The sequence below is a fragment of the Papio anubis genome, chromosome 7 (assembly GCF_008728515.1).
Source record: "Papio anubis isolate 15944 chromosome 7, Panubis1.0, whole genome shotgun sequence".
Lineage (NCBI taxonomy): Eukaryota > Metazoa > Chordata > Mammalia > Primates > Cercopithecidae > Papio > Papio anubis.
The window spans coordinates 148,440,660-148,584,838 of record NC_044982.1 but is presented as its reverse complement, the minus strand read 5'-3'; the positions used below and the strand labels follow the sequence as shown (position 1 = coordinate 148,584,838).

The window sequence follows — 144,179 nt, the reverse complement described above, 5'->3', positions numbered from 1 at the left end:
CCAGAACTGTAAAATAATAAATTTGAGAGTTTTTTTTTTTTTTTTTTTTAATAGCATTTAGGCTGCAGTTCCCAAATCTGGCTGATCATCAGAATCACCTGAGTAGATCTATCTTAAAGGCTGTAAAAAAAAAAAAAAAAAAAATGAAGTCATGTCATTTCCAGCAACATGGATGGAACTGGAAAGAATAAGTGGGAGCTAAAGAAGTTAGAGAATAGGATGATCTCGTGAAGGTAGAGAATAGGATGACTGATATCAGAGGTTAGGAAGGGTATGCAAAGTGGGTTAGGGGAGATGAAGATAGATTGGTCAATGGGTACAAATATACAGTTAGATAGAAGACATACAGCCAGGTGCGGTGGCTTATGCCTGTAATCCCAGCACTTTGGGAGGCCGAGGTGGGTGGATCACGAGGTCAAGAGTTTGAGACCAGCCTGACCAACATGGTGATAGCCCATCTCTATGAAAAATACAAAAATTAGCTGGATGTGGTGGCACGCGCCTGTAATCCCAGCTCCTCAGGAGGCTGAGGCAGGAGAATTGCTTGAATCCAGGAGGGGGAGGCTGTGGTGAGCCAAGATTGTACCACGGCACTCCAGCCTGGGCAACAGAGCAAGACTCCATCTCAAAAAGAAAAAAAAAAGATATACATTCTAATGTTTGATAGCAGAGTAGGGTGACTATAGTTAGCAAACAATGTATTGTATATTTCAAAATGGCTAATAGAGAGGACTTGAAATGTTCTCAACACATAGAAAAAATAAATACTCAAGGTGATGGACACCCCAAATACCCTGACTTCATCATTACACATTCTGTGCATGTGAAAAAATATCACATATGCTGCAAAAATATGTATAATATGTATCAATAAAAAAAACCAGGCCTGGGCAGGTGAATCACTGGCATAGGTAATAAGGATGAGACCACCCAATGGCCTGACTGCTGGAATAGTTGTTTAGACTGGAAAATACATAGGAGCCTAAATCTTAAAGTACAGAGAGGATGACGTGAAAGGCATAATGAAGATCTGCGCTCTAAACGGTGGCTTGGTGACACAGTGGGTGGCACAAATAGGTGCCATAAAAGCTGCTTGTGATGACTCATTGGTGAGAAAAGAAGACACACAGAATATTTAGAGGATAATTGAAAAGACTGGATTGGAATTCAAGGTCCCTCACTGAGCCTCCTTGTCCTTTCCCTCTCCCACACTTTTGGAACATGTTTTTAAAATTTATTATATTTTATTTTATTGATTGATTTATTTTTCAGAGACAAATTCTTACTCTGTCGCTCAGGCTGGAGTGCAGTGGTGCAATCACGGCTTACTACAGCCTTGAACTCCTAGGCTCAAGAAATCCTCCCATCTCAGCCTCTCAAGTAGCTGAGATTATAGGCACACACCATCATGCCTTAAAATTTTTATTTTAAATGTACAGTTCAAAGGGGGACGTTCTCACATCTATGTGCTATTGCTCAGATTGAAAATATATGCAAATATTTAGTACAAGAGTTTTTTCCAAACTTTACTCTTTATTTAATCATCTAAAGAACTTTAAAATATACAGATTCCTAGACCCCATTCCCTCCACTGGATCAGAATCTCTGAGGATGGAGCCTGGAAGCATCTATCTAGAAAGCCCTCCAGGTGGCTCTGACATCCCTGCTTCTGGGCCAGCTGTGAGTGAAGTCAGTCAAACCCCTGTGTTTTTGCATCTTCATTAAATAACATGGAAAAGGTAGGATCCCAAATGCAACTGGAATGATGCCTTGCAGCAGCAGTTCTCAAAAAACGATTGTTAAATGAGAAATCTTTGCTCAAAGAAATGTTAGCCTGATCTGTAAACTGTGAGACCAACAAGAGGATCAATCTGAATTGCTCCAGCAGGTGGTGGTATGGGAAGTAGAGGTAGGGGTGAGGTTAGCTGCAGCCTACCTTTGGCTGAGAGGCTCACTCACACTTCTGTCACCTTTTGTGTAAAGAACAGCAGCAGGATCCAGCATTCTCCATTCTCTTCTCCAGTCAGAAACATTGAATTGCCAAATACATTTTCCTGAAAATCTCTCTCTCTCTCTCTCTCTCTGTGTGTGTGTGTGTGTGTGTGTGTGTGTGTGTGTGTGTCTTTTGAGACTGGGTCTAGCTGTATAACCCAGGCTGGTCACAAACTTCTGGCCTCAAGCAGTCCTCCCACTTCAACCTCCTGAATAGCTGGAATTACAACCACAAACCACCATGCCTGACTAAAAACCTCTTTTTTCTTAATATTCCTCTAATCAGAAATCTGCATTGGCACTTCAGTTCCTACCAAATAAAATATAAATCTGGAGGTCTGGTGTTTCAAGACTGGTCTCAATCTACATTTCCAAACTTACATTCCATTCCTCTCCCTTTAGGAGGTCTTCTCCTGGTCCAAGCTGTCCTGGTTACTCTTTCCATAATTGTTTTCAACTTCCTCACCCTAACCCTTTTCGGGAATGTCTTCTTTCCCGCCCAGGTTGAAATTTTACTCTTCAGTCAAAGCCCCGCTCCCTTCCTGTGCCTTGATGGAGAGTTTTCTCCACTGCTGCTGGTCTGTAATGGCCTCTCCTGCCTCTGAGGTGCTATTAAGACTGACTGCCTGCATTACTTTTGGCCTTAACTATAACTAATAACTATAGCTGTGAAAACATGGATGATATGGGATTATTATTTATTTTCTCCTCAGCACCTTGTAGAAAATGTGCATTCAACAAACAGAAGCCAATTTATTGAATATTAAATGCTTATTTATTAGTTACTTAGAAATATAACCTCATATAAATATCAAGAGTATGTGGGTTTGAATGATAATTCTTCTACATCAAAGCATGGCATAGAAGGTGCTGTGAAATGCACCCTGCTCTGCCCCCATTGAATATGTATGCACACACACGTACACACACAAGTATACACAGACATGCACACACACGCCTACACACAAACTTCTCTTTGGAGTTCAGACGAGAGCATCTTGAAGTCAGTCTGTCTTGAGGAACCTCAGAAAATGTTATCAGGCTTGTATTAGTCAAGACTAACTCCTAAAAGTAGCTTGAACAAAGTAGCTTTAGAAAATAGGAATGTATTAGCCTCTGTGATGGGCAATTCAAGAGATGGATTTTTTTAGGCAGAGTTAGATTGAGGGGTTCCAGTGTGTCCCAGCTCTGCTTTAATCCATGTTGATTTAATTCTCAGGCAAATTCTCTCCACATGATGATAAAATAACTCCAAGTTCAAGTCCTTATAATGAGAGATCCCAGAGAACAGAGAGCATCTCTTTCCAATACCACAATGACCTGCTCTATGAGTGACCACTGCTTTCTTATCAATGATGCCCCTGGAACTACTCTGCTACACCCATGTTTTACAGGGGACACCCCATGGCAATCCTAATCCCTAGTTAACCCCCACTTCCCTAATCCTACTTCAGAAGCAGCACCCAATCCAGAACCAATGTTCAGTTCCCAGACCCTGCTCAGAATCCTTCAGTGAAACCCGCTCTGTATGGAAGATGTTTCCTGCTCCTTCTTGTTGAGTGTCTGCCACAGTGCGTCTGCTGTGTGCTCCCGCTGTGTGCTCCCTCACTGAAAATCAAGCCATCTGATTTTGTCAGATTATACATTGGTGTCCTGTGGTCTTTGGCTAATTAAGCTTTAACAGGGAAAGGGGAGGAATGAGCTGCTATATATTACTTTTACCCTAAATTAGTCCCCAGAGGATGTTTTCTGATCATATTTTTTCATGTGTCCTTGCCTTCCTTAAGCAGCGCCTGTTCATTTCATGGGAAGTGTTCCAAATGGATCAGAATAATTTTGACATGTGTCACCAGGGACATCCTCCTTTTAATATCTAGCGTCACACAAAAACAAAGATTGCATTAGTCCTGAAAGAGTCCTGACTCCACATAATTAATTTTTCAACACAAAACTAACATAAATAGGAAGGTCAAAAAAATAGGTATTAAAGGTAAAATGGAGGCTGGGCACAGTGGATCATGCCTGTAATCCTAACATTTTGGGAGGCTGAGGCAGGAGGATCACTTGGGCTCATGAGTTTAAGACCAGCCTGAGCAACATGATGAGACCTCATTTCCATAAAAAAAAAAAAAAGAAGAAAAATTAGCCAGATGTGGTGTGTGTGCCTGTACTCCCACCTAATCAGGAGGCTGAGGTGGGAGGATCACCTGAGCCTGGGAAGTTGAGGCTGCAGTGAGTCATGATGTGGGTTTGAATGGTAATTCTTCTACATTAAAGCATGGCATAGTAGGTACTGTGAAATGCACCCTGCTCTCCCCCATTGAATATGTATGCACACACACTCAGCCTGGGTGGTAGAGGAAGACCCTATCTCAAAAAAAAATTTAAAGATAAGATGGAAATGAAAATATGACAGATCAAGATAGTGACTGCTGGTAGCCCAATATGAACTTACCTGTTTGAATTTCCTCCCTTTAGAAGCTTATTTCTACACCATTAAGTTCATGTTATCTGTGCTGCTTAACAAACCTATTTGCCAGCTTCAAATAACTATTTCACCAACCTCGTGGATTCTTTGGGTCAAGAATTTGGAAAGGATACAGTGGGGATGGCTGATTTCCTCTTGGTATATCTGGGACCTCAGCTGAGAATGACACAAACAGTGGGCGTGATGATGGCTGGGAGCAAATATCAGCTGGAGGCTTTGTCTTTCACATGTCTGGCAGTCAAAGCTTGCTGTGTGCTGGGACATCAGTTGTAGCTGTAGGCTAGAACACCTACATAGGACCCATTCAGGGGGATTGTACTTCCCCCTAGTATCATGGCCTCAGACTTTTCTTACATGGCAGATCAGAGTACCAAAGGCCAGTGTCTCAAAAGGACCAGTTGTGAAGAGTGTTGCCTTTGACACTTAGCCTATAGTACAGCATCACTTCCCCTGTGCTCTGATGGGCTACCAGTCACATGCCTTCCCACATTTGAGGGGAAGGTACATAGACCCTACCTGTCCGTGGAAGAAGTGCCAAAGAATTTATGAACATGTTTTAAAACTGTCACAAATAATGACTCCTCCCCCTGTCTCTTTCTCTCTTTCCTTTTCCCTTTCTCTCTCTCTGTCTTTATATGTATCCAGTGATAGCTCTCATGTATTTATGTAGTGGTTTACATTCAGGGATTCTTTCTGGAACTCATTTCTTGCTCCCAAGACATACCATACGTATTTTCAGTAATTTTACATTTGGAGTAAACTGAATTCAATTTAATTGGATTCAACTAAAGCTGAAATTTACTGAGAAAAGTATTCTGTGAAAGGGTTGAGTTCAATCCATACTAAGTTTAACTGGGGATTGAAAAATAGAAGTTTTGTCCTGTAGAGCAATCTGAGTACAGTCATCCTTCGGTATCTGAGGAATTTGCTCCATGTCACCTACCTCACCCCACCTTGGATGCCAAATACTTAAAATTATCTCTGGATTACTTATGATACCTAATACAATGTAAATGCTATGTAAATAGTTGTTACACTGTATTTTTATTGTGATATTGTGAATTTTTTTTCTAATATGTTCAATCTGAAGTTGGTTGAATCCTCAGATGTAGAACCTGAGGATATGAGTGGAATGGCCTGGCTTCCATTGTGAGCCACTGAAACACGTTTTTACTTGAGTTTTGGGGTGGAGTCTAGGGAAAAGCACAGTTGATCTTTGCTGTTAGAAAAGTACTGATTAAAGAGAAAAAGCTCTCCCTCACCTGTCAGTGACTACCAATTTGACCCAATAGTCTCTGGACAGTGAGAGTAGATTATTCAAGGTTGGGACCAGTTAATGAGTGGTTTCAGGCTTGAGTTACACAAAAAATAAAAGGAGAAAGAAACTAGATTCTGGCACTGATAAATCAGATTAATTTATTCCGGTAGTCCAAGTATATTTAAAATATCAATAAATGCAAAAAAGAAATAGGTTCCCAAGGAAGTGTTTTTCTGGAAGAACCCACTTTAGTGTCAAAATTTTACTGGTCTTCATCCAAAACATTTGAAAGCAGGGAGGATTTTTAATCCTAAGCATAAGGATAAGCAGTTTGCTGGAGTGAAAAATGACAGATTCTTGTTTTTACAAAGATCACCAAATAATTCGCTTCTGGGAAAACAAAATTGATCAGATTTAATATTTGTCTTCCTTGTTAGCTATTTGTTAGTGTAGCTCACAAGAGAGGCATCCCAATTCACCAAAACCCCTAGTGGGATGGCTGTCACACAACAGTGTCTGTGAAGATCTTCTATGTTTGAACCAATACAGGGGAAAATATTATCCTCCATAAAAGGTAGCTTTGAGATTTTTAAACCCAAACAATTTACGGGCAGTAAGGTGTACAGTCTGCCACAAATACTTTATATTTAATAATCACTATCTTCTTTGTCATAAATGCTAAAAACTAATAAAATATGAAGTCAATGTTCATGAATTAGCATTTAGCATTTTATGGCTGTGGGTTACCATGCCTACCACTTAAAATAAGTCTGTGCTCTTACATTATATATGGATCAAGAAAAGGGAATGTTTGTGGTTTGAACTGGATAAAAATGAATGCAAAGTTGGTTAATGACTTATTGCTTCTGAAATAAAACGGCAAAGACTCCTTTATTTATTTATTTTTTCTTTTTGGGACGGAGTCTCCCTCTGTCACCCAGGCTGGAGTACAGTGGCGTGATCTCAGTTCACTGCAAGCTCCGCCTCCCAGGTTCATGCCATTCTCCTGCCTCAGCCTCCCGAGTAGCTGTGACTACAGGGGCCCGTCACCACTCCTGGCTAATTTTTTGCATTTTTAGTAGAGATGGGTTTTCACCATGTTAGCCAGGATGGTCTCGATCTCCTGACCTCGTGATCCGCCCGCCTCGGCCTCCCAAAGTACTGGGATTACAGGCATGAGCCACTGCGCCTGGCCGACTACTTCTAACTATATGATAAATTTTTTGCAATGCCTTCAAAGAAACATCAGGTAATGCCATTAAAAATTACCTATTTAATGTTTACTCATATAAGGGCCGCCTTCATGTATAAATACATACATATAGCCTATATTTGTACTCAAATTTAACATCAAAGAGTAAATATAATACTGTTAAGGTGACCGTTTGCTGTTTGGGTTGCCCAATATTTATTCCCTTTCCTCTCAGTAACAACAGTTCCCCTGTTGTTTGGGGATCCCCTTTCTACCTCCAAGTACTCAGAGGATACTAATGCTACTGTCAGATTTAGGGCTGGGTCTTGATAGGCTTCAATCAATGAGCATAGTCTCTCCTTCTGGCCACAGTATTAGTACAATAATGAGCATAGATCTGGTTTGGACCCAGGACAAGTAAGATGTGACTGAAGTCTCTTTCCAGGCACTTTTCTTTTTCTGAGAGCATCATCATCAGAACTCCTTTGTAATGTAAAGATTCATAAAACCAGGAAGTCTACATCAGGGGCATTAGAGCTGAGAGGGTTTCAGATAAATAGAGCCAAGGCCTTGTGAAGAGTCTCTGGATCAAACCGTTCCTAAAACCGGAAATATTCTTCCACTATGAATTTACATGAGCCAACACATTCGTATTTTAGCTTCAGCCAATTCGATTGGGGTTTCTGTTAGTTGTGGCACTAAGAGTCCTAAGTGTGACAGACAAAAGTGTTCAGTAAAAGAAAGAGCAAAATATTTAACTGAATTGATCACCTTATTTCCATATAAAGGTCCATAAGATAGAATTTGTAATATTTCAATATGATGTTACATAAGTTGGCTTTTCTTCCTCCCATCCCCCTGTCCTGGTTCCTTGTGAGAATGAAATAAGGAAAGGAGGTATCGAGGGAATATTGGAACATTCTTATTTTATCTTTTGAGGAAGATTCTAGTGTTTTAAGCGAAATCAGAGGAAACTTTCTCCTTTTCAGGTTATCACCTCTGACAGTCTGACAGAGAAGGAGGCACATTAAGAAGAATAATGAGGTCCAGCCTAGGCTTAGCAGAATAGGTGAAGCTCTATTACTATAAAAATCTAAGGTGCACAAGGTGGGGAATGGTGGCTGTCATGCTATGCCTGTGTTACATACTTTCATTTTTAAAAACAGCTTTTTGAAGTATAATTGACATATAATAAATGGCAATTATTAAAGTATACACTATAATAAATTTTGGCATATTTATACACATGTGCATTCATCACTGCAATCAAGATAGTGAACATATCAATCACTTTCAAATGTTTCCTTGTGCTGCTCTGTAATCTTCTCTCTCACTTGACCTTGACAGCCCCTGCCCCCTACCTGTCTCTAGGCAACCACTGATTCGCTTTCTGTCCTGTAGGTTACTTTATTTTTCTATAATTTTTTAAATCTAAACTTTTATTTTAGATTCAGGGGTATATGTGCTTGTTTGTTACATGAGTATAACATGTACAATGGTGGGGGGTGGGCCTCTAGTGTACCATCATGCAAATATTGGACATTGTACCCAATAGGTAATTTTCAACCCTCACAACCCTCCCTCCTCCCTCCCCTAATAGTCCCAGTATCTATTGTTCCCATCATTTTTTTCACTGCTTTTTTTTTCTTACCACACCAGGACTGAAAAAAATCTCATTTCTTTTTTTGTTCCCATCTTCATGTCCACGTGTACCATTTGCTTAGCTTCCACTTATAAGTGAGAACAGGTGATATTTGATTTTCTCTTTTTATGTCAGTTCACTTATGATAATGGCCTCCAGCTCCATCCATGTTGCTGCAAAGGCATGACTTTTTTTTTTTTTTTTTTGAGACGGAGTCTCACTCTGTCGCCCAGGCTGGAGTGCAGTGGCCGGATCTCGGCTCACTGCAAGCTCCGCCTCCCGGGTTCACGCCATTCTCCTGCCTCAGCCTCCCGAGTAGCTGGGACTACAGGCGCCCGCCGCCTCGCCCGGCTAGTTTTTTGTATTTTTTAGTAGAGACGGGGTTTCACCGTGTTAGCCAGGATGGTCTCGATCTCCTGACCTCGTGATCCGCCCGTCTCGGCCTCCCAAAGTGCTGGGATTACAGGCTTGAGCCACCGCGCCCGGCCTACAAAGGCATGACTTTATTCCTTGTTAGGGCTATGTAGCATTCCATGGTATATATGTACTACATTTTCCTTATCCAATCAACTGTTGCTGGACACTTAAGTTGGTTTCATGACTTCACAATTGTAAATGGTGCTGCTGTAAACATACGTGTGCAGGTATGTTTTTTTACATAATGATTTATTTTCTTTGAGTAGATACCTAGTAATGGGATTGCTGGATCAAATGGTAGTTCTGATTTTAATTTTTTGAAATATCATCATTCTGTTTTCTATAGAGTTTAAACTAATTTACATTCCTACCAACAGTGTATGAGCATTCCCTTTTCTCTGCATCCACACCTTCTGTTGTTTTTTCACTTTTTAATAATAGCCATTCTGACTCGTGTAAGATGGTATCTTAGTGTGGTTTTAATTTGCATTTCTGTAATGATTAGTTGATGTTGAGCATCTTTTTCATGTGTTTGTTGACCACTTCTATGTCTTCTTTTGGGAAATGTCTGTTCATGTCCTTTGCTCAGTTTTTAATGGGGTTATTTGTTTTTTCCTTGGGGTTGTTTGAGTTCCTTATAGGTTCTGATTATTAATCCTTTGTCAGAGGCATAATTTGTAAATATTTTCTTCCTTTCTTTAGATTTTCTGTTTATCCATTGATTATTTGTTTTGCTGTGCAGAAACTTTTTAGTTTGATTAAGTCTCATTGGTCTACTTTTGTTTTTGTCGTGTTTACTTTTGGACTCCTCATTATAAATTCTTTACCTAAGCCAATGTCTGGAAGGGTTTTTCCTAAGTTTTTGTCTGGGATTTTTATAGTTTCAGGTCTTACATTTAGATGTTTCATCCATCTAGAGTTAATTTTTGTATATGGTGGAAGATGAAGGTCCCGTTTCATTCTTCAGCTTATGGCTAGCCAATTTTCCCAGCATCATTTATTGAATATGGTGTCCTTTCCCCATTGTTTATTTTTTTCAGCTTTATTGAAGATCAGTTGATTGTAGATATGTGGCTTTATGTCTGAGTTCTCACTTCTCTTCTATTGATCTATGTGTCTTTTTGTACCGGTACTGTTGCTTTTTTACTTACGATAGCCTTGTAGCGTAATTTGAAATCAGACAATGGGATGACTCTGTGTTTGTTCTTTTTGCTTACAAGTGCTTTGGCTATTTGGGCTTTTTGGGGATTTCTATATGAGCTTTAGGATTGTTTTTTATAATTCTGTAAAAAAATGAGTTTGGTAATTTGATAGGAATTGCATTGAATTTGTAGATTGCTTTTGGTAATATGGCCATCTTAATGATATTGATTCTTCCGATCCATGAGCATGTTTGTGTGTGTGTGTGTGTGTGTTTTTGTGTTTTTGTTTGTTTGTTTGTTTGTTTGTTTTCAGCCGGGGTCTCGTTCTGTTGCCCAGCTGGAGTACAGTGGCATGATTACATCTCACTGTAGCCTCTACCTCCCAGGCTCAAGGAATCCTCCTACGTACCTTAGCCTCCTGAGTAGCTGGGATCACAGGTGTACACCACCATGCCTGGCTAATTTATTATTATTATTATTATTATTATTATTATTATTTGTAGAGATGAGGCCTCACTATGTTGCCTAGGCTGGTCTCAAACTCCTGGGCTCAAGCAATCCTCCTGCCTCAGCTGCTCAAAGTACTGGGATTACAGAAGTGAACCACCATGCCTGGCCAAGTATGGGATTTTTAAAAATTTATTTATGTCATCTACAATTTCTTTCATCCATGTGTTCTAGTTCTCCTTGTAGAGATCTTTCACCTCCTTAGTTAAATGTATTGCTAGATGTTTTATTTTTGTGTGTGGCTACTGTAAATAGGATTGAGTTATTAATTTGATTCTCAGATTGAACATTATTGGTATATTGAAGTGCTACTGATTTTTGTGTGTTGATTTTGTATGCCGAGACTTTACCAAAGTTGCTAATCAAGTCTAGAAATCTTCTAGAGAAATCTCTAGTGTTTTCTAGGTATATGATCATGTCATCAGTGTACAAAGATAATTTGACTTTCTCTTTTCCAATTTGGGTGCCTTTTATTTCTATTTCTTGTCTGATAGCTCTGGCTAGGACTTCTCATACAATGTTGAATAGGAGTGGTGAGAGTGGACATCCTTGTCTTGTTCCAGTTCTAAGAAGAAATGCTTAAAATTTTTCCCCAATCAGTATGATATTGGCTGTAGAATTGTTGTAGATGGCTCTAATTATTTTGAGGTATGTTCCACCTATGCCCAGTTTGTTGAGGGTTTTTATCATAAATGAATCTTGGAGTTTATTGGATACTTTTTCTTCATGTATTGAGATGATCACAATGGTTTTTGTTCTTAGTTCTGTTTGTGTGGTGGATCACATTTATTGATCTATCTATGTGGAACTATCCTTGCATTCCTGAAATAAAGCCCACTTGATTGTGGTGCATCATCTTCTAATGTGCTGTTGGATTGAGATTGCTAGTATTTTGTTGACAAGGATTTTTGCATCTATGTTTACCATGGATATTGGCCTATAGGTTTCTTTTTTTGTTGTGTCCTTGCCTGATTTTGTTATCAGAGTGATACTGGATTTGTAGAATGAGTTACGAACAGAGCTCGCCTCCTCAATTTTTTGGAATAGTTTTAATAAGAGTGGAACCAACTCTTCTTTGTACTTCTGGTAAAATTCAGCTGTGAATCCATCTGGTCCTGGGTTTTTTTTTCTTTTTTTTTGTGCGAGGGGAGATGTTTAACTACTGATTCAATTTCATTACACGTTATTGGTTTCAGGGTTTCTGTTTCTTCCTGATTCAATCTTAGGAGGTTGTATCTTTCCAGGAATTTATCAGTTTCCTCTAGGTTTTGTAGTTTATGTGCATAGATGTATTCATAATAGTCTCGGATGATCTTTTGTATTTTCTGATATTAGTTGTGGTGTCACCCTTTTCATTTCTGATTGTACTTATTTGGATCTTCTCTCTTTTGCTTAGTCTAGCTAGCAGTCTGTCAATTCTGTTTTTTCTTTCAAAGAACCAACTTTTTCTTTTTATTGATGCTTTGTATCTTTTTTTAGTCCCAATCTCATTTAGTTTTGCTCTGATCTTTGTTATTTCTTTTCTTCTGCTAATTTTAAGTTTGATTTTTTCATGTTTCTCTATTAGGTTGCTAATTTGAGATTTTTCTCTCTTTTGATAGAGGCATTTAATTTTAAAAACTCTCCTCTTGACACTGCCTTTGCTATGTCGCAGAGGTTTTGGTATGTTGTATCTCTGTTTTCATTTGTTTTAAAGAATTTTTTTTATTCCTGCCTTGATTTCACTGTTTACCTAAAAGTCATTCAGGAGAAAGTTTTTTATTTTCCATATACTTGTGTAGTTTGAGTTCCTCTGGGTTTTAATTTCTAATTTTATTTCCCTGTGGTCTGAAAAGATGTTTGATATGATTTTTTTTTTTTTTTTTTTTTTTGAGATAGAGTCTTGAACTGTTCCCTGGGCTGGAGTGCAGTGGCATGATCTCGGCTCACTGCAACCTCTGCCTCCCACGTTCAAGCGATTCTCCTGCCTCAGCCTCCCGAGTAGCTGGGATTACAGGTGTCCACCACCATGCCCAGCTAATTTGTTGTCTTTTTAGTAGAGATGGAGTTTCACTGTGTTGGCCAGGCTGGTCTCGAATGCTTGACCTTGTAATCCACCTGCCTCGGCCTCCCAAAGTGCTGGGATTACAGGCGTGAGCTACCGCACCTGGCCGTGATTTTGATTTTTTAAAATGTATTAAGATTTGCCTTATGGCCAAGCCTATGGTCAGTTTTGGGGAATGTTCCATGCACAGGTAAAAAGAATGTGTTGAGGGACAATCAAAGACTGGAGAGACTGAAAGAAGGTTCAAGAGGGTCTATTAAGGTGATCACTGGCCCAGCCGTACATATATCCAGAAAATTCGAGCCTGTAACAAAGGGCTTTTCCTACTTTTAAACATCTTAAGGCAGGAACTAAGAGAGACTGGAAGAAAGCTACAGAAGCAAGAAACAAAGGTGGCATTGCAACATTTCTTACATTTTGAGAAAGACATGACTTGCAACCTAAACTTCTCAGTCTTGTTACCCTGTAGTCATGCAGGAACTCACTGGGCCTGTAATAAACTTTGAGGAATGTGGAGTTGGGGAGTATAGATAAGGTCCACTATCCACAGAGAGAAGACAGGCTGTTAATATTCCCTTTTAACTTGAGTGTAAGAGGGACTCATACTTTGCAGCAACTTTAAGAGGATTATAAAATTTCTATAACTACTACTATTAGGTTATAGTTGATTTCATTAATTCCTTCTTCAAATGTATATTGTGTAGTTTTGGGTAGACTATTCTGTAGATGTCTCTTAGATCCAGTTGGTCTATAGTCCAGTTTAAGGTCACAGTTTCTTTGTTGACTTTCTGCCTTGATGATCTATCTGGTGACATCAGTGAGAGTGTTGAAGTCCTTCATTATTATTGCATTGCTATCAATCTGTTTTTCACTGGTCTGGTAGTATTTATTTTATGAATCTAGGTGCTCCATTGTTGTGCATCTATATTTAGGATAGTAAATATTTCTTCTTTGTCTTTTTTACTGTTGTTGGGTTAAAGTCGTTTTATTTGATATGAGAATGACTATTCCTGCTTGCTTTTCTTTTCTATTTGCATGATGTATCATTTTCCACCCTTTTACTTTTGAGTCTAAATGTGTCATTAGTCAGTAGGTTAGTCTCTTGTAGGCAGCAGATGGCTAGGTCTTTTTTTTTTAATTAAAATTTGTCACTCTATATTTTAAGTGGGAGCATTTAGGTCATTTGTATTTAAGGTTAATATTGATATGTGAGGTTTCGTTCCTGACATAGTGTCGTTAGCTGGTTGCTTTGGAGTTTCTATTGTGTAGTTGCTTTATAGGATCTGTGAACTTTGCACTTACGTTTCCTTTTCTGATGGTGAGTATCATCCTTTCATTTTCATGTTGAGAACTTATTTGAGCATTTCTTGTAGGACCAGTCTAGTGGTGACAAATTCTCTTAGCAGTTGCTTATCTGGGAAAGTTTTTATTTCTTCTTCATTTATGAAGTTTAATTTGTCAGGATATAAAATTCTTGGTTGGTATATTTTTCATCTTTAAGGAGGCTAAAAATAGGCCCCCAGTCTTTTCTGGCTTGTAGGGTTTCTGCTGAGAAGTCTGTCTACTAGTCTGTCTATTTGTCTAATAGGTTTCCGTTTGTAGGTGATTTGACCTTTTACTATAGCCACCTTTAAGATTCTTTTCTTTAGTGTTCACCTTCGATAGTCTGGTGACTATATGCCTTGGCGATGTTTGTTTTGCATAGTATCTTGCAGGTGTTCTCTGGATTTCTTATATCTGGATGTCTACCTCTCTAGCAAGATTAGGGAAATTTTCCTGAATTATTCCCTCAAATATATTTTCTGAGTTGTTTACTTTTTCTCCTTCTCTCTCAGGAATAGTAATAATTCACAGGTTTAGTCACTTCACATGAACCCATCTTTCTCTAAGGCTTTTTTCATTTTTAAAAATTCTTTTTTCTTTTCTTTTCTCTATCTTTTTTGAGACAAGGTCTTCCAGTGTCATCCAGACTGTGGAGCAGTAGTCACTGCAGCCTCAGCATGCCAGGTTCAAGCCCCCCAAGCAGCTGAGACCACAGGTGTGCACCACCATGCCTGGCTAATTTTTAATTTCTTTTTTCTTTACTTTTGTCTATCTAGGTTAGTTCAAAAGACTGGTCTCTGAGCTCTGAAATTGTTTTATTTGCCTGGTCTGGTCTATTGATAAGGATTTCAACTGTATTTTGAAATTCCTTAAGTGAATTTTTCAATTCCAGAAGTTTCTGGTTGATTTTTTAAAAGATATTTTTTTAATCTCTGCCTTTATTTCCTAGATTGCTTTTGTAGTTTCTTTGTGTTGATTTTCGACCTTGTCTTGGATATTGTTGAGCTTCCTTGCAATTCATACTTTGAATTTAATTACAAAATCTGAATTAATACTTCCTTTGAATCCGTTCTTTATCTGTCATTTCTGAATTTCCATTTTTGTTAGGAGCCATTGCTGGAGAGCTAGTGTGATCCTTTGATGGTGTCACAACATTCAGATTTCTCATGGTGCCAGAATTTTTATGCTTATTCTTTCTCACCTGGAGAGGCTGCCACTCCTAATGTTTGAAGTCATTTTTGTTCAGATAGAATATTTTTCTTCCCCTTCTTCAGCCTCCCTAGGGAGTGTGACTGTAGAGTATGTTGGGTAGGGTCTTTGGGCTTTGTTTCTATACACCCTCTGCGCTTCTTTTGGCAGGTTTCATATTGAGCTATGTAGTTCCATTTACAAGCCAGTAGATGGCGCTGATGGGTAAGAGTCAGCTGTGGCACGCACGAGCAGATGGGTATGTAACTGATCTTTATTTACTGTGAGGTGTTCTCTGTTGTTTCAGGTGATAGGCTGGACAGTGGAGTGCCAGATGTCCTGAACTTCCTGTTCTGCAATAGGGGTGGTGGGGGAAGGCGTGGAGACAGCTGGGTAGAGCCGGACCTCCTGGCTTGCCCACAAATTCCCCAGTGGCAAACACAGGGACCAGCCCTGATGAGGGTGACTGGTAGGAGCTCCTGGTGATATGTGCTGAGGTCTCTGCAGGTGGTGAGGGGGCTGCACCGGCTCCACATTCTAGAAAGACAGGAATATGATCTGTTTCCCTATCATAACCCTGTCTTGGGGCTCATGACTTCCTGTTCATATGCACACTAAAGTCTATCTCTGGACCACAATGTGGTTGAGAGCCATGGGAAAACCCTTTTTGCAACTCTCCACGGGTGTGGTTTCAGGGCATTAACTCCTCACTCAGCCTGACACAGATAGCTTTATGGCTCACCTGTTCTCTGGTGTGGTAATGTTGCTGCTTTGTGTAGAGGTAGGGCCTCCACCTTTGGGCTCGTGCAGGAGGGTGTTGGTTGTGGTGGTGGTGGCTGATTGTGTCAAACCAATCTCATGCTCTGGTGAGCTGATCAGGTGCTCACTGTGTTGAAATGTGCTAGGTAGTTCCCCAGTTCCCAGGCCCCTACATGGCCCACTGGACAGTGTATGTGAACGTATGAGTCCTGTGGGGCTGGACAAGGGTTGGGTTAGCCCAGAGTTCAGGTGCTGGCTGTTATGGGGAAGGGTGAACTGGACCCTGGGTCACTCACAAAACTCTCAGGTGGGGGCAGGCAGAACACCCAGGCAGTGGGAGCCCAGGGGAAGATCACAGGTCTGTGGGGATTGTGTTCTCAGGAGAGCTCTGGGCCGCAGCTGAAATGTTCAGGCAGAGACAGAGCAGCTGGGGAGGGCAGGACCCCTCAGCTGGAGCAATGGAGACTGGCAGCTGTGGAGTGTGTGGCACACTCACACTTCCCTTCTATATAAGTAACACTGGATTTCACTGTTGGGGACACACAAGGGTGCCAGTGTTTCTCTTGTGCTGACCTGGGAGTGGTAGGGGCAGAGGCCTTGATAGTGGCAACTGCCAGAAGCTTGTTTCTGGCCTCAGAAAATTGGGCTTGCAGAGGAACTGAGCTACAGCCAGATGTCCAGGCAGGGGCAAGAAGACTGCACTGGGGGTTAGAAGACAGTGAGCCTTGTTTGATGGGGAGCAGTTGAGGTGGGGAGTCATGGGGAGTGCAGTCTACTTGCTGTTCATTTGTATCTCAGTTGTGGCACATGAAAGTGCCCTAGCTCCTCATTCCCTCTTAGCCTGGGGGAAGCAGGGGGGAAGGGAGTGGCAGCCATGACTGAAAAGGGCCTGTCAGCTACCTCTGGGAGTTATGCACTCAGATGAGCACAGAGCTGCGACAGTTGAGTGAGTCCAGGCAGGGGCTGGGTGTTTGCACTGGGGGGCCGGAAGGTAGCAAGCCCCATTTGGCAGGGAGCAGCAGAGATGAAATGTTGTGGGGTGTGCAGTGTGCCCACTGTTCCTCCATATCTCAGCTGTTATGTTCATGCTGGAGACGTACAGAAGTGCCCAGACTCCTCGGCCCCTCCTTGTCTGGTGGTAGCAGGGGAAGAGGCAACAATAATGGCTGTACAAAGTGCTTGTTAGCTATATCTAGGAGTTTTGCACCCAGAGGAATGCAGAGCTCTGACAGTAGTATTCAGGCAGGGGCAGGGTGGCTGTGCAGGTGGCCCAAGCCAGCAAGCCCTGACTGGCAAAGAGCAGTGGAGTTGGAGGTAATGTAGTATGCAATCTGGCCACTCCTCAGTTTTGCAGCTTTGGCATCTATCCCAGGGGTGTGCAAAAGAACCTTGTTTCCTTTATTAGTGGGGTAGGGGTAGCTGGCACTGGGATGCCCAGGGATCCAATGCCTGTGGGGTTCCATGTGAGCTGGGGTAATGTCTCTGCACAGATGCCAGGAGGCTCTCTGTGTTAGTCTAGAGGCCTAGCGGTAGTCAAGGAGGGTCTTTTCTGCCCAGGATTGCAAGGACCCATGGCAGAAGTGTGGATCTCCTGGAGACCCTCACTCGCTCATCCTTTCCCCAGGCTAGGGAGCTTCCTCCAGGTTCCTGCCAGTGCTGGGTGGGCAGTTGCCTGGCTTCAGTCCTTTCTGCCTTCCATGGGTGGGTCGCTTCCTTAATGAATCCCAGAGTGATTTCTTAGATGATGCATGATATAGTTTGGACTTGTGTCCCCACCCAAATCTCATCTTGAATTGCAATTCCTACATGTTGAGGGAGGGACTTGGTGGGAGGTGACTGGAACGTGGGGGCAGTTTTCCCAATGCTGTTCTCATGACAGTGAGAGCGTTCTCATGAGATCTGATGGTTTAAAAGTGGTAGTTTCCCCTGTGCACTCTCTCCTGCCACTTTGTGAAGAAGTACTTGCTTCTCCTTCACCTTCCACCGTAACTGTAAGTTTCCTCAGGTTTCTCCAGCCATGCAGAACTGTGAGTCAATTAAACCTCTTTCCTTTATAAATTACCCAGTCTCAGTTAGTGTCTTTATAGCAGTGTGAGAATGGATTAATACAGTACACTTGAAGAGTTAGTATTTACTTCTACTTCGTTTCTTTTCTGTGAGACAGGCATGAACTAGCTGCTTCTAGTCAGACATCTTGAATCAGACCCCCCAGAACTTTATATAAATAGAATTGTATACTCTGTGCACTTTTTTGACTGGCATTTTTCACTCATTACAATTATTTTGGGATTTAACCATATCATTATGTATATCATTGGTTTATTTCTTTTATTGCTGAGTAGTATTCTACTATATGGAAATACCAGAATATGTTTACTCATTTCATACACATGTTGATGGTCATTTGGTTTATTTATAGTTTGGGTAAACATAATGCTATAAACATTGGCATACAAGTATTTGTCTGGATGTATGCTTGCCTTTCTGTTGGGTACATGGTGTTGGAACATAGAATTATATGGTAGATATATGTTCAACATTTTAAGAAGCCATTATATTGTATTCCAAAGTATTGTATGATTTTACATTCCTACCAGTGGTATGTGAGTGTATATGTCACTCCATGTCTTCCTTACACTTGGTATGGTCAGATTTTAAAACTTCAGTCATTGGCCAGGTGTGGTGGCTCATACCTGTAATCCCAGCATTCTGTGAGGCCAAGGCAGGGGGATCACTTGAGGTTAGGAGTCTGAAACCAGCCTGGCCAATATGGTGAAACCCTGTCTCTACTAAAAATGCAAAAATTAGCTGGGCATGGTGGTGCATGCCTGTAATCCCAGCTGCCTGGGAGGCTGAGGTGGGAGAATCGCTTGAACCCGGGAGGTGGAGGTTGCAGTGAGCCAGATGGCGCCACCGCACTCCAGTCTGTACAACAGACTGAGACCCTGTCTCAAAAAACAAAAAACAAAAAACAAAAAATTCAGCCCTTATAAGTATATGGTGATATTTCATTGGGATTTAAGTTTGCATTTATGACAAATTGAGCATAGTTGTATGTACTTATCTTTCATCCACATATCTTCTTTGGTAAGGCATCTGTTCAAATCTTTTGTTCATTTTTTAAAGTTGGGTTGTTTTCTTATTTTTGAGTTTTAGGATTTATTTATAGATTCTTGATACAAGTCTTTTATCAGATATGAGTTGCAAATATTTTCTCAGGCTTGTGGCTTGTTTTCAATCACTTAATGGTGTCTTTTGGAGAACAAAAGTTTCTAATTTTCATCAAGTGTAATTTATCAATTTTTCATCTTACAGATTTTGTATTTGGTGTCTTGTTTCAGAAATCTTTGCCTAACCCAAGACCAATGAAGATTTTCTCCTATGTTTTCTTCTAGAAGTTTTCTTTTGTTAAGCGTTACATTTAGGTTACTGACCCATTTTAAGTTAAATTTTGTATGTGTCAAAGTTATGTATGGGTTCTTACTAGGGAGATAAATCTTTTAGGGGGTATTTTGGTAGAGGAAATGCAATGTCTTCATCAACCATTTGTTTTTCCTTCTAGGCACACAGCCTAGACTATTTCTCAGCTTCTCTGCAGTTCAGTTAGGGTAGTATGACTTAGTTTTAATTTGTGCAAGGTGGACAGAATTAATGTGCTTTCTTCTAGACCATACTGTATAACTCTTTGTATAGTCCTCCACATTTTTCATGTCTGTTTCTATGCTAATTTTGGTTGCCATGTGTCAAAAGTAGCTGAGTCACAAAAAAGATGTTAGGTTCCTGAACTACCACATGAAGGGCCATTGTTCTGATTATCTAATGCTGCATAATAAACCAGCCCAAAAGTTAGTGGCTTATACAACAATCTTTTATTATATCTTATGACTCTCTGAGTTCACTGGGCTCAGCTAGTGGCTCTTGCTTGAGATCTCTCTTGCCATTGACAGCACTTGTTGGATAGTACAGATGGCTGCAGTCATCTGATGGCTCAACTGGGTGAATGACCAAGAAGGTCCACTCACATGGATAGCAGATAATGCTGGCTATGTGCTGGAAACCCAACTGGGATGTCAACTAGAGGGCTTACACATGGCTTCTGCATGTGGCATGAAATTCTCTTAGTCTGGTGGTTGGGTTCCAAGAGGAAGAACCCCATACGTGTGTGTTCCAAGAGTCAAGAATTGGAAGCAGTTAAGACTATGCCTGGAGTGGCACAACATCATTTCCACCATATTTTATTGATCAAAGTAGTCACAGGCCCTTCCTGTATTCAATGGGAATATAAACTGTATATCTTGATGGGGGAGTGGTAAAGTCACATTGTAAAAGAACGTAAGGTTTTGATGGCATTGTCATGATCAATTTTAAAAATACAATATGCCATACTCTCCCACCAAACACTTGACTCTACTATGACATAAGTGAGGCATAAACTTACATTATCCTAACCCCATGAGATTTGAAGGTTTGTTACAGCACTTAGTTTATCCTGACTACCATATATAATATTGCATCCACTGAGAGGACCACCCTCTTGTCTCCTGGATTATCAGTAGTGCCTCTTCTCGGCTTGGATAAGGAAACAGTACTTTATTTTCACATGAAGATACCATCATTTCAAGCAGAATACTTAGTCCTAGGTGTAATGAGGTACCTGCTATATTCAATCACAAGGACATTTAGTATACCAAGCTCCAGCTGCCAAGTTAAAGGTCTGGCTCAACTTCCACTGGGAAATAATCACCTTACAGGCAGTGTCATTTCACAAGCAGAACTTCCCACCTCCAGACATCTAGTTGGTTCAAGTGAGATAACCACCTCAAATCTTGAGTTCTATTTTGCACATTTCAGAATCTTATTTCAAATTCGAAGGTTTTTTCCACATAGGCTTAACTCTATTTCAAGGATAGCATATATTCAAATGAATTTTATATATTGTATTTTTATAAGCATCCCTCAGGAGTTTAATGGAGTTCTGAATGGTAGCACAAGAAGTGCTATCTCTTTGTGTATGGCCCACTTCAAATCATTTGCATAGTACCTATATATTGGTTAAAGGTTCAGTCTTGTACTTCTACCTTCCAAGAGTCTTGTTTCCGCTGTTTAGGGGCCCAAAGAACTGATATCAGGAAGAATATACGGCCATAGATTGTTTTCTCCAGTTTGTATGATGTCTAGCAGGAACCCTCCTTGGACTTCCTACACATGTATGATAGTCTGGGAGAACCCATCCATTCTCAACAACTAGTAAGGTAGACATAGATTCCTTGGTTAAGGAGATAAGTTTGAACACAGACAGATCATTTTTCTGCATTGAAATCACTGAGGCAGGTTCTTCAGGTTGATGTATAAGAATATAATTTTTCCCTTAGAGGTTCCAGTCATTCTGTACTGGAATTCATAAACTCTTGGCCAGTCAGGTATGTTGGCTCACACCTGTAATCTGAGCACTTTGGGAGGTGGAGGTGGGTGGATCACTTGTGGCCAGCAGTTCAAGACCAGCCTTGCTAACATAGCAAAACCTTGTCTCTGCTAAATAAATGAATAAAAATTACAAGAAATACATAAACCTGTGGCCTTTTGGTAGTATCTTAGTACATTTTGTGCTGCTATAACAGAATAGTTAAAACTGGATAATTTGTAGAGAACAGAAATTTAGTTCTTACAGTTCTGGAGGCTGGGAAGTCCAAAATCAAGGTGCCAATGGGTTTAGTGTCTGATGAGGGCCCAGCCTCTGCTTCCAAGATGGTGCCTTGAGTGCTGCATCCTCCAGAGGGGAAAAACACTGCTCCTCACGTGGCAGAAGAGTGGAAGAGCAAAGAAAGACAGAGCCCACTTTTCAAAGCCCACTTTTGAAGGTATTAATCCCACCCATGAGGGCAAAGCCGTCATAGCCTAATCAACCCTCAAAGGGCCATCCTCTTAATACGATTACAATGGCTATTAAATTTCACCTTGAGTTTTGGAGAGGACAAACATTCAAAGCATAGCAGGTGGATACAAGGAGAGCCAATTTCAAAGACATGCAACCTGTGCTGTTGCACAGAACCTACTCTTAGCATAACTCCTTGCTTGGTTTAATACTGTGCCATTGCTGTCTTGAAATTCTTAGTATTTTTTCATTTTGCAGTGGGTCCCATACGTTATGCAGTTGGTACTCAGTATAAGGACCTTTATTCCTCTAATCAAACAAATCAGTGTCTTCCTAATGATGCTCTGCACCATTACTAATGTCTTGAGAGTAAAATTCCTCTGAATGAAATCTGGGAATTGTTACAGGAGTCAGTATCTCCTGAAAACAGGTGATACTAAACGCCAGAAGTTTTAGAATATTCACAGAATTCATAGGTATGACCCCAAAAGCAAATACAACATAAATAAATAAATAAATAAATAAATAAGTAAATAAATAAATAAGTAAATAAATAAATAGTACCTAATTAAACTAAAAGCTTCTGCCCAGCAAAAAAATAATCAGCAGAGTAAACAGACAACCCACAGAGTGGGAGAAAATATTTGCAAACTATACGTCTGACAAAGGACTAGTATCCAGAATCTACAAAGAACTCAAACAAATCAGCAAGAAAAAAAATCAAATAATCCCATTAAAAAATGGGCAAAGGACATGAATAGACATTTCTCAAAAGAAGATATACAAACAGCCAACAAACATATGAAAAAATGCTCAACATCACTAATTACCAGAGAATGCAAATTAAAACCACAATGAGATACCATCTTATTCCTGCAAGAATGGCCATAATTTAAAAGTCAAAAACCAATAGATGTTGGAGTAGATGTGGTGAAAAGGGAACACTTTTACACTGTTGGTGGGAACATAAATTGGTACAGCCACTGTGGAAAACAGTATGGAGATTCCTTAAAGAACTAAAACGTAGAACTACCATTTGATCCAGCAGTCTCACTACTGGGTATCTACCCAAAGGAAAAGAAGTCATTATATCAAAAAGACACATTCACATGCATGTTTACAGCAGTACAATTTGTAATTTTAAAGATATGGAACCAACCTGAGTGTCCGTCAACCCAATGAGTGGATAAAGAAAATGTGCTATATATACACCATGAAATACTACTCAGCCATAGAAAGGAAATAAATAATGTCTTTTGTAGCAACTTGGATGGAGCTGGAGGCCTTTATTCTAAATGAAGTAACTCAGGAATGGAAAATCAAATATTGTATGTTCTTAATTTTAAGTGGGAGATAAGCTATGAGGACACAAAGGCATTAGAGTGATATAATGGACTTTGGGGACTCGCAGTGGTGGGGGAAAGTTGGGAGGGAGTGAGGGATAAAAGACTACATGTTGGGTACAGTATACACTGCTTGGGTGGCGGGTGCACTACAATCTGAGAATTCACCTCTAAAGAACTTATCCGTGTAACCAAAAGCCACTGGGATTCCAAAAAAATTGAAATAAAAAAACTAACTAAATAAATAAATTAAAAAACAGTGTATGAGAGTTCCAGTGTTAACATTTTTGCCAATCTTTGATATTGTCAAGGTTTCTTTTCTTTTCTTTTCTTTTTTTCTTTCTGAGGGAGGATTTTAGCCTTTCTTTCTGTATATGTAGTAGTATGTCATGATTATTTGGATTTGCATTTCTCTAATGCCAATGAGCTTGAGCACTGTCTTGTATAGGTTTTGGTTGTTTGAATATTCTCTTTTGTGTAATGTTTATTCAACTCTTTTTTCCACTTTTCTTCTCCCAACTTTCAGTTTGTTGTGAATTGTCTTTGTCTAATTGATTTGAAGGATTTCTTTATACAATCTGAATAGGAGTCCCTTGTCAGATACATGTATCGCAAATATTTTCTCTCATTTGTGTAGCTTGCATTCTGGCTTTTTTAATGGAATGTTTTTCATGAACTTAATTTAATAAAGACCAAGTTGCCAACATAATATAGAATATCATCATGTTCTGTAAAATATGCAAATCTTTCTTTTCTTTTTATGTTTATTTTTCTTTTGAGAGGGAGCCTCGCACTGTCACCCAGGCTGAAGTGCAGTGGCACTATCTCAGCTCACTGCAACCTCCGCCTCCCGGGTTCAAGTGATTCTCCTGCCTCAGCCTTCTGAGTAGCTGGGATTACAGGTGCATGTGCCACCACGCCAGGCTAATTTTTGTATTTTTAGTAGAGACGGGGTTTCACCAAGTTGGTCACGCTGCTCTCAAACTCCTGACCTCATAATCTGCCACACACTTTTAAAAAACCAGATCTCACGATAACTCACTCACTATACAGTGCCAAGGCAGAAATGGTGTCAAACCATTCATGAGAACTCTGCCCTCATGATCCAGTCACCTCCCACCAGGCCCCTCCTCCAACATTGGGGATTATAATTTAACATGAGATTTGGGCACGGACACAGATCCTAACCATATCATAAACTCACCCATACATTTATATAATGACTATTTTTACTGTATATTTTAGAGCTGTATAAGGCTTACTTGCAGTTTAATGTATCTGAATTCATCTCCAAATAAGGGAGAGGAGAACGTATATTAGTGGTTCCTGCCTCTTGTCAGAGTTGGGGTGTCATAGAAGGTACTAGTCTTAGTAATCTTTTTTTTTTTTTTTTTTTTTTTGTTGTTGAGGGGGGGTCTTGTTCATTCCAACACTTTGTGTGCGGATCTCAGCTCACTGCAAGCTCCGCCTCCCGGGTTCACGCCATTCTCCTGCCTCAGCCTCCCGAGTAGCTGGGACTACAGGCGCCCGCCACCTCGCCCGGCTAGTTTTTTGTATTTCTTAATAGAGACGGGGTTTCACCGTGTTAGCCAGGATGGTCTCGATTTCCTGACCTCGTGATCCGCCCGTCTCGGCCTCCCAAAGTGCTGGGATTACAGGCTTGAGCCACCGCGCCCGGCCAGTCTTAGTAATCTTGGCAAAAAGTCTCTGTAAAAATCCAATAGAAATGAGGTAACTGTTCTTTATTATTGTTGATCTTGAGTGTTCTGCTGCTGGTTTTCCTAAAAAATCTAAATAAATGAATAACAAAAGTTATGCACAGAAAAATAACTAAAAACGAACAAACAAAAAAGCATGACTGGCCAAGCATGGTGGCTCACATCTGTAATCCCAGCACTTTGGGAGGCTGAGGTGAGAGGATCACTTGTCCAGGAGTTTGAGACCAGCCTGGGCAGCAAAGCGAGACCATATCTCTACAAGAAATTTAAAAATTAGTCAGGTATGGTGGTATGCACTTGTAGTCCTAGCTACTGAGGAAGCTAAGGTAGGAGGATCAGGATTGCTTGAGCCCAGGAGGCCGAGGCTGCGGTGAGCTGTAATCAGGCCACTGCACTCCAGCCTGGGCAACAGAGTGAGACCCTGCCTCAAAAGAAAAAAAAAAAAAAGCATGACAGATATTTGAAGAAACTGAAAAAGTCTAACATAGTAAATGGAATAATTGGACTCCAACAAGACCATTGAGAAAATGAGACAGAAGCAAGAAGAGACTCTGCTAAAAATTTCCTGATGAAACAACCACTGATCCAAGAGCACTGTTAATGCCAACCAGGATATACACAAAGAAATTCACAATTTAGGAAAATTTTAGTAAAAAACAAAAGATAGAAGGAAAAGCTTAAAAGCAGCTTGAGAAAAAAACCAAACTTTAACATCATATAAGCTGACTTCTCAAAAGAAACAATGGAAGCAAGAAAATAATGGAATAGCATCTTTTATATGCTTAATAATCACAAATCCAGAATTTTACACAGTGGAAATATCCTTAAGAAATGAAGGCAAAATAAAGACGTTTTCAGATAAACAAAACTAATATAAATTGTTTCCAGCAGACCCATGTCAAAAGAAATATTAAAGAGGGTTCTTCAGGTTAAAAAAAATGATGCCAGATAAAATCCCAATAGTGCAAAAAATAATGAAGAGTGCCACTGGAAATGGTAAATATGTAAGTGAAACTACATAAATATTGACTATTCAAAACAGTAATAGTAATGACCTCTGAAATGTAAACTATAGGGATAATTCGGGGGGTGAGGTGCTGACAAAGAGAGTTTAAAAACTATAATATTCTTCCATTGTCCAGGCAGTGGTAAAACAACGAATTAATGGTGGCAAATCAAGGTTGCATATTGTCATCATTTAGGTAACCACTAAAGAAATCATGAAATAGTATATAACTAACAACTAAGAAAAGGGAGAAATGGAATAATGAAAAATACTTATTAAATCTAAAAGAAGGCAAAAATGGAAGATAAAATATCAAACCAAAAGATAGCTGGGTAGCAATATTAATATCAGAAAAAATAGCTATTAACACAAGAAGTATTATAATATTACACAGAGATAAATAGGGACATTTCATAATGATAAAAAGGTCATGACAGCAGAAAACCATAAGAATCCTAAATGTTTATTTGCTTAATAACCAGCCTCAAAATATATAAACTTTAAAAGCCAACAACTTAAAGGAGAAATAGACAAAGCCACAATCACATTAACTAATATAACAAGCAGTCAAAAAAAAATCAGTAGGCATAAAATATTCCAAGTCAATAAGAGTTGGAAAACATAATTAATAAATTTGACCTAATTGATACACATAGATCTCTACCCCTCCCAAAACTTCAGAATATGCATTTTTCAAGGGCACATGTAATTTGTAAAACTTAACCCTACAGTGGATCCTAAAGTAAGTCTCACCAAATGAAAAATTGAAATCATAAAGAGCATGTTCTCTGACTAAAGTGGAATTAAAATAGGAATTAATTCCCTGAGTACGAGATTGTAACCAAAAAAAGGAATTAAGAAATCAAAAATAAAACTAAAAATATCCCTTAACTAATTGATTGGAATTTAAGCAATACACTTCTAAATAACCAGGCATCAAACTAGAAATTATAATGGATATTAGAGAGTTTTGAACTGAGTGATAATAAAAACACAACATATCAACTCATGCAGGATTCAACATATGAGGACTCATTCTTAGAGGAAAATATATAGCATTAGGTGTGACTATTAGAAATGAAAAAGATTAAAAATTACTTAAGTATCAATCTCAAGAAGCTGAAAAACAAATTAAATCCAAAGAAGCAGGGAAATAAAAATAATAAAGAGTAGTCACCAATGAAATAGGAAGAAAATGCAATAGAGAAAATTAAGGCAAAATCTGAGTCTGCAAAGACTAGTAAAATTGACAGATCAAAAAAAAAAAGTGTGTGGCACCTCCCTGCACCCTCTCTCTTCCTCCTATTCCGGCCATGTGATAGCTGCACTCCCCCTTCCCCATCTGCCACAACTGTCCATTTCCTGAGGCCTCCCCAGGAGTGGAGCAGATGCCAGCATCGTGCTTCGTGTACAGCCTGTGGAACCAAGTGCCAATTAAACCCCTTTTCTTTATAAATTACTCAGTCTCAGGTATATGTTTATAGCAATGTGAGAGCGGACTACTACAGCTTACCTTTGAGTGTTTTACAAATTTATGGGTATGCTTTTTGTTTGTAACTCTGACTAGGAAGGTGAGAGCATTACTGGTTTTTATTGGACTGGGGCTACCAATGCTATGTAGTCTGCAATGCAAGGAACAGGTCCATACGAGGGATCAATAGTTACACTTCTTGCAGGATTTTCAACAGTTCTGCTGGAATATTCATGTAGGTGACATGCCTGCTAATAATGATCTAACCTTATACTCTTAGTACTTTTTACATATGAACCCTAAAATATATATTTTAAATCCTTTAGATAGAGATTGAATTCTCCATGGATAGTACACAGAGGGTATATTATGTTTTGTTTGTTTGGAACTTTGTGGAGAGTTAGCCACAAATTTGGAAAACCACATCAGCTACCTTACTCTGCTCTTTGTTGCTTATACAACTGATACTTTGTCAGCAATGAAGCGCATCATCTGAATATGCATTTGAGGGGTTTCCACATAGATAGATGCAAGCATCTGATCCCTTCATTGGTCTGCATTTCATTAGGAGAAAAATACTACTTTGTTATAAATTACGTACCTTCCTTGTTTCCTTAAAGTTGAAGCATCGTCGTATATATTGATTTAAAAATTATGTGTGTAGGCATGTGATATTAGTTACTAATTTTAGCTGAAGATAATTATAATTTCATTTCAGATTTCTGTTACTTAAAAGAAGGTCTGGAATCGGATAGGTTGAGATCAACTCGATACCACGATATTTGCTAAAATTTATTTGAACACACAGAAAAGACCCAACACAGAGACCTCTTTATTACTATTATTTCTACTATTCTTTTAAAAAATTATTATCGTTACACACAGCGGTTTTAGGCACTGTTAAGTGTCCATCGCCTCCGGGCTGGGAACCTTTGCGCCCTTCTTCAGCTGTGCTCTTAGGCAGTTACCGGCGAGACCCGGACCGGAACCTTGGCGCGGTGACGCTAGTTTCCGGCGGGTTACTTAGAGCGCCGAACAGCTCTGGGCCAAAGGACCATGAGAGGGCCGGAGCCGGGTCCCGAACCAACGATGGAGGGAGACGTGCTGGACACACTGGAGGCGCTGGGGTGAGTGCTTTTGGAGACGCCTTTTTCCTGAAAACGCAACCTCTCCTTGGCCTGGCTGCTTAACCTACTTCCCCTGGGCCTCTGTGGGCCTGGGCGGCCCTGTGCAGGCCTCCTTCCCTGCCTCGATCCCTCCGGCGCCGACGGAGTTAAGCGGGAGGCGGGAGAGAAATCTATTTAGGGGGTGGAGCAGGGCCGGAGAGCTGGGGTTCGTGGCCCCCTCTTTCAAACTTCTTGCCTCGGAACTCTTGTTGCAGGAATCCGCGGGGTGGCGCGGAGCGGCCCTTCTGGCACCGGTTTTCTGGGCGAGCCCGCGCCCGCGATATTTGTGATATTTGTGTTGACGTAGTTGTGGCGCCCGGAGGGAGGTGCTGGAACCTGAGCTGCTGTTGAGGACAGTTGTCTCCTACAGTGTACAACTTGTGGCTTACTTGGGGCTCTGAAGCGAATGGCTTCTACTTTGACCGGAGAAAGTGTTGTAGTTCATTGCGAGTTCATTCTTTCAACCATTCCATCTGTTCGTCAACGTGTATATTAGCTTGTATGTGCATTTACACGCATTTACGTTTGTAAATTTCCTCTAGGCAAGGGAAAAAGATAGTTTTCAGATTACTCGTGGCTTACGTAGTCGCGCAGGCTACTGCAGGCTACAATGCAGTGTGGTACGTGCTGTGAGAACTCTTAGGATGGAGGTGGGAGTAATGTTAATACTTAACAAGTGTGGTGGTTAGTAATCTCCCCCTCAACCTCGTCCTGTTTTTTTCCACACAGCTGTTGTCCCCATCCCAAATTATCATGTCCTGCCCATTCATTTGTCTCTTGAACTCCCCTTCTCTCTGATTTAATTCCTCCTCCTCCCCAAGTTAGCTCCTGGAAAACTGATGCTTTGCATATTTTATTCACCGATGTATTCCCAGCCACACACTAGAACGGAGTTCTTACAGTAAATAGTTGGTCGAATGAATGAGTAAATGAATGAACAGCTTAGAGAAGAGAGCCTACAACGGTAAGCATAGGACCAGATAGTTGAGTCATACGGTGCACATTAAATAAAGAGCTTGGAGCCATCTGCACGTTTGTTTGCCCTGCTACGTGCTGCTGTTTCTTGATAGGGGAAGCTGTGCCTTTGCAGTGTTGTTATGAAGCTTGAACCAATCCCACACCCCACTTTATCTTCCCTAAAACTGCATTTGCCCCTCTATCAACTGTTTCTTTAGCTGGACCCTGATAATATGTACTCTGCAGTGATCCAGTGTTACGGAGTCTTGCAGTTAGTAGATTGTGAATACATATTTGTCCAGTGAAAGAACAGTGCCATTGGTTATTTAGGGGGCATTTTTACTTCTGTGAGGTCCCTTGGAAGTTCTCGCTTAACTTGGTTAAGAAGGAACCAAAACAAGAACTGAAAATACTTAGTAGAATTATTTAGGCACCAAAGAGTTTGAGCTCCCAAGTACTTCAGGTAAGAATACTGGGATCTCATAAATGGTTTATGAAAAAGGAAAAGGCAGTGCTTTTCTTCTTTCTTCACTTCTTGAACTTATTGTTCCTATTATAAGTGTTTTGGAAAGTTCATTGCTATAATCTTGATTTTTATCAAGGAAAATTAGTTTCAGATTATTCAACATGAAAAGTAAAACAGTTTACACACTCCAAAATTAGTTTTTCCTGGAATAACTATGAGGGCAAGATTTTGAAGTTTGAATTCTCCTATGATAATAAGATGTGAAAAAAGTAGTTATTTACAATATGTGTTGTAATACAACGCTGTGTTTTCAAATATCCATGTAGATGGTGCATAATGCATTTTCTGTTGTAAGGTATTTAGGATATCAGGGAAGGTACTTCAGTTTGTCATATAAAATAAATTAATGGGAGGCATTTGAAGGGAAAAATCTATGTGAAAGCACAGTTTAGTGATACAGGTGAAAAACAGGATAGGCTAGGAGTCAGTAAGTTTTCTTATCTGTGAAAAGAGAGGGCTGGAGCAGATGATTTTAGAAGTCTCTTTCAGTTCTGATAGTCTCTGATTTTGTGGAATAGTAGATCTCAATGCTGGAAGTACATCAGAATCATGTGGAACTTATGAAAACTGTTCCAGTCTGGTATATACCATAGACTGACTGAATCGTAATCTTCAAGAGGTACAGTACAGACCTGCATGTTTTTAAAAAGATTCACAGCCTTGGTTGAGAAACACTACTGTGGAGAGAAGTTTCCTTTAAATATTTATTAACACCACTGTATATTGGACGTCATTCTGAGGAGTCAGTGGTGAGCAAAAGAGACTTGGTTGCTGCCCCTGTGGAGTTTACAATCTAGTGGAGAAACAGACATCACCAAAATAATTATAAACTATAATAAATGTGTCAAAGGGAAAGAACAGGGTGATATGACAGGAGGATCTAAGAAGTCTTAGGGGTTAGTGATAGATTCCTGAGGAAGTGACATTTGAGTTGAAATGGGAAGGGTGAATAGAAGTTAACTAGTTGAGGTTGGATGGATGAAAAAGGGGAACAAAGATATCCTTACAGTGAGAAGAAAATGTGAAGACCGTGAAGTGGGAAGGAGCTTGCTGTATTGGAAGAACTGGAAGGAGGCTAATGTGGTTAGAAGGTAGAGTGTGAGGGGCAGAGTGGTGGGAAATTGGATTAAAGAGTTAGGTGAAAATTAGGGCATGTAGCCCCTTTTAGGCTATATTGTGGATTTTATTCTTGATCATAACAGCAGTGGGATGCGATTGAAGAATTGTAAATAAAAAGGGAGTGATTAGATGTCTAGTTTGAAAGTTACATCTGTCAGCAAGGTGGAAAATGGATTGGAGAATTTAGTTAATAGTCTGGGAAAGAAATGATGGTTGCTTAGTGGCAGTGGATATGGAAAGAACTACATTACTGGACTTAGTAATTGATTGGATATTAAAATTCAAAGATTCATTTCTCTTTATTTTAAAAAAGATTTATAGACACAGGGTCTTGTTATGATGCCTGGGCTAGTCTTGAACTCCTGGCCTCAAATGATCTCCTGCCTTGGTTTCCCAAAGTGTTGGGATTACAGGTGTGAGCCACCAGGCCCCACCAGATTAATATCTTCAGTTGGTATTGAGCACTAAAATGAAATGATACACCTTAGAATCTAAATTGGATACAGAAGAATGTGAAGATAGGAGAAAGTCGGTAAATATGGAGAATGCAGAGGGATCAATGAATGGAGGTAATGATGATATCAAACAATAGTTGTAGGTGAGTGGTCAAAGAAGCAAGCTGGAAGGGTAAGTAAGAGGTTGTGGTCAGGGAGCCACATGTTTGGATGAGTGATTTTGGAGGTAGAGTAGTTCTGGGTAATGACAAGGGTGCAAGGGGGGCTGAGTGACACGTGCAGGTTGAAACTGAGAGCTCAGGGTGTAAGATAGGGTATACATACAGACTTTAAAGAAACTCAGTATAATGGGAAGAACAGAGGTGGAGAGGAAAACTGAGCAAAGAGGATGTTGGGGAGTGTCCAAGAGGTAATAGATGAAAACCACAAGTGAATGGGTGGTAAATCTGCGTGGCCTGTGCCTCAAGAGAACAGGAGATATTTATAAGATAATGGGAGAGCAGTGATAGTGATGCTATTTTGGTAAGTAAGGAGGCCAAAACCCCTACTATCTGCTCTTTAGGAATTTGCGAAAATAAAAATAACTAAAGCTAGAGATGGTAGGAATAATAATCTTAGTTTTTTTTTTTTTTTTTTTTTTTTTAAGAAAGAGAATTTTCAAACAGAGTCAAAAGAACAGAAATTAGTAATCTGTTCTCTTCCGGGGTGGGAAGAAAACCTCCTTCCCCATAGGTTCAAGACTATGGCTAGATGGTGAGGAAGGGAGCTCAGTACCCAACCTTGGGGAGACACAGAAAGGGCCCATGCCAGGCACTTGGCTGGAGGCAAGTGTAGCTTTTGGGCCACAAGACCTGATGGCCACTGGGGTACTGGCCTGGAAACAAGTCCTCATCTTCCCAGAAATGTCTTATTTTTGTCTGCAGCAGCTGGCTGGAGAAAGATTTTGGAAAGGTGTGTACCTGGAGCACCCAAAGGCATAACCTTCCGTTTTCCTTGGCATAGGCCTGATAACACTGGGGAAAGGCCATGGTTTGGCAATGGAGTGTTCAATAGTCTTCATCCCTATAGAGTTCAGTGGCTTTTAGGGTGACAGGAGAGGAGATGACTTGAAAGACCAAGACTCAGCTTCTCCCCTACTGAAACACTGTGTCCTGGGGCCACAGTTCATGGCAGAACACACACTCACACACATCTCGGGAACCCAACAACTCGGGAGCAGGCAGCTCTGGGTATTGTTGGTCTGGCATTTGCCTGCTTGGCATCTAAGCTGTCCTAAGCTCTTTACAGTCACTTCTCACTATTTCCAGGCCCATGTGGTGAGGTGCTCCAGCTTCCACTCTGTCAGGTGACTGTAAAGGCACAGTGTAGGAAAGACCCCTACTAGGATGACCACTGCTTGGAAGCAGGGAAGGCTAAGAGGCCTGCACCTACCCGAGGCTGGTGTAGACGTCCTCTGCTCTGCTCCTCAAAGACTGGGATCAGGTTCAGCAACTCAGTATCTGCCATGTCATCAAACCAGGACTGCACAGACACTGCATTCTCTGGGTGGAAGATGTAAGAAGCAGACAAGTTATCCAGGATGAGGGTTTTCCTCAGGTTCCTCCCCAGGAGGCTGAGGTTCCTGACTTAGCAGCCCTGGTGGAACCACAGGACTCATGGAATAGATGAGCTCGGAACACCCACACTGGTCCAGCAGATCCGTCACAGGTCAGCATACTTGGCCAGGTTGGCAGTGAAGAGAACACATTCAAAGAGTGTGCCTCTCTTTCTGCGTGAGACCTCTTGAGCACATACACCTGCTTGAGTGGTCTCCTCAATCTCTGTAGGCACTGTGAAGCTAGCATTGTTGCTGGGCTTAAAGATGCACAAAAGTTTCATCTAGGTCAGTGACCGCACAGATCCTCCTCTGATCTTCCTCTGTCACCTTGGAGCAGGCATGTCCCTGGGATCTGATAAAACTGGTACTGGAGACACTGGAGCAGATCTGACTTAGCAGTGGTGTTGACTTCCTCCTTATATGCACGAGCTCAGTGGAAGAGCTTGACTGGCCATGCTGGGTGTGAAAATAGCAGAAAAGGGCCTTGAAGATGTTACATCCACAAAGCTTCTTAAGGAGGACTTGGAGACCAGGCCTTGTTTGGTGAGCACCAGGGCATCTTCCACCTGTGCTTGGGTGATGATGGAACTGTGCTCCATCTAATTCTGTAGGTGTGGGCTGGCTGGGTGGAAGAACCAATGAGCCCACGGTCTGGGCTGGGCTAGAGGGCCTGGGCTTGGGCTCGCTGCAACTCTTGAGACTCCGACTCCCACAGCTGTTCACATACCCCTTCTCCTTTCCTCCCTGGGCCAGGAAGCGAGGTAGCCTGTACCAAGGGTGGGTGCCTGGGGATGGGCTCCCCTGGGTACCCTGGCTCCAGTCTCCTAGCAGCAGCTCTGGGCTTCTCAGTTTGGGTCCAAAATGGAGAATCCAGAGTGAAAATGAGAGGGATAATCTTTCTGAGAAGAGATGGACAATATAGCAAAATATATGCCGTGCTGTGGATAGAAAATAGTGGACATTTTTTGGGAAGCAGAGAGAGGTGGAGAGTTGGATGAGAGGCAGAGACAATAGGTTGGGTAAATGATGGGAAAAGAAAGGGTCTTCTATTTTGTCTCTTGGCTGATGAAAATCGAAAGTAAATTAGGCCCTGGTTGTGTTGTTCAGGAGAGTTACCAGCAGCCCTAATGGACTGAAGATTTGGATCACCCTGCTTGAAGTAATGTCCGACCAGCAACTATGCTTCCAGGGTATGAGGCTTTGCGGGAGGGCCTAGGCCTAGGGGAGATGTTCCCAGTGTTTGGAATAACAGTAGCACTTTCATGATTAACTAAGAATATATAGAACAAACCAGGAGCTTGGTTATTCGTAAATGCTGAATGGTGTTGGAAATCAAAGCAAGTATGAAATAAATGTGGTAAGCACTAAACAGTTGCTAAATGTAGCATAAATAGACTCTTAAATGCGCGCTCTAATTTCTCATGTACTGCAAGAGGAGAAGGAGTGATAATAAATATTGAGAGTTTTTTTTTTTTTTTAACGAAAGTAAAAAAATAAGTACTATGCTGCTTAATAGAGGTCTGTGGACTAGCAGCATCGTCACCACCTGGGGAGTAGAAATGCAGAATCCCAGACTTCATTCCAGCTCTACTGAATTAGAATCTTTATTTTAATAAGACCCTCAGGAGATTCATATGCACATAAAAGTTTAAGAAGCACTGTTCTAGCCAGAAGAGTGCTTTCATATTCTTACCCAGTTATCTAGCAGAATATTTTTAGACACTTCTGTTGCATAAGACAATTAGATACATTTCTGGATGGTGACAGAACAATAGGGGCTAAGAGTGCGGGGCTATAAAGAGAGGTTGTGTGGCTCGGTTCTGGGACGATTGTTCGCTATGATTATGGCCATCCCGGACGAATTATTTACCTGTATCTTCCTGAGCTTCCTCATCTGTAAAATGAAGCTAATAATCGTATCTACCTTATAGGGTATTGTGGCAATTAAATGAGAGAATTTATATAAATCATTTAGTGCTGACCCAACATACAGTTAGCCACTATTGTGATTTTGATTGTTAATTAGATGTTCAGGTATGTTAAATGCATTTACTTTTTCCTCTTTTTATTTTTACTTCGCCTGATGAGCTAAGGCATTAAAGATTAGATTTTTTTTTCCAAATTCAGAATTTTCTGTGATTTGACCAGTTTTTGTTGGTTTTTATTATTGACATTTTAGTTAAAAAAAAAAAAAAAAACAACTTACACCAATATGAATTAGTTAAATTCTTTCAAGAGTTTATGAGTATTGCTTTATTGCAGAAATGAAAGCAAGTAAGAGGATCTAAGATGTTTACTATGAAATCTCATTGAGAGGCATTGTAAGACATGGAGGAAGGCTGAGTCATAGAAGAACCAGCCTTGAGCTGGGGGTGCAGAAATAATGTTCTAGTCTCAGCTCTGCCTTTACTTGGCTGTATCAGCTGGACCAGATTATTTCCTTAGTTTCCTTATAGTTGTAGACAGAGGTCTAACAAGACCTATGTTAACGATGGAGCATTTGGGTTAAACGTGGATTTAAATGCTAGTGCCATCTTCTGATTCTACACAATTAGGATAATGCTAACTTAAAGCATTGCTGTAAAGATTAAATGAAATAAATATATATATATATATATATATATATATATATATATATATATATATATGCATGCCTAGTACTGTGCCTGGCCTGCTACATAAAGGCAGGTTTCCTAATGTCATGAAGTCTTAGTTTCTTTACCTACAAAATGAGGATTTGAAAATACCTGTACTCACCCTTCATCTGATATAACCAGAGAATTCAAAGAAAAAGAAATGCAAGTGGCCTTTAAACATATGCAAAGATGCCCTATGTCTTGCTCATAAGAGAAATGTAGATGAAACTAGACTGAGTTACCAGATGGTCAAAAACCCAAAAGTTTGACAACTTTGGTGAATGATGAGGGAATGGGTACTCTGATGCTTTGATGGTACAACCCCTCTACAGGAGAATTTCATAGTATCTAGCAAAGTTACGTATCTGTTTACCCTTTGACCCAACAGCCTCACCTCTAGGAATCTATCCTAGATATAAACTGACAAAAATTTGCCGAACTATATTAATAAAACACTGGAAACAGTCCAAGTGTCCTTTAGTAGATGCTGATTAAATAAAATATGGTGTATCCAGACAGTGGGGCAGTATATAACTGTAAAAAATGGTTGAATAATCTCTCTAAATACTGATCTCTACTAATGTAAATGTATGTGTGTGTGAGCATGTATGTGTTTAAAGCAAGGACTAGAACAGTATATAGTAGGCTGCCTTTTATCTGAAAGAGGAGACAAAAATGCATATATTTATGTTGAAAAACATGATGGAAAGACAATCCCAAACTAATAAATATGGTCACCTGGAGGGGAGGGAGGGAACAGAGTAGAGGATACAAGATTAAAATTGCAAACTAGATTTTTCTGAAGTACTTTGTTTTTTAAGTTAGACTTTGAAACCGCATTAATGTTTTACATAATTATAAGACAAAAATGAAATAAAAAGAAACAAATCCCTATAAATTAAAAGCTGAATAAAACAAATGTCTATTAATGTATCGAGTAGGTGGTTTAATCACATGGGAATGGTTTTTCTGTATATCCTTACAGGAATACATTGTAAATATAAAAAAATTAAACTGTAATTTTATTGTTGGTAGTAAGCTAGATTTCCTATTCTGAAGCCATATGTAATTTATAACTATTTTAATATATATTAGGAATTTGTAAATGTTAATTAAAACAAGACTTGTCATTGTAAGAGAAGATAAAAATGTAAAACAAAATAAGTAAAACCCCTACAATTCTAAATGCCAGTTGGAAATAGCAATATGAACTCCTAATATAGTTTCTCTGAAAAAGGCATAGAAACAGTGCTCAACCTTTGGTACCAGATTATGTACTCTAAATACCATTAAAAGAATCGGGGCTCCTTGGAGAAATGCCTGATTCCAAGTCTAAGGCAGGAAGATGATGTTGTAGAAAGCAAGGAAAGTATTCAGAGAGTACAGGGGACAAGACAAGGGGCTCCATTGGCCTACGTGAATGGGCTACTACAAATCAGACATAGAAAAATTTGAGTATCAAAAGAATAATAACTGTAATGGATTAAAACACATCAAATATATTATCTGTGAGTTTATAATGTTAACAAAAGTTCAGTTACAAAAAGAACCATAAAAGTAGAAAACTGATCATGTAATTTAGTTAAGATAGTATATAAAGTGTTTTGAAAATTTAAGATTCTTGTGAAATACAACTTGCAGAAATGTTTAAAAGTGTAAAATTATAAATAAATGAGGCCAGTCACGGTGGCTCACACCTGTAATCCCAGCACTTTGGGAGGCTGAGGTGAGTGGATTGCTTGAGCTCAGGAGAGCCTGGCCAACACGGCTAAACCTCCTTTCTACTAAAAATACAAACATTAGCTGTGTGTGGTGGCGGGTGCCCATAATCCTAGCTACTCTGGTGGCTGAGGCATGAGAATTGCTTGAACCCAGGAGGCGGAGGTTGCAGTGAGCTCAGATTGTGTCACTACACTCCCGCCAGGGTGACAGAGTGAGACCCTGTCTGAAAAATAAACAAATAAGTAAATAAATAAAATAAAATAAAAGGTTTAGATTAAAATGATCTAATAGGTTCTTTTCAACTTTAGCTTTTTTAAATTTGTAATTTGTATCTGTGCTTTTTTTCACCACACTTTTATTGTAATTAATGTAAGGTTATTAGACTTTATGCTGTATTTGACTTTGTGATATCTGTGGAATTTATCTTAAAATTGGTAGATAATTTTACTGTGGAATGTTAAAACGTAGGAAAAAAGCTAAGTGTTAATTATATAGAGCAGGAATCAGCAAACCATTTCTTTAAAAGGCCATGTAGTGATCATTTTCAGTTACAACTACTTAGCTCTTCCATTGTAGTGTGGAAACAGCCATAGCTAATTTGTGGATTAATACATTTAATTGCTGTGTTCCAATAACATTTTATTTACAAAAACAAGCAGCAGACCTTGACACAGAGTATTGAAAGTTTTTTTGTTTGTTTGGCTTACTTAGTTTTTAACTGGTATTTCTTCCTTTCTAGGTATAAAGGACCATTGTTAGAAGAGCAAGCCCTTACGAAGGCAGCAGAGGGTGGATTATCTTCACCTGAATTTTCAGAGCTCTGTATTTGGTTAGGCTCTCAAATAAAATCATTATGCAACTTGGAAGAAAGTATCACGTCTGCTGGTATTGCCATTATGTTTTATTTACTTTTCTGTTTAATAGTAAGATAAACTGATAACTTATGGTTTATAATTTTATCAATAATGTGCCCACTGTACAAAGAAAAATCACGTATTCCAAAGAATTTCAGTATGTGGTAGTAAACACGTTTGGATTAAATTTTATATTAATCCAAAATTGATACTTAAATTTGCTATTAAACTATAAGCAATTACTGTTTATCTGCTATTTTTTCTCTTCCTGACAGCTCTGATATCTGCTGTCTAAACCTTAGTATAGTTTTTTAGAAAAAGTAGGGTCTGAATTTGATTATTTAAAAGTTTAATTTTTGAATGGTGCTCATGTTGAATTAAGGCTTAAAATATTATATATATATGTAATTCCTAATTTGTGTTCCGAAGCTTGTAGCTCAGGATATGGATTCACATAGGAATGCCTCTATTAAAAACGTCTGTATTAGCTCATAAAGCTTCTTTAGTTCATCACCATCTTAGTAACTGGAGTCCTGTGGGTCTTTGGTAGAATTTCAGATATTAATAGTATAATAAAAAGAAAAATTAAAAATTGTGCATTCACAAAAGTAGCTTTTTCTTTGAAAGGTATCCCTTTTTTTCTTAAGAGGTGGGGTCTTGTTATGTTGCCCAGACTGGACTTGAACTCCTGGGGTCAAGCAGTTCTCTCACCCCACCCTCCTGAGTAGTTGAAACTGCAGATACGGGCTACCGCACCCAGCTTATCCTTACTTTTCAGTTGTTTTTTCCTTGCCAGATCTAACAGTTCACTTGACGCAAAGTAAAATAAGTTGAATTCTAAACATATAATACGACCGCCTACGTAATTACATTATGAAATAAAGATAGGCACTGAGGGTTAAATGGTTGCATTTATTTTTCTGAATATATAGAAATACAGTAGAAATGGATCATTTGCTCTGAAGTGAATTAATAATTATAGCCATAATAATGCTTTTACTATTTCAGTTGTAAACATAAGCTTCGTGATCACACATTTAAGGATTTAATGTGAAAATTTAGAATTGAATGTAAAATGGAAATAAACGACTAGATTTTATAGTATTGGATTATATGGTAAATGCTCAGTAAATGTTTTATGATTTTTCTTTTTTAAAGGAAGAGATGATCTAGAGAGCTTCCAGCTTGAGATAAGTGGCTTTTTAAAAGAAATGGCATGTCCATATTCTGTACTCATATCAGGAGATATTAAAGATCGTTTAAAAAAGAAGGAGGACTGTTTGAAACTTCTATGTAAGTTATGTTGGACATTTAAATGCATGTGTTTGCTATGGTTTTTATTATTTTCAAGTCAAGATTTATTAATGAAGCATTAGACATTTTGTATATTAAAAAGGTTTTAATATTTTACTTAAAATACAAAGCTATCTCAGAAATGTTTATATAATATAGTATGAATTTTACCAGTATACCTTCTAACACTTGTGATTTATTTGGCCAATGTAGAATGTCCTGTGTTTGTGATTTATATAGTACTTTAGTAATTTTTTCTTTATCTCATTCTGTCTGTTATTATTATTCCTGACTATGTGGCTAAAGTTGATGATCTCCAAGGTCCTATTTAATCTTAAAGCTCTCTGAAACTAGGCACTGGATGATAATTTGTTAAAAAAAAAATTGTTGATCACTTACTCTTGTACCAGGAACTGCTCTGGATACTAGAGATATATGAGGGTTGTTTGTTTGCTTTTTTTTTTTTTTAAAAAAAAGATAAAATTTGTGCCTTTAGGACACTTATATGTGACCAGTTTCATCAGGGAGGGATTTGGAATATAGATCACACTGTATTCAAACAATTGCCATAAATAGTAGGTCCATGTTTGTATTGGGTTCTTTCATCATTTTTTTACTTTAGGTTAATTTTATAATGTTTTTAAAGTTCTACAAACAATGACTAATCTAATACCTTTTATTATTGAAGATTTCTCTTTCAGATTATACCATTTATAAAAAGATTACATGTGACATATTCCTCCTAGGTGCTAGTGTTTTAATAAAGTTTGTTTCATTGGAGATGAAATGTGTGTGTGTGTGTGTGTGTGTGTGTGTGTTTAGTGGTGTTAAAAGTATTGGCATTGAAATTACCTTGTATGTGTTGAGTGGGGATAAAAATTATATGCCCTCTCCCTCCATCCCAATACACCGTTCTCCATCTTCCTCCCATTTGGTGCGAGTCACTGATTTAATGAACCACTGTTAATGGGAGATCACAGTAACTCTTAGGTATTTTGGAACAGAAAGGAACCTAAGAAGCACCGACTAGAGGAACTTGCATATCCTTAATATCAGTCAATGAGAATTATGTAATCCATCATGGTTCCCTTTTTTCCTTAGCTGCTAAGAAGCTTAGCAATTGTAGTGATACAGGTTTCTGGTACAAGTAGGAATAAAGAAGAGATTTAAGAGAAGTATATCATTTTTTCTGATTATAAAAATAACATGCTCAGGAGGGCGGTGATGAGGAGTTAGTGTTTAATGGGTACAGAGTTTCAGTGGGGAAGATGAAAAAGTTCTGAAGATGGATGGTGATGTCATAGAACTGTATACTTAAAAATGATTAAAATGGTAAATTTTATATGTTCAAAAATTACATGCTTATAGAAATCTTAGAAAATACATAAAACATAAAAGCATTTATAATTTCACTCCTTAGAATATTGTGTCTTTGTCTTCTGTGTACATACACACACACTCTCACACTCTCACTCATTTTTTAAATAAGATAAAGATCCTGTTACAGCTTTTTCTCCTCCTCTTCATTTGATATATTGTTTATCTCTTTATTTCCCTATCCCTTTTTTTTGAAAAAATAAATTGGCTCTGCTATTGACATAACGTTATGTGTAATAGATTTCAAATTTGGAGGTATTTGGATTTTTTTCTATTTTGAAATGATTTCCTTGTTTATATTTTTGCTTGCTTAGACAAAGATTATGAACATTTAAAATAGTCTCTGGTCTAGATGTATGTTGCCATATTTTGCTCCAGAAAGGTTATACCAGTTCACAGTCTTACCAGCATCTATTCTTTCTTCAGTTCAACTGTTTTAATCATATTGATATAATAAGCTTCTTTGTGTTCTTTTTGAAAGTGTTTGCAACATGTATAAAATAAAAAGGGCCAAATTCTGTACCATGTAAAGAGCTTTTATAAATCAAGACAAAAAAGATAAAAATTCACTGAGAAAATATGTAAAATACATAAGACATGAACATGCATTCTACAGAAAATTTTTTTTACCTGCTTCTAAGCATGACAAGATGCACAATATCACTTATGACAGGATACCATTTTTCACTCAAAAAATCATAATAGAAGTTTGGGGGAGTAAGCCTTTTCGTATACTACAGATATTAGACTGTGATGGGAGAATAGCTTGTACAGCCTCTTAGGAGGACACATTTTCAGTGTCACATTAAAAATCACTAGGCCTTTGGACTTGGCAATTCTTTTGACTTGGCAATTCTTTGTCTATGAATATATATCTATTTCCCCAAGTGTACAAAGATAAAAGAAAACCATGTTCATTGTGACATTGTAGTAGCAAAAAGACCAGAAACCTGAGTGTCCATAAATATAGATAAATAGAAATGGTACATTAATGCAGTGATGTCACTAGATAGGTAATAGGAAGAATGCAGATAAATCAAATGTGCTGATATGGAATGATCTCTAAGATATGTTGGTAAACACAAAATAAATATACAGAACATGGCTGAGCGCAGTGGCTCACGCCTGTAATCCCAGCACTTTGGGAGGCCGAGGCGGGCAGATCACGAGGTCAGGAGATCGAGACCATCCTGGCTAGCACGGTGAAACCCCATCTCTACTAAAAAATACAAAAAAAAAATTAGCCGGGCGTGGTGGTGGGCGCCTGTAGTCCCAGCTACTCGGGAGGCTGAGACAGGAGAATGGCGTGAACCTGGGAGGCGGAGCTTGCAGTGAGCCGAGATCGCACCATTGCACTCGAGCCTGGGCAACAGCGGGAGACTCCATCTCAAAAAAAATATATATATATATATGTATATATATATATATACACACACACACACACACACACACAGAACATGTATAGCATATTCTTGTTTATATAAAAGCACGTAGATGGCTACTATGTATCTTGAATACCTATACACACACATGCCTAAAAGGGTACCCAAGAAATTAATGGTGATTGCCTCTGGGGAGGGGGAATCTAAGGTTCAGCAAAAGGAAGAAGGCTTACTTTTCCCTACACTGCTTACTATCTGCATGGATTAGCATCGTAAATGCTAGACTCTTGTCTGTACTCTTACATAGGGAACGCATGTTTCCATACAGCAACAATAGACTTCAGCCAAGGTTCTGTCTAAAATATAAATTTTTGAAAAACTGATAATCTGTTTTAATCAAGTTTTTATTATAAGATGGGGTCTCACTGTGTCGCCCAGGCTGGAGTGCAATGGTGTGATTGTAGCTCACTGGTCCCCTGCAAACTCTGGAGCTTAAGCAATCCTCTTCCCTCAGCCTGCATGGCTAGAACTACAGGCATACACCACCATGCCTAGCTAATTTTTAAAAAATCTTTTGTAAAGATGGGGTCTGTGTTGCCCAGGTGGGTCTTAAACTCCTGCGCCCAAGCTGTCCTCCCACCTTAGCCTCCCAAAATACTGGGATTACAGGCCTGAGCCACCACACCTGGTCTTAATGAAGTTTTTAAGTCAAAAGGACCTTAGTGTAGTTCTCATAAAGAAAATTTAATATTGGTCTTAAAGTTTAATAATTGATCTTAATATTTTGATATTTGACTGCATGGAAAAGTCTTTAAACCAGTGACTATCAATCTTGCCTGTCCTTGACAATCACACTGGGTCTAAAACAAACCACACACAGATGCCCAACTCCTGCTTCTGGATCTACTGTTCAGAATCTCAGAGAATGGGACCCTGGCACCTGTACTTTTAAATTGTTTTTCAGGTGTATTTTCTGTTCAGCTGAAGTTAAAACTGCTATATTAAATTGTGGCGTTTATGTCTAATTTTAACGAAACAAATAAAAACAAAGAATTTTTATTTATTTATTTATTTTTAGATGGAATCTGCTCTGTCACCCAGGCTGGAGTGCAATAGCAAGATCTTGGCTCAGTGCAGCCTTCGCCTCTGGGTTCAAGCAATTCTCCTGCCTCAGCCTCTGTAGTAGCTGGGCCTACAGGCATGTGCCACTGCGCTTGGCTAATTTTTGTACTTTTAGTAGAGTCAGGATTTTACCATGTTGGCCAGGCTCGTTTTGAACTCCTAACCTCAGGTGATCTGAGTGCTGGGATTATAGGTGTGAGCCACCATGCCCAGCCAAAAACAAAGTCTTACCTACTGTGGTGAAGAGTCTCTTTAAAACAAGACTATAACCATTTAAGATTTTTGAGTTATTTTCTTAAATATGGCTGTTGAAAGGATTAGATGAAACGGTGAAAGTAAAGGGACTTGTAAACAGTTTGGGGTGTTCTATCCTGACTCAAATTGCTCTATGTGCTTATAGATCAGTTAAAGTTAGAGCTGTATGTTCTCCCCTGACCTGTGTGCTCTGTACATATGAGACAGAATAATTTACCAGAGTCTTACACATTCTTACCTGTTTTTAAATTGTTGATTTGGTGGTGGGTCTCAACTACTGGATTTTATACTCTTTGAGGGTAGGCATCATATCTTCCTTGACTTGGCATCCCCATTATTCACACCGTTCCTGGCTCAGAACAGGTCCTTGGTAAACATGTACTTATTGAAATAGCAATCTAGATCATTTAATATGTTAATTAAAATGGAACTGAAACCAGCTAGTGTGAAATCAAAGAGAATAAAATAAACCATTTCTCTCTTTCCTGGTAGTATTAAATAAATTCATTTTAGTTTTTCGCTTCTAGTGCCCTTTTTTCTGTGCCCATTCATCTGTTTCAAACTAAGTCTTAGGTTAAACCTCTATAGGTAAAGTAGATGAAAGTTAAGCTGCTGTTTTGTGGGGCCTGGATCTTTGCCTGCTTAACTCCAGTAGGAGCTACTAGGGCTCCTCCAGTGTGAAATGAATCAACCATTTAAAGTACAGTGTAAATGCATTTTAATAGGGTGTCTATTTTATATAGCTTTAGTTGTTTTTTCTCATTTCATTAAAAAAAAAGAAAGTAACGCTATGGACTAGGGAATCATTTCATTTATAAGTTTACAGTGTTCTACAGCTATTGGTATTCTTTGGATCTTTGTAAGTTGGCATTATTGGTATTAATTGATACTTGTTTTAAGTGAATAATTTCAGTGAAATATTTTAAGAGATTCTTATGCATGTATTAACATTATTTATTTTCTCTTTATTGTAGTATTTTTAAGTACAGAACTTCAAGCTTCACAGATACTACAGGACAAGAAACATAAAAATTCTCAATTAGATAAAAATAGTGACATTTATCAGGAAGTTCAAGCTATGTTTGATACACTTGGTATACCCAAGTCAACAACTTCTGACATTCCGCATATGCTAAACCAAGTGGAATCAAAGGTATTATCTTGTTTTATTTTCCCCCAAATTCAACTGAATGCTAACATGTAAGTGCTGTATTAAAAATGAAACTATTCCCTATAATTATGCAGCGTACATTTTATTTCAAGAGTTTATCTTCATGTTAACCCAGTTTTGGATTCAGACCTAACAGGCCTGTGACCTAATTTGTCAGTAGCTAATATTCAGGAATCAAATCTTAATGCTTCATCTTTGCCAGAGTTTAACATGATAGAAATCACTTAGCAAAGTTAAGGATCACTTTCCTAACCAGGGTTGTAATGTAGTATAAGAAAGAAAGAAAGGAAGAAAGAGAGAGAGAGAAGAGAAAGAGAAAAGGAAGAAAGAAGTAGAGTTATCCTACAAAGTCAAAGGAGAGTAAACTTTTAAGAAAATGGATGTTAATAGAATTGCAGTGTGGTTTCTTTAGCAGTGAGCATGCACAGTTTTTGGTGGATAAATGTTTAGTAAGAGTAAATGCATTATATAATGAATGGAAGAATGTATTAATTAGGACCCTGATGGGGATAGTTAAAAACAACTACAAACTATGTACCTTATGTACTTTGGCATTTTTTTTTTTCCCAGTTAGTGAACAACTCTTGTTCGCAGTCAAGCCGTATATTAGAGAGGATGCTACTCTCACAGACCAAATTCTGGCCTAGTTCCTGGGTTTCATTTGTTAAATATGCAGTCCTCTAGGGGAATAATACAGGATTCATTTTAAAGGAAAATAAAATTCTTGCCTAACCTTCAAGAATAAGTACATAACTCCATTTTTAGACACAGTGCCTTAAACTAAATCCTTGTTCAGTAAAGATCTCTTTTGCATTGATAATTTATGAACTGAAAAATAAGGTTTGTCTTAATGAATGTAAGAGAATTATAGTGTCATTAAGATAAAAACAGAAGACTAAAAAAATTTTTTTTGGTAGAACTTGCAAACCAGAGACTAAGTCTATGAATCTCAGCTCAAAAACATTCTTAGAGAGTTAACAAGTTACTCTTCAGAATTTTTTTCTGTTTTCCTCTGGATGAAGACTGATCTGGGGTTTACTAAATTTTCTGGGACTATTTCAAATTAGACAGATTTCTGAGCTCATCATAATTTTCTAGTGCTTCTCAAAGTGGCTATTCCTTTTTATGGGTTTTATTTAGTATTAACAACATTCTCAATTACCTCCTTTCCCTACTTGGAAGCAGTCTGTAATGCCTAGGTTCAAATACTGGCATACTAATTATAAGGTAGTTGTTACTATGACCATCTTGGCTAAATACTTCCTTAAAAGGTCTTCCTACTCTATTCAGTTTTTAACCAAAAGTAAAAGTTTTCATGTTTTCTTGCTTCTACATGTGATTTGTCCAGAAGACACTTTGTTATCACTGGGGAAGGAAAGTATTATTTTCTAACTTAAAGTTGTTCAAATGTGTAATTATAGTGGTATAATTACAACAAATATATAGTGGTGGTATAATAACAGCAAATATATAGCATTCACTTTTCTAAATGTTTACATGTAATAACTCACTTAATACTAACATCACCCATGTGAGTAAATGTTTATATGTAATAACTCAATTCTCACATCACCCAAGGTTATGGGTAATACATCACCCCTGTGTAGTATTACCTAGACAACCATGCGAGGAAACTGAGGTACTGAAAGATTTAATAAGTTAAACAAGCGAATTTCTAAATAGTGGTAGACCTGAGGTTTAAACCCAGGTAGTCAACCTTCACAGCCTGTGCCCTTAACTTACTCTATAACAAGTGATTTTTCAGATTTATTAAAACTATTACGTAATGTTGGAATCCTAGGAATGGAGCTGAATATGATTACACATAACAAACTACAAGTATACATTGAGAATTCCTCTGGAGTGAGGAGTTACAACTCATACTTTTTATAATGTATGAAAAAAACCTAAAATTGGAGATATTTACAATAGTTGGAGAATCTACAGAAATGGTCCGTTTTAAGAAAATAATAATTTCTTTAAAATATGTAAAAAATGTATCAGTACAGAAATTGTATCATTGTAGATGTAGATTTGCTGTGAAGCTACTAAAGCTGAAGTTTTGGAGTCTCTTATTTGCGTAGGTTCTTTCTAAGCTAATTTTTTTAAAACACCATTTTTGAAATGTAATCATGCCATAAAATTTGCCCATTTTGAGTATATATATATATATAGTTCAGTGCATTTTCGTATATTTACAGAGTTGAACAACCATCACCAAACTCTTTAATTTAGAGCTTTTCCATCACCCTCAGAAGAAATCTCCACTGTGCCCATTTACAGTTACTCCACACTGCAACTCCAGCCTCCAAGCTAATTTTGAATTCTTTCCTTAAAGATTGCCCTCAACATTAAATAAGCTTCATGCTCCTCAAAATCTGAACTGCCCTTGATTAGAAAAAAATTGTAAATATTTCATTTGGTTTTGTAAATATTTTCTTTAGCTAATGATGGATTCTCCAGTCAGGAAGGTAAATTAATCCTTTAGTTAGGAGGATAAATTACTGAATGACCCTGATATTGCTAAAGGAAAAGTAAATGCCTAATATCTTATTTATCAAAATAAAAATGTTTCAAGTAATTTAAATTAGGGGCTTTGCACAAGTAATGAAAATATGTACATGATGACCGTAATTGAGATAGATGGCTTCTTCCCTTATGTTGTCTTGCTGAACAATGAATGAGAATACTTACAACTGGAATGTATACATAGCATTTATTTGAGAAAAATCAATGTGCTGGTGAAAGGTTTTAGTATACCTTTTGAAAATGTACTAGGAAGTAGGAAAGTGCTATCTTAAGTAGGAACTCCAAAGTTATTTCACTAAGACACAGATTCTCATAGTAGAACCTAGGTACTTCTTTAACTGTCTGGGTATGTTCATTCTTATGCTGGGAAAGAATGTGTTCTATAGCTTGAATAAATATAATGTGCTTTTTTGAAAAAGATACTCTGTTTTTAGTGGTATTCTGGTGTGTGATGGTATATTTTAATTATGTCACTTTACTATTCTGTAGTGTTCAGAGCAATACTTTAAACAAGCATAAGATTGTTTTAAATTAGGAATATACATTTTTCACAATCTTTCATATTTACTTTTAGGTGAAAGATATTCTCTCAAAGGTCCAGAAAAATCATGTGGGAAAACCACTGCTGAAAATTGATTTAACTTCAGAACAGGCGGTAAATCCCCCTTTTTGTTATTAATTTTATGTAATTAAATTAGTAAATATGACTTAATTTTATAAATGAACATCTATTTTGCAATATATAGTATGTGTATATTATTTTGTAGAGTTAAAATTGATTGATCTTCTAGAGTGATATTTCCTAACATTAGTTAAATTACTAATTAATTTTTAAAAATACCTGGTTGAGAATATTTATAATGCTCAATGTGCTAGCACAGCTGTCATCTGAAAAGAACAGAGGCTCAAAGCCAGCAAGATGAGTTATTGGTATTTTCTTTTCTTATTGGTCCAGAGTGCTTAGCAGGTAAATGTTTTACTTAAATTAACATATTTGATTACAGATAAGGTTTACTCTGCCAACAGGTGGAATTTAATTTGTATGTTTAATGTCTTCTGGATATCATAAATGTTCTTTCGGTTATGCTTTAGTATTTAAATAATTTACTGTAAAGTCTCATGGGAACAGAAAATGGTGAGTAAGTACAATATCTTTTGACTCAGTAGGAAGTACTTAGCACAGTTTTCAGATTTCTTTTCTTTGCAGAATGAAAGAATCTAAAGTTTATTATTTTTGTCTCCAAATTTTTAAGGAACAACTTGAAAGAATAAATGATGCTCTTTCCTGTGAATATGAGTGCCGCCGGCGAATGTTAATGAAACGATTAGATGTGACTGTACAGTCCTTTGGATGGTCTGATAGAGCAAAGGTAAGGCTGTTTTCCCATATGTGTCCTGTAGGTGGTAGCCTATAACAGCTCTTCTGCCTTGCTTGTCTGTTATGTAACCATGCCATATTTGCACTTCATCGCTATCTCAACTACATGTCCAGGCCAACTGCTGGTCTTACAAGATGATCCTGGTCTTGTATAAATCCCTGTTGCATATAACTTATTTTTTCCCCACAGTTTTGACATTTATTTTAAACTCATAGATACTGTGATTTATGCCAGGATATGCATAAAAGAAAGGGGCATCATATGAGATAACGAGATAGATATGGTGAGCAATGTAACAAGAAAGCAGGATATAAGAATAGTTGCAGGTAGTGCTGATGCCAACAGGTCTTAAAAGTATCCTAAGGCTGGATGAATATAGAATGTGTTTCAGTTGAGGAGGGGGTTGGGAGGTGAGGGCATTTCCAAATTTGAATCTCTTCAGATAGCTTTCTAAAGAGCTGTGTCCCATCACTCCCATTTTATGCCTCTAATCTGTACCCATGCTTAGTCTGGGATCACTCCTCACCCCCGTTCTCCCCACCCTGCATCATCACCTGGAAACTCTCCAGGCAGTAAGCTGAGACAATTACAGGCCTTCTCCTCACTTAGGGATCATTGTCCTGTGTTCCTTGATGTCCATTGTCTGACCATCATTGGTTCACATCACGTGGGTTATCCAGTTTTTTAGTTGTTTCAGGTGGGAGAGTAAATCTGGTGCCGATGATCTTGACTGCAAGTGGAATTTCAGGTATTATTATTTTTACATTTTTTGGATTAACTGGGCAGTTCTTCTGCCCCATGTTAGACCAGTTGGGGTCACTTATGCCAGCAATTCCCAAACTTTTTGGCGCCAGGGACTGGTTTCGTGGAAAACAGTTTTTCCACGGAGGGTCGGGGGGCAGGGGGAGGGTTTTGTCATGAAACTGTTCCACCTCAGATCATCAGGCATTAGCTTCTCATGAGTATGGTGCTTCTGTTACCTTGTCTTTCACATGATGTCTCTTTCCATGTGATGTATTAGTTTCCTATGGCTGCTGTGAAAGTTTACCACAAATTTAGTAGCTTAAGTAATACAGATTTATTCTCTTAAAATTTGGAGATTAGCAGTCCTGAAGTGAAGGTATTGGCAGGGTTGCATTCTTCCTAGATGCTTTAGGGGAGAATCTGTTTCCTTGCATTTCCTAGCTCCTAAATACCACCTGCATAGTTTAGCTCTTGGCTTCATCTCCTCTCTTCAGAGCCAGTAGCCTAATAAAATCTTCCAGCCTTTCTCTCTCTCTCTGCTTCCATTGTCACATTGCCTTCTCCTGTCCCTGACACTCCTGTCTCTCCCTTATGAGGACCCTTGTGATTATATTAGGCCCACACAGCTAATACAAAATAACCTCTCCATCTCAAGATGTTTAACTTAATCACACCTGCATCTGCAAGGTAACATTCACAGGTTTCAGGAATTAGGATGTGGACATCTTTGGAGGACTAATCAACTTACAAAGGGGCTTCTAAATGAATTTTATTTTTTCTTGCATTGTATTTCTGCAATATGATAAAATGCTTTTTTTTTTTTTTTAACTGTAGTTTGAAAAATTAGGTCTTCTAATGAGTTCTCCATTTTGTTTTTTTTTTTTCTTGAGACGGAGTCTTGCTCTGTCGCCCAGGCTGGAGTGCAGTGGCACGGTCTCGGCTCACTGCAAGCTCCGCCTCCCGGGTTCACACCATTCTCCTGCCTCAGCCTCCCGAGTAGCTGGGACCACAGGCGCCCGCCACCACGCCCGGCTGATTTTTTTGTATTTTTTTTTTTTAGCAGAGATGGAGTTTCACCATGTTAGCCAGGATGGTCTTATCTCCTGACCTCGTGATCCGCTCGCCTCGGCCTCCCAAAGTGCTGGGATTACAGGCGTGAGCCACTGCGCACGGCCGAGTTCTCCATTTTCTGTATACTTTTTCTCTGAGAAACTTGCATCCACTTATTGCAGTTTGGGCTGTTTGCATGGCTATCCTTGGCTGCTCTACTACCTTCTAGATCCCATGGTCACTCTTTGTTTATCCCCTTGTTCTGTTGTAGGAAATCCACAAGTAATTTCCAAACAAGGAGTGCATAGGAGGTGATTTTTCTCAATCTCTTGCATTTTGAAAATGTTTAGTCTGCTTTCACATTTGAATATAAAATTCTAGGTTGAAAATATATTTCTCTAAGAATATTGAAGGCATTGCATCATCGTTTTCAACTATTTAATGCTGCTGTTAAGAAAACTGACTCCATTCTGTGTTTTTGTGTGACCTATTATTTTTCTCTGTAAGCTTTTGGACTATTTATCCTTGGAGTTCTGAAATTGCAAAACATATGTTGGTCTGAGTTTTTTTTTCATTCATCATGCCTTACTAGATGAACCTTTCAATATGTAGACTCTTTCAGCTTTTATATTTTCCTTTATTTATTTTTCCCTTTTGTTTTCTTTATTCTCTTTCTGAAATGCTTTAGTCAGATATTAAACATTCTAGATAGACCCACTTAAGTTGTTTTATTTTTTCCTCTCATTTTCCCTCTCTTTCCCTTTTTTGATTCACTCTCAGAAATGTTTTTAACTTTATTTTATAGTTGGTGTTGAATTTTTGTTTCTGCAATTATTTAAAAAATTTCCTTAAATTCTTTTTGTTTCTTGATTTTTTAAAAATATTTTTTGGTATACTATCATCTTGAGTAAAGAAACTTTGCTTTTGTAATTTTTTTTTTCTACTTTCAATTATCTGTTTCCTCCAGCATAATTTTTTGTTTATTTAGTTGTTTTTCTTGGTCTCTCTCATGTTGGTGGCTTCTTCTGCTGCATAGTGGTTTTTGGTTGTCCATATTTAAGAGTAAAGCACCGGCTCTCCATGGTAGTGTGTGCCTATAGTCCCAGCTACTCAGGAGGCTGGGGCGGGAGGATCACTTGAGCCCAGGAGTTTGAGGCTGCAGTGAGCTGTAATCATGCCACTGCACTACAGCTTGGGCGACAGAGCAAGACTCTGTCTCTAATAATAAAGGCAGTTGGGGTGGGAGGGCAGGTGCTGTGCTCACACGTATAATCTCAACACTTTGGGAGGTTGAGCTGGGAGGATTACTTGAGGCCAGGAGTTCAAAACCAGCCTGATCAACATAGCGAGTCACAGTCTCTTAAAAAGAAAAGAGTAAAGCACGATAAAGCCTGTTGGGAACTACAGTCATTATTAGGGATCATTAACGTCAGACTTTGGAGCTGGCCGATGTGCTGTGGCAATTCTTAATGCCAACGTGTGGTCTTTGTAGTTGCTCATTTTTTCAGGAAGAGAAACCTCATTTTTTTTTTTTTTTTTTCCTATATACTGTATTTTAATTTGTCCAGGAAAGGAGTAGCAGCATGTCACCAGGGGTTGGAGGCATGGACTGTTTTACAAATAGACTTTGAGTGTTTTGAAATGTTGGTTCCCTTTTTATCTGTACCTTTTATAATTTAGGATATATGTACCTTTTATAATTTAGTGTCTTCAGTATGACTCATTTACCTAGAAATCCTCTCTCATGTGTTTTACACAGAGTCTCTTTCCAAACACCTGACAGATACAGAAAAGTGAAGAGTGGTTAGAAGAGGTATTAAAGATCATCATTCATGCATTTTCTTTAATAAACATTCAGCACTTTGTATATGTCATGTACTATGTACCTGGTTGAGGATGAACATCTCAATACTGCCTATGATTAGGTATAGAAGATTTGTGTGTGTAATATCTAATCAGCTTCTTGGGTGGTTGAAGCCTGATTCACTTCTGCATGTGCGCCAGGATGAACTCCACGGGATGTCTGTGTATTTCATTGGAGTAACTGCTTTGTGCAAGAAGCTCAGATGCTGTTAAGAACTATAAGTTACCAACGAAGTAGATGACATGATTGCTGACCTCAAGAAATGGAATAGAGTTCAGATGTGTGGGAAGCACCAGCCTTACTGAGCTCTGGAAACTTAATAGAGGTTGTATATATGTTGGGTCTCCAGTTTAACCTAACAGAATTTTATTGAGGAAAAAGGAATTTAGGAATATTTGGCAAATTGTGAATGGTAGTGGCATTAAAATTGTCCTACTGTACTTTGATATTTTCAATGTTGGCATTAAGATTACAGAGAAATCCAAAACAAATGAGTTTTGACATATTCTTTCAACATTCAGTGACATAGATTCATGGGCATGTTTGACCCCCTAACTGGACTTCAGTGGGAACTTTGAGCAAATATTCCTTTAGGAAATATCTTGATATTTTATTGTCTCATCTTGGTCTTTCTTCATGTTTTAGGACAAGGAGGTTGTGTTTTTGTTTTTTTCTTATTTGGGAAGGGTTTTAAAAATATATTTTCCTTAGGCTATGTATGGATCAGTTTTGACCTTTCATTTGGTCTTTTTCAATTGATTATATGATTATATGTCTTTGTATACTAAGTTTTCTTGTTAAACTTGTTAAATTTATTATATCTTTATCATTTTCTCCCTATTTTAATGATAGGAAAATGTGTCCGATATTGTTGAGTGACCGTTATCAACTTTGTTCTACAGCAGTTTAAATCTTTGCACAATATTTTATTATATGCATATATATACTGTATTGATAGATACTGAGGTTTTCTCTGATTTTGCCTCTTTGACCCTGTAATAAAATCCTTGACAGCTAAATTTTTGTTCATGTCCATGATGTATTCCTAAAAGTGAAATACCTTGATTAAAGGAAATGATTTTAAGGCTGTTGATGCATACTCCACAGTTGCCTTTCAAAAAGATTATAGTCATTTATTCGAAAGATTATGTAGTTTCTTTACTGTTTAGCTAGTATCGAGATAATACTGTGATTGTAATTTTATAGCATGCTTTTTCACTAAATATATTGTAACCATTTTCCGATATCTCTAAAAACTCTATTTTAGTACCCTTTTTGAAATTAATTTTTAATTTTTTTGCAATATAATTAACATAAAATTTACCATTTTATTTTTATTTTTGAGGTATAGTCTTGTTGCCCAGGCTGCAGTGCAGTGCCATCATCCTAGCTCACTGCAGCTCACTGGAGGGTCAAGCGATCCTCCCACTGCAGCCTCTCAAGCAGCTGGGACTACAGACGTGTGCCACCACACCTGGCTAATTAAATTTTTTTTTTTTTTTTTTTAAATAGAGACGGGGTTTTGCCGTGTTGCCCAGGCTGGTCTCATACTCCTGACCTCAAGTGATCCTCCCACTTCAGCCTCCCAAAATGCTGAGATTACAGGAGTGAGCCACTGTGCCTGGCCAAAATATACCAAAGTATACAATTCAGTGGTTTTTAGTCTGTTCACTGTGTTCTATAACCCTATATGTAATTCCATAACACTTCCATCATCCCAAAATGACATAGCTACCTCTCAGCAGTCATTCCCAATACTCCCTACCTCCATGCCCTGGCAACTATTACTATACTATACTTTATGTTTCTGTTGATTTGCCTTTGAACATTTCATATTAACAGAATCATACAATATGTGGCTTCTGCTTCTGGTTTCTTTGATGTAGCATAATGTTTCCAAGGTTCATCCATGTCATAGCATATAACAGTACTAAATTTCTTTCAGTGTCCTTATGGCTGCATTATGTTTTATCACAGTGATTCAGTAATTTACTTAATTCTCTTATTTTATACATTTTTTTTCTATATTAACAATACCAGGCATGTTTCTATGTATAATTTTTTATATATAAATTTCAAAGTAAAATTTTATGGTGGATTCCTAAAGGAAATTTACTGTGTCAAAGGTTATGTCTCTTAATGCTCTCGCTTCCCATGGCCAAATTGTTTTCCAGTTAAGTTTATATGAATTTAAACTCCTGTCAGTAAGGTAAATGAAATGTTGTCTCACTTTAGCCTCTTTATTGCTAACTTGGTGGTTAAAAAGACTAACTTGTTTTGTCTGTTCTTATTATTGACAAAGTTGAACTTTTTTCATAAGCTTATTAGTCATTTGAATTTCCTTTTTTTAAAACTTTTATTTATATATCTTGCCATTTTATTTCCTGTACAATTCTGTTTTCCTTTTGTTTGAGCTTTTTATATATAAAGGATGTTTGCTGGTTGAATTATTTGTTGAAAATATTTTCCCCAGTTGTCAGTAGATGTTGTTTTATGTCTTTTGAAGTATAGAAATTTTATTTTTTGTAATGTAATTGTTTCTAAATTTAAAATTAAACCTCAGTTAACGTTTTATTCTCTTTGGAATTCCCTTTGTTATATGGTGTGCCATATTATTGTTATTACAGATAGCCACCAGGTCATTCCAGCACCATTTAAGAGATAATCCTTTCCTTTTCTCGTTGATCGGTGATGTCTCCTTTATCATTTATTGCATTCATAGATTTATGAGGCTCTGAGTCTCAATATACTATTTCATCCACCTTTTTTTTTTTTCTCCCAAGTTCTAGTTAATTAGATGGAGGTAGGATAGCAAACTGTTATCTATACTAGACCTGTGCTTGCGGGTCAGGTGGGCCTTTGTTAGTAAGTGGGCAGAGCTAGGATTCTCTCTATATTTTGGAGAACTAACTTAAGCTTTCTATGCCTCATTTTTTTTTTCCTATCTGCAAAAGGGCATAATAAAAACCAACCACTCTAAAAGGATATTTTGAGGATTAAAGAAATAATGCCTTACTAAGTGAACAGCATTCTGGCACGTTTAATAAGTGCTCATTAAATGTTAACTGTTAAGATGATAATTTTGTATTATAGCATATTAATATTTGGTAGGATTATTTTTCAAGATGCTTTTTTTTTTTTTTTTTTTTTTTTTTTTTTGAGACGGAGTCTCGCTCTGTCCCCCAGGCTGGAGTGCAGTGGCCGGATCTCAGCTCACTGCAAGCTCCGCCTCCCGGGTTCACGCCATTCTCCTGCCTCAGCCTCCAGAGTAGCTGGGACTACAGGCGCCCGCCACCTCGCCCAGCTAGTTTTTTGTATTTTTTAGTAGAGACGGGGTTTCACCGGGTTAGCCAGGATGGTCTCGATCTCCTGACCTTGTGATCCGCCCGTCTCGGCCTCCCAAAGTGCTGGGATTACAGGCTTGAGCCACCGCGCCCGGCACAAGATGCTTTTAGTTATTCTTACATATTGAGTTTCTGGATTTAACTTTAGATTCTTTTTTTGTTTTCATTCTCTCAAAAACTATTTCTGTAGGATTATAAGTTAATTCTGGGGAAAACTGACAATAATACTTAATGTCCCAATACAGAAACTTGGTGTTTCTTACCATTTATACAAGTTTGCCTTTTGTTTGCAAGATTTACTGATGTTCCCTTTTGAAGGTCCTGTATGTGGTTTTGGTAAAACTATTTTTTAGTTATTTTTTTTGTTAATATGAATAGAATTTTTTTGTTATTTTTTAGTGAGTTGTTGCTGGTAGTTACATATTTTTAACACTTGTTGGTCTATTTTATTTGTTCTAAATTATTCCTAAATTATCAGATATGTGGGTGTTTTTGCTCTTTTCTAATTCCTTGCTTATTCTTTATCTCTTTTTCTTTCTTTCTAAGGGTTATGATTGTTTTTGCTCTTTCATTAAAATGTATTTTTCTTCCTTTTTTCCTTACCTTTTGTCATTTAGGTAAAAACAGATGATATAGCAAGAATTTATCAGCCTAAACGTTATGCTTTGTCACCCAAGACAACAGTTACGATGGCACATCTGCTTGCTGCTCGTGAAGATCTATCCAAGATCATTAGGACAAGCAGTGGCACCAGCCGGGAGAAGACCGCATGTGCCATCAATAAGGTTGGTGTTTCTTTCAGCACAGTGGAAAATGAACTGATAATATCCTACTTAATGTTTTTACAAATTTTAACCTATTTTTCTTTCATGTCCTGGTAAATATTTAGAAGAAAGAGTGGCAGGGGGGTTCAGTCTAGGCTTAGTTATGTTATTTTTGTGTATGTATGTGTATTCACTTGAATTTGTGTATTCATAAATCAAAGTATTATCTGAATTAGAGGAATTACGAATTGTTTTTGTCAAAGCTTTAGCAAGAATTCTTTTCCAGCTTTCTGAAAAGTAATTGTTTCAAGTACTAACAGATTTCTTACATCCTTGGTGTGAAGGAAAGAAGAGTTCGTGCTTTAGAGTCAGACCAATCTGGGTTCCCATCCTAGCTCTATCATTTACTTACAGAAATGACCCGGGCAAGCTACTGAACCTCTTTGAGCTTCTGTTTCCTGATTTGGAGTATACATCAATTTCTCTGACAGTAGTCTTAAACTCAAGGAAACTGAATTTTTTACTTTACAACAGCAATAACAACAAACTAATTTAGTATGTTTATGTCAGCTTTACTGGCATGTCTTGTTCATTTAGGTAGAGCACTCCATGGCAAACTTTATTACAAAAGAGCAAAAAATCAGAAATAAGGGATTTGGATAATTTTAAAGCATCGCTTCTCACTCAGTGTAACTTGAGATAAAATACCTTTTCAGAAGGATGGTTGTTTTTAAAGTCATTTTTCTAATTATCGCTAAATTAGGCATCACCAGTGTTTGCCTCTGTGCTTCCACTGTGGCTCAATCCTATCTTCTGAAAGTGTTCTCTCTTTAAATATATTACCTAACATTTTGCATTGGGTTATAATTTAGTCTTGCTGGATCAAGAGTTCTATTTCTGTAAGCAGCAACATTGGCCATCTCTTCTGAGTTTATAATTTATGGTCTCATTATTTGAGGGTAGTCTTATGATCAGTTCTGGCATCTCCATATGCCCACCAACATACCATGTTTGGTAGAGAGACCAGTGAGAATAATAACCAGGAAAGGCTGTTTTTTGGATTTGGTAATTAGGACATCATTGCCGTCTTTAAAAGAATGTTGCATACTTAGAACCTTGTCTCACATTGAGGATATTGCACTTTTTATCTTTCATTTGTGACATAAATCCTAAACTTGGTTTTGATTTAGAGGATCAATGGAAGTGTATAATTAGCTGGTCATTTTGGTTGAGGCAGTTGCTGTTTTACTTTCCTTCCTGAAAGGCAGTAGCAGGAAGCTATTGGCTTCCCCTTGTCTGTGGTGAGCAGATGACACCCTTCTTATTGCTATCTTTCCTCTGCTCATGGCATATAAAGCTGCTGCTTTCTACAGAAGGTTGGATACTTAAACTCTTCCGTAGTGTATTTTTGAAAGGATTATAAAGCATAGTAAAGGAATTATATCAACTGTGTTTTCCTTATAATAACATGGCATTATCATCACTGAAAGTCAGTGAGCTTAAGTTTCTTAAAAGAAGTAGTTCATTGAGAATCCTTCTCTCTCTTTGCGGTGATACCTGGAATTACAGTTTTTATATCAATCTCTGACCTCATTAAGGTCCCATGTTGTATATACTTCATAGATTTTTGAAATGAAATGTGCTTAGGAATATAATCTTTTATTGGATAATCAATTACCAAATCAATGGCAATGGAAAGTCCAGAGTTGTTGTTGTATAAATGGTATGAACGTAAGGTATGTCGTTATATATATAAAAAAATGTTTTCCTAAAGAAACTTCTTAGTGAAGTGGGTACTACATCTGTTACAGAATTTGCTAAACGAATTTAAGTGAGAAAAAATTAAGCCTTTAAGTTTCAAAAATACTCTCTCAGATCATTTAAAAATAATATATTCTAGGCCAGGTACGGTGGCTAACGCCTGTATTCCCAGCACTTTGGGAGGCCAACGCGGGTGGATCACGAGGTCAGGAGATCGAGACCATCCTGGCTAACACGATGAAACCCCATCTCCACTAAAATACAAAAAATTAGCTGGGCGTGGTGGCGGGCGCCTGTAGTCCCAGCTACTTGGGAGGCTGAGGCAGGAGAATGGCATGAACCCAGGAGGTGGAGCTTGCATTGAGCTGAGATCACACCACTGCACTCCAGCCTGGGTGACAGAGCGAGACTCTGTCTCAAACAAACAAACAAAAAATATATATATGTGTATATGTATATTCTAAGGAATTTGTCTTGTATCACATATATTTTTTCATATTTCCTTTTTTTAAAAATTCATTTTTTCTTTTTTCATCAGACTTGGTAAACAGGAAGTAAAATTATTTTTTAAACTGAAACACAGTAATTGTACGTATGTATGAACATAGTGATGTTTTGATACATACAATGTATAGTGATCAGACAGGGGTAATTGGCATATCCCTCTCAAACATTTATCATCTCTGTGTTGGGAACATTCAATATCCTCCTTGTAGCTATTTGAAGCTATATATTAACTATAGTCATCATACAATGGTGTAGAAAACTAGAATTTATTACTCCTGTCTAGCCGTGATTTTGTATCCTTGAACAGATTTCTCCTTATCCCACACTTAATATTTTTAATATTCAATTGTATTGCCATGTCTGATACTTTCATGTCCTTAAATATTGGCTTCTGTTTATTAGAAACAACATCACTTGAAACTTTTATGTAAACTTTAACTTTTAAAATATTAGAAACTAAAAGAAAATGTTTCTTCACACAGGTGCTGATGGGAAGGGTGCCTGACAGGGGAGGCCGGCCGAATGAAATTGAACCACCACCCCCAGAAATGCCCCCTTGGCAAAAGAGACAAGAAGGCGGCGGTGGAAGGGGTGGTTGGGGTGGTGGTGGTGGAGGTGGTGGTAGAGGAGGTGGTGGGGGTGGGGGTGGAAGAGGTGGCTGGGGGGGTGGAGGAGGTTGGGGAGGTGGTGGGGGAGGGGGAGGGGGAGGAGGGTGGGGGGGAGGAGGAGGAGGTGGTAGAGGAGGTTTCCAAGGCAGGGGAGATTATGGTGGAAGAGGGGGTTATGGTGGAAGAGGGGGCTATGGTGGAAGAGGCTATGGAGATCCATATGGAGGAGGAGGTGGTGGTGGTGGTGGTGGATATAGAAGATACTAAAAACTACAAAAATCAGATAGCAGTGCTTGCTTCTTTATAGATACATTAGACATAGTGTTCTAAATAACATACTTGAATATCATCTTTGAAGTAAACACCATGTTAGACTCCCTGGTGATACCATTCTTGAATTGTTAATATGTAAGAACATCGTTTTTTACTACCAGTTGATCTCTCAAATGAAGTGAAGACTTTTTCCATATTCTATGTACCCTTGAGCATGTTGTGTCTTTTTAAAAAACAAAAGAACAAAAATTATTTTTTAAAATGTAAATAATACCATCAAACTTGGAAAATGGAAAGTATTTTATTGTCATGATTGAATTTAGATTGTTACCTGTATTTTGTTCAGGTTTAGACATATAAATGACCCCACCTGTAATGGAAAGGAATATAGACCCTTGCCTCACCTGTATTGCTGTGGATGTGTTTTGTGGGTTTTTCATTTGATTTTACAAAATAGGGAAAGGCACTTCCAGTATTTAGTAGGCAGTTGTTGTGAATCATTTTTATCTCTTATAGGAGGAGATTCCTCTCTAGCCGTGTTTCTGTTAAAGTTTCACTAATTGAAGCCCAAGTTTTTTACTGTACATACTTATTTTCTAATTGGATTTGAAATCTGCATGATTTTGTTTGACAAAGCAAAGTTTTAAGATTGAGGTCAGAAATACTTCAATGGAGCAAAGATACATACCAGCTTCACATGATGGTGTGAGAAATAGTCCTATAAACTGGTCTCTTCATCATATATGCTCTCACTTTAGATATCCAAATATTAAAAGACAGGCTGACCTGTATCACACAGAATTAAGGCAGTAATTTCCTGCTTCAGTAGATCAAGGGTAGGGCTAAGGCATCCCTTGGTAATTCTGATTCACAGCTAGATTTGGGAAACACAAAGTTAGGGAATGGCTATATGTGGTTTGCTAGTTGGAACAGTCAACGTCTTAGCTATCAAGAGTTGTGAATCTGAATCATGGCACTAGGTCAGGGGTGCTGTGGATTGAAATGACCTTAGTTCTCAAGGAGTGATTTGTCCTCATTTGTCAAATGAGGAATGAGACACTTAGCGTCATCTTGGGTTGTTTCATAAAGACCTAAGTACAAATACAATTTGTTAAAAACTTATAGAGGGCCTATTTGAATGCCTTAAGATGTAGGGCAAGTAATGTATTTTTCTCTTAGTGTAGAGAGTTAGAGAAAAAGAGCTGGTCCTGTAAATTTTTTCAATCTCAGTGTAAAATCTGTATCTCATTGTAGGCTTCTGGTCAATACCTGTGCATAACAACTTAATGTGATCCAACCAACTCAACTGATAGAAAGCTGAATTGTTCCCAGTGGACAAGTGGTATTTGATGTTTAGCAAGTTTTTTTGTTGTTATTTTTTTTGGTAAACTCTGTGGTAAAATCTAATGTTAAAACCTTAAAAGTAACTATTGAATATTCTGTAATCTTAGACATGTATTTTTCAAGCTAACCCTTTGAAGAAATGTGTTTAAGGTAGGAAAATATAAAATTTTTTGGTTATTTTTTGTGTGTGTATATTTAATGAAAAGATATAATTTCATTTGTGATAGCTGAAAAAAGACTTTCCATAATTAAGAAAATACCTTTATCAGTAGTTATGAACTCTGAAAAATAATTTTTAAAAAATTTTCAGAAAATATTTGAGTAAAATATTTCAAAAGTTATTTAAAAATCTTCATTTAAAACCTTTACTTTCTGCCTCATTTCTTTTTTGGTAGCATTAGTTGCTGATGAAGGAGATTTACAACTACTTTCAACTTTTTTACCACTAAAGGTTTATGATAAATATGGCAGAAACAACAGTTCATCAGTTTCATTAGATTTTCCGTAAGATTTCTTTAGGAGCGCTGCTTGCGTTATTCACTGCAATCACTTATTTCCTGTCAAAGTTTAGCACTTGCTCCTGGAATCATGTTGGAGCTGAAACCACTCCTATGTACACATCCTATAAACCTTAATTGAATGAAAAGCTGAATCAGGTAGACTCTAATATTTTACTCTTTCTCCTGTAAAGTGGGATTTTCCTGATAATCTTTGTTCAGTCAAAACTTCTTTTGTAGAACAGTTTGCTGAGCAGTATCTAGAATAGCAGGAAGGAGATTTGGGGCCTTAATGTGAAAGGCCATAGTCTGAAAATATTTTATACATTGAGTGCAATACACCATGGAGGCATGCTACTGCTTCCTAAAATCTAACACTTTTTTTGATATCTCCTTTTCATTCTTGTTTGCCTGGTTCTCAATTTCATTTTTTAATTACCTCATTGTCCTTCCCCTTTTTCTTCTCTTTTTGTCCAGCCTGGTATCTAATAGCACATATAGACATGATCTTACTGGGAATTTCTGCCTAAAGTAGTCATCTTTCCTTTGGACCATATAAAGAGCATGTATTCTGTCTATACATAATCACCACACTATTACTCATAAGCACGCATTGAAAGGGAAACAAGGGTTTCTTTGAACTTACTTTTGTTCTGCAGATCAGGGAAACCTTGCCTCATTAAACAGAAAAAGGAAAACACTTTAAATAAAAAACATCTTATTACCTGTATTTGTGACAAGAGGCGGCATGACAACCTAAAAAAAATTTGTGACCAGAAAAATGTCCTGAGCAGTGATACTATCTATACCTTGGAAGGAGCACAGGTGAGAGAAATGTGGGGATGAAAATGGGGGAGGTGAGCAGGCAGTTTAATCTCGCCTTCAGGATCAGGCAGTCAGTGTGACTTCATTACTTTGTATGAAGTATTATGAATTGCCCAAATGATAAATACACACCCATCTAAATGTTCCAGAATGCATTCCACGGAGGAATTTGACTGAAATGTTTCCTCTCTCTCCATTGGTTTGGTTAAACCAAAATTAGCTGGCGATTAAGGGAAAATTGTGGCTATGTCTGATCATTCTAAATAATCATGACCACAAATAAATTGCCCTGAGTAGGTCTGTAACCTGGATTGAGCTGTCGTTACCAATTTTATACATAGCTTCAAAGGATCTCTTCTTTACTTGCTATTTTGCTTAGATGAAACTGTGGAATTAAAAGCCACAGAGAAGGGACAACCTCAAGTCTGTCTCCTTTAATGTTAAGTATTTATAGACTTAATATTTGGGGACCACTGTAAGTTATGAATAAGATGGAAAGAGATTGAATATTTCTATAGTGTTACTTCTTTGTGTTGTAAAAAGATTTAGAAAATTTTAAACTGAATAGCTGCTGTGCCTTTCCTTCCAGGAAAACTCAATTTGATTAATAGAATAGGGGAGTGGTCTTAGCTGTGGATTATAGTAAAAATTCAGGTAAAGTGTTTACATGGTCACGAAGTAGAAGAAACACAAGACATTTATGTTGTAGGGATCCTAATGTCTTTTATCATATAAATATTACACAAAGAAAACTTACATTAGGTATCAAAAAACTTTACAATCTGTACATTTGTTTTTTTCTTGCAGTTCTATATTATACATTTTTAGACAGAAATTCACAACGGGCCAGTAAAAAGGTGAGTCAGCAAAGAAAAAGAGAAGTGATCCTGCTGTTAATAAAACAAGATCTGTCCTTGTTTTGGCAGATAAATACCTGGCCAAACTAAAGTCGTGTGAGATGCAAAAATGTGCACTCGGCTTGATAAGCCAAAACCTTGCTTTTATTTTCTTATTATTTCTGTGATCCCTCTAGCCCCATGTTGCTCAACGCAAATACTATTAACTTGTATACTATACCTCGTTGCCCCTTGCTGGACTGTAAAAACCTGTGATGAAACTGTTTCCTCTTATCCATTTCAGTGATAAATTCTGCAGTACTGGATACTGTTTAGCCATTGCTAATTTGGCTAATTAAGGGGACTGCGACCTTTTGAATCCCTATAGATTATTTATATAAAAACTGGGGATCTTTATTTTGAATGCAGAGTAGGAAGAATGAAAAAAATTGTGTTCCTTGACTGTTTTAAAAAATTGGAGTATACCGTCTTTGGTCTATATAAAAGGAAAAGAAGAACAGTGAAGAATATGAATTTTAGAGTTTGTCCTAACTCATGTTTGTCCTATAAAAAGCAAATAAAGTGTTACTATTAAGTTTATATGCCAGGTAGTGGGCCTAAGCAGGCCTGCTTTGGGTATTTCTGAGTTTAAATTTGGAAAAGGGTAAATATGTGTGTAAAATGATTCTTTATAATATAATGAAACACTAACTACAAGCTAGTTCTACATTACTAAAATTCAGTGCAAGGAGGAATGCAAATGGGAACTGGCCTTTCATCAAAGAGAATTCCTAAATGATCTGAATCCTCCAGGTAAGCAATACTGTATATATACTTCGTATTCTTATGAAGACTTGGTGCTATTGGCTTAAGGTTTGGAACTTTTAATTGTTAACATATTCTTGGCAATTGGACAACTTGTTTATGAATTTCAAGTCAGTCGAGTAGCAGACTTAATAGGCATGGAAGCTAAGTACCCCCAAAAAGGAAAATGATCATATGTTGTTTTGTTTTTTTAAGAGAACTGAAAAGAGGCTGACAAATGAATTTGTGAATAGTTGCCCAGGCAACTAAATGAGCCCATTTATTATTAACCTGCATAATAGAAAACTCACAGGATTGTTACTTGTGATTTTGCCAAACAATACAATTTTACCTTGTGAGCAATTTCATCTTGTGACAAACTGAACTTTATATTTGTGACTTTGTATAAATGACTAAAACTTGTTTTATTCACTTCCACATTTTATGGAGGAAACAAAATTCCAAGCCACATGCATGCCTGATATTGTATATACATATTATATACATATGTACACACAGTCAGCTGTTATTTAAGCCACTGATCCAATTAGCTTATTTCTAAATAGTATTAATAGTGAAGACAGTTAAGCACAAATTCAGTTAAAAAAGAGGACTTTCAAAATAGTTTACTTCAGAGATAAAGATGGAACATGAAGAGTTAAACAGACTCTTCATAGATTTTTTTTTTTTAAAGCCATCAATTCCTAATTCTATCCACTGTAGAATATATAAGGACAAACATGTTTGCGTTAGGTTTATTTTAATTAGACAGTAATATGAGATGGTAATAACTACGTTTCCAGGTACCTAATTTGATTACTTATTTTATGATGACTGTTAAGTTGCAAGGCTACAACTATGAGTTGACCTGCAATTGGATGATGTCATGTTTAATAGGCCTCTAAAAAGTTGTGGCTACATCGGTAGAAATTCGCTTCTAGGTAGATATGCTCGTGTGTTATGACTGTAGTGAGGAAGGAGGGTACATAGGCTAGTTGATTAGATCTGAGGTAGTGAAGGAGGAGCCAGGTTCACAAAGTATGCTGGGATACAGAGAAAATCTACTTTTGGAATATGGGTAGTTTTCTATTATTAGCAAGCTTTGGCTGGAACAAAATAAGTCAGTTTGCAGAAAACACAGGGTAAGAAGCAAATACATTTTCCAGAGATTTTAGTTTTAAGGACGAATCAGCCAGGCAGGCCACTGAGATGCCCCTTTGTAAGGAAGCGACAGTCGTGTTTTAGATCGCATACTTTTGATGAACGTCAGTGGTATGAATAGCAAAGGTTTTGCATTCTTTAGTTTTCCCCCTTTGAGTCAACTGACTGAAAAACAATGCTGCACATTAGGAATCTTTTAGGTAAATAAACAGTAACAGGCTTTTCCTTTTAAAGTACTGTTTTAAAGCTGGTCAATCTAAAGTTCCTCAGGTCTGTGCGTTACAGTTTAGGAAATGAGATCTCCACTATACTCATCTACAGATTGTGCTACTTGAGTTTCTGGGCTAAGAACAGTCACTCTGCTCCATTTGAGCTAAGACATGATTGCTTTTTTCAAGCTGGAGGGATTCTATTTTCTTCTGTGCATATTTCAGTTGAATCTTTAGGGCATCATTATCTGCTTTCAGAGTATTTATTTCCTAAAGGGAAAGGAGAATGAGGTATGTTAATAAAGCAGCAATGAATAGCAGATGAATTACAAATTGAGAGCTACTTTTGATTGGCATCTCTTATTCACTGTGGCTGAGAATTAAAAACTATTTTCAAGATAGTTATTTTGCCCTGAATAGAAAATAGCAAGTTAAATATCAAACGAGCATTTGTAAGCAGCAGTTAGTCTTTGTTATCATATCAAAGTTTGTGAGTGGTTAGCAGGCAGAATAAACCATTTCCGAGCAATAGGTAGATAATGACAAAACTTTTGGATGTTTTCTTGCGGGAGATCTCAACTTGGCAGAAACTGTCTCTGATCAGGTCTGAGCCGTGAAAGCATAACTGAGAATTCTTTCATGCGAGGTGTTACAGTTAATTTTATCTAAGTTTTTTCCCCACAAATTACTGAAAACAAATGTAACTTTTTGATGACGTTAAGAATTTTACTCCCCCTCCAAGTTGAGATTTAGTGATCTCATTTGTAGTGGTATCATTATAGAGCCAACGGTTGATTTCCAGTCTTCTGATTTTGAGTCCAGTGTTCTTATATTATCCTATACGGATTACTCCAAGAGAATATTATATATAGACAGTGTCTGGGTAATTTGGGATACACTGGGTTGTTTCTCAATCTGAATTATGTAGATAGCTGTCTTAGCTGCTGTATGATATTGAGCACCTGCTATGTGCCTGTACTGTGTGACATGATAATGGAATACCTTCACCTTCACAAACACCCTGAAAATAGGTGGTATACCTCCAATCTTACAAAGGAAAATGTTGCCATATAGTATAAAACTGCAGAGTTGAACCCTGGTATATCTAAACATAAAAGCTTTTATTTGCTTTTGTCCCGTGCTGGTTCAGTGGTGCATTATACTTAATATGTAATATTTATTAATACTTATTAATTTACATTACATATTGTAAATACTGACAATTTGACTAGTTATGATGGATAGGACTGTTGAATTACACATAGACTAGTCATTGTAAGGATTATACTTAATGGGAAAGTGGGACACATAATTGTTCCTCTGAAATGCACACAGTGAATTCTGGACCTTAGGTCTATCTGACAAACCTAAAAAGTAAAGAGAGGTGGTGGTCAAAATGGTAAGAGGGTTTACTGCCTCTGATATTGCTGAGTAGGAATTCTAGTCTTCCTACAAACCACTTCTCAAAGCATTGTTGCCAACCACATTTTTCCCTTTCATCAGCATGTAAAATGTCAAGATTTGAGGCAAACCTTACAGAACATGGAATCCCAGCCCTGTATTTCACAGGGACCAAATAGGTTGTAGAGTTTCACAGCTGGTGTAAGCAATGTCTGGGACTGAAAACCCCAATCTTTGCCTCCAAGACCAAAGTTCTTTCTATTCTATTGAGTTCATTTTTTGAGGTTTCTTTCATCGTTTTAAAAGTTGCATTTGGCAGTTTCTGTCCCTAAAGAGGAAGGGGTTTGTCTAACCCATGTTTTGCCACCTTCTGACTTGGTTTTTACAGCACATCTTAACGATAACTCTGAGCAAGAGAGTACCATTCATCCAGAAAATCCGTTGTTCTTTTTTCATATGTTTCTCTAAATATTATGTTCTTTGTACCAAGCACCAAATCAAGAGTTCCACATACGTTGTCTAACTTGTTTCTTCACATGTTTCTCTAATTCAGTTTCTGGGGGTCTGACAGGAAAGATAGAGCATTGAGGACAATGCAGGGAATCCTGAAGCCCTCATGGACAGTTTTTCACTCTGTAGAATATAGAACTATATAAGGAATCTACTAGCTGGATATTGGTTTTGTGTTTGCACTGACAGGTCTCCAGAAACACAGTGCAAACCTTGATGTTTTTGGGAAGAGCCAGAAAGGCATTCCTTCTTCTCTAATAAAGTGAATAGTAGTGTTGATATTAATGTGTCCTTGCTTCCCTGTCTCTAAAATGGCTTAGTTACCTATAATTAAGAAACTACTATGCCATGGGACAGTAGGTTCATTACCAATTATAGGTAATACCTCTTGAGCCAGCCCTGTGAGTTGTATACTCAAAAAGAAGTATAGTCATGATTGAACCTTCAGAATTGAGTATCTCAACAGTTGGCTGTTGGCTCTTCTTCCTTCTGCTGTTCCCATCTCCTACTTTCTTTTTTTAAAAAAAAAAAAAAAAGATGGAGTCTCACTCTGTCGCCCAGGCTGGAGTGCCATGGCTTGGTCTCAGCTCACTGCAACCTCCACCTCCTGGGTTCAAGTGATTCTCCTGCCTCCGCCTCCTGAGTAGCTGGGATTATAGGCACCTGCCATCATGCCCAGCTAAATTTTTGTATTTTTAGTAGAGACAAGGTTTCACCATGTTGGCCAGGCTGGTCTTGAGCTCCTGACCTCAACTGATGCACCCACCTCTGCCTCCCAAAATGCTGCCCAGCCCTGTTTTCCTATTTTTAATGTCATTGTTCCCTTCTCTCAAGCCTTGGTACCATGTTTCCAAACTCTTGTTCTCCTTTCCTTGGTAAACTTTATTTTGTCTTTTCCATTGTCTCTGTTAGGTACCTGGTAATTAGGACATTGTGAGCCTAACATTGAAAAGCAGCTCCTGTTGTCATAATTGTTAATATTTTATACATTATATTGCTCTATATTATATTCAACTGTGCATTTGCTTGCTACTGTTGCTTTCACTATTCTAATATGTGTAAAAGATCAGCATATTCCCTGATGTGTTAGAAAAGATTCTCCTCGTTTATGTTAGGAGGGAGGCATTTTCTATGGTGAGCCACAATACACTCACCTTTCTCTTATTGTTGTTGCTGTAGAACTAAGATCACTAACTTCTCTTAGAAAGATGCTTAGGTAACCATAATGATCCCAAACCATAACCCTGATGAACATACCAAGGAGACCTCTAGGGAAGGAGGATTTAGGCAAGTTCATTTTAGTTCCATCTAGAAAAGAAGTGGTGTCAGCACAGTAAAGCTGACCAGTAGATACTGTGGTTTTTCTCCATGAGCCTAGTAAACAGTGCTTTGGGCACTGGCACCAGCACTCCGAAATGCCACCACCTGTGTGGTGACGGGGAGCCCTGTATAGCCTGTGCTACTTGTGTAATGTGAACCAAGGCCCCCAGTGGGTTGTGAGAAAGCTGGAATCAATCCATCCTTTCTTCCTTCCCTCCCTGTCTCCCTCCCTGTTTCTCCCTCCCCCATTTCTCCCCTGCTCCTTTTTTTTTTAGACTGCTTGTAATCAGCCAGATCTGAATCTTCAGTTTCCATGCTCTGTCCTGGTTTGGCTCCACTTCTCTATGATAGTCTGAAAAAGGAAAAGGAAAAGGAAGGTACCTGTTCCAGCTCTTGGTAGGTAGGCAGTCTCAGGTGGCGGAGCTCCTCCTTTGATTTTATGAGGGAGTCTTTATTCTCCCACTTGACAAAAGCCCGCTTTCTGACCAAGACCGGGCTGGGACATGGAGAGGTAGGGCTGGGAAGCACATAAAGAGTATCCTGGGCTGTCTTCCTTGGGGAAGACAGCACAAAGGGACCTGAAGGGCTCTCACTGCCAATCCAAGGCTGTGATTCAGTCTGGGTGGCCTTGTGGGCAACAGTCCTCTTCAGCCGAAGAGAAATCTTCTGTGAGGACACTCCCATCAGCATGATGGTCCGATCCTTACTCTCCTCAGCATGTTCCACAGCCTCCCCATTAGGGAACGTAAAAGGTCCTTCCTCAGGTGCTGTAGGAAGATACAGGACATGCTAGTACTCTGGCTCAGGAAAGCAGAGACTCAAGACTGAGATGTTAGTTTCAATGCGACCTTTCTTATTGTTACAGGAGTTCCATATGTTCAGAGGACCCATTTTCAGGCACCCAATTTAGGGGGTAAGTGAGGGCTGAAATCCAGGGGCTTTGCTGGCCAAGACATGGCCACTGGTGTCAAGCTACATCCACCCTGAGAAAGAGCATTTTCTTCTGTTTGCACACGGGTTGCCTAGAGGGTTTCTGTTTTTGGAGGTAAGTTGAAGCCCCTGCCTCAGTGCTATAGAATTTCATAAAATAAAGAGAATAAGAACAGTACATAGACAGAAATGCTCCGTACATACTTTTTTTTGACTCTGAAATTTGGGAACCCTCAGCATTCGTGTCTCAGTCTTGATATAGATACCCTCTAACAGATAAGAACTCTCTGGGGACCCGTTTGTACAATGGGCACAGCTTAACCATGAGAAGGAAGTTTTAGCTTTGTGGAAATGTACCTTAAAATGTATTGCCCTTGTTTGATACTGAAAGGAAAAAGGTAAGTTTCTCTGGTTGTCTTCAACTAAGACCCACTACCCAGGACCCAGTTTAGTAATGTTAGCCATAAGAAGTAATTTCCTGGAAAAGTAGAGTAAGAGCAGATGCATTTGAGGTGAGTGATAGATAGGCTTTAAGATAAGCTGCAGACCATCTCAGTTTACTTTTTGGAAAGACTCAGCAGTAATTAAAACATTGGATAGTCTGACTTTGAAGACACGGGATTAGTATAGTCAAGATGGCTTTAAAAAACAACAAAAAAAGTTTTCTAATTAGTATTTGACCAGAATCAACCAGTTGTAAAACCAGAAATCTTACAAAGATGCTAGTTTAACTCTTGCCAAAGAGAACATAATTTAAATTAACATTTAATATTTATCCATTAAAGCTCAAAATTGTAATTACATAGTTATTTAAGTGCTCAAATATTTAAATTGTTATGGTCACCCTAAAATAATTATTGTCTTTTTTGGAGGAGTGTTATGGGTGATGATTTTTTTCTATCTCCATTTTCCAACTTTTCTGTAATACAGTTATATATTCTTTTTACCAAACATAAATTGTCAAATTATGAATATAATCCCGTCCATTACTTAGGTTGAATTCCTAGACATACAGGGAGCTTGGGACAGAAATTTGGGCACTATACACTTTGAGGAGCAAAAGGAAGAAAGCAATAAGAACAAAAAGCAACAGCAAGCTCTTCAAATTGCAGGAAGAGTACTGAGAGACCACAGTGTTATAGAAATTAGGAGAGGTACAAGTTTCAAGAAAGTGAAAGTTGATGAGATTGAGAAAGATAGTAATGGGCTAAAAGAAATCACTGGAAATTTTGATTTGATAAGCAGATACCATCCCAGATAATAATGAGGTGGAAACAACTAAGAATGGATGATATCCAATAGTCATTTTTGCCATTATAAATAGACCTTGACTTTTAGCAACTTTATAATAATATAGTAATTTTCATTTTGTTGCCCATGATACATGTATGTTTATCCTACCTGTTGGTCTACTTCCTGAAAATTACTTATCTTACCAGTGTGGGGCAGGGTTTGGAGCAAGAGGAGAGATGGCCTGGAGAGGAGAAATCTCTAACAGCAGCCCCTTCAGGGATTCCTTTTGAGGTCTCAGGTTCAGGCTGTTCTCTGCTACCTTTGCCACTTGAAAATCTGCATTTTATGTGACAGAATTGTGGTGCCCTAAGGTTATGTGTAACTCTGAAAATACAGAGTACATGAACGAAATATAGGGTATAGGCCTATTTTTCACAATGGTGTTTGTGATTTTTGTTAAAAGTTGAACATCAAATCCTTAGTTGATTAGCATATTCTTTCTAAGACCCTGAGAGGATTTTTTCCCCCTAAGAACAAAACATCCCAAAAGTTTGAAGTCAGCCTGTGTTTAGATAGATAGTAAGGGGAAGGATTTAGGAAGACAGCAGAAAATTTGTACTTGGCTGACGTGATAAAAAGGAATGTGCATTTCTTACATGGAAGTAAAGCACTAAAGCTTTGATCTAATTGATCAACAAATGCATATTGATATATACTACTGAACATTAGAAATGCTTCAAATGCAGAATGTATACTACATGGACTTAAAGTTTTCTAGGTACTCATGTAAATCTGAGTAGCGGCTCATCAATTTTAGGGAGCTTTCTAAAAGAGTAACAGATATTAACATATGTGCCATAGGTTAAACCCATTTCATGCTTTTATATAAATAAACTCATTGGCTTCCTTTAGTTCAATTAGAAGTTCCATGGCTTCATTAAACTGGTACTTAACCCATGTTATTGATTTTTGCTTAAAGCACCGTATAGTTCTTCGCAGTCAAGGTGATCAGTGTTTTGACATGCTGGCTGACCAGCCAGCTCCGAGATCAGGGCTTCCAGCACAGCATCATGCAGAAGCCCTACAGTCTCCAACCCTCCCAACAAGCCTTATGGGCATTTCGCAAAAAGTGGTACCTTATTATGCCAATACTACCATATTTCGGTGAGAAGTTCCTGGAAGTGATAAGGTCATCATAGTTAACAGGATGCCCAGAGAAACTTTGTCCATAGGTTATTCGCATTTGGTAGTGCATTTCAATGTCTTAGCAGAGCATATCAATATGTGACGGCGAGATTTATAGTGCTGTACTAGGTCTCTTGATCTCGGATATTGGTCAGCCAGCATGTCAAAACACTGATCACCTTTGATCAGGCGAACATATTATGTCTGCAGCAAAAATCCACCGCTTTATTAGGTGTTGCCGCAGCTGAATATAGCGGTGCCACAAACTTAATTAGGAACCAGTAAAACAATAAATGAGTTTATTATTTATATAAAGCAATGCCGTACGTACTCACTGTAATCCCAGTACTGGGAAAATGTAGGCAGGATCACAGGCTGTGGTGACTCCTGTAATCATGGTGTCCCCGCCTCTACTGGGGTAAAATAGGTGTACCAGCCGGGCGAGTGGTGGGCGCTTGTGTCCCAGCTACTCGGGAGGCTGGGAGGGAGAGAATGGCTATGTGAACTCCGGAGGCATGATGTGCATCAGAGATTAGCGCCCACTCACCCAGCCTGCCATGGTGATGCCACTGCTCTTTTAAATAGCTCCTCGTTTTATCATATAGACAGGCACTTGTCATTTAAGACTCTCTAGACTGTCTCATTTTTCTACTTCATCTCTTACCTAAATCGCCTTAACACCTTTTTTGTTGTTGCTTACTATCTCAAGAGTACTAGAGCTGTTCTGCCCTTGGCCTTTTGCTCCTACTGTACATCCTATCTGGAATGTGCTCTGCCCTCTTCCCATAACTTAATTCTACCCTTCCTTTAGACTTAGCTGAAATTCCACCTTCTGCATAAAGTCCCAACAGCCCCAGTACAGCGATCTCTCTGCTATGTCCTCCTGTCATTTGCTGTCACTACAACCTATTTGGTTCTTAGCATATACTCTTGCATTGTTTCTAAACTGCTCTATATTTATATATTATCTTCCCCCTAACTAGAACTACTCCATGAAGACAAGAGACAGTCTGTTCTGCTTCTTTGCACTTTAGATCTGGGGCATCTCAAACATACTTAAAGTCATTTCCTTATTGTACTGTTGTTTGCATTTTAACATAAGTGAATTTGCTAGTTTATTTCTTGAATGTTGAATGTTTTGGCTTAGTCCTAGGATTTTTCTTGTATGATTTGGAATTTTAATCTGCAAGCTCCACATGAGTGGGAGTTTTGCCCCCCACCCTTCCTTTCTATATTTAGCCTTCTGTTTCTAGAATTTCAACAATTACTGCTACCTGGCCCCTCAGGGTCCTCCAGACTAGGACCTGGTCTTAAATTAATGGTTTGGGGCTCCTCTCCTGGAGAAAAATTGGGGATATCATAGACAGTCACTCAGCTACTAGAAGACTGCCTGTGGCTAAGTCTGCTTCCCGCTGCTAAGTGATAGTCACAGTTTTTTAAGCATTGGATTTTTCCTTCTCAATTTTAAGCAGTAAGTCTGGTTCTGGTCACCTTTCATGCATAGGTGGTCTCTGTTACTATGCAGCAATCAAATTCGCAGTTGCCTCTACTTGCTTCTAGACATGCAGCCAAGCAGACCAGTAGCTTTCGCATCTACTCCTTGCTGTGTGTTTCTAGTACATGTCTGACCTGTGAGATGTGTGTCTTTGTTTTTGAATGCACTGTGCCTTTTAATGTTATTTATATACTTTGTATGTGAATTTACATTATATATACACACACATACATATGCATGTACTTACATATTCTCTCTATCACTGTTTTGGGTTTGGAGCTGGGGATAGGGTGGGATAGTTAACTGTTAACTTGAGGGACTATCCTGGCCAGAAGTCAGTATCTGTGCTTGGTGTAGGTGCTCAATAAGTACCTGCTGATTGTTATGCCTAACTAGGACTCTGCTGTTCTCACACCTCAAGTCTGAGACATAGGCATCATGGAGCTAAAATCTAAAACTGGGGGAGGAGTCAGCCCTGGCCTAGCTGTTGAGGTTAAATTTAAACTCTAACATAGAGTCATGAGGTAATCTTTCCTCCTCTAAAACTTTTCGCTTCCTACTTCACTTTCCAAGATGAATGTTCCCAGTGCCTACTTACCATGGAGCAGATCTTTGGCTCCCAATGAGCAAAGGTTGGACACTGGCCCCACAGAGGTGTTGTTCTCTGTGGGAGCTACTGGGTTCTTGGCTCGCTTCTTGCACTCAAACACAACCAGATCTTTGCACTGTTTGTGGCAGTTCATCCCGCAGTCTGTGGACAAGACATCCTGGGTCAAGAAGTCTTTCATTTTTCTCTCTTCCCCAGTGTGTCTCACAACCAAATTCATGCAGTGCTTTCTTGTCACACATGTCTGTTCTATCTTCTGGAGCTAAGACACAACATTCCTAATGAAGCTAGCATTCTTCTCACTTGGTGAAGCCCAGAGCTCACATTCTTAATGTAGCCCTTATCAGTGAGTCTCAGCATCAGAAGCAGTATCCTGATACCTTGGAGGGAAGAGATGGTGTCCTGGTATCCCACACATTCTGCCTACTCTAGTGAGACCCTCTGGAAACGCTCAGCTGTTAGGTCTTATTTTCTTTCTTGCAGTAAAAGGTTTCCTTTCTTTCACTCCTGAATTCTCCTAGTCACAAGGAAGGACAGTTATGTCCTGAATGATAAAGGGCCTTTAGTAATTGTTTATCTTCTGTTCCAGAAGAGATTCTATCCTTTTCACTGGGGACCCACCCTTCCATGACTATATGGGAGCACCATCTCCTACCAGCCATCCCTGTTCTAGGCCAACATCAACAGAAAGTGGATTTGATCAAGGGAAACTGCCTAACTGTGCAACCGAGCATTTCTCTCTTCGGTGTGGTGGTCATTCACCGAGGGTGTCCTAGGAAACCACTTTGGGGATGAGACTCTGAACTCTGCTGAGAAGCTGTGGACTAAATGGACAACTACTACGGGCAAAAAAATGTTTTAGAGGTGGGACTCTTAAGACCATGTGATATGGTTTAGCTCTGTCCCCCCATCCAAACCTCACCTTGTAGTGCCCATATAATCCCCATGTGTCATGGGAGGGATCCGATGGGAGGTAATTGAATCATGGGGCAGTTACCCTCATGGTGTTCTCACGATAGTGAGTGACTGCTCATGAAATCTGATGGCTTCATAAGGGCTTTTCCCCCTTTTGCTCAGCACTTCTCCTTCCTGCCACCATGTGAAGAAGGATGCGTTTGCTTCCCCTTCTGCCATGATTGTAAGCTTCCTTAGGCCTCACCAACCCTGTGGAACTGTGAGTCAATTAAACCTCTTTCCTTTATAAATTACCCAGTCTCAGGCAGTTCTCTATAGCAGCGTGAGAATGGACTGATACACCAGGAAAAACAGTTAACAATATTGAGTCTTACCTTTACATCGATATCCTTGTTTGATCACTCCCCAGAGCTATGAAACAAGAGACAGAATATACCACATGTCATTCATCCATCTGGTGTGAGGCTACAAGGTGACATTCCTTTATTTTCCTTCATTCTACTCTCTAGGTCAAGTGGGAAGGAAACCTCATTCATCTCTCATGTCTTGTCCCTTCTGACCTTAAATTAAACATGAGAAGAGTTTATGCTGATCAAAGTTTCTCAAGAAGCAGCTTTTTTTTTTTTTTTTTTTTTTTTTGAGAGTCTTGCCTGGTCGCCCAGGCTGGAGTGCAGTGGTGCGATCTCGCTTACTGCAACCTCCACCTCCTGGGTTCAAGCAATTCTCCTGTCTCAGCTTCCCAAGTAGCTGGGACCACCAGGCATGTTCCACCACACCTGGCTAAATTCTTTTGTATTTTAGTAGAGACGGGTTTTTATCATGTTAGGCAGGCTGGTCTCAAACTCCGGGTCTCATCCGCCCGCCTTGGCCTCCCAAAGTGCTGGGATTACAGGCATGAGCCACCATGCCTGGCCCTCACTAGCAGCCTTATGACTCAGACATTTTCCAGAAATGGATGAATCATCAGGCAAACAGGTTCCTAAGGACTCCAAACAGAAGGATATAGAGCCTTGCATCAGGACCTGGGTTTAGGGGGAAACTATTGGTCAGGAGTGGAACGGAGGAGGGGCATAGCCCATATCATCTCCTAAAGACAGAAGGTATCTCATATGTCTTTGTTATAACACTTGAAACAGCACATAAATATTATACTTTAAAAGTATATCCCTAATTCAGCATTTCTGGTACCATTTATCTAAGGCCTCATGCAGTAGAAAAGAAAAAACAATCAGGAAGAAGGGAGAGACAATGAGTGCAGGTAAAAACCACACGCTTGAGTTCTAGGTTATTCTAGGTGTCTGTTTGGGCTCCAGGCTGGGATGGGTTTATAAGGATTGTGAGGTCTGTGCCTGTCTTAGTTAAACTAGCCCACACTCTTCCCCAAATTCAACCCTGGAGCACCCTAAGAACAACTTACAAATCCAGCACAGTTGTCACAAAAAGTGGGCTTCAGGTAGGTGGTCTCTTGGAAGTTGTGAGGAAAGCCCAGGCCCAGCTTGGAATAGATTGAGCTGGCTCGCATGAAGTAGGCTGTGATCTCATCCCTGCTGATGAGGCCTTCCCTGCCAGCAAATGACCAAGGCAAGGATGTGAGTATAAGGGGCATGGAGGCAGGTAGCAAGGGGGGCTTGTAGCCTTAGAAACTCACCTTTCTTTTTATCCTCAGTGGTAATATGGTATGTGCTATGATTACTTCCATGGGCCCTACTCTTAACAAGGATACAAGATGACATGTGGTAAGTAGGTGAGGCAGCATTAGTCATTTCCACAGAGGTGTTCTTTGGCCAAACCAGGTTTTCCTAACTAACTTGACCACTATCTATAAGACTTGAAAAAGAAACAATGTAAAATGTACATGTGTATAGGGAAGGAAATGTCTTATGCTACAGTTTCTGACTTTAGACAGTACCTAACTGGAACCCACTAACCATACAATTGGTTTCCTGTAGAGAACCAAGATAGAATTTATTTAACCTTGAGAAAAGTAAATATGCAAAGTATGAATAAGTATTAGTTGGTTCCCAAAATCTGTAATGACAAAGCAAGAAGGAAGACTAAACGTTTTTATTTATAGTTGACCATTTCTAAAGTGGCAGATTTATGGAATGTTCAGTTTGGAATTTGTTTGTTTTGGAGACAGGGTTTCACTCTTGTGGCCCAGGCTGGAGTGCAGTGGCATGATCTTAGCTCACTGCAACCTCTGCCTCCCGGGTTTAAGCAATTCTCTGCCTCAGCCTCCCGAGTAGCTGGGATTAGAGGTGCCCACCACCACACCCGGCTAATTTTTGTATTTTTAGTAGAGAGGGTTTCACCATGTTGGCCAGGCTGATCTTGAACTCCTGAGCTCAGGTGAGCCGCCCACCTCGGCCTCCCAAAGTGTTAGGATTATAGGCGTGAGCCACTGTGCCTGGCCCAGAATATTTTTTAAAGCATGCATATTTGATGGTCTGTTCTTAAGTGATCACAGCAGCAACACATCTGAGTTTTCAAATGCTTCTAGTGACATACCTATAAACCTATTCTCACCAATGGGGTCATAATGAGATCTTCCTATGTACGAATCCTCACCTGTCTTTGTCCATCACACAGAAGGAAAATGGAAAACTCGCAGCAATCTTTTCAAATTCTTCCTGAGAAATGTATCCATCCTGGTCGTGATCATAGTTCTTGAAGACAGACTGTGAAAAAGGAGTTTTTTTGGTGATTACTAAAGAGAAACCGGTCTTCTCTCCCTTTAGGTCAGATGACGAAGCGCTGGGGCAGTTGGATAAAAGCCTTTAATAACCTGAACAAGAGGAACAGGGAAACCTGCTCCTTTAGCTGTGGCAAAGATGTGGCAGGTCACATCTCAGGCCTTTGCTGGTAGCAGCATCTGGAGGGTGGCCATGTACTTCGAATCATTAGCACATCAATTATACTGTCATGCTGGCTACTCCTAGTTCACTACACAAAGGATGTTCTCCCTTCACTCTACCCTTTTTTTCATCACTCATCTCCAGTTGCATCTTCTTTGAGAAGCTTCTACAAACAGCCCAGTTGGAAGTGCACTGTCCCCACTCTTAATCCTCTTGTTTCTCACTGTTATGCTCTTTTCTATTGTTACACGGGAGTTGTCCACGAGGATAAATGCAGAAGTATGAGAATATATACCCCTTCCTCAGCAATTATAGCACACAGAATTGATTCAAGCAGTACAAAATTTTTCAGTTTTAGGTTTACTGTATTATCCTTTACTATACTCAAATGTATCCCATTACTTTTGTACTCCTGAATCAACTGACAACCTTTAAACATATGCTCTTCTGCTAGGTCTTTAAGAGGAGGCACGACTGCCTTCATATAAGGCCAGTGTGTATTGTCAAAATGTAACTTCTGAATTGTTCTAAAGCCACAGTAAGAGAAGTAAGTGGTTCCTTTCAAGATTATTGCCTTTATATTTCCACCATTGTACTCTCCTCTCCCCTTTGCCCCACATACAAAACTGAGCCAGGCAGTGCCTTGCTTTTGTGTGCTGAAACACCGCTGTACTTACATCCACCATCCTCTGGACGTGTTTGCTAATGGTCTTTGGATCAGGTTTGGGAGATACTCCAGAAGCCCAGTCCACTACTACTGGTGGCTTTGAAGGTGTTAGTGGCTAAAATGAAATATTTAGAGAAATCCTCATGACTACAATGCAGTATTATAACCTGTAGCTCCTTCTTTTCCCACTACCTGACAGTTACATTTATGGACAATATTCAATTATGTTCAGTGGCGAGGAGCAGAGAACCCACAGGCAACTGAAATCTTCTAATAATTTTGGCTAACAAGGTACTGTGCTTTACGGTTTCCAGAGTGCTCTTCACATACATTATCTGCAGCTACAGATAATTTGAAATTCTCAATCTGCCTGAGTTGCAATTCCCTCTCCATTAAACCTTTTGTCAGAGCTATCAACAGAGTAAAGTGGATCATTTATGCTTCCTCTCTATTCTCCAGTCACTCTGCAGCAGAAATGTGAATAAGGAAAAGCCTAGCTAAAAGGCAGGAAGACACAAGAAAAATAATCTGAAGCCTGGACAAGCTCTTTTCTAAATACAGTCATGCATCACTTAATGACTGGGATATATTCCGAGAAATGTGTCATTAGGTGATTATGTCATTGTGTGAGCACCACAGTGTGTACTTACACAAAGCTAGATGGTATCACCTGCTACACACCTAGGCTATACGGTATAGCCTACTGCTCCTAGGCTATAAACCTATACAGCAGGTTATTCTGCTCAATACTGTAGGCAATTGTAACAATGGTATTTGTGTATCTTAACATAGCTAAACATAGAAAAGGTAAAAATATGGTATAGAAATTTTTTTTAATGGTACACCTGTATAGGGCACTTAACCATGAATAGAGCTTTCAAGACTAGAAATTACTCTGGCAAGTCGTGAGTGGTGAGTGGATGTGGAGGCCTAACATTACTGTATACTCCTATATACTTTATAAACATTGTACGCTTAGACTACACTAAGTTTCTTAAATTTTTTTCTTCAATGATAAATTACCTTATTTTACTGTAAAAGCTTTTCATTTTTTTAACTTTTACTCTTTTGTTATGACACTTAGCTTAAAACACACATTGTATAGCTGTACAAGTTATTTCCTTTGCAGCCATATTCTACAAACTTTTTTCTATTTTAAAAATATTTAATTTTTTAAAACTTTTTTTGTTATAAACTAAGGTACAAACAATTACACACACTGGCCTATGTCTATACAGAATCAAGATCATCAATATCACTGTCTTCCACTCCACATCTTGTCCCATCGGAAGGTCTTTAGGGGCAGTAACATGCTTGGAGCTATCACCTTCTGAAGGACCTGCCTGAGGCTGTTTCACAGTTAACTTTTCTAAGTGGAAGGAATGCACTCTAAAATAATGATAAAGAGTATTGTATAGTAAGTGCATAAACCAGTGATATTTATTATCAAGTATTAGGTACTGTACATAAGTGTATGACCTAGACTTTTCACAGCTCAGTAGGTTTGTTTACACCAGTATAATCGCAGACACAGTGAGTAATGTGTTGTGCTACAATGTCACAATGGTTCTGTCACTAGGCAATAGTAATTTTTCTACTCCATTATAATCTTAAGGGACCACTGTCATATATGAGGTCTATCACTGACCAAAATGTCATCATGTGGTGCATGACTGTATTTGAAACTTGGCCCAAATTAAAATCTCTTTGAAAAAACAGAACGTACCCTTTCCATTGAAATGCCTCTAACCTGAAAATGGAATCTACCAAATATTTTCAGTCAAATCTTTCATTACAATAGAATGCTAGAACTTGATCCTTCTATGTGGAGGAGTGCAATTTAGCCACCCCAGTACATGAGCTGGATTTCTTAAGTGTGGGTAACTCTCTTCCCTTGAGTACCACTTGTTTTAGGGTTTGGAAACTTCCCAGGAGACTGAAATGATTTTACTTGCCTGTGGGAGGGCAGGGCAGATAACCTGTGAAGTTCCTACTGTGGGCAGTGCCAGGACTGTGTACTATTTTGAGGACTTCTCAGCATAGGACTCCTGTCAAAAGACTCAGCAGACTGTTCTTTTCACCCAGAACATTACAGGAAAATGGGGCTTTTCTATCTACCAACCTGGAAATCTTCAGAAATTTAGCTTCTGATTAGTATGCATATTACTCTCAGTATCATCAATGAATCAGAAAATAAATTTATGTGGGGATGCTTCTTAATGGGAGGGGGATGTCACTCTGGTGCACAATAGTATCTTCCTTCTCTACTTTGTAAACCACTGACTGATTCCACCACACCTGGCGTTCTGATGATATAGTTATTTACTGTTCACTAGTTATTCACTGGTCACACATTAGGCTTATCTCTTCAACTACATCACAGCTTTTTAATGGACAGGAACTATTCCTCAGACATATGCTGAAAAGTTTTCTCTGTTCCTAGCATAAAGTTGAGCACTTAAGAAAAACGGTATACTTATTAAACTGAACCGGAAGTCTGTTCCTGAGGATGAATGAATTCGAGGAGAAGCTTGTAAAGCACCTGTTACATGTGGAGTCTTAACATGAAAAACTCACTGGAGCTCTGTGGTTCCTTGGTTCCCGGGCATAGGAAAGCTCATAGATTTCATCCTCAGTGTAGTAGAGATCCAGGGATAGCTGCGGATCGAAGCAGAACAGGGTTCATTGCTAAGATGCTGTTTGCCTCTCCCACGGCTGATGGTTCTTTCTTGGATTATCCTTGCCAGTAGTTTACTCTTTTAGGCTCTAAACAGTTTGTTTTTAAAATTCACAAAACAGGTATAACACCTACTACTGCAATAGGGCAAGCATTACTTCTTTCTCATTAAAATGTTTTTAAATTTTAGATATATCTCAGGATGCTCTCTTTTTAACTATGATTTAAATCTAAGCCTCTATATAGAGCTTAGGCCAAAGGCCTTGTCTGGACAGATGACCAATACATCACTTGTTCTCTCAAAGCAGAAAGATGATCTAAAAGGATGGTGTGTATGGTCTGAGACTATTAAATTTGAGTCCAACAATAAAATTCAGTTTAAATGGTAAGACATATTAATTGCTATTAAGAGTTAATGAGTCTGGGTGCATGGTGGCTCATGCTTGTATTCCCAGCATTTTGGGAGGCCAAGGCAGGTGGACTGCTGGAGCTCAGGAGTTTGAGACCAGCCTGGGCAACATGGCAAAACCCTGTCTCTACAAAAAATACAAAAGTTAGCCGGACGTGGTGGCGTATGCCTGTGGTCCCAGCTACTCAGGAGGCTGAGGTGGGAGGATGGCTTGGACCTAGAAGGCAGAGGTTGCAGTGAGCTGAGATTGCACCACTGCACTCCAGTCTAGTTGATAGAGCCAGACCTTGTCTCCAAAAAAAAAAAAAAAAAAAAAGAGTTAATGAGTTTCATATATCTTAGAACTATAAAATTTTAGGAGAGAAGTCCTTAGGAATAATCTTATTCTTAACCTTGAGTCTATGGATAGGCTTCAAGGAGTTCAGAACTTGAAATTACATGCATATTTAAAAATATATGGCTTATGGGCCGGGCAAAGTGACTCATGCCTATAATTCCAGCACTTTGGGAGGCCGAGGTGGATGGATCATGAGGTCAAGAGATCGAGACCATCCTGGCCAACACGGTGAAACCCCATATCTACTAAAAATACAAAAAATTAGCCGGGCGTGGTGGCAGGCGCCTGTAGTCTCAGCTACTCGGGAGGCTGAGGCAGGAGAATGGCAGGAACCTGGGAGGCAGAGCTTGCAGTGAGCTGAGATGGCGCCACTGCACTCTAGCCTGGGCAACAGAGCGAGACTCGGTCTCAAAAAAAAAATATATATATATATATAAAAATATATATATAAATATATAATGTATAAATAATATATAAATATATAATATATAAATATATAATATATAAATATAAATTCATATATATATTTATATTATATATTATTTATACATTATATATTTATTTATATATATATTTATAAATATATATAAATATATATATGGCTTATGTACATTTTTCTGGGAAGAAGGGTCACAGCTTTCATTTATAATCCAAAGAATGTTAAGGTTCAGTGCATGTTTTTACAAATGATGTCTGAGGCACAGACTTGCCAAGGTCACCTGGCTAATAAGTGAAAGGACTAGGATCACACACCAGCTGATGTGAAGCCCAGGGTTCTATCACAATGCTGCTGTGAGGCAGAAAGAGGTTATGATCATTATCCTACTCCCCAAAAACAGCGGGTTAAAACCTGTATAACTAGAACTGGAAGAGAAGTTAGAAGTCATCCCAGAGACTAATCCCTCTGAGGAGAGGAATCTTGGAGGGTTGTATGTCCACAGTCACACAGCTGGTGACCTACAGAACTGCAGGTCTGGAAGGGAGTTCATCTGATCTCACCCCATACTCAAGATGCAAATCCTGGTCTCCCACACCACTGACAAGTGTTCATCTACCCTTCGCTTGAATATCTCCAAGAGCAAAGATCTAAGCCAGGAACCAAAGAATAACTCTGGGTGTTTTTTGTTTTTTCACTTACTGCCTGCCCTTTTTATGAGAGCACATTCATTCTCTTCATCTTTTACGAAGACTTGTATCCCAATTTGCCATCAGCTCCTCCCAGAGAGCTTAGGACTGCTTTTGTAGGGGTAGGGAAACAGTCCTAGAAGTCTGAAGGGCACAGCCTCTACAGTCCCAGCACCTGGGTCTGAATCAAGCCTCTGCTACTTAATAAGGTGTGGTCTTCTGGCAAGGTGGATCTTTGTGCCTTCGTATCCCTATCTATATGTTGGAGAGAATAATAGTACCTGCTTCATAGAGTGAGGATTAATAGCTAATATTTGGTAAGGTGTATAGAATGGCACCTGGCACGGAGAAAGTGCTTAGTAATTGTTCTCCTGTGTGAACCTCACCGTCAGCAAGTGTACCAAGTCCTTGTTGGCCTCCAAGGGTGGGGCCACCTCTTGCAGCTGGACCAATTCACTGATATGATTGTACAGGGCCAGTAGCTTGTGGACGTTCACTTTCCCATCCTCCAGGTAGTCAGGCATGGCTTCATACAGGGAGATGAGGTCCTTGAGATGCACACCCAGAATGGGGATCTTGAAGTCGGTGCACTCTCCATAGGCTCGCCGATAATTGTCATAGTTTCTGGAGGAGGACAGCAGCTCAGTCATCTCACCGAGAACCTACAAAGCAGAACAGACCAATCACAGGTACCCGCTAGGTAGTGTGTATTGTCCGTAATGACCACCTTGCATATTTGCATCGCCTGCCGTGATCTCATCCCCTCCAGAATTTGTTGAGCAGGGGGTTATTCATGTAAACGGTACAGATTATGACTCCCCAATTAAAACCTCAGCTATGTCAAATATCACAGAATATATTTACAAACACAAGATATGATTGAATCTATTATATTACTTAAACATTATAAATGGGGGTTTTATCATTTTTATTTTAAAATGTCTTTCTTTTCAAAAATAAGGACCTGATACAAAAATTTAAAAGGTGCAAGAATATATAGTGAACACTATCCCTCTAACTCCTGTCCCCAAGCCATGTGATTACTTTCCTTGGTGTCTTCTTAATGCTTCCAGAGACACTGCATTGATTAACAGTTGAAATGTGATGTCAGGAAATGTTGCTGGCACGGGGAAGAGCATGTGTTTTAAGAGTGGAGCTTCAGTAGTCTATTGTGTGTTATCCTCTATGAGGTGCTCGGTGGGCCTTTCAGGATTCTCAGAATGGGCCTATGACTAGAAAGCAAGTGACATTCCATTCACAGACTAAAACCTTGAAATAAAAACCTGAATAGACCAGATCAATTCCGAGCAAAGGACAGGAGAGAGGACACCAGAGGTTACACCCTGCTTCAACCCTGGAAGTGGGAACGGCTGCTCACCAGCACAGAAAGGGAGCAGCCAGATCTGGTTTTCTTTTCAATCACATGTCATTCAAGTCAGCAAGCAGTTCACAGAATCCATTCCCCACGAGTGATAACCAGCTTTCTCAGAAGCAAAGACATGAAGTGACTGTCTGCCAATCATGTTATCATACAACATAAGGAGTCCTCTCTTATCCTTAGGGGGATACAGTCCAAGATGCCTAATTGATGCCTGAAACAGTGCATAGTAACAAACCTGATTGCTGTCAAGTGGAACACATTTCTGTTCATGTTTTCCACCCACGAATGTAATGCCATTCCCGTCATGCACTGTGGCCATAACTTTTGCAGTTTGAAGTGCAAAAGAGAAACTAGAATGAACTTCTTTCCTTTTTCATAATTTCATAGATGAAATTCCTTCTTACTTAGATCTTAGCAACCTCAGCAGATGATTTTTTTCTTTCCTTATTAAGTAGAGAACTTAGAGAAAACACTTTAGGGCTGCTCTCTGGTATATCCAAATTGCCAACATCATTACTCTTGCATCATTACATTACAACATCATTACTGTGGGGCCATTAGTAAATAAAGTGAGAGTTACTTGAACACAAGCGCTGCAATACCATGACAGTCAATCTGATGACCGAGATGGCTACTTAGTGACTGATACGAAGGAGTCACAGAAAGGATGGAGTGGGATGGCTCAAGATTTCATCATGCTACTCAGCACAGTATGCATTTTTAAACTTATGAATTGGCCAGGCGTGGTGGTTCATGCCCGTAATCCCAGCACTTTGGGAGACCGAGGTAGACGGATCACCTGAGGTCCGAAGTTCAAGACCAGCCTGGCTAACATGGTGAAACTCCGTCTCTACTAAAAACACAAAATTAGCAGGGCGTGGTGGTGCACACCTGCAGTCCTAGCTACTTGGGAGGCCGAGGCAGGAGGATTGCTTGAACCTGGGAGGTGGAGATTGCAGTGAGCTGAGACTGCGCCACTGCACTGCAGCCTGGGCAACAGAATGAGACTGTCTCAATCAGTCAATCAATCAATAAAATAAAACTTATGAATTGTTTATTTCTGGGATTTTCCATTAAATTTTTTTTGAACTACAGTTGACCTCAGGTAACTGAAACTATGGAAGACAAAACCTCAGATAAGGTGGGACTACTGTAACCCTTTTAGACACAGTGCCCAAACTTAATAAAATTGTGGCCTACAAAATACCATTTCTCCACAATGAAGAGCTTGGAGTTCTTGGAGTCAGACCCCTTCAAATCACTGGGAGATGGCAAGAGAGCTTCCTCCTCATAAACCTCCACCAACGGTGCAGGGGAGCCCCAGGCATGGAAGGGGCTCCCACGACAAGAGTGTAACAGCAAAAATGATAGCGATATTTTTATTTCCCTCCGAAGGTGAAATCAACAACTTGGGGACTCTTGCTTCAACCCTGGACTTACTAATTCACTATGCAGACCACCCTGAGGGTCAAGTAGCTACTACAGGAAGCACTGCTGTGGGGGACGCCAAGCGGAAGAGCAGCAAGCTCTCTCTTGTAAGCTAAACTGACTTGAAGGCTTCTTAATCTCTGTGACTGTTTCTCTCTGTCACCTCTGAGGCACGGGCAATCTTTTCAACTGCTGCGCCTGGTTTCAGCAGAACTGTTAAGGAATGAAGAGGTGACTAAAGATGATGCCCTTTTGATCAGACCACTGGGGAGTGGGGGGGCCTCCCCAGAGGCCCAGCACTGTGAGAACAGATAAAAGACTCCCCACAAGGGAGCTGAACACCTGGGAAAAACAGCTAGGGCAATGAGCTCAGGTATCTCCCTAAAAAGAGAGTTCCTCTTCATGCCAGTTTGGAAAGATCGGGGCTTGAGTATAGTAAGGTCCTTTTACATGAGATGAAAGTGCTCAAAGAGCAGACATTCTCTAACCCATGCCATACATTTATATCCTCAGTATATCACAGTGGTTTATATTTATAACAGCAGCTCCAGCTGGGCTCAGTGGCTCATGCCTGTAATCCCAATACTTTAGGAGGCTGAGATGGGAGGATCGCTTGAGGCCAAGAGTTGGAGACGAGCCTAGGCAACATAGGGAGACCTTATCTCTACAAAAATTTAAAAAAATAGCTGGGCATAATGGTGCACACCTATAGTCCTAGCTACTTGGTAGGCTGAGGTGGGAGGATCACTTGAGCCTAGGAGTTTGAGATTGCAGTGAGCTATGATCATGCCAGCCTGCGCTCCAGCCTGCGTGACAGAGCAAGACCCTGTTTCTGTAAAAAAGAGAAACAAGCAAAACAGCCTTATGTCATAAAAGATTAAAGTATATTCTGTAAAATCTAATAATGTAGGAAAATGCACAGGACATTTAAGAAAAATATTCATTAATAAAACATTATATATTACAAAATGGTATCTGAAGAACTCATATCCAATTATCTGCTAAAATTCAACTATCCAGAATGTCATTCTCTAAGGGTTCTGGATAGCTAGGTTTTTAACATATCACTACATAACTACACTCAATGTGCGAACTGACCTATAGTCAACCGAACCACAATTCTCTTTGAGAACACATTTTAGAGCAAAGAGCTGCAGTGAGGGAATCTGTCAAAGATGGTAAATGAATATTCAGTGGCCTATGCACATGGGAAGAGGCACGCATTGTTTCAACTGGTCCAGCAGGAACATTTGCAGTGACACTGTCTGAGGCCAGACAAAATCACAGTTACTCTAAAAAATGTGACTTCTCCATCCTATGGATTTCCTTAAGGTTTGACTCCCTGCTGCTTAGCCTGGTTGACAAGGGATGGTGTGGTTTGGAAATGCTCTCTGGGCTCTCCCCCCAAGGAGAAAATGTTGGCACACGTCCTGAGAATGCTGCTAAGGGTCCCAGAGAAGACAGTAGCACTGACCTTATTGATTTCATGTGGGACATGCGAACTTGTCTCCTTGAGCCTCGAGATTGAGCTGTGACACAGCCCACCTATCACAGCCATCAGTGTATTGAAGTTCTGTAGTTGGTGGAGCTTCTGTGACACAGAAGACAGATGACAGCAGAGTCACTGTACATGTCAGTTACATGGGGAGCTGCCTCTTATCTCTGTGCCATGAGTCTCCCTTACACTGGCTGAAGACTAGTTATGAGGCATTGCAATTCCCTGTCCATGTCTCCCCTTCTTCTTAATTCGGACTGGTGGATTCCAAATCTGGGAGGTGTTACATCTCTCTCCTTTTGTTGTAGCTGATCTGTGGACCACCTTCTAGATCAGTGCTTTCTTAGAATCACCTAAAGTATTGGTTTAACACAATGGTTTCTGGACCAAACCCAGACATTCTGATTACCTGGATCTGGGGTTAGGCTTGGAGATCTGTACTTTTAATATGCCTTTAGTTAATATCAGAGCAGGTGATCCAAGGTCAGGGCTGTTGACTTTGAGAAACACTGATCTAGACCATCCAGAGTTGGAGAAAGATATTATTAAGTACAATCTTTTATTTATTCCAAATTTACCAGACTTTTATTTTTGAGGGTAACGACTTTGTCTTATTTTCCCATGCAATGCCAGTGCCTATGTAGGACAGTAACTGGGACAGAGAAGCTAGAATCTCTGGGGAACTTCAAATATGGGTTCATAGTACCTGTTTTCCTCTTATAAAATGCCCCCTCAAACATTAAATGCAGCCATTCAGCACGGCATGGGCTCAAAGACCTAAGAATTCAGGCTGGTCCAGCTCCAGTAAATCTTAGAACTGCCCTTTCCTTTGCCATGTGGGCCAGACTCGGGAAAATAACGTAGGCTGGTAAGCATCTTTCGAAAAATGTTAAAGATCTAAACAGATCCCAAACTGGATCCTGACCCCTGATATGGCCTCTATGGCCCCCTCCCCTCCACACTGTCCTTGTATGGAAGAATAGACAAATCACCAGATCTAGATGGGGTTGAAGGCACACAAACCTCCCCACCCCCCACCATGGTTCAGGAGGGAAAAAAACAGCTCTAATAGGCTAAGCTGGAGGAAAAGGGGATAGAAGGTGTACCTGTACCTCATAGCCCAAGCCGAAAGTCTCAAACCAGTTATTCACCTGAGCCACCTGGATGAACTTGATGAAGACTTCTGCTCGGAGCTGCGGGGTGGGGCGGCTGAGAACCATCAGTTGTACCCACTGGGAGATACCGTTGCACAGAGCAATAGATCTCTCCATGGTGGGGTTTTCCTTCACACAGCTATTTACAAGGTAATTCTGATAATCAGAGAACTGCAGGAAAAGAAAAAAAAAAAAAAAAAAACAACAACTATCAGTACTGTACTCTGGTATTCCAGAAGATTTAAGGGACAAGTCAGGTCTGCTCAGTTGATGGCTGGGAACTGCCATGGAACAGAGGAGCTCCTGGCCCTTTTTTACTGCATCTTGGCCACCTGCCAACAAGCATGGTGGGAGGAAAATCTTTCTTATTCTACCCACAGCGTGATCTCTGTATCGAAAGTTATTAGGAATAAGTGGATGTGTAGACACATTAGTTAATCCAAATACTGTATTTCATTAGATATTGTTACCGACTGTTCTAAATTCTAAAGAATACAGTACAGAATAAAGATCAGTATTGCTGCAAAGGTGAAGGGAATAAAAGGTAATTCCCCTGACAAAAACAAATCTCTCTTTCCCCAGCTGTTTTCTTACCTTAAAAATGTGATCGTAAAATCTGCCCTATCTAGGACATAGAATTGTTATGAAGATCAAAGAAGATAATGTGTGAAAGCTTTAACTTTTTAAAGTGCTACATATATGTAAGGTTGTGCTAGTGGAGTAGTTATGAATCTCATGCTAATACAAGCCTGTTTGTATTTCCTTCTCACCAACTTGAGCAGAGGCAAATGGAGTACCTAAAACGTGGTTAGCTATATGTTCGCTGACCATGGTTTCCCAACTTGACAATAGCATTGACTATAGTTGGCAATGAAACAGCATGTGTAAAACTGGAAATGTCCCTGAAGATCTAGTCTAAGTGATGTTTGTAGCTGTTGTGTCCCTGTCACAAAGAATCCCTCTGCTCAAATTGTATAACCAAGAGGGAGGCACAGTCTGTTTTGTTCTTCTTCAACATTCCTATGGAAGTCTTTGGTGCTTTTCCCCAATTACTTCCAACTCTTCCCTTTGAAAGAAGGTGTGACCATATGACATAGTTCAGCCAGCAGAACGTTGAGTGGAAGCGATGTAACTTTGGAGGGAAAGATGTAAGAGCCAGTGAATGGTCTGCCTTGTTGCCTTCCCACTGCTGCAGAGATCTTGGAAATTCCTGGCAAGATGAAGCCTCCATCATCTGGGTTCCTGGGGAACTCTGATCAGCCTCTGCTGACCCATGTTAGACATGCAGTGTGAGTGAAAAATAAACTTTTGCTAAGACATTGAGATTGTGCAGGAGGTGGGGGGGGGGGGGGGGGGGGTTGTTACTACAGTACACCTTAGTTCTGCCTAAGTAGTAAATATATAGATGAGAAGAAGTCACAACCCAAATAAAATAGTTGCAAATGAACTGAGCCCCATTTTACTGTGCTACAGCTGCTGATGGGTGGAAAGCCTATGAGTAGGACCAAAATAGCTCCTTAAGAGAGATACATAAAGCAAACATCTTACTGGTTCTAAAAGAAAGTAGCTACAACTTATTGAATACATATATTTGGAAAATACTCATTCAATTAATATAGTCCAGTGGATACATTTAATATACCCCTCCCACTATAAATGTAACATTAAATCCACTTTTTTAAAAAAAATTATCCCAGTAACATCCTCACTACCCCTAAAGTTTTATAATAAACAGAAGATATCAAATGCCTTTCAATTCACAGCAGAGATAAACTGCCCTCCAACCTCACGTTGGAGAGAAAACTTGTGTTTGGTAAAACTGTTCAGCACTGTACAGGAAAAACAAAAAATCCCTGAAATAGTCTTCTCTGAAAGGACCGTGCCAGTCAAAAGAAATGAAGGTTGAAACGGATGTTTTTACTTGCAAATAGAACACTGCTGAACCCCTGGGGACACGGGCTGGGATTCCTTGTTCTGCACTGATTGTTCACTTCTGCCTCCACTGATGTGAGCCCTGGCATCAAGCAGCCATCCTGCAGGCCTGACCAAGCAGCCTGCCAGTCTGACCCCTGCAGAGCTCAGATTTCCTGTGTGATAAATGGCTTTTTTCAGTTGCTCTCAGCTCTGACTGCTGTCCTTCCCCCTGACAGGGGAGGCACTGCCAAACGGGAACTCCTCAGGCAGAGCCTTTCAATTTGGGTCTGGGGTACTGAGAAAGGGCTGCAGAGAATGGAGTGTTAATGCTTGGAGAAGTTATTTCCAAATGGAAGCTGGGAGCTTCCTGACTGACTGGCCAAACAGCTGTGTGAAAACAGAAGGGATGTCAACATTATGAATGAAAATGTAAACTCTCCTTTGTAACCTGGTCTGCAGGTCTCCTTCCAGACACAACTGAGCTCAATAAATTGGTGGTGACCGACCGAGAGAGGCATGTAGTCCTAGCCTCAGCTCTGACTGTAATCAGCTGTGTCGACCTTGTTCAGGTCAGCCCTCTGGGCCTCCATTCCCTCACCAGAATACCAGTCATTTTAATAAATGGACCCAGCAACTAGGTGGTCTCTATTTTTAGCACGAAGGTGAAGACTGTACCTGTTGGTAGAGTTAGGGGCTAAGTGGAATAAGAGTGTCATTTCTCAGGAAAGCATATTGGCCAGTGAGGGTCTGTTGGCATCTGACACATTGACAAGTTCTCTTATACAGAACTAACGTTCTTTGGGATCACATATGGAGTTTCAAGGATTGCAGTGAGGACAGGATGCACCTGTGTGCTCTTTCTGTTCCTGATGATCAACTGAAATCTCTCTTCCTTTGACTCTGCTTAGTTGCCCCAATCGAAAGGTTAGGGGGTCAGCACAGCTTAGCTTCTAGAATCACAGTGACTTCTGGGCCAGCACCACTTCAAGGATTTAGGTATGTTCTGGGCTAGGCCAGTAGAATCTATTTTGGGATTTCTCAGAGCCATTCAAAGCTTACCCCAGAATGAATTCAAACTCTAAGAGGACATATCCTTTCCCCACCCCCCTGCGCTCCCCCACCCTTTTTTTGAGGAAGATTAAAAAAAGAGTTATTGAAGCCTAATGATTATCAGGGGTGTGAGAGGAGGGGAGGGGGAAGAGAGGGAGAGAGGGAGAGAGAGGGAGAGAGAGGGAGAGGGAGAGAGAGGGAGAGAGAGGGAGAGAGAGTGTGTGTGTATATGTGTGATGTGTGCCCACAGTATGGTAACTTGAGTGAGTGGTGGGATGGTATCGGTGGGGGCATGGAAGAAGGGAGATGGGAGAAGCACAGGAGTCACAACCAAAGGAATTCAGATGGTACTGATTTTTCCAGACTCTATGATATCTGGCAGGAAAGCCCGCCACTACTGAGGGGGCCTCTAAGGTTATGAAGTGGATGGGCTGTTGAATTCTCATTTTATTTTCAGAAATACCCCAGGGAAGATTTTTCTCCCGCCCCTTGGGTACATACTGATATCCTTCGGAAGGACTTGAACTCCAGGTAGGTGAGGTGCTCGGATAGCTCTTCCGGTTCCAGATGGTCAAAGAGCAGGGAGACTTTCCGTTTCTTGCTGGTATTTGATTTTATCCTTTGAGTAAGTTTCCTGGACCAGTCACGGGCATTGCTTTTGTGGGTAAATGTGAAAGGGAGAAGACAGGGCAAAAGAATAAATCGTTTTTTGCAAGTAAATCCGTTAACATTTTTCACAAGAATATACAAAACACCATTCGCTAACTTTCCTTGGCCAGAACAGTACATTCACAGAGTTTCTCCAAATCAGTTTTTTTCCATGGCAGCAACCAAAACCACTTGCTGGTTTTCAGTGAGCCTTTTAACTGTGCAGCTGGGTACAGGATAAATGAGTTTACTTTAAGGCAGTGGGAAGGAGAGTCTCAAGTATCGGTCAGTTTCCTTGCCTTTGGTCCTGGCCCCGTTGTGTATCCTGTGGTATGTGTGCTCCCTCCATTCCACTTGTGTGTTCCTTCAATCTCATGTGAATGACAGGGACTCTCTATCTGGTTGGAAATCCCAAGGTAGTGAGACAGTTTTCATGCCAGGAAGAGCTCAAAGAACCACAGCGAGAAGATGTCATAAAGGGAGGGAATCACGTGTAGAAACATGTGGTCACTCTTGGCAGAGTTGTGTCATTCTCCTCAAATGTCCTCAGCTACTGAAATGATCAAGGAAGCCTAGCTGACCCTAGAGTGCTCCCTGCCCCCATTATTTTCTTGTAATCAACCCATGCATTTCTTATTCAGTTTCCTTCACTAAACAAGCAAAGGGAAGTGGCCCCATTTTGAAAGACAGCAGGTTGCCTGTCTTTTCCAAACTGCGATTCCTGGGAACCTTGTCTCTTGATAAAAGGGTTCTGTAGTTAGTGAGCTTGGGAAGTGCTATAAATTTTGTAGCCTCTTTGACCAGTGAGCATATTACACACGCTGAAAAGCACTGCAAAAGGAAAGTTCATAACTCATTATTCCTCAATTATATCTGGCCAAGTAATATCCCACAGACTAATAATTCCTACAGAATATACTGTGGAAAATTTTGCTCAAGAAAAGTCAGCTAGGAAATATTGGGACAGGGAGACCTGGGGTTGAGAATTGCCCTGGGCTCTAATTTCATCTTTAAAATGAAGAAACTATTGAATAATCTCTTATCTTTCAAGTTGTGTAATTTTAAGCAGAGAAGTACAGAGAATCCAAACTGATAAACGGACTTATTTGGGGCTCTGAAATATAATCTTGAAATCATTTCTATGTGGCTATCGTGCATCACGGACAGGGTCTCAGAGGCTAGCTGATGCTCTGTCACTAGCTTAACTAGCTGGACCCCGGAGGAGTCACATTCTTGCTGAGCCTCAATTTCCCAGTCAGAAAAATCAGGATGTTGGATGAAATGATCTCTAGAATATATTATCAGTCCTAGAAGTCTATTTCTTAGGGATTTGTACTATTTCAAAATAAAGCAGCCTCACTGTGAAAACCTTGGCATACAGTGCATACATTCCCCTCCCCCTAATTAGGAAAGGCACTCATTTTCCCAGAAGGGGGTCAGTCTTATAAATAAGAATTGCAAGGAATAATTTAAAACATTCCTGGGATCCCATCCGGCTCTGGAAGTCTGAAGCATCTTTCATAGACATCCATACATGTCAGAAGCCCTCTCCTGAACGCATTTTTTTTTAGCAGTCCTGTCCCTATTTACAAGTTCAGGGGTGCCTCCTGCATGAAGTGTGAGTTCAGTCATTTGCACTTTCAGTTTCTCATGATCTGGATTAATTTTAGTCAATATCTTGCTACCTAATTTCTTTTTGACTGGAACTTATTTTTTCTGCTCTTGGATATAAGTCACCTAGTGCTTTATCACCGTGCAGCTTCTCTGCTTTTCTGTTAAATGCCAAGCCTTCACTTTGGTGAGGCAATTTGAACCTGCCTATGTGAGGGGCTTCTCAGAGTGGCGAAAGAGAGCAGCAGTCACCGCTGGGGGTCAGAAGCCTAGCAAGCAACTGGGATTATATTACAGGAAGGAGGTGGTTTCGAAAGATGAGTCAAGACCCTGACACTCACATTTGAGTTGTGTCAATCAGGCGGCAGTGTAACTCCTCACCCTTAGCTTTCACCAGTTCCTGAAACTCCTCCATAGTGTCTGTCAAGCTGGCATCCATTTTAAACATGACCCAGAATTCTGTTATCCAATACCTACAAGAAGGGGGTTAAAAAACACAATCCAAAACTGATACCTAGGGCTCACAATGTGTTGGGTTCACAAAGGAATCTACTGCCACAAAGAGAACTCAGAAAAAGGCAAAGTCTGATTCATCTACTAGTATACTGAAGGAGCTGGGGTGGGAGCAGGGAAGGAAGAAACCTATTCATTGAAAACCTTCTGTCCCTCCACACAAATGCTGTGGTAGGGTAAGGCATATCACAATCAAAGGAGCCATGACAAAGATTCAGGCGCAATCATGTGGGTCAGAGATAATTACAAAGGACAGAACTACAGATAAACCAAATGTCCCAAATGAGGCAATCTATTCACAGGTTATGCTTTATCATATTCGAATATTACATGGCTATTAAAAAGAATGTTTACAAAAAGTCTTTAATGACTAGAGAAGATTCTCATGCTATAAAGTTAAGTGAAAACTAGAGGATATAAAGCCGTATATATATTTTCTTTTTTTTTTTTTTTTTTTTTTGAGACTGAGTCTGGCTCTGTCGCCCAGGCTGGAGTGCGGTGGCCGGATCTCAGCTCACTGCAAGCTCTGCCTCCCGGGTTCACGCCATTCTCCTGCCTCAGCCTCCCGAGTAGCTGGGACTACAGGCGCCCGCCACTTCGCCCGGCTAGTTTTTTGTATTTTTTAGTAGAGACGGGGTTTCACCTTGTTAGCCAGGATGGTCTCGATCTCCTGACCTCGTGATCCGCTCGTCTCGGCCTCCCAAAGTGCTGGGATTACAGGCTTGAGCCACCGCGCCCGGCCTATATATTTTCATCTCAAAAAATGGGCATGAAAACAAGACAAAGGAAATATACCAAAATAGGTAACTGGATATGAGTGATCATTATTATAGTTACATTCTTTTCTACATTTTAAAAAATGTTCTATAATAAGCTATATTACTTGTATAATTAAGAATAAAAGTAAAGAAAATAACAGACCTTTAATTATTTCTCTGTTCCCTCCTTGATGTCATTTGATACCAAAGACTGAAAAAAGGTTGGTATAAAATAATTAAGCTCAGGTACATCAGAGAAAATTCACTGTTATGAAGGACCACTCTTTTCCGTCTGTCCAAAGGTGTTCTATAGAGTCAGGAGAGGCAGGGAAAGTCCCTTGCTTCACCTTTCATTTCACCTTGCTCCACAAAATCTTGAAATACATAAAAAACATTACCTTACAAAATAGCAGATCTTCAGGCAAAGTCCTGGTGAATTCTTTGCCAAAGCATCCTTATAGGTAGGGCTGTGGTTAAGGGAAATGGAGGCCTCTGTTACAGAAATCAAATGACTTTCCATCTTTGGAAGTATTTGCTGAAACTACCTTCCAAAATATTTTTTCTAAAAAATGAAAATGTGATGCTTTATCTTTCTGGCCAAAGGATAAAAACCAACTTGATGTGTCCAGCTGTATACATATTATCGCCTAGAAAGGCGATTATGGTAATTTTCTCTCCAGCCCATGTCAACCTGGCTTACGGAAGGAGGCAGCAGCACCGCAGAACTGAGAAATGAATCGTGTAAAGAGGTCCCAGGACAGGTAACTTATAAGAAGTGAAGAAGGGGCAAATGACTCCTTGCCTGTGCTCAAAAAGCAGCCCCTATGAAGGACAAATGAAGCAGGAAAAAAGAAAAAACAGCAGCCCCATTTATCTTTTAAAATGTTTCTTTTAACTGATACACATGTATGCAGTGAATTCGAAGAGGAAGAAAGACATATTCAGATATGTCATGATAATGAAGAACAATACTATGAAAGTTACAATATATACACCTAGAGGATGTCAGTAGACTGACCTCATAGATTGTAACAGCAAGTCGGACAAACCGTGTGAAGAATCTGAAACAAAACTGGAGATCACCTTAAGGATCCTTTGCATTCTGAGCATTCTAAGAATATGAAAGAATAGCAAGATCTCATCAAGTTCACATATCTTTAAAGATAAATGGAAGAAAATATTCATTTATTTTAAGAGTCAAAGAAATGAGAACTCCAATGCCGTGATGAGCCTGAGTAGGTCCTGCCATTTCCCATCAACAGACTGAGGCATCAGGCTGTGTGGGCTGTGTGCCCGTCAAGGCCATGCCTTGTTTTCCTTCTAAAAACTGCATAATGACTACAATACAGGGTTCAGTGAATTCCAGCTGGGCCCATGAGGGGAATCCAGTGAACAACCCAGCAAAAATTTTAATGAACTGGGACAGGACTGGTCTTCCTTCTGTGGGTGTACGCATTTTAACGTTTGGAAAATTTAGAGTTAAATAAAAGTAAAAGAGAATGAAAATCGTAGTACTGATCTTTTTGGTTAGGAAGGAAATCTGTGCATTTTGAAATTATATATGCTTGTAATGTTTAAAAGCATATTAGAATGATAGCCTTGAAACTTCAATTTGCAATATATAATTAAGTTCTTTAGACTTGTGGTTTTAAATGGAAACCTTATTAAGTTTATGCATAGCTTTGGAACATCTAAGATAATGATAGCTTTACTGTTTATAAATTTAATCTATTAGAGTTTATAAAAAGACTATTTAGAATTCAGGGAGGTATCTGAAGCACTTAAAAATTATCTAAGATATAAAATGCAGAACGGTAGTTTAAAACCATTGGAAATATTTAATTAACATTATTGAAATTAACGAAACATTTTTCAAAGTCCCTTAAAAATGCTTGCTGAAACATGCTAGACTTATAGAAACAGTAAGATTTGCAAGCTAAACTTGAAACCCTAAACAAGAACTATGGTTATACAATTTGTAATTTTAATAAAATGACTTCTAGTTTTAAAAATTACATTTTAATACATGTACTGCCTATAAAATCTGCCCTTTAGATCACAGCAGCAAAACAAAACCCCACAAAACCCTACATAACAACAAAGCTAATTGACATAAAAATAAGCACAGGGAACTGGCAGACTTCATGATGTAGAAAGTTTTATGACTGCCTTTCTTTGGGTGGGAAGGTAGAAGTGAGAATGAGATGGCTTTATGTTTCTTTATGCCACATCACTAGGAAAATGCATCACTTCAATGCAAAGAGATTCGGGCATAAGGCACATAGATAAATACCTCTCGGATTCTATATTTTTATCGTTTGTTCTACTTGTTGAAATTTTTATTCTTCCATTTTAAAGGGGAAGGCACAAAAACCACACTTCTGTTTTAAAGCTAAGTAGATACATTAAATTGACATGGTGACTTTTACCGTGTCATTCACCTTCTCCCAGTGGCTCCTTATCCTTTCCTTCAAAACTGTATTCTGACAGTGCACATTGGCTGCACGTTGGCTACACTGTGGTGCAGCATCAATGCTGTAAATCCAGTCAGTCTACATGTGAGTGCTGAGCCTGGGCACCATTCAGAATGCCATTCAGAGGTCCTTAGAGCCCCTATGCCATGGCAAAGGCTGCCCACCACGGGAGCAGGGCACCCTCTTTCTCACTTCATTCAGGAGCTGAAACAAACACCAGCACATGCAGGCTAAACAGTAAGCGGCTCAGGCACCTGCTGATCTTGGTCAACTTCAATGTTTGCTGGAACCCTCAGACCCCAGACCTTTTTCTTCTTTTCATAGCTAGTACTATGGCTATAAAGTGCCAGTACAGTTCTGACTGTACTTTTCAGGCATCCAAACTATTCAAAGCATGTTTTCAAATTTATCCCTCTCTTCTTTTAACAACGGAAATCAGGAGACCATCTGAGCTTATTTAACTAAAAATTATATTACTTCCAGGTCAGAGAACAGGGAAACTAAGCGTAAAGAAAGAAAATAATTTTGCCTTCAATGTTTAACCTGGCTTTCATTACAGGAGTATTATTTCATACTCTCAGAATCCCTTCCCCTACCCCAGGTTACACCTTTATCACATGTAAAAGTTCTTGTAAATATAAAAAGTATCCCAATGTTTGCACCCATAGTAATGCAACATTTATAGTGTCCTACCATGAAATAGCCACTAAACTAAGTTCTGCATACAAGATAAATAAGCCTTGCTCCCTGTCCTTGAAAAACAGAGTCTAGCAGGGGAGATGACACACAAATAGGTAAGTTACAGTGTATGTACTTCTAAAATACAAAAGTATATTTATATCTTGCTTAGTTTGTAATTCAATCAACTTTTCAGTACCCTTGCAATCTTTTATATTATTAACCAAATTGAAATCACAGCAGCTAGACACAAAGGTTCTGCAGTTTACTTGAAACGGTCATCTACAAAGACCAGAGGACACAGGCATTACACTGCAAAACTTACGGACTGAAGTTTAGGGAGACAGATTCATTTAGCTAACAGAATAAATACACTTCCCACTCCCTGCGGGTTTTCCAGCGCAGACTACATCCAGGCCAGAGAGAGGAGAAATACACTTTGACTTAAGCAATACAAAATGAAAATCAAAGGAATTAAACAGATTTTCAATCAAGAATACTACTTTAAAACACTAGAAGTATTTTTAAAAGGGGAGAAGGGCTGGAAAAGTCAGGAAAAGCTTCCCAGAAGGGTACTGAAAGAGCTTGCTAAAAAAAAGAGGGTAGAGAGGCTTTGAAGGCACGGGAATTATAAAAGGCCCCATTACAGCCAGTATGTTGAGAAGTTCAGTGAGGAAGGGACAGGGTTTCTCAGAGAGCTACGGAATGAAGCAGGAAAAACTCGCTGGGGACAGACTGATGAGGCCCTTTTCCTGGCAAGCTAAGGAGCTGACATTAACTCCGTAGTCTGCAGAGGCTCAGAAGCAGTGGCCTGCCCAATTTGCTTTGTAGGAAAGAATTTCAAGGGTAGCTACCATGAGGCGGGATAGGCGGACCATGTAGATACAAAGACTGGTATGGGACAGTGGTCCGGGAGAGGGACTGCGGAGACATGAACTAAGGCATGGTATAGGAATGGAGAGCAGAGACCAGGTAAGTCATTTCTGAAGTCAAAGGCCAGGATCAGGTGACAGACTGTAGGAGGTGAAAGCAGGGGAAAAATCAAGAGTGCTTCTGATGTTACTGGTTTAGGCAAGAATAGATACTAACACTATTAACTGAAATTGACCATGACAATACACTCGTGCTGCATAACATTTTGGTCCATGATGGACCACATATGTGACAGTGGTCCCATGAGATTAAAATGAAGCTGAAAAATTCCTGTTGCCTCGTCATGTCTTCATAATCCTGACGCAATATAGGCCTAGGCTACTGTATTTGTGTCTTAGATTTTGACAACAAACTTTAAAAAGTAAATAAACATTAAACATTTTTAAAACGAAAAAGCTGATAGAATATAAAGAAAATATTTTTGCACAGCTGTAGAGTGTGTAGAGTCAGTTTTTAAAATTAAGTTTATAAAGTCACAGTAAGCTAGATTATTACTGAAGAAAAGTATTTTTTATCAATTTAGTATAGCCTAAGTATATAGTGTTTATAAAATCTACAGTTGTGTACAGTAATGTCCTAGGCCTTCACATTCCCTCACCACTCACCCCTGACTACCCAGAGCAACTTCCAGTCCTGCAGGCTCCATTCATGGTAAGTGCCCCCCATACATACCATTTTTTAATCTTTTATACCATATTTTTACTGTGCTTTTTCTATGTTTAGATACATAAATACTTACCATCGTGCGACAACCACCTATAGTATGCAGTACAGTAACCTGCTGTACAGGTTTGTAGCCCAGGAGCAACAGGCTGTACCATCTAGCCTAGAAGTGTAGCAGGCTACGCCATCTAGGTTTGTGTAAGTACACCCTATGGTGTTCACACAATGACAAAGTTGCCCAATGATGTATTTCTCAGAATGCGGCCTAGTTAGGCAAAACAAGGCTGTACCGGTGTCAAAGGAGAATTAATGAGGTAGTGGCTGTGGGTGGGGACAGTGAGCTAATGAATATATTAAAGTCTTAAGTGTTAGCAGGACAAACTGGTATAAACCTAAGAAAAATGGTTTAGGTTAGATGGCTGGGCGCAGTGGCTCATGCCTGTAATCCCAGCACTTTGGGAGGCTGAGGTGGGAGGATGACTTGATGCCAGGAGTTTGAGACCAGAACAGGCAATAGAGTGAGACCCCTCTGCCCGCACCAATTTCCAAAAAAAAAAAAAAAGGAAAGGTTTAAGTTAGAGAAATGCAGACTTAAAAGTCACCATCAGCACAGAAGAATGGTGGAAACTGTGGTAGAAATTCTGGTGAGAAATCACCCACAGAAAGGAAGCTGAGTGAAAGGAAAACCAGGACATTATACCTCCATGTAAGCAGAGCTCAAAGAAGCCTCTAGGTGAAAAGCTGGAGAAGGCACAACCCAAGAGGTGGGAAAGCCAGGAGGGTGCAGTTCCAGGAGCCTGGAGGGACAGCTGGGAGGAGAACGGGGTTGTCAGTCATGCCCAATGCTTCTGGGGGTCAATGGAAACAAGGATGAGAAAAAGCCATTGGGCTTTGCAGTTAGGAGGTTACTGGTGACATCAGAGGAAAGTTCAAATACCGGGGGCCAACTTAACACAGTTACGAAGTGAGGAGGACTAAAGAGATTGGAGATAGTGAGTGTAGACTATTTTAAGACGCTTTCACATCAAATTTTTAACCCTAACAATGAAATGAAGGGGACGTAGCGTTAAGAGCTGATTTTTAGATGAGGAGACTTGAATGTGTTTTAGGCTAAGGGGCAGGTGCCATTGAAGAGGTAGAGTTTGAAAGTATAGGAGAGGCGATAGCTGGTGGAGTAAGATTCTATAAGAACCATGAGGGACCATGGGAAGGGGAGACGGGGATCTGCCCCACTGTGTAGGCACCCAGTAGTGCACTAAGGGCAGGAACCCCAAGGTACAATGTCTTTTTTTTTGAGACAGAGCCTCACTTCATTGCCCAGGCTGGAGTGCAGTGGTGCAATCTCAGCTCACTGCAACCTCCACTTCCCAGGTTCAAGTGATTCTCCTGCCTCAGCCTCATGAATAGCTGGAATTACAGGCATGTGTCACCACACCCGGCTAATTTTCATATTTTTAGCAGAGATGGGGTTTCACCATGTTGGCCAGGCTGGTCTCGAACTCCTGACCTCAAGTGATCTGCCCGCTTTGGCCTCCCAAAGTGCTGCGATTACAGGTGAGTTACTGTGCCCAGCCACCCCAGGTACAATTTAGTCCCTAGGCCAACAAACAAGTTTTTAGGGAGGAGTATTTAATCACTGATATTGTTTATAATCACTGGTACATGAAGTTAATAAAAAGTAGACATTGAGTTGGTTTCACGACGGTTTAAAATTCTCTGCAGAAGAGGCACCCACTTATGACCTGCACCTCTTATTTATGTGCACTTCTCCCAATGCTCCCCCACTTTGTGTGCTACTGAAGAATACCTCCTTTGAGATGAGAGGTAGAGTCATGAATAGGCATAGAGAAGGGATTCAGTCCTGATGGTTTTTATCTTTTCTGTGTGCTGTAAGATGAAGCGTGGGGAGTTAGGAGAGTGAGAAAGTGTTAGAGCAGCTACAAGTCATGACACAGTACCAAGGACCTGAGCCTTGGGTGCTAAACGGTCTCACTCCGCCTACAACTCTTCTTCTGTGGGGGCTGCTGCTTACAGTGTCATCAGCGAGAAGGAGAAAGCAGGAGCCTTCTCCACCCTACTTGATTCATACCCCATAATAAGGTTAAAATCCAGCAGGTTTTTCTTGGCACAGTCAGTCCTCCTGCCTGAAGCAATAAGGCACCAGCAGACCCTCCAGACGCTGTGGCACTGGGAATCTTTCTTCAGAATGTGGAGAAAGTTGAAGTATTGGACAGGAAAGCCAGAAAGAAATTTATCTTTGAGTCATGCTTGCACTTGTGTCAATCTGCACAGGATGAATGTCTATTTTGGACACTCTACAGACACAGTATTTTTTACTATTAAGAGACTGAAGATTGTGCTTGCATATTGATTTCTTTGACCATCCCCCAGAGCAATCAGCATCGACAACATTGCCCCACCCAACAGAGGTTACACGAACACACCACGAACACATGCACCCATACCCCTGAAAGAACGTATGAACCTATTTGCCACTCAGGGTTATTTTAAACCAATAAAAATAAAAGCCTGCTTCGAATTTCAAGCTCTGTTTTGGGCGGATCCCATTTTGGGATTGCCAGCCTCTACGGTAAAGGATATAGGGTGACAACTTTTCGGAGCAGTTCTGCAGAGGAGATGATAATCCGATGCATGGTCAGGACGACTTGCAACAGGTGGTTCCTTCGACACAGGTTTCCATCCGCATCTGAAAATATAAACAGCAGCACCTGCATTAGGCCCTGGAAGGAAATTGGTCACCTGGTAGACACCTGCACACCCTCCGTGACTCAGGTGCAATCCTTCAGGCACAGTGATTTTCTTCCCTTGTCCCTGGCACCGCCCCCCTCTGTTTTTCTCATCCTCCCACTACATTCTCCCCTTGCAGAATGTCCATTGTGATGCTCATTAATTACCCCTTTCCCTCTCCACAGTGGTGAAATCGGGAAAGGGATAAAATCCGCATCAGCACACTTGAGTCTCACTGAAAGCAGAAGCAGATCCAGGTTTTGTGGGGGCCTAAAGTTCATATAACTGGTCGGGGTGGGGGCAGGGAGAGACTTCTCTAAGGTCAAAGTGAGAAAAGTTGGTTTTTAATAGATTGCAGTTAAAATATCTTACCTTTACAAATTTTACAAAAACAAATGACCGTATGAATACACTTCTAGGGTCCTCCCATGGCCTGGGAAGGGACTCATGCAAGTGAGGGGCCCTGAAATATATGCTGCTCCAGTTTTATGGTTAATATGCCTCTGGATGGAAATAAAAGACTATGGGCAAACATTACATTTTAAGATTGCCAGTGGATTACAAGTACTCATGATGATTTGTATTAAAGAACACGGTTAGCCAGGTTTTCCAAATCCCAGCTGGCACCAAATAATCAGATGCATTTATACACTGGCATTGGGTAAAAAGATTCCCCTTGGAGCGGTTTTCAAAATCTTTTCAACATTTATGGCATGAAGTGTTAGGAGCTGTGCTGGTTATTCATTGCCAGGTCGAGTCTTTCACCATGACAGCCCACTCACTTGCCAGCTAGCTTCCAGTTGGGTTAGCCATTGGGAAGCACCAGCAAGACATGGGAGTGGAGGGAAGTCAGGATATTTGTTTTTCATTCTCTCTGCGTTGACACCATTCCCCTGACAGTGACTACATATCTCTTCAATGAATGATCACGCTGGTTGGTCCTCCCTTCATGGCACCAGCTCTCATTGGATCTAATACTATTAATCTCCTTTGACCCACTGGCCCCAAGGGTGGTAATGACTTCTGACTGTTGATAGTTTCTGGGTACATCTCTTAATTCCACTCTCATCTCTGTAAGTAGCCCCTTCATTATAGTGTCTTCATTTATACAGACTGAATTCTGTTCCAGACTGGGAACTTCAGTTATTCAGGGCAAGAGTATCAAATGAAAGAATATACATGAATTTTGTCATCTGTATTACTCGTTAAAATACATGAGATTAAAGGGGTTATCATGTTCATTCTGCTTCAAGGGTACCAAATGGCAAATGAAGGACAGTGCTTTTGGGCTCAGGATTCAGAAGTCTTGGCTCCTCAAATGATGACCTGAAGTCATATCTCTTGAGAAAATATAAGTGGCTGGGCCCAGTGGCTTACGCTTGTAATCCCAGTGCTTTGGGAGGTCAAGGTGGGAGGATCGCTTGAGGTCAGGAGTTTGAGGGTGCAGTGAGCTATGATAACACCACTGCACTCCAGCCTGGGTGACAGAGCGTAAGGCCATCTCAATAATTAAAAAGCGTATATATTAAAATTAAACAACAAAATATATTTACATATATGTAAACTGACAGTGTCTTTCGTCTTCCCATCCCCAAATTCACCATTTCACTGGCACTCTGTTGCCCTTACCCCCCGCCCTCCTCTGTTAGCGTGGAAGGCCAACACTTTACTGTGCTCTAGGTCTCCCCCTTTTTCTCAAGCACATTGATCCTGCATTTGTCCATTTTCTCTCCCACAGCATCAACTTTTCTCTCTGTGGGTTTATTTCCACGGTCATTTAAATATGACTCTGCATCTCCAATTCAAAATCAAATAAAACAAAACAGAACCTTAAACTCTCATCCTCTCTAGCTACCTATTTCTCCATTCCCATTTTTAGCAAAACCTCACTGTTATCAGCTTCTTTTCTCCCATTCACTTTTCAATCATTCCATTTGACTTCTGTGTCCATTATTCCACTAAATCTTTTATTTTCGAAGTTACCAATCAGCTCCACACTGCCAAATCCAATAGTTACTCCTTGGTCCTTATCTCACTTTATGTCTCAGTAGCGTTCAACCCAACACAACCCAAGTTGATGACTCTCTTTCCTGGAACACTTTCTTCTCTTGGCTTCCATAACATCACACTCTCCCAGCCTCTCTCTCAGGCTCTTCTTCTGTCTCCTCTTTTTCTGCTGAGCTTTTAAATGTCAGCATGCTCTGTGGCTGAGTCCTCCTGCTGCTGCTTTTATTTATTGACAGTTTTTAAAATTTAAAACTTCTGAAATTTTAAATTAAAAATAAAACTTTCACTTCTTTATTCTAGATGAATTCATTTAGTCCCTTGGCTAAAATACCATCTATATGCTGATGACTGCCCAACTGGTATCTTCAGCCTTCACTACCCAGTTAGTATGTCTGGCAGCCTACCTGGCAAATCCCATTGAACGTCTAAGTTCAAACTTAACTCATTCAAACAAAATTCCTGACCTCTCCCTCCTCCGAGTTCACTGTTCTTCGCATCTTCCTCATCTCCAGAAACGCCACCACCAACCATCCTCTCAGTTACCCCAACTACAAACCTAGGCATTATCTTTCATTGCTCATGTTCCTTCACATCCGATCCATCAGGAAGTCTTGATTCTACCTCCAATATTTATCTCAAACCTGCTCATTTCTCTCCATCCTTGGCCTCACCCTAGTTGTAGCCACCATGATGCAATGACTTCATTGAACTCCTTGCTTCCGCTCTTGTCCACCTACAATCTATTCCCTATACAGCCGTCAGGACTGAGCTTCTAAAACCCATAAAGCAAGTCGTGTACTTAGTATACACTTCAGTGGATTCCATTCCACTTGGAATAAAACAGACCCCTTCCTGTGGCCAAAAGAGCACTACATGTCCTGGCCTCTTTAAATATCATCCACTTCACTTCATACCACATTACTCCTCTCCACACGTCTAATTATACCTCAAACACTCCCAGCTTATTCCTACCTCAGGCTGTTTGCATTTGGTATTCTCTTCAATGTAGTCTTTCTTCCCTTGAATGATTGATGCCATTTTGGTCTTAGTTTTAATATCACATCCTCAGAGAAGTCTTCTCTGAACTACCTAAGGTATTCCTTACCCTGCCTGAGTTTTCTCATAGCACTTATCATTATCTGAAGTTATCTGCTTAATTTATTTAATTTTTTAGTTTCTAAATCTCCAGTAGAATACAAGCTTCACGAGATGTGGGCCTTGTCCATTTTTCCCACAACTATATTTCCAGGGCCTAGAATGGTACTGACACATGACTCATTCAACATTTCTTGAGTAAATGAGTGAACTGTGTCAAATAGGAAACACCTTAACTTTTTACATATATTTAGAAATTGAGTTTGCTTTTGTCATTACCTATTTCATTCGTGAAATATACACATTTATTTTCTTCTTGGTCACAGTTTGCAAAAGAAATTCAAAGTTACAATTTGGTAAATCATTTTTATAAAGTGTTCATCTAGCTTGGTTATAGTTTTGTAAATCTTTCATTAATTCTTCTAAACTTGTACTCTGTCCAGGTAGGGTTAGTATTACTTTACGTTTTTTGGCCCCACATAATTTCCATAGTAATTATTTCTTGCCACAAAAATTCTGCATAACCACCCACCCCAAAACTCAGTGCCTTAAAGCAGTAATCACTGACTTTTGCTCAAGCTTCTGTGAGTTGGTCAGATTCAGCTAGTGCAGGCTGCGTGCTGCTAAGGGCCCCTGCCTACATGCCTCCCAGCTTCCTTGGGCCAGCAGGCTCGCGGGGGTAGGTTATCTCATGATGATGGCAGAATACTGAAGGGTAAAACTGGAAATACCCAAGGCCTCTGAAGCCTAGGTTTGGAGCTGGCATACTGTGTCTTCTGACCCATTCTGTTGGCCAAAGCAAGTCACACTACTGAATGTAAAGTCATGGGGCAGGAACTTCAAAGTCACATGGAACACATCACTAACACAGAGAAGGTAAAAAGTCAGGGGGCAATAATGCTACCAAACCTACCACAGTTACAAGGGGTGACTTTTCAATGCAGCATTTGACAATACAGTCTTTACAATGTACCCTTCCTCACAGGTAGCAGTGTTCATATTCCTGAACACTATGGTGAAACTACAGTGAAAAGAAGAAACTGTGAAATATACTTGTAGGGTATGCATTAGAATGTTCACATGAACCATGGAACAAAAGCCAGCTTATTCAGTATGGATAGCATCTAAAACTGGCCATCTCAACTTTCCTTTATGGCTGGCTAGCATCTTCCCATGGATGCTCACATATGAGGAAAAGGGACTTAGACGTGTCCTTGTTGAGATCAAAACTAAGTCACCTGTGGAAGGATTCCAGGAACTAAAGGGTTTGCCATGAAGAAAACTTGGGGAACAGATTAAAATTGTCTTCAAATATCTGAAGTGTTCTTCGTGGGAGTATGTTTAGACTTGTTCTGTGGGGCCACAAAAGGCAGCACCAGAGTAGATGGATAGAAATTACAGGAAATATGACTGGGCACAACGTGTGGCAGACAATTCTAACCATTAGCACTGTCTAATGATGGAAGTATTGCCATCACAGAGATATTCAAAAAGAGCCTGAAGAACAACACTTAATAAAAATTATTGTAATTAGCATAGCAGCTATCATTTATTGAAGCCCTAGTAAATACCAGGAGCTGTGCTAAACACTTTAACCATGTTCTAATTCTCAACAGCCACCCTGCAATGTTGGCATTGTTCACAACTCACAGCTGAGGAAATGAAAGCATAGAGAGATTAGGTAATTGTTCTAGGTCAAAAAGACAATGGATGGAGGAGCTGGGACCTGGCCCAAGGTCTTTCTGATTCCAGAGCCCCTTCTCCTTCCACTATACCTGGCTGCATGCTGAATCACCATTTGTCAGGATAAGGAATTCAAGAATAAAGTGGGAGCTGAGCTTTACGAACTCTTCCAGTCCTTATGGCTACAAGTCTAAGAAATCTCACTAAGGTCACAGCCGCTGTACATTTCGTGAAATAGCTTTTGTACTCTGGTGGTTTCTGACAAACTCTCGTGAGCTTTGGTTGATTGATACTAATCTTAAAAATTGCCTTTAAGAACTCAGGGTTCTGTGCTTAAGATTCACAATCATATTCACACTTCACTTTTACCTTGCACCGCTTCTTCCACAGAGCTTCAGGGATGTTCCCACAATGCGGCTTGTTAATCCTCACACGGTGGCTGTGGGAGTGAGTGCTGGCAAATGGTAAGGCCGGGAGAGGATGACTCACTCGGCAACGGGAGGCAAAGATGTGGTTAGGGAAGCAGCAGACAGAAACACTCTCTCTCTACACCCAGTCCAGAACTCCGAGGTAACTCCTCTCCAGTCCTGGTTCTACTTTTCAACGAGAGAATGGTTCATTGTAGTCACCTGCCCTCATTCCCACCACCAGCTCTCCCACACACAAGCTCCAGCCTCTATACAATCTCATGAGGGATGTGTCCCTTCCTGCCCTCATTCCGTACAGCATGCACGTCTTCCTTTTTGAGAGGAAGAGGCTCCCTTTGAAAGAAAAGATTTTCAAAGTGGGTGGTCAAGGAAGATCTACCTTCCAGGCTGCTAGATTTTATTTTCATATTTTGAGATAATTGCTGCAAGCTGATTTAAATATTTCAATGAATAATTCCATTTTGTTTTCATCTTTGGGCTTTTTAAAATGCAGGGTGTCATACTAAAAATTCTAATAAGTAAAATGTGCAATGCATAATAAAATGTGCATATTTTTTCATTACCATCTGCTTCTCCTTACACTTACAGGAAAAGACTTTAAAGGGTTGAAGCCTCAGTGGGGTACACAATGTTGATCTTACATACTCTGCCATTTGACTAGGGGAGTAATGTACGCTGCTAGAGAAGCACATTAATTAAAGACTCACCCAACCTGCAGACCGCTTGCTCAAGAAAACAGAAAAACCAAGTGGATTCTGGAGAGTCATTTGTCTCTGGGCCAACAGCCTATTTTCCACCATTAGACTCAGTGCTGGCATCCCATAGTTTATGAGATCACAGACAATCAGGGTGGAAAAGACGAGCCATCTTCTACCTTTTCTTTCTATCCAAATGCATTATTCCCTCCTAAAACCATCACAGGTAAGTGGTTGTCTAGCCTCTACTTGTACCCCTCCAATGAGGATACGGCTTCCTAACTATTCTGTATAACAACTGTTCATTCTACTTCAATTAGAAATAATTTTTTGACACCACTAACCAACAAGATAATGAATCCACCCTATGGAAAGCACGGTCCTAGGTACTAAAAGAGATCTGAAGAACTATATGAAAACTGCTGTCATTGCCTGAAATAAGCTGCTTGCCTGTGAGAGAGAAGACCTGCTCCCTGATGATCAGAGTCTCGTGAGAGAAAACTGGCAAAGGGTGGCGACGCAGCCCCTGCTCCTTGCTGATAAGAGGTGGTGGCCAGCTTTCCTACAGTGAAGGCTTGTCTGGGGGATGAGATGGAAACGCCTCGCTGCAAGATGAACATGAAACATGAAAACAAATGTCCAGCACCAGACAGCAACTCCAGAACAGTCACTTCTTCTCCTTTGTTTTGGTTTCCAAGGAAATCTCTTGATGTGTGAAGGGATTTTGAGTGTACCAGAGACAGACTGGTATATGAAGGATAGGCAAGCTGTCAGCATTGAGGGCCTAACATGAAATAACAGGTGTGCCACAACCAGAGGCCAGAGGGTGGCAATGGGAAAGCTAGGATCAGAAAACCTGGGGGCAAGGTTAGAGCAGAGCCTGTGGTAAGGCTGAGGTTGATAATGGAGGTCAGTATCTCCAGAAACATGGATAGGCTGGGTCTAGGTTGAGCCTGGTAGGTATATACACAGAATTCTAAATAAATAACTATGTGATAAATATTCCAAAGAAATAAAACCTACTTGTCAGCAAGACTATTACATTCATTAAATCCTGTTTGGAGAGTGTATAAAAATTGGCAAGCTGAAAATAAGCTCAGTAGTTTGTTTTCTAGTCGTTGTTTGTTTAGTGTTTTAGAACTGACAGCAGCAACTTAGGCAGGAAGTGCATGTGATAAAAGAATGTAGTGATACAAACTTTGCACTTGTATACCTTCTAAGACCTGAGCCATTTCACACATATCACCAAGGCCACTTTGGTCTCTGTTAGTCCCAGCCCCTCAAGACTCAGGGGAGGAGAACAATCAGGAGAAAGCAAGTGATCTGCTAAGGATTAAGTCCCGCCTCAAGGGAAAGTTGGAGAATCCATTATGGTTGCCACCAGCAGCATGCTTGTAAGAGTTTAATGAAAAGCTCTCCTGGGAGAGAAGCGGGAGGAAGCCTGGTTTGTAGTGTTCACATATCTGCATGGTGTAAATACTTCCACTATGGCCAGTTTCAAGCTACCAACATGGAGTCACTGAACATGCGGCTAGGAAGAGATGCTTGCAGTCACCTTTCAGGATAGGTGTGGGCCAGCTCCAGCATGCACACACCGCAGCTGCAAGCCTCCTCAAGAGGGCTGGTGCTCGCTCGGCTTCCTTCTGTGTTCCTTCCTGTCTGGTCTCCTTGCTCCCCAGGTGTTCCTGAACCCATTCCGCTCCTCATCTCACTCCTAATCTCATGCCCTCTGGGCCTTGCCCAGTGACTGGATGGTTAACCCAGATCAACAAATTCCTCTGCAGGAGACAAGGACTTCAAAGGATGAATCCTCTCAGAGAAATCCACATTGCAACAGCAGTTTCTTGAAGTGGTTGGTGCCCTAAACCAAGAATAAAACTGTTAAGATAAGGTGAGAATTTGGGAGAAGGGAAGCTCAGTTCCTCGTAAAGCTTGTCCTGTTCTTCTTTCTGGGATAACCTGGTGTGTCATACCCTGGCCCACGTAGAAGAGCCTGCCATATAGTTAGACTAGTGTCTATTTCTTGTCATATTACGGTGTCCAGGAATTTATGGAGCTCTGAATATCTTGGTTACAATTAGCTTTTAATTATTTACTTGTAATGGCTGGGGGATACCATAACATGGACAATACACAAGCTTTAAATTAACCCTAACCTGCAATTTCAAACTTCTACAACAGGCCTTTAAGCGGAGTCTTACCAAAGCAGGAGAGGGGCTGGCCAGGCTCATCTATTCTCTCCCACTCAACCGCTGGGGCAGTGATGGCAGCTGGTGCAACAACCAAAGCCACAGACACAAAAGGGAAAAATCTGGTTAACCAACCCCCAGACAAAGGTGATTTGTTCTAACCAAGCCTCCCCTCAACTCCTGCTGCAGAGAAGCCAACGTGGAAAAAGACTGGAAGGAAAAGAACCCGTGCTTCCTCCCTCTGTTCTATTGATATTCACTGTCCCGCCGGGGCCAGAGTAGTGGAGCAGGAAGGAGGAGCAGGCCTTTCAAGTTGCACAGCATCTAGGTACACACGAACAGACCTGTACAAAATGAGCACATACCCACACAAACCATCCCTGAAGCAAGCGACTGGCTGAAGAACCACACTATTCTCTCTGCGTGAGAACACCTGATAATAGTATGTTACATTTTTGTGGCACTTAGGTTCAACAGACAGCTTCACCTGTGTCGAACATTTGCATTGTACAACAGCTTAATGCAGCAGCAGGACCATGGGCTCAAATTTAAAAATGAGAAAACCGAGGCAGCATGCCTCAGCCACTGTGAGTAGAGGCACGTCCACAAGAAGGGCCCTCTGACTCCCAGCCCAAGGCTCTTTCTTTGGCATGTCCTTCTCCTCGGGGCTTAGGAGGTAGGTAGGAATATACTAGGAAGAGCGCTACCATTTTGGCCATCCATGTTACATGGCTAGCCCCCTCAACCACACCTCTACTCCTTCTTCCTCCCCAGGGAGCCCTACACCCCTACAGACCCACCCAGCCCTTCTCACTGGAATTACATACTCTAAAAATGTCCTTAGAGTGCCTAACCCTTAAACCCACCACTTTTCATGACATCAACACAAGGCAGCTATTATTGGCACCATTTAGTCAGGACAATTGGAATTCAGAGAGTCTGGGAGCCAGTGGCCAGGGGGTGAAAATGCCAGGTCCCCTAAGAGCCCACAGTGCTGCGCTGGCCCATCTCTCCCTCTTCCCACAGCAGAAGCACTCTCTACTGCCTCAGCCAAACCAGACATCAACAGAAACGCTCCTCCCCGGGCATGGCTTTCCTTCCAAAGTGTGAAGCGCTATGTAAAGAATGACCCAGATTTTTTGGATGAGCAATTGAAGTCTATAAATGTCTAACCAAGTGCATGAATTGCCTAAAGTGAGAAAGAGCTTTTAGCTGTATCGCCTCTGCTGAGCAAGACCGCTGGCCTTCCTCGGGGATTACAGTCTCGATCTGGACTTGTCATGTCTGAAGAATCATGAGTCTGAGAAGTCAGGAGGGAAGTTGGTCCTCTTCAGTTCTGGAAATTGGACACAAGTCTGTGGGTGGGGTTTGGGGACTGGGGCTAGGAAATAAACACAAGCGCAGGAAGGAGGTACTGCAAGACCCGGGCAGACCCAGTGAGCTGACTCAGACAACGCCATGACTTCAAACTCTAAGAGCATCTGTTGAAGTCAGTGCCAACTGAATATACCCGGCAGCTACTTCTTCTGGGCCCCATCAAACTCTCTAGGAACAATGGAATTATCTGGCTGGGTAGTTATGCTACAGTTTGATTCTTTGATGAGCTGCCATACACGCAACCCCACGGCTCACAGACATTGACCATTCCCATGCAGCGCTATAGGAATGAGCCAGGTAAGGGAAGAAGGAGCAGTGGGGCCCTGTCTTAGCTTCCCAGAGGGACAGAGAGAGCTGCCAGCAGCTTGCTAGGAGGGGGGCTGGAAAAGGGCCAGTGGACCCAAAGAAAAAGAAAGAAACAAACTGGGAAGAAAATCTGGGTCAGGCTCTTAGCTTGCTTACTGGCACATATTTCTATCACGTCATTCTTGTCTGTTAAATTCTTGGCCTTTTTTTTGCATATTTTCAGACATACCCAGTAGGCATGAAGAAGCAACTTGGGGAACTTCCTCAATACTTACACAATAAAATAATATAAGGCCCATCTGAGAATTACTGGTTAGCCACGACCTCAGCCTTCCTCAGACAATTTTTCTCAATGAGTGACTTTGTCCCATCAGACCCACAAGCCTAGATAACAGCCTCATTCCAGTGCATGACGGAATTGTGACAAACAGTGTGTGCTGACATAAAATAGAGATCCACTGACCATAGTCTTATGTAAAATACGCTTTTCGCCATAGAAACTGTCCTTCAATTGCTTATAATTCTCTGCCATGAACAGTCTCGTACAAAAAAAACCATCACATCACCATGTAGGGTAAAAGTAACTGAACAAAGTCTTTTAAAATCAGACAGAAATTATTCTGAACGCTTCCTCACCCTTTCTTTGCTTGTGGTTAGGATTAGATGATGTTTGATTAAATACATAAAAATGCTTAGAAAACTGTGAAGCACTATAACAGTAATGAATTATTCTTATTTCTCTTGCTAGATTTAATCACTTTTTTTTTTCTCCTTTGTTCTGGTTCATCCTTGGCTATTCTAGACCGGGACCATGATTTTTTGTCCCTTAACTCTAACCACCACTCAAGGAGTGGCTGTCCACTGTAGTTCATCACTGTGCCAGACTGGACTTAGTTTCCCTCAAGCAGGGGGTCCTCCTTGGCAGTTAGTTGATGGTTGTTAGTCCGTTCTTGCATTGCTATAAAGAAAATATTATTTATAAAGAAAAGAAATTTAATTGGTTCAAGGTTCTGTAGGCTGAATAGGAAACATAGCAGCATTTGCTTCTGGGAAGCCCTCAGGAAGCTTACAATCATGGTAGAAGGTGAAACACATGGTGAAAGCAGGAGCAAGAGGGAGAGGGCAGAAGTGCCACACACTTTTAAAGGGCCGGATCTCATGAGAATTCACTATCATGGGGACAGTACCAAGAGGAGGGTACTAAACCATTCATGAGAAACCTACCCCCATGATCCAGGCATCTCCCACCAGGCCCCACCTCCAATATTACATTTCAACATGAGATTTGGGCAGGAACAACATCCAAACTATATTAGTGGCCTTCCAAGCTTCCTTTCAATCCTAGGTTTTAAGTGCACTCCCCCAACCCCAGAACCCTCAAGACAATCTTAGAGTTTACGGAGGTGTTAGAGAGAAGTGTGCAGGAGGACCTGGAGAGCCACTCTGAAAGTGAGAACTGAACCGGTGAGTCAGGAATCTCTTACTATCCGAAGGAAACTGATCTCTATTCAGTAGTCAAGAGCTAAATAGGAATGTGCTTCAAGGGGCCAGGCACAGTGGCTCACGCCTGTAATCCCAGCACTTCGGGAGGCTGAGGCAGGCGCATTACCTGAGGTCAGGAGTTCGAGACCAGCCTGGCCAACGTGGCAAAACCCCATCTCTACTAAAAATACAAAAATTAGCTCGGTGTGGTGGTGGGTGCCTGTAATCCTAGCCACTCAGGAGTCTGAGGCATGAGAATAGCTTGAACCTGGGAGGTAGAGGTTACAGTGAGCCAAGATCCCACCACTGCACTCTAGCCTGGGGGATAGAGCGAGATGCTGTCTCCATAAACAGAACAAAACAAAAAAGAATGTGCTTCAGAACATCCTAAGTCATGAACTGATATGTTGTATCACTGTCCTACAGAAATAGCCAAAATACAACACTGAAACTCACAGTGTTGTTACTTATTGGAAGATGGGGGAGACCAGGAGAAATACTTGGGATTGTTGGAAGAAATGCAGCATCTAACCAGGAGAAATGAACTACATTCAAGGTTTAGCCACCCCCCAGCTTCTCTTTTTGCTAACATGCTTGGAGCACTTCCTGTGTACCAGACACTGTTTCAACAGAGCCTTTACATATATTAACCCTGTGAGATAGGTGCCATCTGACAGACGAAGAAACTGAGGCAAGGATATAAGATAATTTGTCCAAGTTTACACAGCTAGTAAGCAGTAGACCTGAGATTCAACCCCAGGCTGCTTGGCTCTGGGACGGCCCTGATTGTTTCTGAGCCTCAGTTTGCTCTTTGCAGAATGAGAGCTTGATAATGTCCTATCCGCACCCCTCCCAGCAGAGAAAGAATGCAGAGATGGCACTCAAGATAAGAAAAGAGTATTAATATCATTTGAGGAGAACAAGGTTCTGAACTGAGTTCACACCACTGATGTCTGGTTAACGTGTGGGTCCCGAATAGTTAGGCTGCCTGACAGCTGTCACGTAGGCACATGAAACCCTCAGCCTGGTGCTGAAGTACTAATAACCTCTAGTTATTAGCGTTTTATGAATGATCACTCTCTCCTCACACGTTGCCTCATCTGAGCCTCACAACTCAGAGAGATGGGTATTATCTGCATTATTTTATAGGTGAGGAAACAGAGAGAAGGTGGTATGACTTGCATAGTCACCCATCTTATGAGTGACAGTGCTGGGACTTGAGTTCCAGTCTTCTGAGGTAAACCCTGCCCTTTCCACCAGCTACCACTGCCTCTCACCCTGACAGTTGTCAAGATAAAAAGCACACCCTCCACCTGGGTATTGAGGGTTTCCAGAGCTGGCCTGCATGCTAAATGAGAATATAATAAATGCCACCATATACTGAGCCATCTACCGTGTGCCAGGTGTGGACTAGGCCATGTTACAGATATGTGCTCAGTATTTACAATTCTGCATGAGAGATGTTTTCTGTTTCACACATGAAGAAACAGACTCAAGAGAGGTAAAAATAACTAGTTAACTTTGGGAGGCCAAGACGGGCGGATCACGAGGTCAGGAGATCAAGACCATCCTGGCTAACATGGTGAAACCCTGTCTCTACTAAAAATACAAAAAAAAAATTAGCCGGGCGTGGTGGCGGGCGCCTGTAGTCCCAGCTACACGGGGGCTGAGGCAGGAGAATGGTGTGAACCCAGGGGGCGAAGCTTGCAGTGAGCAGAGATCGTGCCACTGCACTCCAGCCTGGGCGACAGAGCGAGACTCTGTCTCAAAAACAAACAAACAAACAAAAAAAACAAAAAAAACTAGTTAATGTCCCACAGCTAGGAAGTAGCAAGAAGGGGTTACAAATTATCACCCTGGTTATTTTATCATTATGATTCAGGTTTTAAAGTTATTAATACCTACCATAGGCCTGCATTGCCTTTTTATTTTATTTATTTTTTATTTTTTGAGACAAGGTCTCACTCTGTTGCCTAGGCTGGAGTGCAGTGGTATAATCACGGCTCACTGCAGACTTGACTTCCTGGGCTCAAGTAACCTTCTCACTTGAGCCTCCTAAGTATTTGGGACTACAGGCACACATCACCATGGCCGGCTAATTCTTTTTTATTATTATTACATTTTGTAGAGATGAAGTCCTGCTATGTTGCCCAGGCTGGTCTTGAACTCCTGGGCTCAAGCGATCCTCCCACCTCGGCCGCCCAAAGTTCTGGGATTACAGGCATGAGTCACCGTGCACATCCCTGCATTCCCTTTTAAATGGGAATCCTTCAAGAGTAATTAAAAGGTTGTGTCTATTTTCTGTACACACTACACTGGTGCCATTTCCTTCATTTAAATCAAAGCATATAAGAACAAGCATTGACACTGACTGGCAACTACCGATAAACACAAAGCAGTAACTGGGCACTGAATATGAGGAAAGGGTGAAATGCATTTGGAAGAGAGAAGTAGCTAAGGATTTGCATCCCCAGGATCTGGAGACCTGAGGGCATGTGGGAAGGCGATGGTGAGGAAATTAAGACAGTTTTTAAGGAAATAAAAGGGTAAAAAGACGAGGCAAGAAACTATAAGGTCAAAGCAGGGACTAAGATTTAGACTGTGCCTTTAATCTATGTTAATGTCTCTGGCATTTCACTCCATTTACAGATCTAGGCAGAGCAGCTCCTTGCCATATGGTGACAATCAGATGAGTCTGAGATGCCCAGATATCTTTAAGGATCCTGAATTTCAAGGTCATTGTGCAACAGAACAAGGTGTCCTTAAGTGAGGAAAACTTAGGTTAAAATTCAAAAAGCTTTGTTAGGTTTTTGTTTTATCTAGCTTTTCCAAAATAGATATACTGAAACATTGATATTTTTTAGGCCTAAAAAGGGGCCATCCTTGAAGGAGCTGATATTCTGAGTTTCCTTAGGACCTAACAGGTTGATTCCAGGATTTCTTCAGATTTGCAGTGTCCGGCTCAATTACTCAACAACTCTCCTTGGTTTGCTCCTGGGAGACTGCTCTGAGCAGAGCAGAGCAGAGCAGACCATAAGACAATGCTGAAGGCTGGGCAACCAACCCCACAGACGGGCACTAGAAATACCACCAGGCAACCCTGACTGACATTTGCATAACACTTTGTACTTTACAGAGTCCTTTCACATGCATTATCTCATTTGACCATCACAACAACCTTGTGAGGTGGGTAGGGACTGTATCCGTTTTACCGACGAGAAAGGCATAAAGACAGGGCTACTCCCCAGCCTGTCCAGCTGGTGTCTGATTGATGGGACATGTGCCAGGCTGGTTAAATATTCTGAAGGCCAGCTGTGGTGGCCTGTAATCCCAGCACTTTGAGAGGCTGGGGCAGGAGGATGGCCTGAGCTCAGGAGTTTGAGACCAGCCTGGGCAACATAGCAGGACCTCATCTCTACTAAGAATAAAAAGAAATTAGCCAGCATGGTGGCTCATGACTATGGTCCCAGCTACCTGGGAGGCTGAGGTAAGAGGATCATTTGAGTCAGGGAGGTCGAGGCTGCAGTGAGCCATGATTGTGGCCACTGCACTCCAGCCTGGGCGACAGAGCAAGACCCTGTCATTCATTCATACATACATATATATACATAAATATTTTGAATGTCACCCCTGGATAAATCACTAACCCATGGATAATAATACCACCAAGTGTCAGAGTTGGCATTCTAGGCTTGGCTTTTTTCATCACAAGACCAGAGTTCTTTGCTCAAAGAGCACTGTGATAGGTACTGTAGGACTGCAGATATAATAAGCACCCTGTCCCAGCCTGAAGAAGCTACAGGCAATACTACAGTACGGGGTACAGTCAGAGCGTAGAGGGAGGTCAACACTGGGGCAGTTCAGAGGAAGTGGAAAGTCAGATTTGACTGGAAGATATGACTGAATCCTCATAAAGATGGTAGCATTTGAGATGGGCCTTGAAGGAAGGGTCAGATTCTGACAGACTGAGATGCAGGTGAGACTTTTCAAGACTTCTTGAGTAGCTTACCAACAAAACTAAGGCTGGGCCTGGGGTGGCAGCTCACCCATGAAGTACCTATAATCCCAGCACTCTGGGAGGCCAAGATGGGAGGATCACTTGTGCCCAGGAGTTCAAGTCTGCAATGAGCTGATACTGCTGCTGCATTCCAGCTTGGGTGACACAGAGGCAAGGCCCTGTCTCAAACAAACAACACACTAAACTAAAAAATAACAACAAAAGCACAACAAAAACTGGTCCGACTGCAGTAGTGTTTACAACTAATTGATCACAACCAGTTACAGGTTTATTTCTTCTCCACTCCCGCTGCTTCACTTGACTGGCCTAAACAAAACAACAAACAAAAAACCACGAACAGAACTCAAAATAGATTCCAAGGCCTTACCTAATAGCTACTCTATCAAGAGATCCAGGGATGGAGCACGGAATTTGCATGCTTAAAAAGCTCCCAAGCGATCAGATCAAGTTTGATTAGACTGCTTTAGACCATGGAGTTCATCCTTGCCCTGGAGTAGATCTACAAGCTATACTATATGACCCCATGAAGACCCTTCCAATTTCCGAAATCAGCAGTGAAGCCTTTCACCTGTTCTCAGGGCAACATGCAAGGGAAGTACTTAACACAGGTGATTTGGTGCCTGCCTACATTACAGACTCCTTGGTGGGGCTTGGTTAATTCTAATTTCAAAAGCATGATCAGAAATCAATCTGGTGTGAGCCAGATTTAGTATTTAGTATTCCATTTGGTTCCTTTTATTGATGCAATTTATCTGCCAAGGTCATCTTACTTTACTTACATCTATTCATCTTACTTTAAATCCTCCAACATATTTATTTATAATAGCTGCTTTAAATTCTCTATCTACTAATTCCAACATTTGTGCCATCTCTGAGTTCATTTCTATTGATCTTTTTTCTTCTGGTTATGAGTCACATTTTCCTGCTTCTTTTTCTGTCTTATAATTTTTGTTACATGCTGGGCATTGTGAGTGCAATATTGATCATTTGAATTATTAATATGTTCCTTTATAGTGGCATTTAATTCATGGGACCTTAAATTAATCCTGTTGAAGCTCAGATTTAGGCTTCATTAGGGTGAGTCAAGATTAGCTCATATTCGAGGGCTAAAGTAGCCCAACTCCTACATTGCAGTCTTTTTCACGTCCCACCTGAATGCCCAAAGTGTTATATCACTCCACTTTGGCTGGTTAGAACTGCATTATTTCCCATGAGACCTCCTTTAACTCAAAGACCCCCAGTAACTATTAGTGGTCAAAGAGTCTCATTCTATCCATGCGTAGTTTAGTCTTTGGAAATACCTTCTCTCTTGTATGCTACTCCACAAATGCCAGCCATCCGAGAATCTCTGAACACAACTGTTCTCTCTGTGCTGTGGTTTGAATGTCCCTCCAAAATTTGTTGAAATTTAATATTGTCATTGTAACAGTATTAGGAGGTGAGTCCTTTAAGAGGTGACTGGGTCATGAGGGTTCACCCTCATGCATGGATTAACTCCATATCTTGGGAGAAGGTTAGTTACCTTGGGAGTTTGGCCCCCTTTTTCTCTGTCTCGCAAGCTCTCTCTCTCTGTGTGATGCCTTCTGCCACGTTATGACATAACAAGATGTGGTCCCTTCATTTTGCACTTCCCAGCCTCCAGAATCGTGAGTCAAATAAATCTCTTTATAAATTACCCAGTGTGGTATTGTTGCAGCAGCAGAAAATGAACTAGGATACTCTGCAAGGCAAGATGCTGCTCACTGGGCTCCAATTTCCTGTACCATGATTTGTAAAGTGCTCTCAGGCAGAAAGCCAAGAGGAGTTCTGAGTTCATCTCACATCTTTTTATTTTATCCACAGTCACATGTCTGTCTTGTTTTCCAAGATCCAAAAATAGTTGCTTCACATATTTTGTCCAGTTTCATAGCTGTTTGTAGCAGGAAAATAATTCTAATAACCAGTATTCCACTATGGTCAGAAATGAAAGTCATCGTTTTGATGTTTAATTTTTTTTATGGGAAGTCCCAGTTCTTTGGTAGATTTAAATTTGTTTACCCTTTATATGTCCCACTGGAGGTAAATAACTCATACTGGTTCTTCTGTGGTTATTACTACTGAGACATACATACGTTTACATTATTAAGAAAACAAAGGGGAAAACCCACTTATTTGTCTTCTTTTCAGGTTCTGCCATCTTACATCCTCACAGATGTTATTTCTGTATAATTTCTTAACTATTTATCTCCTCTGCACTCTCTCTAGCCTTTCCATTCCCATCTTAAAACCCAGAAACTAAACTTGAATCCAATAGCATGCTGCACCCTAGTGTTTGGTCAGATCTTGGTCATGACAGACACTGCTTTGTATGCCCAGCACAATAGCCTTCCTTTAGGAAACGCTCCTTCCCCAAATTCCGTCATGTGGTTTTAGAGAGAAATGCTGGATTATTAAATGACTCCAACCCTGTGGCCACAGTTAATTCATTCAAGCAGTAGCCACCTGGCCAAATCTAAACCAATCAAAGTTCTTCCCTGGCAGTTTTTTTTTTTTTTCACTGAACTTGAGGAAAAAAAAAAATATTAAATCTCTAATGGTAAGAGATGCATGATTTACAGCTGTTAGTGCCATGTAGAAAACAAATCTTCAGTGAAAGAAAATGATGAGCTGACAAGCAGAGAGAAGCAAATCAGACAGAGAAGAGACACATACATACACAGAACATATGCAGTAGTCTCCTAAAAGTATTACAGTCCCTAATTTCAAGCACTCCTAAGGCCTGCAGGCATCCTGTACTCTTCCTGTGTTTTAGATATATGAAATACTCCATATTATTTCTAATAAATTCCCAAAAATAGTTCTGGTTGGATATCTGTCATTGTCCTGATTAATATTTTGAAAAACGAGAGACTTTTCAGGTCTTCCTTATTGAACACTGCATTAATATAGCTCAAATTCATATAAAATTTTAAATTATAACACTATCTTCTAGGCTCATAGCTGTTAGTGTCTATTATGACAGCATTCTGGTAATTTTTTTTGACACAGCTATTCCAACCATCTTGTATCTCCATGATGTGATTTTGGATCCTCTGGCAAGCTGCATTATTAACCTGAAAAAGCCATACGCTAACACTTAACAGGTCTATACTAATAATGATTGCTACTCTTTTTGAGTATCTACTGCACAATGGAATTTTAAGAACATTTTACATACATTCTTTTTTTTTTTTTTTTTTTTTTTTTGGAGACGGAGTTGTGCTCTGCCACCAGGCTGGAGTGCAATGGCACAATTTTGGTTCACTGCAACCTCCACCTCCTGGGTTCAAGCGATTCTCTTGCCTCAGCCTCCCAAGTATTCTATTGCAGCTGGGACTACAGGCATGCACCACCATGCCCAACTAAGTTTTGTATTTTTAGTAGAGACGGGGTTTCACCATGTTGGCCAGGATGGTCTCGATCTCTTGACCTTGTGATCCGCCCACCTCGGCCTCCCAAAGTGCTGGGATTACAGGCGTGAGCCACCATGTGGGGCCATAAATTCTAACTTTCTAGTAAGATACCTACTTCACAACAATCCAGGGGAAGTATCTACTAACTTTCAGGTTGATAGAAACTGAGTCTCAGAGACATTAAGACACTTGTTAAGGGAATAAAGTTACCATGTGTCAGCATTAGGACTGGACCTCAGAATAGAATGGAGGAATTACTCCCTTAAAATGGAAAGGCTATTTCTATTGATGCCATCTCTAATTATTTTAACTTTTGGAAAGTTAATATTTTGGGGAAGACACATGACACTACTGACTCATGTTGAATTTACAAACTACTAAAATCTCTTGATATTTGTCATAAGAACTACAATTAATAGTTTCCCCCCATCCAGAACATATAGGAAGCATTATTTTTAAACTTAAGTGCAAGACTTTACGTTTATTTTTATTGAAGTCCTGTTTGCCTAAGTTCTTTGTGCTGTTATTCACATTCCTGAATTCTGACTTACTAATTATACTATTTCCCACAGTGTGTCTAACCAAAAACACAGATTGTGTTTAAATCTGAAGAAAATGTCCAGAGCCACTCATAAATGGTTCACCTACAGAAGGACATCCTTCAATACTCATATCTATATGTATACACTTTGAGTATGACTACAAACTAGCTTTGAATCTGTTTATCCAGATTTTCATGTAGCCTATATTTGCCCATCTAACATTTACTTTTTGACTTCATAACAGAGCCTGTAAGTTCCCACATGCATACTCTCAGACCTTACCATTGTAATGCATGCCAGCTCAACTTCCACCAGCCTGAGAGGTTTCTGGACGCCCTTCACACTCCTACCTGTGTGCAGGGCAGGCCAAATGTGCTGGAACTTAACACCTTCTACAAGCAGCCCTCAACCAATGACCGATGGGACTTGGTACATCAATACGCCAGCTCCTTTCCCTTGGATAAGTTTGGTCTGAAAAGAGCCTTCTACTCTGACTCCCAGAGTTGTAACTTGGTAATGCACCCTCCAAGAGCTGCCTTCCCTACTCCCCTACCAGTTTTTCCTAGGACCACCTTCCAAAGTAAACTATTTGTACTTAAAAATCCTTGTCTCAGGATCTGCTCCTGGGAAAACTCAAACTAAGACGACCTTGTTAATTTTTCACCCAAAGTAAAACCGCCTTTACAATTTTTTACCATTATTCTCCATACTGAAGATGAGCAAACAAGACCCACATGTGGTAAATGGCAGACTCAGCTTTGGATTTCAAAGACTGCCACGCGACGTGGCCTCCATAACCTTTTCACCGCTTGCTGAAATCAGCTGTGCCACAGTCACGGCATTTCCCTGCTCAAAACTGTGTGTGTGTGTGGGATGGGGTGGGGAGAAGAGTATCGCATTCTCTTACTTACTCAACTCCAACTCCTGCCTCTGACAGTAGCATTAACGATTACAAGTTTCCAGGGTTTTTTTGTTTTGTTTTGTTTTGTTTTGTCTTTTTGGATACCCAGGAATTGAGCATCTCAGTGCTGATTGGGGAATGGGCAGTGTCATAAGGTGTCAAGTACATGACATGGGTGAATTATTTTCATGATGTGTAACCAAAGTAACCATTTTCATTCTTTATTTTCCTCTCCCTTCTTTAAAACAGACACACTCTATTTTGCCACCTAAGAAAATTTAGAGAAATTTCCTAAAATCCATTTGAATTTTTTGTAACCTTAAATCATCTATTTTTCCTAGGTTTGAGGACATTTTTAATTTTATTATTAGAGGTTGGGTGCGGTGGCTTATGCCTGTAATCCCAATACTTTGGAAGGGTGAGGTGAGCAGATCACTTGAGTCCAGGAGTTTGGGGCCAGCCTGAGCAACATAGTGAGACCCTGTCTCTACAAAAAAATACACACACACACACACACACACACACAAATTAGCCAGACATGGTGGCACATGCTTATAGTTCCAGTTACTCAGAAGGCTGAGGTGAAAGGATCACTTGAGCTGGGGAGGCAGAGACTGAAATAAGCCAAGATGGCACCACTGAACTCCAGCCTGGGTGACACAGCAAGACCCTGTCTCAAAAACAGATTATGGAAAATTATAAGCATATATACCATAATGAGCAAAACAACGTAAGGGACCTCCATGCACTCAGCCAGCTGCAACAACCATCAGCATATAGCAGATCTGGATCCATCTATACTCCTGCGAGTGTGTATGTGTACACACACACATAATTTTCAGAAAAGAGGTTCACATACTAGGACTGGTTGAAATGTCTTTTAAGTCACTTTTAAGCCAGAGGGTCCTCCTCCATCATTTTTCCTTGCAATTTTGAGGGTGCACTTTCTCAGTTAAATGAAGCTTAGTCCATCTCAGGTAGACACTGGTAGTTGCTGACAAGGTAATGAGACTCTTAGGCACTGGGGACAGAGAGGGTGGGGGGATCACAGGCATAATAAATGTAGGGAGCTTTTCCTTTAGCGATTCAAGCAAGGCCAGTCATGTGGACCCCAGCATCCATTCCTGAGACCAAGTGCTCATCCTTGGCAATAAATGAAGACTGAGTCCAGTGGCCAGAGGCGAGGGTCCTATGGCTCTCATTTGGGAGGCAGCCCCTCAGAAATAGCAGTAACTCACAGTCTGGCCTGAACTCCCCAGGACTGGAGGTAAATGGTGAACCTACCAAGGCAGGTTTGGATGAAGTAAATATGGAATCCAATTGTGGTGCTCGTGAACTGGGAAAGAGGAAGGGCAGGGAGTGTGAAAAAGCCCCTATGCATTTGGCATTTAATAAGTGAATCCAAAATTAACCAATGATTAATTGCTCATCAGATTTAAGGATGCTCCACAGTCTGTAACTATATTCCAGCAAGATAGACTCATAGATGATTAACAGAGACATTTCTTGGCTACCTGAATATTGTGGGTTCCCCCCTTAAAATGAAGCTGTTCACAAGATTACAAAACCAAGTCCTATATCATGCTTCAGATAGATCAGTGACGAGGAGACAGACATAGCTCCATTTGCTCCTCCAACTAGAAATCCTCACTTTCTGGCAAGGATATACCTTTGATAAGTTCTTGGATGGCTTCATCCCCAACTGCCTTACTTCTCTGGTGACTGCATTCTTTCTTTTGTTACAAAACCGGCAATCCCTGCTTCCCTCTTCTCCTCTGCTTCCCTCTTTCCCCTCTAGTCTCTACTCCCTTTGCCCATTTCAATGAATCACTGGTGTTCTTCTAAGTACATCTCCATCCTAGGCAGCATCTTCTGCTTGAGGGCTCTAGTAAGAACCTTAGCAATCTCTCCAGGGCCCTTGACCACTCTTTTGGGGGGAAAAAAAACCCAAATTAGACAACATGGCTTCCTTCACACCACTGCCCACCATCTCTTCTGTGCTGCTGAAGAATGACACATGTACCAAATTGTGGCATCTCTGTGTTTCTGCTATGTATCTCACCCAGTGGCTAACTTCGTAATATTCCCTTAGAAAGTTAATAGGCTGAGCACAGTGGCTCATGCCTGTAATCCCAGCACTTTGAGAGGGTGAGGCAGGTGGATCTCTTGAGCTCAGGAGTTCAAGACTAGACTGGGCAACATGGTGAAACCCCATGTCTACTAAAAATACAAAAAGTAGCTGGCTCTGGTGGTGCACACCCAGCGCCTCAGGAGGCTGAGGCACAAGAATTGCTTGAACCCAGGAGGCAGAGGTTGCAGTGAGCCAAGATCACACCACCTTACTCCAGCCTAGGTGAGACTCTGTCACCAAAAAAAAAAAAAAAAAAAAAAGAAAAGAAAAAAGTTAATACAGACAAAAGATCTTTTCTTGTTTCTGAAAGTAAAGTTTCTCTTCAACAAACCCCATCTCACTTTCACTATACTACAAAATTAAAAAAAAGTTCACATCACGAATTTTTAATGGAAGTTTTGTGTTTCCTTCATTTATTACAATTGTAATCAGCCATAGTTACTGCAATTAGCATGTAGCATTGAAAAGAACTGAGTACTCTTCTTTTCTTGTAATGTCTTTAATTCCTCATTACCACCATTTCAGTTGCCAAGCAACCTTCACTTTTATGTCCTATATTTGAAGGGACTAAGCAGAATTATTTTTAAAAAATCAATTTTAAATTGGAAGACCAACCTTGTGTGCTAGCATACCTCTTTATAAATAATGATATTGATTTTAAGATCAAAATTGTTTAAGATATAAATTATGGAAAGCAAAAAGTTATAGTGAGTTTATTATCAAAAAGTCAATGTGATTATAATACATGTAAGTATCCATAGAAGAGAATCAAGAAAGGCACACCCAAGAATGTTGATAGTGCTTATCATGCTCTTGATGGTAAAATGGGTAACTGTGGTTTTCTTCTTTTTGTCCGTCTGTATTTTCTACGTTCTCTATGGTGAACATGAATAATTTTAAAAGTTATTAACATTTATAAAGTAAGTATAAATGCTGAGGGAGAATTAGATCTTTGTAAATACAAGAACTTATAAAATAGTGGAAACTAAATGAGACTACATATGTAAAATATTAACATAAACACTGTGGTATTCACAGTAAATGTTCAAAAGTTAGCTATTACTAGTATTTTAAAAGTCTATGCTAGTGGTTGATCTTATGTATTATCTTACCACAAAGTCTATGTAAGAACAAGAAACACTCAGTCTATATTAATAATTTTTAAAGACTGAGTTAAAAATTTGGTGGGGTTTCTAAGACTCCATCCTAAGAATACTGACTCTTCAAATAGATCCAAAAGCACATTCTTAAAATATGCAAATTCCTGAAGAACTTTCTTCAAGTTTAATATCATGATGGAGACCCCCATTACACCTTCTCCCAAATGCTTTAAGTCTTGGAAATCATTTCAGCGGTATTACAGCAAGGGGAAACGGAGGCTCTGTGTTACAAAGTCACCAGTCCAAGCACTGTGGTTTTAAGGAAATGACAATCTGAGAAACAAAACTGAAGGCTTCTTTTTTGCCAACTTATTAACAAGCTTGTATTGATCATCCACAACAACGTATGATATAGAATTAGACACTGGATTAAGCAAAACTGTGATTAAAATGACAATGGACTATTAATCAAATATTTGGAAGAGGGATTTTTTTTTTTAAGGTTTAGAATTTTAAAAAGATAAATAGAAATGGGCAAATTTAAATACATAAAAATACAAAGTTTCTATACATGACAATATCCAAACCAACATAAAAATGAAAATGAGAATAAAAAAATGCCTATAGTGAATGATATTCAAAGAGTTAACAGCTTTTTATATAAAAAGGTTTTGCACGCCTCTAATAATAAAAGCATTAAGCAGCAAGTGATAAATAGGCAAAGGATATGAACAGACCGTTCATAAAACTGGAAATACAGTAGGCAAACAAACTTACGAAAACTACTCAACAAAAGGTTGGTTATATACACCAATAGTGCCTGTCACCATGCAGTGGGTAATGAAAGCAAATGATTTAGCAGATGGAATCAGAAATCAAAATAGAGATAGCATATAATACATGAAGAACAAAAGTTCACCAAATTGAGGGTTGGTCAGAAACAAGGCTGGTTAATCTGAGAGATATTTTAGAGGTGAATTAAAACAATGAAAACACAAACTAACTTTGACTTCAGAATGAGAACCTCTCATGTTGTTTTCATGTTCCACTGTCACTTATTTAAGAAAACTTTTCAACCACACTGATACATGATTTCCGTATCTCTAAGGTCCATTATTCCTTTCCTTTGAAGAACACACAGAGAGGTTGTTTTATAAGATACATAGATGAAAGCAGCAAAATAATGGCAGAATTATTACTTTCTCTTAATTAAGAGATAAAAAATAGAAATCCCAGCTTTTAGGGTCCCTTCCCACCTCAACATTTGGTTATGTAAGCACCCTCTGTATCCGGGAGACAGTGGTGTGCTTGTAAATGTTTAACAATGGGCTCTCCAGGGGAGGGATTGAAAAGGAAGCCCTGATTAGTAGTGTCTGTTGATTTCCACGGTGTAAATACTCACAACAGACTACTAACAAGCTACTAACATAACTTCACTGAACACGGAGCTGGGAAAAGATGCATGCTAGCATACCATTATATAGCATTTGTAGCAGGTAGACATAACAGACATAACCTCAAAAGCAAAGATAACAGTAAAACGTAGTCATGAATTAGGAAGTGGTGAGTTTTGAGTATTTCTTTTCTTTGTTTTTAATATAATCTAATTGTTAGTGTATATAACTTAATTTTCAATCATGGTTGTGTTTAACAACTAGCTTGCAAAATTCCTGAAAATTTAACAATCGACTCTTGTGAGCTGGTATGAGCCAGCCCAGCACACCACTGCTAGGACATAAGGAAATAATTTTTTTTTCACAATTGCATCTTTCTATGAAGAAAGAAATTAGGACATAAATCCACATCATTCTATGTGTCTTCAACACATGGCAAATTATTTTTGCCCTCTGGTCTTGTGGCTCTTACACAGACCTCTGACTACATCGTTGGTGGGAGCCAGTGCAATTAAAAATGATGGCCCCTTATTCAAAAATTACTAAAAATTTCAAGACTGTGACAGCATTAAACCAAGCATGGGAACCTGTGGGCCTTCAGAGGTGGCGTGCCCAGGAAGCTGGCCCTGTTTACATTCTCACTCTTTCCCTGTTCTTTTCCTGCCAGCCACTCTAAGGCAACCCCAACTAGGTTGTAGCCAAAGCTCACTGTAAGTCCAGAACGAGACACAGATCCAGCAGCTGTAATTGTTCTGGGTGGGAGTGGACAAGTTCTAACATCAGCAGGTGGGCTGTGGCTGGGGCCTGAACCGTAGATGACCTTCTCCAGGGGTCTCAGGGTCCAACACAGCTGCTTCTGTCAATTACTGAAAAGACTGTTTCTGCTTTCACACAGTTTCCCAATGTGTTTTCATCACAGACTTCATAAACTTCAGGTCAACATACTGCCTTAGATAATCTGTTGCCAAAGTAGCACTCTTGGGTAAGTACCCAGGGGAAGCACTCCCCAGTTCCTCCCCAGCTAAGCCACTACTGTAGCCCTCTGACCCATGGGGACTGGCATGCGTTACAGAGTAGACCCTCCCAGCACCACAGGAAACTGGAGTGTTGAATAAAGGTGGAAATCTACACTAGGAACATGGCCTCTGAATGCAAGAATCAAACTGTAGTTGTAACAGACATCCACATTCTATTTACATAGCCAAAAGACAGGCTGGATGTGTTGTAGGGGGCTCACTGCAGTTGAGAAGAGACAGCAAAGCAGGAACATTTGATAGAAGGGCTCCCAGGGTTTCAGACCTGCTCTTAGGCAGGGATCTCATTAGATCTGGCTGGATTGCTTTAAGGATCTCCAAGAGGCTGGCTTCACCATGTGCTTTTCTAGTTCACATAGCTGAAAAACCTATATGCTCTATTGCCTCCCTGGAGATTTGTGCCCTTCAGGTTTTCCTACGACGCCTGAGAAAATGATCTGGGATGTTCAGGAAGCAAGTGTGCTATACGACAGTATTTCTCAACATCCGTTCACGGGTCACCTCCATCAAAACCAGTGACTGCTGGCTGAATGGCAATCTCTGGGGATGACTGTGAGGACTCTGAATGTTCAACACACTCCCTGATGAGTATTCCTCACGCCAAAGTTGGAGAATCTCTGGAATAGCAGAAAGAACGTGAACCTAGGGGGAAGACTGACCAGAGTTCACATCTCAGCAGCTCTCTCACTAATGAGCTGAACCACTTTCCACAGGTCATTGAACTTCCCCGAGCTTCAATTCTCTATTAGTTAAAGGAGCAAAATGACAACCACCTCATAGGGTTGTTGGGAGGATTAATGGGGTCAGGTTAGGTAAAGGCTCAGGACCCTACAGAGTCCACGATAAGTGTTTAACTACTGTCTGTCCACTGTGTCTGTCTCCAGCTCTCTCAGAGTAAAACTCACCTCTCTGGATGGCTTTACTGAATGAACTGCTCAGAACTCCTGAGACACTGTCTAACTCACGCATGAGCATTGCCTCTGTTCTCTACAGCGTGGCCTGCAATAAACACTGCCAAGCAGGAGAGCACAGACATGACTGAAGGGGATTTCCCATCTCCTCCTTTCTCAGGCCTGGCAGTCACTGAAACTCATGCTCATGAGAGGGCAGACCAGCGTGGCGCACTGGTGATGCCTGCTCATCAAAGATGCAGCAAAGGCCCCCTTGGAATAAATAGTGTCCAGTCTTATAATAATGCTAATTCATTCTAGAGGGCTAAGAGCAGCCTGGGAGCTGCTCTGATGACTAGAAGCCTCAGGATGCAAGTGCCTCCGAGGACCATCCTTTACACGTGAAATCCTGTAGCCACAACTACCAGTGACTGGAGGGTTTCATTGAGGAGGCTTCTGGGAGAGCTCTGTTCTTCACACAGGGCCTGTCATCAACAGTGGCTAAGGCTTCTGCCCCTTCCTGACACTACAACTGACTTTGTTCCTTGGTGTTGCCTGTTGTTAGGTCTACATGCCCAATGATGTCATGGCCCTTGGCTTCTGGTCTTATGCTCCTGCTGCCCTCTGGGCACCTTGCTTTGGTGCACAGACCAAGTTGCAGAGTGGTAAGAAATACCTCATCTTTCCTTTGTTACGGAGAGGGCTATGGCCCTGAGTGTGTGTTTGCCTTTTGTGGCTCCAATCTTAAAAACAGATGGAATGTTTTACTTTCAATAAGCTGAGGCTTATAAAATGCTTTTAATATCCAACTGCTCCATGGTGGAGAAAACATACCTATTAGTTTTGGGATATTTCTAGTTTGGAAGGTCTTTGGATAGCATTAGTATAATTCACACAGGAATTCACTGATTCACTTTGCTCACTAGAGAATATCAGGCAGACACCTGGTATATAGATGGGGTCCAATCAATGTTTCTCACATTGAATGGAGTTTTATTTCTAATTGGGGAGACAGCAGGACTGTAGAAGGGTGGGCACCGCGTGCAGGCCCGTCCTATGTGGCGTGCAGGTCTCCCCTGAGTGTAGGAAGGCCTGTAGTAGGAGAGAGATCCAGGCTGGCTCCAACCCAGGTTGCAAGTGGCTGCTAGGGGTAAGGGAAGGAGAACAGAATCAGCACATCCTCTCTTGAGACTGGGGGTGCAAGGCAAATTCTTTCAATTCTCAAAGGTTTATTTTCCTGTTTGTTCAATGGAGAGAGTAATATCTAACCTATTTCAGAGCTGTTCTCAGTATAAAAGAAAATCAATACAAATGGAACTCTAAGAAAAAATAAGACAATCCATAAATAGAAGATATTAGGAAGCATTTCTCTTCACACTAACAGGTAAGATGAAACATGGAGTTTCTTCCCACGTCTCACTGGGAGTAGGAGGTCTGCTTGCTGGGGTGGAGTTTTGTGTAGTGTGTGTGTGTGGTGTGTGTGTGTGGCCCTTTCTGAGGCAGGTGTGCAGTTTTCTTTCCGATGCTGTCAGAAGTTGTCTTGCATTGAGAGGGAGACAAGGAAAGAGCTTTGTGAATTCAGACATTTGAAGCCTTCCATTTGGCCCCAAATGCTGGCAGCCCTCTTATAAAGGGAAAAAAAGTAAAAGCCCGGATGATCTCATAGGTCTTTTCTACCTCTGAAACAGATGGTGTGATTCACATATATTTGACATAAGTGTGACCAGGTTGTGATGATTCGCCTTATTATGCTCAGCTGAAGAGGGGATTAACTAGTAATAATATGCTGAGAATGTAAAGCATGACCTCTGATTAGAATAGAAGGCGGGAGTGGGTTGTTTCATGGTTAAAGCAATGAACTATGACTCAAGGCCTAAGTTTCTAGTCACAGATCTCTAACCTTGTATGTGACACTGAGAGGCTTGCTAGAGGCCTTCGAAAGTGCTCTTTATTTACCCGTACTGGCCACTGCCCTTAAAAGCAATATAAGTCCTTCTTCTGAGAACAGTGTGGGTGGTAATTAATGGTTAATAATGCTAAAGAGATAGCCATCAGTGAGACTTCTGAATGCCCATGATGCTTTAAGCAATACTCAGACTCTTATCTAGAAATGCTAGCAAAATGCAAATCCCACAGTTTGCAGAAAATCTATTCTTTTTTCTTTGAGACAACCATCTTCTACCCTCTCCAGCATTATCCAACTGACTTTCTGCAACAGTGGAAATGCTCTCTCCTCTGTTCAACAGTAGGTGCCATTTGTGGCTATTGCACACTTCACCTATGGCTGGTGAGGCTTAGACACGAAATCTTACATTTAACTTTAATTAATTGAAATGTATATGAAAATAGCCACATGTGGCTACTGCATTGGACAGCACAGCTGTAGCCAATTCAAACCTCCTGAAAGCAAGAAGGTGAGGTTGAGAGGCAGTAGAAACTAAATAAACAATTATTCAGTCTTTCTCTTTAAAAGTTTCTTTCCCTCTTTTATTCAAGTTGCTGGGTGGAGTACCTGAAATTAGGGTCTGAGGCAAAAGAGTAGCAACGATAAAAATAACGATGATAATAATCCCCCCCCCACACACACACTTCTGTACAGTTTTTCCTGGGTTTAAAATGAGAAGACATCTAAACTCATTAACAAAAAGCTAGCTAGATTGCTTTAACCTAAAGCAACACTTTTCTATACAAACCTGAGACAATAACCAGTAAGATAAGCTTCAGGAGAAGCATTAGCCTCACTCCATACTATTGTCAGATCACCTTTTAAAGAGACCTACGGAAGCACAGGCACATATTTTGCTATGGGCTTTTCTGTCATAAAGACTGCTGCTGATTCCTGGCTCCATTTCCTCTGCAGCGCAGTTTCCATGCCCCAGCCCTGTAGATGGGTCAACTGATAACCAAAGAGCAAGGAGAGAGACAGACAACAGGTGCTGGCTTCTGTTCCTTCCAGACACAGAGCGTCTTTTCTTTTTTGCCTCTTTCATGTACTGTGATGAGAACCTCTGCAGTACATAATACACAAAACCTTGAGATCTTACCTTACTAACTTCCCGAAGCATTCCCATGGCCCGTGAGGGACTTCAACAAATGGTGGCCGTTCTCCTTGACCTACGTCCTCACCCATGAAGTGCACTGACTCAAACTCTACATGGTACAAAAACTTACTCTTCCTGCATGCCTTCGGTATTTACCACCCTGTCCTTTGTATATATGTGTGTGTATATATACCCTGTCCTTTGTCTGTATGTGTGTGTGTGTATATATGTTTCCTGAACAGTATGTTTCTCAGGTGTTGTAAGCTCTGATGCAAGGGGGAGTTTGGTCGCTGTAGTTCTTCTTGAGTACTGCCTAGACAGTGTCAGACGCAACTAAGGGCTTAATCAAAGCTACTTGATAACGGACAAAAGACTACTAGACTCAAAGGGACTTTTACGGCTTTGGGATTTTAAGCCACTTTTTTCAGTTCAACATATTCCAGAACACGATATATTGCCGCTGCCTTTGGAGGGTCTGTTAAGGGGACTGAATTAGGCTTGGTTATTTTGGGGGTAAGGACTTCAGAATCAGCCATGTATTTTTCAGGTTGATGAATTATTTGAAGATTAGTAAAACAGTCTTGAACTAAGCCAGCAGTTGCACCACAGGCATGGAAGGAAGGAAGATGGCATGATAAACACATTTCTGGTCCCTCTTTTTTCAATAGTGAAACAGAAAGAAGAAAAATCCTCATTCAGGAAATAGTCACAGCGGCCTGCTAAAGCCGAGCAAATCTGACTGCTGAAATGGTGTAAGGATCTTTGCAGTTTATTCGGGTTGGGAAGGAAGTGCGAGTGGAGTACATGATGAACGATGGCCCCACACTGGCCGTGCCTCCCCGGTCTCCACTGTCCTCTCATGTATCTCCTTGCAGCACATTTTCTAAGGAGATTATTTTCAAATAGAAAGCCATTCATTCTGCTCACAAAAATTCATCTTAACTGAAAGAGTAAAGTGTAAAATAAGACTGAAGTATAAAACAAAGAGAAATCTAATGAAAATTTAATGCTAAACTAGTAATACTAAAAAACCTTCCTCTTTTCCAAGTTAAAGTCTACAACAAACAGCACTTTAAAGCAGCTATTGGCAAAGTGTGGTGCTTGGGCCAGATGCATCAGCATCTCCTGGGAACTTGTTAGAAATGCAAATTCTTGTGCCCCACCCCAGACCTACTGGAGTAGAAACTCTGGGGGTGGGGCCCAGCAATGTGTGTTTAAAAAAAACCAAAAAAACAAAAAACAGCCTCCATGTGTGATTCTGACACTCTAATGTTTGAGAACCATTACTTTAAACCAATGTTGGAATAGCTGAAACTATTCAATGCTGTACTAAATTGTACTAAATGAATATCCTTAACCTGTCCAGTGTTTCCCCAATTCTATACATAAGGTCTGAGCAAGCACTTAACACACACAGCCACTAGTCCGTCATTCTGAGATCTCATGGATCTCGAGCTGCCTAGGATCTGATTAAGCCTCCCTTAGCTTCCCAGGAGGCTCCCAGGGTTAGGGCAGGCTGGCGGGGTTGGTATGTCTGAGCTGTGCCACACAGGCTCCTCTGCTTCACCGCGAGAGATGGAGGGATATAACAAGGGGCCCACAGGGGGAACACGAAGCTGGAAATCTTTGAATTCAATGATTTCATTGAAATCCATCAATTTTAATAATGTTTTGGGAGGAAATATTTAGTACTTTTCAATCACTATTTCACAAATAAAAATCCAAAAATAAATCATGCTTATAACATTTTAAAAAACATCTTTTCAGATAATTGCTTGACGGCTGCACAAACGTGTCTCTCCCACGGTGAGCAAAGGTGCTGACAGAGTGCAGCGTCTGAAATGTGTGTGTCCACATTTATTTCCCAGTCCCTTCACCCTGCATTGCAACGTTTATTAACCAATGTCTTCTCGTCACAAACCTCCTGGCTTTACCCAGTCCTTTCCTATTCCATCACATCTGCCCTCCAGATTGCAAGGGGAATTACTGAGACTTTATTCCTCCAAATGATTCCAATTTCTGTTTGATAACAAAGTTTGCTCATGTAATAGTCTTTATGTGCCCCAAGAAGGCAAGGACGGAAAAGTCTCAAAGTACCAGATGCACAATATCCTTTTATGATATTTGTCATCACAAGAAAAACCTCCATCCTGAGAAAAATGGAAATGCAAACTCTCCTCAGTAACTTTTCTCACTTTAAAATTGCACTTCTCATCACGACCTATTACACCCACATAGTCATGTGCCATAGGCTCTGCAGACTGTCTCCAACATTTCAAAAGCTCAAAAGCTATTTTTAAAGCCAAAATACAATCTAGATTGCTGTTCTGTAAAGCACTTTTAAAGGAAGAACAAAGTAATATAGTGATTTTTATGCCTGTGGGCAGGTAGCCAACTTACCAAAAGATTGAATGCAGCTGTCAATGAGATCGTCCAGGCTGGCTCCTTTGGCTAAATGTCCCAGAGACACCATCATTCGGAACTGGGTGATCTGGGCCAAGCTGGGATGGGAGGGGAAGGGGCTGTTGGCTGGCTTCGCCTCTAGTCTTGCTTTAGGGGCAGCTCTGCAGCCATGGGAAGGTTTCCTGGGGAAAGAGAGAAGGCAGTGAGGGGACAAACTGGCAGCTCCACGCTCTGAAGGCAGATTGGAGAGGAAGGGAATGGAGATAAGACAATTAATCTCAGGAGTTGGGCTGATAGAAGCCATACCCCTCCCACTTGGCAAATGCACCAAACGACTGGTTGGCTGTTAAAGAGACATCTCCCCAGCAAAGGTGAGATTTCAGGGTTGCAACTAGGGCTCTTCATGCTGGCATTAGGATTGCTCTGTCCTACTGTCTCCCAGTTCCTGAAGGGGAATGGGCAGAGGCAAGACTATCTTGACAGTCTTTAGCTCCCAGCAATATATATATTTTTTCAGCTACTAAGCCACTGACTTGAATCTTAAAAATTGTTTACATTGGTCTCATCTTTGGCTAACTTTGGCCAGGCATGGTGGCTCACGTCTGTAATCCCAGCACCGTGGGAGGCCGAGGCAGGTGGATCACCTGAGGTCGGGAGTGCGAGATCATCTCTGGCTAACTTCATTCATCTTCGGCAACACCTGAGATGCTACACAAGGTCAGGCAGCCTCAGAATCATCGTTAAGGACCTTAAGGGAGAAGTCAAAGACTGAGAACCCAAGTGCAGGAAGTGAGGGGTGATGATGGTGGTGTTTAGATTTTAAGTGAGTCCTGCCTTTCTTACAAATCTTTTAGTTTTAAGATCTTGTTTTTCATGGTTGATAATACAGGTAACCATTATGAGTCATTTTTGTTACTAAACATCATTTTTTCAAATCCTTACTTGGGTCCTTAATGATTAAAACAGAAAGCAGAGCTGTGAGAGCATTGTTCCAGAACTCAATGTAAAAGGGCAAGTTTGGATCTAGAAATGGCGTAAGAGTCCAATGGACTTTCATCTACTCACACGTAGCTCTATCTTTGGTCATGACCTCATCAGTACAAGTCATTTTGCAAAATGATTTGGGAAGTTTACTGTCCTCCCCATTAAAAAATACACATACACACACAGATCCATATCTGTAATCTTTTTTGGTTTAATAGTGATGAGTGTTGCTGGTAACTCTTCTAAGCATTTAGTTAATTCTCCTCTCTCTACTGTGGCTTTGGTTATTTTGTAGTTTACTACCAAAGCAGCAAAGAGAAAAAGGAAAACAACGTATTTCAGAAGTGTAACTTTACTCACTACATATTATGATAAATGTATAATGGCATCAATTAATCTCTAAGTGCTTATTCTATGCGTAAGGCATTGTGATTGGCCAGAGAAGACCACAGAGATAGTCTAGGTGAGGGTACTTTATATACTCATTACATACTAGTTGCTGTTGTTACATAACAGTAGTCTAGAAGTTCCTTAATACAAAAATACAGCTGAGGAATCAGACTGAGATAATGAAAAGAAAGCCATATAAATGTTAAATAAGTGTTCTATGAGTGTCAAGAGTAAGAAGCATGATGTTCTCAGAGGAGAAAGAGGCAGTTTGAGGGAGAGTGTCTGGGAAAGCTGCTCTGACAGGATATAATCTCAACCAAAGGGGCTGAGGAAGTGCTCAGATCAAAACAAAATGCTAGGCACATGTGGGTTTTGGGAAACCAGACTGCTAAGAGATGGTGTGTAACTGAACTATGGGGCCACTCAGTACACAGCTAGACCTGTGCAGGGGCACCCTGGCCCTTCAGGTTGTTTCAAACTAGCTCCAGGGTGCTGGTCTGCAGTGGCTGCTCAGTTCTATTCTGACCTGGTGCAGGTCCAGTGAAATTGAATCAACAATTGGTTATTGGGCATCTGCTAACCCTAGGCAGTAATTCCTGAAAGATCAAGTCGGTGGTACAGGACTCAAGTTTCTGACCATAACTGATTTTCAAACAGGCCCTGTGATAACCGCATAATTGGATCAGTCTCTAAAAACAAAATAATAATGGCGACATGAATTGAGTACCTATGCTATGGCAGGTACTGTGCTGGGAACTGACCCTGTCTTGAGGCTTACAGCCCAGAAGGATGTTATCCCCATCTCATGATGCTGAAACCGAATCTTAAAAAGGGTAAATGACATAGCCAAGTTTATAAAACTCATATATAATAAACCTGAGATTTGTACCCAGCACCTCTCTGGCTTTATTCATTTAATAAATATTTACTGTGCTTGGAACTCTGCATATTTCACAACATGAGGATTAGTACTAGACTATCACAGAGAGGCTCAAAAGGTCAATTCAATTTAAAATGAAAGTAAAATCCTTCAAAACCATAGCTGATACTGTAAAGGCTGAATCTCAGTCCATATTCCTTTTGCAGGCCCTCAGAACTGTCCTCAGGTCCCTAGAGCTGGACAGACTCTTTATGGTCATTTTCCAAACCCCTCTTCTATAGGTGTGGAGGTCCAGAATCGGAAGAGCAACGTGCCTGGCCACGACTGCAGAGACAGGCTAGCAGCCAGCCCCTTGTGGCCCATGCCTTGCGCCCCAGGTGGGCTCCCTTCCCTTCCTGAAAGCACTAACAGCTCTCTACACCTGGGCTACATAGCCACTGCTGGGATTACTCAGCTTTCTGCCCCAGCTGCTGCCTTTGTCACCATTAAGACCTCCACCAAAGGCCGAGTAGGGGTAAGATTAAAAAAAAAATAATAAAGTCATTCATTATAGAAGTCTCCTTCTCTCAGGCTTTCTACAATACTTCTCCCTAGACCTTGGAGAAGACGCGACTACAACTAGAGGCTCTATCTACACACAGAGCTCTTCCTGCTAGGGGTGGAGGGGAGGTGGCTACAGATCCAAGGAAAATTCCGTTTTCTTTCTTGGTTGGTGACATTGACCATTCAAGCCTCCTAATCCTGCCCTGTTTTCTAATTCTGGTAATGTTTCCCAGTGTCACCAGTAAGAGAAGCCACTTTGTTTCATAAGGGGATTCTTGAAGGTTGATGCTTTTACCAGAACCAGGAGGGATCAGGGTAAAGTATAGGGTAGTAAAAGGGAAGAGAGGGTGCCAAAAGCAATCTGGGAAGTATGGAGCCCAGAGAGACTCAGAGGGCTACAGCATGAGAAAACAGGGAGAAGAGAAAGTATTAAAAGTCAAAGTGCAGCCTAAGAGTTCTAAGAAGATAGGAATTATTTGCACGGTAGACTAGGAAACCTGGCTTTCTTGCTGTACAGTCTCTTAACTGGTTGCCTTGTGAGAAATCCTCAAATCGTTCTGCCTTTTCTGGTGAAATGGGGGTAGACAAGGATTTATAAAATGCTTTATTATAGGCAGGTCGAAGGGTGTTTTAACAATCCATAGAATGAATGGCCTCTGAGTCTGTAAAGGCATATTTAAAAAAAGAAAAACAGTGGCCAAATGTTTTCTTGTAAATGAAAAAAACAAAACCCCGAGAGAAACGAATTAACTTGAAGGTGTTTTCTGAGCCTAAAAGTGACCAAAGTCCCATAGGTTTGCTGAAGGAGACCGTCAAAACTCTAAACTGGTTTAGGTGAAATCCTCTCCAGGCATAGGTATCTCAGTGGAGATCAGTTTCAGGCTGAGCTTTGTATGAAATCCAGCCTAGAAAAGTAAGGGATGAAATGGAGTAAGGGAACTGGAACTTCCACAACTTTCTTTGCAGTGGAAGGTGACTCTCTTGACTTCTAGTGTGGATTCCTTCCAGTCCCATCCTCTCCCCCTTATAATACTCAATTTAATGTACTGAACTCCTCCTTCTGAATCTAGTGCAAAGTACAGTGGTGGACCCTCAGCGGACACCCGGATGGGGAGAGGCAGGGCGTGCATACAGGGCCAAGAATCCTCCGTTCCTGGGATTATAAGCACGGGAAGCCCAGCATCGCAAGCTTCCTGCCGCTACTGGGTATGGTGGTGCAAGGCACAGTCCCATATGGAGTTGTGAAGTGCACAATTTGTCTAGCCCTACGCCGAGGCCAGGCCGTTGTTCATGCTGTTGTCCAGTTCTGGTCCTTTGGCTACAAACTCAAAGCTGCCTGGCCAAGAGCCCTTTCACTCACTGTCCCTCTTTCTTCAACTTCTATTATCCAAGACCCTCTACAGAATCACCGTGAGGGGGAGAGGAGTGCAGCTTCCCATCCGGAAGGCCATATGTTTCGCTGACCCACGGATCTGGAAACTTCCGTGGGGCAGGGGCGAACAAGCGGTGCCCCCTCTGCGGGCTCCCTGCAAGCTCCCTCGGCCGTTCTGGGCAGGGCCGGGTGGGGCCGCCAGGTGGCGCAGCCGGAGCCCCGCGCCCCAGCAGGTGCGGGCGGCGCGGAAAGTCCGCGAGTGGGAGTCCCGATGCCGGGCGGGGAGATGTGGGGGAGGAGGTCGGCGGGAGGGCGCCGGCTCCGCGAAGAGCATCGGCCCTAGCAGATCTCGCCGGGCGAGCTCTGGCCTCACGGCCGCCCCTCCACCGCCCCTCAGCCCCAGCTCCCTCCCCGAAGCCCCGGGCGCAGCGCGCCGTGCGCTCTAGACACGTCCGCCCGTCGCTCTGGTGTCCCGGGACTCCGGCCGACCCTGGCCCCCCTCCGCCCTCAACTTCCCTCGGGGCGTTGGGGCGGCGGGCAGGGGACTCTTTCCCAAGAAAGGACACAGGCGGTCCTGAGGGCCACGGCCGCCTCTACTCACCGCGGAGCCTCTCTCGCCTTGCCCAGGGTGCCCATGGCCGCGGCCTGCGCTCCCGAAGCCGGCTCACCTAGCGCGGCGGGGCGCGGCGCATCGCCCCCGCCGCTGCCACCGCCACCGCCACCTTCTGCCGGCCCTGTCCCCCACTGCCTCGTAGCCCCGGCCGCCCGCCCGCCCTCGAGCCCGGCGAGCCCGACCGAGGCGCACCGCAGGCACAAACTTTGTGCGAGCGCGCCCCCTCTGCCTCGCGCGCGCGCTCACACCCGCCCGGCAACCACCTGACACGCTGATGCTGGCGGCTGCAGGAAACGTGCGGCGCCCCGCCGCTCTTCCCAGAAACCTGCCCCCTCTCCGCGGGTGCCCGGGCCCTGCGCCTTCCGCGGTTCTCTCACCCTGCCCGCCGTCGACCTCTCTTGGCCAAAGGGTTAAGTCTCAGGGAGAGGAGCGGGCTCCCGGCTACCACACCCGCGCCTTGCAGGGCAGCTGTGCCCGGCGACCTCCACCTGAGGTCGGGAAACGGGCTGCGCCTAGCGGCTCCCATGGGACCCCCTTTCCCGCAGCCGACCCGCAGCCTCCACCCCGCTGCCTGCGGCCGCTGCTCGGAGCATTACAGTGCGGACGCCTTGTCCCCTCGCGGGCCTCTCCTGTATATATCAGAGCGCGGAGTCCGGCAGGGGAAAGGAACGGAAAGATAGTTGTGAAGTTGCCTTGACCTGCGCATTGGGGTCTCTTGGTAGCCGTCTGCAGGACTGGGCCGTAGACATGTGCCCTGCGCCCTGGACGAGGGCTGCCCATGTGGAGGTGCGCTCCGCAGGCGTGATCCGTATCGGGCCCAGACGCGGCCGCCTGGCGTCGGTGGGTGTGGGAGACGTGGGGACAGCTTTCTTACAACGTCAGTGCGCGCAGAAGACCTGGCCAAGAGGGGCGGCCCACCCGCTGCTTGTCCAGGTGATAGTGCTGATAATCTCAATTGCTAATGATGGAGTGCGGTTGTGCTAAGTGCTTTCTATACATTACCTCATTTAATCCATCCTCCCTGATACAAAGAGATCACTGTTGTAAAGATGACAAAATGAAGGTTTAGAGAATAATATGCCTCAGATCATACAAGTAATAAACAGCAGAGAGAGCTCTGACTTGGACTGAGGTCTGTCTGACTCCCTGTGATCACTGCTGCCCTGCCCTAATAACACACTCATTATCACGGCCGCAGACCATAACTCTAGCCACAGTCATAGTTGTCTTCCCGGCCATAGTGTTCTGGACCTTAAAGCCTTCCTCTATTTTATTTATATATTTCCTTATATTTTTATGCTACCTTGTCCTTAAAACAGAATTCAAGATAGCTTACAAGAGCACATAACCTACAAAAAGAAGTGTGTGAAATGAAAAATAAGGCACAGAAGATGGAGCCAAAAATGAACATCATTTGAAATAAATGCATCTCATAGAGTCCAATACCCTTGCTAAAGTAGGACCAAAATTTGTCTCCTGCATTTCTAGCAGTCAAGTTTAAAGAGAGGCCTTGTCTAAAGTGCAATTCCTATCACATGCAAGACCAAAAACAAAATTGCTCAAGAGAAGATCCCCCTTTCTTGATACTGAGACCAGCAAGAAATTTCTCCAGAGAATCCTCATGAACCCTGGGTGATATAAAGAACCAAGTCCTCAGTCACAGCCACAGATGCAGAAGGGGCAGGTGAATGTCAGGAGAATATTAAATAATGACACCCTTCGTCACTCACTGGGTCTAAGGCTCAAACATTTTTAGTGTTATCTATTATACACCCTTCCTCATGCAAGCCCTACAACCTAAAGAAACAAGGTGGCAGATGTCTGAGGACGATAAAGATTCGTATCTATATATAAGTCTATCTGTCTATCTCCCAGCAGTCCTAAGTGTGCAGTCTTAGACTTTTTTCACAGAGATCTTCTCATTACTGGGTAAACAATTACTTTTCACTGACCCCTCTACTCCAGAATGAGCTCTTTACCACTCTCTTCACTAATACTTAAATCTGTAATATTTACACTTTCAATTGCCACGTAATATTCCGTGTCCCTGTCTTACCTCCACAACTAAACTAAATTTTCCGAGGTCAAGAATCAGGTCTTTTGCTTCTTTAGCTTCCACAGCTGCCAGCTTGAGGCAGTACATGTGGGACATTACTAATAAACTGCTGTGGATTTGATTTTGAAAAGCAGAATGTGCTGACCTCAAAGAAGAAAATAAGATCCTTCCTGATTATTTCTGGAGAAAGGGTTTCAGTGTTTCTTTGAAGTCCCCTGTCTATGGCAGGAGTGACAAGGTTAATGGCACTGTCCCCGGTGGCTTTCATGGGATCCCCATCACAGGTTATCCGATGCTGTCAGTATTTCTCTATTGCTTCGCCCTTGAAAATAGAACCCCTTCCATGCCATTCATTGCACTGAGTCTTTGGACAGCAAAATCTTTGTGTGTGGCAGGGGAATAATCCGGCCTTATACTGCATATGCATAGGTATGTATGCCAAATGGATGCCTTTATGTAAATGCATCACTATATTTATATGTAAATATACATATATGCGTAATACTAAATGCACACGTAGGCAGTTACATCTACACACCTACAGTCCATGTATATACAAATGGTTGAAATCGAGGTTATTCATTCATTCAATACATGAGTCTTGCTGAGTTTTCTAAAGAAAGAGGCCTACATATGCCCAGCGAGTGTTTTTCTCTTGAACTTTCTGAGAACTCTGCACTTCATGTCCATCTGATTCTGCTTCTGGACCCCTTCGAGCTCTTTTTTGAGGTTTTCTGGCTACTCCTACCTGAGCAATAAGTCTTTTCCAAACATCTAAAAAATAAGAAGTTTGTCTGTGTCTCTTTTCATCATCGGCCACATGATTAGTCTCCCTGGTGTTATATGAGGCACCTCTGACCTCAAGAACAAATTTCTTTTTTTTTTTTCCCCCACAAAATACATCATTTAATATAACATTCTTGTAAGGTAGCTAATGAGGATAATATTCATGCTTTTTAAAAAATTATTATACTTTAAGTTCTGGGATACATGTGCAGAACGTGCAGGTTTGTTACCTAGGTATACACATGCCACGATGGTTTGCTGCACCCATCAACCCATCATCTACATTAGGTATTTCTCCTAATGCTATCCTCCCCCAACTGCCCCCCCATCATGGACAGGCCCCAGTGTGTGCCTCCCTTTGTCCATCTGTTCTCATTGTTCAACTCCCACTTATGAGTGAGAACATGTGGTGTTTGGTTTTCAGTTCCTGTGTTAGTTGGCTGAGAATAATGGCTTCCAGCTTCATCCATGTCCCCACAGAGGACATGAACTCATCCTTTTTTATGGCTTCATAGTATTCTGTGGTATATATGTGCCACATTTTCTTTATCCAGTCTATCATTGATGGGCATTTGGATTCGTTCCAAGTCTTTGCTATTGTGAACAGTGCTGCAGTAAACATACATGTGCATGTGCCTTTATAGGAGAATGAGTTATAATCCTTTGGATATATACCCCAGTAATGGGATTGCTGGGCCAAATGGTATTTCTGGTTCTAAATCCTTGAGGAATTGCCACACTGTCTTCCACAATGGTTGTACTAATTACACCCCCACCAACACTGTAAAAGCATTCCCATTTCTCCACATCCTCTCCAGCATCTGTTGTTTCCTGACTTTTTAATGATCGCTGTTCTAACTGGTGTGAAATGATATCGCACTGCAGTTTTGATTTGCATTACTCTAATGACCAGTGATGACGAGCTTTTTTTCATATGTTTCTTCGCCACATAAATGTCTTTTGAGAAGTGTCTGTTCATGTCCTTCGCCCATGTTTTGATGGGATTGTTTTTTCTTGTAAATTTGTTTAAGTTCTTTGTAGATTCTGGATACTAGCCCTTTGTCAGATGGGTAGACTGCAAAAATTTTCTCCCATTCTGTAGGTTGTCTGTTTACTCAGATGATACTTTCTTTTGCTGTGCAGAAGCTCTTTAGTTTAATTGGATCCCATTGGTCAATTTTGGCTTTTGTTGCCATTGCTTTTGGTGTTTTAGTCATGAAGTCCTTGCCCATGCCTATGTCCTGAATGGTATTGCCTAGGTTTTCTTCTAGCATTTTTATGGTTTTAGGTCTTACATTTAAGTCTTTAATCCATCTTGAGTTGATTTTTGTATAAGGTATAAGAAAGGGGTCCAGTTTCAGCTTTCTGCATATGGCTAGCCAGTTTTCCCTACACCATTTATTAAATAGCGAATCCTTTCCTCATTGTTTTTGTCAAGTTTGTCAAAGATCAAATGGTTGTAGATGTGTAGTGTTATTTCTGAGGCCTCTGTTCTGTTCCATTGGTCTATATATCTGTTTTGGTACCAGTACCCTGCTGTTTTGGTTACTATAGCCTTGTAGTATAGTTTGAAGTCAGGTAGCATGATGCCTCCAGCTTTGTTCTTTTGGCTTAGGATTGTCTTGGCTATACAGGCTCTTTTTTGCTTCCATATGAAATTTATAGTAGGTGTTTCTAATTTTGTGAAGAAAGTCAGTGGTAGCTTGATGGGGACAGCAATGAATCTATAAATTACTTTGGGCAGTATGGCCATTTTCACAATATTGATTCTTCCTATCCATGAGCATGGAATGTTTTTCCA

The 144,179-nt window shown here is 40.6% G+C and overlaps 2 protein-coding genes and 1 pseudogene across 9 annotated transcripts; 1 reads left to right on the top strand and 2 right to left on the bottom strand.

Annotated features, from left to right (window-relative positions):
- The first annotated feature begins 28,353 nt into the window (after nucleotides 1-28,353).
- FAM98B (family with sequence similarity 98 member B) lies at nucleotides 28,354-61,341 on the top strand. Its single transcript, XM_003900750.5, has 8 exons — nucleotides 28,354-28,489; nucleotides 38,280-38,425; nucleotides 39,553-39,687; nucleotides 44,798-44,976; nucleotides 48,098-48,178; nucleotides 48,777-48,893; nucleotides 56,522-56,689; nucleotides 59,419-61,341. The coding sequence occupies exons 1-8, from the start codon at nucleotides 28,419-28,421 to the stop codon at nucleotides 59,809-59,811; spliced, it is 1,290 nt and encodes a 429-aa protein (XP_003900799.1). The 5' UTR covers nucleotides 28,354-28,418; the 3' UTR covers nucleotides 59,812-61,341.
- On the bottom strand, nucleotides 32,723-33,980 carry LOC108586691 (annotated as a pseudogene).
- Nucleotides 61,342-63,189: 1,848 nt separating the features above from the next.
- On the bottom strand, nucleotides 63,190-140,379 carry RASGRP1 (RAS guanyl releasing protein 1). 8 transcript variants are annotated; one of them, XM_021940409.2, is made up of 18 exons: nucleotides 139,525-139,703; nucleotides 135,399-138,456; nucleotides 134,752-134,936; nucleotides 102,461-102,566; nucleotides 95,510-95,572; nucleotides 94,182-94,313; nucleotides 92,083-92,236; nucleotides 88,615-88,788; nucleotides 87,443-87,559; nucleotides 83,546-83,821; nucleotides 81,189-81,269; nucleotides 78,622-78,726; nucleotides 77,658-77,767; nucleotides 76,507-76,651; nucleotides 75,464-75,500; nucleotides 74,166-74,318; nucleotides 69,106-69,491; nucleotides 63,190-65,763 (listed from the first exon to the last, which is right to left on the bottom strand). In XM_021940409.2, exons 3-18 carry the CDS (start codon nucleotides 134,825-134,827, stop codon nucleotides 65,629-65,631), a joined length of 2,250 nt encoding a protein of 749 aa, XP_021796101.1. In that variant the 5' UTR covers nucleotides 134,828-134,936; nucleotides 135,399-138,456; nucleotides 139,525-139,703; the 3' UTR covers nucleotides 63,190-65,628. The 8 variants fall into 8 exon arrangements, with proteins under 8 accessions (XP_021796101.1, XP_003900800.1, XP_021796100.1 ...); XM_003900751.4 differs by lacking the exon at nucleotides 135,399-138,456 and having other exon boundaries at nucleotides 139,525-139,748; XM_021940408.2 differs by lacking the exon at nucleotides 139,525-139,703 and having other exon boundaries at nucleotides 135,399-139,075.
- Between the last annotated feature and the right edge of the window lie 3,800 nt (nucleotides 140,380-144,179).

Bases quoted from the DNA above. Each gene is read 5' to 3' on its own strand.
- FAM98B (XM_003900750.5), top strand. From the start codon at position 28,419: ATGAGAGGGCCGGAGCCGGGTCCCGAACCAACGATGGAGGGAGACGTG. The intron at 39,688-44,797 runs GTAAGTTATGTT...TCTTTATTGTAG, and splicing joins GGACTGTTTGAAACTTCTAT to TATTTTTAAGTACAGAACTT. The intron at 48,179-48,776 runs GTAAATCCCCCT...CAAATTTTTAAG, and splicing joins ATTTAACTTCAGAACAGGCG to GAACAACTTGAAAGAATAAA.
- RASGRP1 (XM_003900751.4), bottom strand. From the start codon at position 139,559: ATGGGCACCCTGGGCAAGGCGAGAGAGGCTCCGCG. The intron at 87,560-88,614 runs GTGAATAACTGG...TCTGTGTCACAG, and splicing joins AGTTCATCCAGGTGGCTCAG to AAGCTCCACCAACTACAGAA. The intron at 74,319-75,463 runs GTAAGACTCAAT...TCTTGTCCACAG, and splicing joins ACAAGGATATCGATGTAAAG to ACTGCGGGATGAACTGCCAC.